At 41.9% G+C, this 130,090-nt stretch overlaps 4 protein-coding genes across 7 annotated transcripts; 1 reads left to right on the forward strand and 3 right to left on the reverse strand.

Moving 5' to 3' along the window:
• Positions 1–15,351: 15,351 nt before the first annotated feature.
• p3h4 (prolyl 3-hydroxylase family member 4 (inactive)) lies at positions 15,352–29,312 on the reverse strand. 3 transcript variants are annotated; one of them, XM_034298771.2, is made up of 7 exons: positions 28,678–29,296; positions 26,394–26,543; positions 17,756–17,927; positions 17,398–17,526; positions 16,999–17,144; positions 16,338–16,421; positions 15,352–15,743 (listed from the first exon to the last, which is right to left on the reverse strand). In XM_034298771.2, the coding sequence occupies exons 1-7, from the start codon at positions 29,131–29,133 to the stop codon at positions 15,603–15,605; spliced, it is 1,278 nt and encodes a 425-aa protein (XP_034154662.1). In that variant the 5' UTR covers positions 29,134–29,296; the 3' UTR covers positions 15,352–15,602. The 3 variants fall into 3 exon arrangements, with proteins under 3 accessions (XP_034154662.1, XP_034154663.1, XP_053084513.1); XM_034298772.2 differs by lacking the exon at positions 26,394–26,543 and having other exon boundaries at positions 28,678–29,301; XM_053228538.1 differs by lacking the exons at positions 15,352–15,743; positions 16,338–16,421; positions 16,999–17,144; positions 17,398–17,526 and adding an exon at positions 18,093–18,605 and having other exon boundaries at positions 17,791–17,927; positions 28,678–29,312.
• Positions 29,313–30,602: 1,290 nt separating this feature from the next.
• fkbp10a (FKBP prolyl isomerase 10a) lies at positions 30,603–63,269 on the forward strand. Of its 2 annotated transcripts, XM_026918350.3 has the most exons (10): positions 30,603–31,192; positions 35,630–35,778; positions 35,971–36,160; positions 36,240–36,385; positions 45,169–45,358; positions 46,612–46,757; positions 46,864–47,053; positions 47,269–47,411; positions 52,582–52,745; positions 62,876–63,269. In XM_026918350.3, exons 1-10 carry the CDS (start codon positions 30,999–31,001, stop codon positions 63,053–63,055), a joined length of 1,692 nt encoding a protein of 563 aa, XP_026774151.1. In that variant the 5' UTR covers positions 30,603–30,998; the 3' UTR covers positions 63,056–63,269. The 2 variants fall into 2 exon arrangements, with proteins under 2 accessions (XP_026774151.1, XP_053084438.1); XM_053228463.1 differs by lacking the exons at positions 35,630–35,778; positions 35,971–36,160; positions 36,240–36,385 and having other exon boundaries at positions 30,987–31,192.
• A 15,350-nt stretch (positions 63,270–78,619) lies between these two features.
• si:ch211-264f5.2 (uncharacterized protein LOC570749 homolog) lies at positions 78,620–86,156 on the reverse strand. Its single transcript, XM_053228394.1, has 8 exons — positions 85,885–86,156; positions 84,573–84,898; positions 81,568–81,907; positions 80,303–80,491; positions 80,149–80,212; positions 79,899–79,984; positions 79,295–79,341; positions 78,620–79,175 (listed from the first exon to the last, which is right to left on the reverse strand). Exons 1-8 carry the CDS (start codon positions 85,928–85,930, stop codon positions 79,095–79,097), a joined length of 1,179 nt encoding a protein of 392 aa, XP_053084369.1. The 5' UTR covers positions 85,931–86,156; the 3' UTR covers positions 78,620–79,094.
• A 398-nt stretch (positions 86,157–86,554) lies between these two features.
• LOC113529066 (olfactory receptor 51E1-like) lies at positions 86,555–87,536 on the reverse strand. Its single transcript, XM_053228662.1, has one exon. The coding sequence runs from the start codon at positions 87,491–87,493 to the stop codon at positions 86,555–86,557; it is 939 nt and encodes a 312-aa protein (XP_053084637.1). The 5' UTR covers positions 87,494–87,536.
• Between the last annotated feature and the right edge of the window lie 42,554 nt (positions 87,537–130,090).

A 130,090-nucleotide genomic window follows, 5' to 3' on the forward strand; every position in this document is an offset into this window, starting at 1 on the left:
TAACATCCATTTTACAGGACTTAAAACATAAAGGCTTCATTAATACTAAACAGTTTAATTACCTTATTGGTCCAAACCCACCAAGGCAGCGGAAATTTTATCTATTGCCCAAAATTCATAAAGACCCACAGGCGTGGACGGTCCCTTCCGAGGTTCCACAGGGACGCCCGATTGTGTCGGATTGTGGGAGTGAGACCTACAATGTGGCACAATACATTGATTATTTCCTCAATCCTGTCTCACAACTTCATCCCAGTTACTTAAAAGATACATATGACTTTACAAACAAAATCAAGAACATGACAATTCCAGACTTGGCCTTCCTATTCACTGTGGATGTGGAAAGCCTTTACACAAATATCAGTACAGAGGCAGGATTGCAGGCAATAACGAAATGTTTTAACAGGTATCCAGATTCAAGCCGGCCAGATGCAGAACTTCTTCAGCTGTTGGAAATAAATTTAACCCGCAATGACTTTGAATTTAACTCTCAATTATATTTACAGGTTCAAGGAACTGCTATGGGGAAGAAATTTGCTCCAGCCTACGCGAACATTTATATGTCTGAGTGGGAAGAAACATTGTTTCCAAAGTGTCCCCACTTACCCGCAGTGTATTATCGATATCTGGATGACATCTTTGGGGTCTGGCACCATGACAGGGAACATTTTGACACCTTTTTGAATTTGGCCAATTCCCATCATAAACACATTAAAGTCAAAGCAACTCTTAATTCGGAGAACATTAACTTTTTAGACACTACAGTTTTTGCCATCCTGACGGAGAATAATTCCAAAACACTACATACTAAAGTGTTTTTCAAACCCACTGATTCCCACTCTCTACTATTCAAAACAAGTTATCATCCTAGACATACTTTCAAGGGGGTAATCAAATCACAAATCATCCGATTTCATAGAATTTGCTCATTTGATCAACATTTCCATGAAGCAACACAAACTCTATTCAAAGCCCTTAGACCCCGAGGGTATTCTAAGAGATTCTTGAGAGCCATTAAAAGAGACACGTTGCAGGATCTCAGAAATAACCCAACACGATTGGTGCCGGAACCCAAGGATGTCATCCCCATAGTCACGACTTTTTCAGAAACATCCAAAATCCTCAACAATAAGCTTAAACAACAATTCCAAAAAACACAAGAACTATACGCACCACTTCGGTCATTCAAACCAATATCAGCTTATAGAAGAAATAAAAATCTACGGGATCTCCTGGTCAGGGCCAGTTTGAAATCAGACCGACGAGTGATTCCTCCTATACTAGCAACACATTTTCAACAGCTCAGGTCAGTGGAGATGGGAAACAAGGGACACCTAGTGCCACAAAGAACAAACCTCAAGACCACGAATATCATTTACATGATCACTTGCACACACTGCCATAAGAGATATATTGGAGAAACTGAATACAGTCTGGAACAAAGGCTGAAACAACACATTTACTCCATTCAACACAGACCACGCAACACACACTTAATATGCCATTTTGCAAGGGTTGGGATACAGAAGCTCAGGATCTCGGGTTTGGAGGCCAATAGGGCATGGAACAGGGAACAGAGAAGAAGAAGAGAAGCATATTGGATAAGTAAACTGCACACAGACCATCCTCATGGCTTCAATACTAGGAGAACATCTTAGACTTGGAGACTTGGAACCAGAGATACCCATATAGAGAGAGGAAATAGGGCTAACCCATTCTTCTTTTTACAGTATTCTCTTCTTTCCCCCGTTGTTTTTCTTTTGTCCTCTGCTCTTTTTCTTTACCTTGTTCTTCTTTTTCTTCTTTTCTTCTTCTTTTCCTCTTCTTTTCCTTCTTTTTCTTCTCCTTTCTTTTCTTTGTTCTTTTTTTATACCCATTCTGTCACATTTATTGTGAGTAAAAATAGTACTTGATACTGGAGCAATCCGTTGTATAATGGACGTCTCGGTGGAGCGTTTGGTTTTGTTTTGATTTGGTTTGATGATTAAACACAACTTGGTGGATTTGTGCACGTACAAATACACACTTTGTAAATATGGTTTAAAGTATTTATATAGCACTTTATTAGCACTTTTCACTTGACTCAATTGTTAGCACTTTTACTAGCACTTATAGCACTTTTTTTAGGTTTCAGCACTTCTTCCACTGGGACGGACAATGCCATGGGTTGATCCAGTAAAATAAATTGAATAACTTTTTATAAAACCACAATATTGTGATGCTTTACTTTATTTCCACACAATTTCTCAGCTTTTACCTCAACCTCAACCATCATTCCGCACCTGGGTTGGACCGGAACCTCAACTCCAAAACCTTATTTCGAATCCTAACCTCAACCCCCTAACCCTAACCCCTAACCCCTAACCCTAACCCTAACCCTAACCCATAACCCTAACCCCTAACCCTAACCCTGACCCTAACCCTAACCCTAACCTCAACCTTCTACCCTGACCCTAACCCTAACCCTAACCTCAACCTTCTACCCTGATCCTAACCCCTACCCTGACCCTAACCCTAACCCTAACCCTAACCCTAACCCTAACCTCAACCTCCTACCCTGACCCTTACCCTAACCTCAGCCTCCTACCATGAACCCTAACCCTAACCTCAACCTCCTACCCGGAACCCGAACCCTAACCCTTAACCCTACCTAACCCTAACCCGAACCCCACCCTCCTACCCTGACCCTAATCCTAACCCGAACCCCAACGTCCTACCCTGAACCCCAACCCTAACCCCAACCCCATAACCCTATTTAACCCTAATCCTAACTCGAACCATGACCTTCACTTCAAGCCCAATTCTAACCCTTTTCCCTTCCCCCTCCCTACCCCAACCTCAATCTCCCATCTTGAACCCCAATTCTAACACCTAACCCTAACTGCTAACCCCCTACCCTAACCCCAAGCCTTATTCCTACCCTAACCCTAATCTTCCCCCTTCTCTATCTTGACCCTCTTTTGTTTCCCTGCTCTTCTACTGGAGTGGGTACCCTGGCTCCAAGGATATAAACTTAACTCCCAAATCTGCCCCATGAGATGGATACATCTACAGGTAAATGTGAGCTGTATGTGGACATGGGAGTGTGCAGACATTGAATGGAGCTTTCACCCGGGATCCTGTGCTTTGATCACTCAGCCGGATATGGGGTGTGGATCTGACTTGGGAAAAACTGCACGCCCTATCCGGTCCCTTAGGTTCCTTGTTTTATTTAAATAATGTTGTCTTTTCCCCCCCTCCATTTTTACTTTCTTTATGGGGACTCCTGGTCCCTTTCCAGGTCACTGTTCCTTTTGAACTTAGTGGGTATTTTTATTTAGCTCTCTCATTTTAACTTTATTGATTTTATTTTCTTAATCATATTTTAAAAAAGCATCCTTTCTTTTTATTTTATTTTATTTATTTATATATTTTATGTTTTTTAAATTTATATTTTTTATTTACTCATTTACCATTTGGGGATTTTAAATTTGCACTGTTTTAAGGATCACCCTTACCCAGGGATCCAATTTATATATAAAAAATTTTTTTTTGTATTTGTATAAGAAAACGGGTCTGGACTCGTTCTTTTTAACTCTAGAATAGAACAAAGTGAGCCTGTGCACTAAAGAGCATACACTCAACATATGAGGACTTGATCTTTCCCTAACCTAACCCTAACCCTAACCCCTAACCCCTAACCCCTAACCCTAACCCTAACCCCTAACCCCTAACCCTGATCCCTAACCCTAACCCCTAACCCTAACCCTAACCATAACCCCTAACCCCTAACCCTAACCCCTAACCCTAACCCTAACCCTAACCCTAACCCTAATCCTAACCCTAACCCCAACCCCAACCCTAACCCCAACCCCAACCCTAACCCCTAACCCTGACCCTGACCCTGACCCCTAACCCCTAACCCTAATATCAGCCTTAAACCTAACACCTAACCCTAACCCAATATCAGCCTTACACCTAAACCTAACACCTAACCATAACCCTAATGTCATCCTTAAACCTAAATCTAACACCTAATCCTAACCCTAACCATAATGCTAATATCAGCCTTAAACCTAACACCTAAACCTAACCCTAACCCTAATATCAGCCTTAAACCTAACCCTAACCCTAAACCTAACCATAACCCTAGTATCTTAGCCTTAATCCTAACCCTTACACTTAACCCTTCCCTTGGAACTTAGACTGATGTCCAGAACCCTAGCCATAAACCTTAAAAATAAATTGTAAAATTAAATTAAATTTAAATAAATAAATAAATAAATAAATAAATACATAAATAAACAAAACCTGCAACCCTAGTATTTTAGCCTTAAACCTAACCATAACCCTAGTATCTTAGCCTTAATCCTAACCCTTACACTTAACCCTACCCTTGGAACTTAGACTGATGTCCAGAACCCTAGCCATAAACCTTAAAAATAAATTGTAAAATTAAATTAAATTAAATTAAATTAAATTAAATTAAATTAAATTAAATTAAATTAAATAAATAAAACCTGCAACCCTAGTATTTTAGCCTTAAACCTAACCCTAATACTTAATCCTAACCCTAACCTTATTTTCTATCCCCAAAAGCTTAACCCTAGTTTAAAGACCTAACCCTAGGCCTAAACCTAACCCTAACCCTTACCTTAACTGTTATCCTAAACTTAATCCTAACCGCAATCCATTCTAGAACACAAATTTAAACTCCTATAATACGATTGGACAACAATATGCATTATTCAAATTAGGTAAACTGCAGAGGATTATGGGAGTAGGGTCTTTTAATATCTTATCTTCAATACCTCAAAAACAAAAAAAGATAGGCCCTAACAGTGTTTTAGGTTTGCAAATATTTCACTTGCCAAGTGAAATTAGTTGGTCATGATCTTAGCCAGTAGGTGTCACTATTTACTCACCATAATGGTGCAGAGCGGGCCATGTAATGACCTGGACTGGCAATCCAACCAAAAATTTCAGCAATTTGGAGATTGCTCAGTCTTTTTGGCAGGTGATCTCCAGAGGGTCCGCCCAGTAGAAGCTTGTTGGCCTGCATCGGGGTCATCCGCTGGGACTAACGGCCCCCACCCACCTCGCGGGGCAGAAAACTCTGCTAGAGTGGCTTGGGAAACCTTGCGGTGTTAACAAAGAGCCACTCGCAGAGAGGTGAGTTTCTCAACTGCACCTACATGTAGGAAATAGTAAAATAAAATGAAATTAAATTAAATTTATTAATTAATTAAACAAACAAATAAAAATAATAAATAAATAAGTAAATCTATTTTAATATGAACAAGTAATGTTTAATATTTGCCATATTTATGTTACATACTTTACTATGAGTAACATTTTATTAGAAAAAGCATCTCCAAACAAGCATGCTAGGGACACAAATAATTAACAAAACATTTTTTTAATAAATAAATAAATATATATAAATACTTAATTAAATTAATTAGTTAAACTAAGAATGAATATGTACACACTGTCCAATTGGTTATGGGACACAAGCCGAGGACTGATCCACCTGCGGCTGGCCGCCTCAGACGAGGGTGTACAGTGTTTAAAAGGCCGAAACACCTGACGACTCCGAGGTACACTGCTGATGATGTGTCCTGAAATTCATTAGATAAGGCTTAATATTCTAACACTGAGATTAAGTCATTTGTATTTATTAAATTGAATTAATTAATAAGTTAAATTAAATTAATTAAAGTAATTAAAGCAGGATAAGATCAAACTCAAAACACTAAAACATACATATCAGCTACAAACCTTCCAGCCTGAAGCCCGATCGAGTTTTACTCGATTGGATTTGTTAAATTAACAGGCCCCAAGCGGGTCCCCAATCCTGACATTGATCCTGACCCAAATCCTTACCCTAGCCCTGAAGTCTCGGCCCTATTCCTGTTACCTAACCCTAATCTTACCCTAACCCTGGAACCTTGGACCTGAACCTAACACCTCACCCTAACACTTACCACTTACACTCCTTTTTCTCACACCTGCCCAGCCTTAGATTTGTCAAATGATGGTAAAAAGGATGGGTAGGTGAGCAGAAATATGTCCATACAGACATAGGGGGTTGACCTGCTCAGTCTAGTGGCTCGCCCTCACTCTGCTCTCCCTCCCATAACACCTGAAACTAATCAAAATCCAACTGAAAGTCAACAGTGACAATTGAAAAGCCCAGTAATTACCAGAGCTATAGCAGTGCTTAACAGGCGCCGGCCCGTGCACTTCCCTTGGCTCCCTATACAACCACGCAGTTTTCGGACTGTGATGGGGGGGTCATTGTAAATTCTCTAAACCTAACCCTAACCCTAACCCTCTAACCCTAACCCTAACCCTAAACCCTAACCCTAACCCTAGGTAACCCTAACCCTAACCCTAGGTAACCCTAACCCTAACCCCTAACCCTAACTCTAATATCAGCCTTAAATCTAAACGTAACACCTAACCCTAGCCATAACCCTAATATCAACCTAAACCTAACACCTAACGCCTAACCCTAAAATCAGCCTTAAACCTAAACCTAACACCTAACCCTAACCATAACCCTAATATCAACCTAAACCTAACGCCTAACCCTAATATCAGCCTTAAACCTAAACCTAACACTTAACCCTAAACGTAACTTCCACCCTAGTATCCTAGCCTTACTCCTAACCCTAACGCTTAACCCTACCTTTACAACTTAGACTGATGTCCAGAACCCTAGCCCTAAGCCTAAAAAATAAAGAAATATAAAAAGGCATCCACTGGGACTAACGGCCCCCACCCACCTCGCGGGGCAGAAAACTGCTAGAGTGGCTTGGGAAACCTTACGGTGTTAACAAAGAGCCATTCGCAGAGAGGTAAGTTCTCAACTGCACCTACATGTAGGAAATAATAAAAAATAAAATAAAATGTATTAATTAATTAATTAATCAAAAATAATCAATAAATAAGTAAACCTATTTTAATATTAACAAGTAATGTTTACTATTTGTCATATTTAAGGCATGGTTACTTTACTATAAGTAACATTTTATTAGGAAAAGCATCTCCAATCAAGCATGCTAGGGACACAAATAATTAACTAAAAAATTTTTAATAAATAAATAAATATATATAAATACTTAATTAAATTAAGAATGAATATGTAAACACTATCCAATTCGTTACGGGACACAAGCCGAGGACTGATCCACCTGCGTCTGGCTGCCTCAGACGAGAGTGTACAGTGTTTGAAAGGCCGAAAGACCTGACGACTCTGAGGTACACTGCTGATGATGTGTCCTGAAATTCATTAAATAAGGCTTCATATTTTAACACTGAGACTAATTAAAGTAAAATAGGAGGAAGTTTAAAAGGCTAAAACATTTACATCAGCTCCAAACCTACCAGCTTAAAGCGCCGACCCGTGCACTTTCCTTGGTTCCCTATTCAACCACGCAATAATCTCGCGATGGGGGGAATCATTGTACTTCAACCAGTACCTAAGCCTAACCCCAAACCCCTAACCCTGACCCTAACCCTAGTTTTCGGACTGTGATGGGGGGAGTCATTATAAATTCAAAAAACCTAACCCTAGCCAGAGCCTTCAGACCAAGCACACTATTAGAATCAAAACAGTGCAGAATGGTTGGAAGCGACACTCATTAAAACCTACTCTATTCTTATACTCCCACAGAATGGCAAATGCAGCTAGTGAGGAATTCAGGACACTCGTCTGAGCCCTTCACCAATATATTAAGGCTTACCACCATCTACAAAATGTCAAGATCATGGAGGGTAACACCAATGGGCCAGCAGCCCTCACCAGGGCCACAAAATGGCTAGAATCTTTGATTAAACCAGCGATCTCCACCTCAACCACAGAAACAATGCTATATGGAAATGCCAGAAATTGGCTTCATCATAGCTTACAGATTCTAGAGGACCACTACAGGTCAACAATTCAGACCTCAATAGATAGAATCAAAACCCTAAACTTAACTCAATGGAAAGAGGCATGGGAAGTAGCAACCAGGTGGGCTAAAAGAAATCTCAAGAGGGTCCAAAATACCACCATCCAATAGGCTTTTGAACATCTTTCAAGCATAATTGAACAGAACCCTGAGCAACAAAAAGCAAGTATTCCAACAGCAGTGGAAGGAGACTCAGACTCCACCCTTGAGCGAGACTGGAATGGCGATACTCACCCTGAACTAGACCCCTATCCCACTACCAATTGGGAACCAACATCGGACACAACGGCAGGCAAACAATATGACCCAGCTACTGGACCAAGCTTCCACAAACAAGACAGGAACCATTACAGTAACTCAGGAAACAGAAGCTTAAATGACAGAAACAAGCAGCCACACCAAACAAAAAAAGCACCCACACCATGGAGATAAATATCAATTCTGGCACTTGGTAACAAGGAGACCAATTTTGATTGTAGCTGACTCCAATATGGCAAGATTGCCCAAAATCTATGACAAAACAGTACAAGTGGATTGCTACCCAGGAGCGCAACTATCCCATGCCCTTCATATAATCAAACACAAGACATCGACCTCGGCAGAAACTCAGAAAGTAGTCCTATCCTTTGGAATAAACAACAGAATGCAAAGTAATCTTTACCATCTTTATTTGATAAACAACTATCAAGACTCATTGGAGTAGCTCAGGACACCTTTCCAAATGCAACATTGCACATCCCTATCATCAAGTGATGACCTTCCATCAATAACCAAAGTAATCTTTACCATCTTTATTTGATAAACAACTATCAAGACTCATTGGAGTAGCTCAGGACACCTTTCCAAATGCAACATTGCACATCCCTATCATTAAGTGATGACCTTCCATCAATAACCAAAACCAACCTCAAGGTATTGAACAACCTGATAAAGAACACTGACAAAATTTTACCAAAACTTTCAAGTAGAGAAATTCACACCCTACCTCATAAAATTCACTGGACTCTCGAAACAGCCGAGGTGATGTGGAAACATTGGAGACAGCATTTAAACTAATCCAGATAAATAACCCAATACAGGGCTTTAATGACAGGTTGTTAATCTTTCCTATTCACCCTATCAACAGCGGAAGAAAAGGTTCTTAGGAAGGGACTTTCCTTCATTTCCTCATATGATATTATCACACCCAAATTTACCAAAATAGCTGCACAAGTCACAGAGTACCACCGGAGATTAAAAATAATTTCTTTTTTTGGACCACCCAATGAAACCACGGTCAAACCTCCATTTACAGCAAAATCAGGTTGGGAACCCCCACCTCAAAAAAAGTCAACAAAAGTCAAAAACAGGCTCAATACTTGAGGGGAAACACCACACCTAGACCAAGACAATTTTACATACTACCAAAAATTCAAAAACCTCGAGCCATGTGGCCCACACCCTTAACACCACCAGGCCGCCCCATTGTCCCAGATTGTGGTAGTGAAAGCTATAGGATTGTGGAATTCGTGGATTATTATCTAAAGCCACTGTCCACTAAACATCCTAGCTATATTCAAGACATCTATGATTTCAGAAATAAGGTCAATGCCATTACACTGGAACCTCACACTTTTCTGTTCATTATGGACATTAATGACTTGTACACAAACACTGAAACAAAATTCCTAAGACATGGGGATCAATCATTGTGAATCCTAGCAGTGGAACATAATCCAAATTGGTCTACAAAAGACAGACATGGGCCTACAGATAATAAGACAATGCTTTGTTCAAAATCCAGATGAGGGAAGACCAGATAACCTAATATTAGATTTACTGGAACTTAAACTCACCGAAAATGATTTTGAAGTCAATGGCCAGTTTTATTTACAAATACCCTAATACTTTAAGTATTTGGATGACATTTGGGGGACATGGGCCCATACGGAAGAACACTTCCTTGAATTCATCTCCACACTCAACAATCACCACAAAATAATCAAAATAAAATACACACTCCACAACACAGAGATAGACTTCCTGGACACAACAACATATAAAGGCACAAATTTCTTGACCAACAAAAAATTGAAGAACACTTCCTTGAATTCATCTCCACACTCAACAATCACCACAAAATAATCAAAATAAAATACACACTCCACAACACAGAGATAGACTTCCTGGACACAACAACATATAAAGGCACAAATTTCTTGACCAACAAAAAATTGGACATAAAAGTGTTTTTCAAAGAAACAGATAGGAATTCATTATTACACAGGGAAAGCTACAATCCTAAACACACATTCAGGGGGACTGTCAAAGCACAACTCATACGGTTGCAAAGAATTTGCACACAAACCAGTGAATCTGTTAGACTGCAGTAAACTGCATCCCCCCACCCATACTTTGAGGTCGCCACCAAAAACTGCATTTACCTGATCAGATGCAAAAGATGCAACAAACAGTATGTGGGTTAAACAAGAACATCATTTCAGACTAGACTGACTACACACCTTCACAACTTTAGAAGAAAGAAAAAGAAACATACTCAACTGGTTTCCCACTTCCTAAGACATGGGGATCAATCATTGTGAATCCTAGCAGTGGAACATAATCCAAATTGGTCTACAAAAGACAGACAAGAGGTAGAAAAACAATGGATTAAGACTAAATACACAATTTCCATATGATCGCAATGAAAAATATTAGGATAAAATAACCAAGGGTAAGGTTTATCAAGAAATGTGTTTCCAAAATTGAATAAAATTTGATTAAAATTTATTTGCACAGGGCTTTTAACAATAGGTATTGTCACAAAGCAGCTTTACAGAAGTACATAAATTCAGTACATAAATTATAAACTTATAAATTTATCTCTTCTGATAAAGCCAGAGGTGATGGTGGCTAGGAAAAACTTGCTGAGATGATATGAGGAAGAAACTTTGAGAGGAACCAGGCTTGAAAGGGAACCCATCCTCATCTGGGTGACAACAAATAGTGCAATTATAAACACGTAGGTCTGAAGAGCAGAAGGGGTCAGGATCACTGGTATCTTAGGAGTAGCATGTGTAGGCGAGAGAGAGAGATTGTTAGGTATGCTAATTGTCACGTAATGTTTATGGACAATGTACTTTATGTACAGAGTGCAAGCAGGGACTCTGGCAAAACTAGCTATAACAGCAAACTAAAAGGGAGAGCCAGAAGGTAAGACAGACATGAGAGCACCCTGGGACATAAAGCAGCCAGCCACTCCACCGTCAACAAACCTGAGCGAATGCATGAGTGAGGGGGTTGACAGCATCCAGACATGCCTGTGAACCCTCTAGATCTGCTCCTTTACCTAAGAAAAAACTATTCACAAATGGCTTGACTAAACAAATAAGTTTTCAGCCTAGAGTTAAACACAGACTGTGTGTAAGTCCTGAACACTAATTGGAAGGCTGTTCTATAACTGTAAGGCTCTGTTAGACACAGCTCTGCCCCCTGCTATAGCCTTTACTATTCAAGGTACCAAATATTTGTATAGCCTGCAACTTTTGTTCAAAGTAGGCATGCTGGATCATAAAAGACCAAAAGTTCGCTCATGTACTGCAGCACAATATCATTCAGTGCTTTATAGGTCAATAGTAGTATTTCATAATCAATACAAAATTTGACTGGGAGGCAGTGCAGTGTGGATAAGATTGGGGTGACATGGTCATATCTTCTGGTTCTAGTAAGGACTCTTGCTGCTGCATTCTGGACTAACTAGAACTTGTTTATGCACCTACTGGAAAATCCAGCAAGTGCATAAACAATAATCCAACCTAGAGGTAACAAAAGCATGAAGTAGTTTTTCTGCATCATGTAGTGACATTATATTTCTTATCTTAGCAATATTTCTGAGATGAAAGAAGGCTGTCCTAGTAATATTATCTACATGGGCTTCAAATGAAAGACTGGACCAAGGTCTTTTACTGCTGCACATGATGAAACAGAAAGGCCATCCAGAGATACTATGTAATCAGAAAGCTTACTTCCAGCTTCATGTGGTCCTAGTACAAGTAGTTCTGTCTTGTCAGAATTAAGTAGGAGGAAATTACTCAGTATCCATTGTATAATGTCCTTTACACATTCCTCAACTTTATTAAGCTGGTGTCTCTCATCTGGCTTTCCTGAAACATACAACTGTGTGTCACCAGAATAACACTGGAAACTAATAGCATGTTTACAAATAATTTTACCCAGAGGTAGCATATATAAAGAAAACAGCAGTGGGCCTAAAACAGAACCTTGCGTAATAGCAAATTTTACCTTACACCATTCACCATTTACATCTACAAACTGATAACGTTCAGTGAAATAAAACCTCATCCAGGAGAGGGCCATTCCCTGAACTGCAACAAAATTTTCTAGTCTATCAAGGAGAATTGTATGATCAATGGTAACCAAAGCTGCAGTAAGGTCAAGCAACACAAGCAAGGAGACACAACCCTGATCAGAGGCCAGTAGGAGGTAATTTACCACTTTAACCAGCGCTGTCTCTATGCTATGATGAGGCCTAAATCCTGACTGATACACTTCATGAATGTTATTCCTATGTAAGTATGAGCATAACTGCTGTGCTACAACCTTTTCTAGAATCTTGGAGATAAAGGGGAGATTTGATATTGGCCTATAGTGGGACAATTGACAGGGGTTGAGGTTAGGTTTTTTTAATCAGAGGTTTGATAACTACTAATTTAAATTATTTAGGTACATAGCCAGTGCTAAGGGAAGAATTGTTTATTTTTAGCCAAGGTTCGATTGCTTCTGGTATTACATGTTTGAAGAAACATGTAGGTAAGGGATCTAGTACACAAGATGATGATTTTTATATTAATAAAAAGGAAATTAATAAGGAAGTTATATTAATAATGCATAATAAATAATTAATCAATTAATAAATCATAATAAAAAATAAATCAATAATTATATATGTATTAATAGTCAATAATAAATAATAATTAGCCAAATAGACTGAGTGGACCTATTTTTTGTGGCTACATATGTTAATGTAGAGAATGACTATTCTCTATTTTGAAATTTATGACTAGATTTTTATGACACCTAGATTATCATCTAGGTACACCTCCTCCTCTGCCAGTTAGACGGGGCTGAGGTATACAACTGTATCCGGGAGGACTAGCTTCATTTAATGCTACATACTCATTTGGTTTAATCCACATTTCTGTTAAACACAGAACATTAAAATGCTGATCAGTAATATTTTCATTATTTTCATCTAACTTTAGATGTAAGAGATCTAATATTTAACAGTCCTAGCTTTAGATCAAAGGTGTTGGCTATGCATTCAATATGATTCAATTTTATGTAAATTAGGTTATTTAAACAAACTTTCTGAGTATTTCTACATTTTTGTTTAGCTCAGGGAACAGAGTATCCATATAGTGGAACCTGAGTGACAACTCAGTGCAGCTAGCAGATGATTGGTTTAGCCTGCTTGTCTGCTCCCTGGCCTTGGCTCTGGATTGTCACCAATTAAGTAGGCCTGTTCTGAGACTATGAGCTATGCTGCAAGTAATGAGAGCAGCACCTTCCTGAGTGGGATGGACACCATCTGGCCCTAACAGGTCAGCCTTGCCCTCAAGAATATATCATTAGCTTCTACATGAATATCTATTTTTGAAAACCTATGCTTCATTATTAATGAAAACAAAAACACAAAATTATTGATGAAAAGAGAAAAACGGTATAGATTAAATGCTGACACAGGCAAGAAACTCCCGGCAAATGATTTGAAACCAGGAACTACGTCACAGGCCTTTACTGCAGCCGCCTGTAGCTGCTGCTTGTTTATGGTTCTTTCTGACTTCAATAAGTGTAAAGCAAGCTCAGTTGGGTTGAGGTCAGGTGACTGACTCTGCCATTTAAGAACATTCCATTTCTTTTATTGTGTCAATATCAGTCCATCAGTATTGTGAAGAACTGTCCTATCAGTTTTGCAGAACTTGACTGAATCTGAGCAGGAAGTAAAACTCTGTACACTTCAGAATTCATCCTGCTACTTCTATCAGCAGTCACATCATCAATAAACACATGGCTTACGTGCCTGTGCTATAACACTGTTCCACCAGATGATGATGTATACTTTGGATCATGAGCCTTTCCTTTCCTGTTCCATACTCTTTTCTTCCCATCATTCAACATGGTACAAGTTAATCTTGCATCAGAACTGGTTGGGCCTTTTTTTTAGGGTTTTGAGTGACAGTTCTGTGTGTAGAAACGGTGTGTTGATAAGAGACATCAGAGGAATTAGCTTGAGCTGCCAGGAAGGATATAGTAACTCGAATAATCACTCTTTACAACCATGGTGAGCAGAAGAGCATTTCAGTGTACACAAAACAGCAAACTTTCTGGTGGATGGGCTACAACAGCAATAGACCACATCAGGTTCCATTCCTGTCAGCCAAGAACAGGAATCTGAGGCTATCATGGGCACAGCCTCATTGAAACTGGACAGTTGAAGATTAGAAACAAAAACCAGTTTCGATGAGCCTGGTCTTCTCCTGTTGTAGTTCATCCACCTCAAGGTTTGATGTGTTGTGCTTTCTGAGATGCTTTTCTGCTCACCACATTTGTAAAGTGTGCTTATTTGAATTACTAGACACTTCCTTTTAGCTCAAACCAGTCTGGTCATTCTCCTCTGATCTCTCTAATTAACAAGTTGTTTCAGCCTGCAGACCCTCCGCACACAGTGTAAACCTTAGACCCAGGAGATCAGCAGTTTCTGAAATACTCAAACCAGCCCACCTGGTATCAACAACCAAGCCACAGTTAAAGTCACAGATATCACACTTTTTCCCCTTTCTGATGTTTGATGTGAACATTAACTGAAGCTCTTGACCTGTAATCTGCATGTTTTTTATGCACTGGGCTACTGCCACATGATTGGCTGATTAGATAACTGCAGGAACGTGCAGATATTCCTAATAAAGTGGATGGTGAGTATTTCCAAATAAAGTGAACCACTACCACTTTACTTTTAACTGAGGGAACTTTTAGAACAGGCAGCAGTATACTACTTGTACACCAGAGTTCAATTCAGACTAAACACTGCATCTTGTGAGTACCCAAAGTGTGTGTTTGTGACTTCTGAGCTTAAAACAGCCATTGCATGTTGACTAGAAAAAAAATAAATGCAAAATTCTAAAAGAAAAAATTGTACTGTTTTATGACACATGATCTTGAGACAGTGAGTCAGTGAGCCTGTGAGATGGTGAGAGAGTAAGTCAAAAAAAAATTGGGGAGATGGTGAGCAGTTGAAATGGTGAAACAGTCAGAGAGACAGCAAGATTGTGAGACAGGAGGATTCTGATTAGGAGACACTGGTGAAAAAACTAACATGTAAGCCAGAATGGAAAATGAACCTCAAAGAAACATCAAGTTTTACTTAAAAAAATTATTTATTAATTTATATATAATAATAATAATAATAATAATAATAACAACAACAACGCCAGCAACAACAACAACAATGGTGGGTCGCCAGTGGCTCTCTGCCAGTACTGATAGATCTTCAGCCGTGTGTGTTTTCACAGGAGAATCAGGAATACTTCCTGTCTTCTGCAGTCAGTGTGGTTTATTATTACACACACACACACACCATTGATCTTGATGCAGTCCATTGTGTGTGTTTCATTCTGCTTCTCCAGTGTCTCCTTTAGTTTTGGGTTCCTGCCACCACTCGGCAAGGAATGACTCTTCATAATCACCAACACCATCAAACTCTTCATCAGGAGAAGAAAGAGCAGGAGATTCCTCTGAACTCACAACATCCTACACAAACACACACACACACTTTATATTCTCTGTATTTTTGTATACAGTAACCTTTCTCTGTAGTGCCCTCTTGTGTGTAATTTACTGAATCTGACCAGAGGGCAGGATTAGGATTACACAAACACATTCAGCACATCAAACACAAAATCTCTAATGCGTTAAACATAAAAACACATCAAACTAAAACTCAAACACAAATACGTCAAACAAAAAAAAAAAATCAACCACACACACATATGCATCAAACATTTAAACTTCACTTTAAACTGAAAAGGTCAAAACTTACACTGATTATAGCTTATAACACACAGATACACAAACACTGCGTGCGTACACACACAAGTAGACAGGTAGAGAGTCAGTCACTTTGAGCCCTGTAATGAATCTGTTTTCTGACAGTAAAATCAGTTCAGCTGTGGAGTCTGTGGTGTCAGTGTTTTAATCAGGGAACTTAATTCTAATGTTAACATTAATGCTAACAAAATGTACAAAATTTGCTGAGAGCAGTTCCAAATGAAGCAATGTTTTTTTGGTTTTAAAATGTTTTTTTTTTTTCCACTGGAGAACTGGACATGCACACATACACATTACCTCATCATCTGTCTGTAAATAGTTGTGTGCAAATTCCAGCAATTCTTTCTGCTTTGTTGTCTGATTAAAGTAACGAAGAGCTTCCTGTAAACACAAAGCAAAACCTTTCAACATAAACACACCCACAGACAGTGGTGTACCGTCTGATCAAAACTGTAACAATTTACTTAAAAACATTAATCCAGGGCTCCTGGGTGGCACAACAGAAAAGCATTCGCCAGTTACACTAGCCAGTAATGGGTCTTTTGTGAGCTCAAGCATGCAGAAGGGGGCAGATAATGCACTCCTCTGAGCGTGTTAGGCTGCCCTGTGACACAGCATGAGCAACAGTATTAAAGAGCTGTGTTTGGCTGGCTTTCCTGTGTCCTAATGGAAGCACATGTTAGGCTTCACCCTCCCTGGTAAGTAGTTATATGATAGGGAGAGCTGACTGGTAGGGGAAAAAACACTAATTTAGAGTTCTAATCTAAAAGTAATAATACTAATCTGTGTGTGTGAGAGAAAGAGAGAGAAAAAGAGAGAGAGAGAGAAAGAACAAAACATCTGGCGCAAAGTTCTGGAAAGGTATCACTGTGCTCATCCATGCTGTGAAGCATGGTGGTGGTAGCATCATTTTGAGCGTTACTTTTTGTGTGTCTAAGTATGGTGTGTGTGTACTTACAGGACGGGGTTTAAACTCCTCCTCTCTCAGACCCCATTGCTTTCTGTGAAATTTGTAATATGCAACATTTTGCTGCATCACCTGATCATCAGGATCAAAGAGCAGGTAACTAAGTGCACAAGGAGCAGCCTTAATGACATCATTCACTGTAATACACACAATCACACAGTAGTTTTATTAAACTGAACTGTTTATGCTTCACAATACAGAAATTCACATCACACCACTCTGATTGTTTGTGAAGGTGTAAGAGTGTGTGTGTGTGTGTGTGTGTGTGTGAGGGAGAGGGAGAGAGAGAGAGTGTGTTTAAAATGGTGAGTGTGTACCGGTGTGTGAGGCAGTGTGTGTAATACTGTGTGTAATTGTGTGTGTGAGAGAGAAAGAATGTGCATTACTTACATTTATAATATGCAAACTGCATGTAGTGGTAAATGGTGGCAACAAATTTTTCCACAAAAAATCCACCAACATTGGGAGTTAAATCCTCTTCACACCTCACCTTACACCTCATCACCTCCATAAAGAACCCTGCAGAGAGATATACAGAAAGAGACAAAGAGTGAGACACAGACACTATGAATGTTTTTGCTCAGGAAATGCCTACAGCACACTGAACTACTGCAAGTGTTCCAAAGCCCCTCCTCCAGACCAACACTGACCCTGCTCCTCACCACGACCATACCCCCTCAATGGAACCACACAACCTCATCTTGTGTGTGTGTGTGTGTGTGCACGCGTGTGCGTGTATGTCACTAACCTGCGAGTGTGTGGTAAAAGTCCTTGACCTCTTGCACCTCGTATAATCCCTCACATGCTGAAACACACTCATCATACACACGTAAATACTCCACACACACTTCCTCCATCATCCTCACCGACCTGCTGAAGTCCCCTGCGTTATACAGCAGCACTGCCTTCAAGAAGAGTGTCTGAAACAGAGACAGACAGACAAGAAAGACAGATATAAAGACAATGAAAAATGCAGAAAAGGGTGGGAAACAGGCAGAAAGAGATTATACACACACATACACACATATATATACATATATACATACACATACACACTGATCAGCCATAACATTAAAATCACCTGCCTAATAAAGTGTCGCCCTTGTGCTGCCAAAACTGTCCCATTGAAGTATGGACTCCACGAGACATCTGAAAGTGTGCTCTGGTATCTGGCACCAAGAGCTAAGCAGCAGAAAGTTTAAGTCCTGTAATTTTGAGGTGGGGCCTCCATGGACATCCCACAAATGCTTGATCAGATTGAGATCTGGGGAATTTGGAGGCCAAGTCAACACCTTGAACTCTTTGTCATGTTCCTCAAACCATTCCTGAACAATTTTTGCTGTGTGGGAGGGCACATTATCCTGTTGAAAGAGGCAATTGCCATTAGGGAATACAGTTGCCATGAAGGAGTGTACTTGGTCTAAACAATGTTTAGGTAGGTGGTCTGTGTCAAAATAACACCCACATGAATGCCAGGACTCAAGGTTTCCCAGCAGTACATTGCCCAGAGCATCACACTGCCTCTGCCAGCTTGTCTTCTTCCCATAGTGCGTCCTGGTGCCGTCTCTTCCCCAGGTAAGCAATGTACATGCACCCAGCTGCCCACACAATGTAAAAGAAAACATGATTCATCACACCTTCTTCCATTGCTCCATAGTGCAGTTCTGATGCTCACATGCCCACTGTAGGCGCTGTCAGTAGTGGACAGGGGTCAGCATGGGCACTCTGACCGGTCTGCAGCTATGCAGCCCCATACACAGCAAGCTGTAATGCACTGTGTGTTCTGACACCTTTCAATCAGAGCCAGTGTTAACTTTTTCAGCAGTTTGTGCTACAGTAGGTACAAACCACTGCATACCGGGAACACCCCACTAGACCTGCCGTTTCGTTGATGTTCTGGTCATCTGGTCATCACAATTTAACCCTTGTCAAAGTCACTCCGATTCTTACGTTTGCCCATTTTTCCTGCTTCAAACACATCAACTTTGTTCACATTCTGCTAATTATATACCATTCCTTGACAGATGCTACCATAAAAAGATAACGTTATTCATTTCACCTGTCCATGGTTTTAATGTTATAGCTGATCGGTGTGTGTGTGTATACATATTTTGATTTATATTTAACAGATTTTTATTTTGGACTTCAGGTTGAGTGAACACTGGCGCATTTGGCTGCCGATACTCACCAGTATAATCTCGTCACTTATGTGTAAGTTTGCCCATTTTTACAACATTTCTTTTGGATTTGGTACCCTGCATGTCTATCTGTGGCCACCACTTTGTGATAGTTTGTCTGTTTTACAATATTATTGGATTCAACACCTCAGATGCCCATCTGCTGTGGTCGGCTGTGATTGTTCGGTACTGCCTGGTGTTGTTGCCCGCTGCCGTTCCCGGACCAGCTGTCCTGTGGTTGATATCCGGTGGACTTCATCTGTGCTAACCCTAGCAGTTATCAAAACTCTAATTAAAAAAAACAGACCTCAGCTCCTGTCAATTATCCCACTATAGGCCAATATCAAACCTCCCCTTTATCTCCAAGATCCTAGAACAGGTTGTACATTATACAATGGATGCTTATTAACTTTTTTCTTTTTTTACTCAACTCTGACAAGACAGAGGTACTTGTACTAGGACCACATGCAGCTAGAAGTAAGTTTTCTATTACATATAATACATACACTCTGGCTGGCCTTTTTGTTTCATCATGTGCAGCAGAAAAAGACTTTGGTGTGATTATTGACTCCAGCCTTTCGTTTGAAGCTCATGTAGCTAATATTACTAGAATAGCTTTCTTTCATTTCAGAAATATTTCTAAGATAAGAAATATAATGTCCCCATTTTTATTTCTATATAGTTTCTGTTATCTTGGCATTCAATGTGGACAGCAAAGAAAGAATTTCATTGTTCAGGGAAACTTGGTTTCCTCACTGTGCACATGACAATAAACGCTTTGAATCTACATGATGCAAAAAAATGAATTCATACTTTTGTTACCTCTAGTGAAATGGTGAACTGGCATGTTTGGATGCTGTCCGCCCCACACACACCCCTCCCCACTCTCAGACATTCACTCAGGTTTGTCAATGGTGGAGTGGCTGGCCACTTAATGTCCCAGGGTGTTACCTTCTGGCTCTCCCTTTTAGTTATGCTGTCACAGCTAGTCTTGCCTGCTTGCACTCTGCATGCAAAGTAGGTTGTCCTTAATCATTACAGGACAAAAGCTTACCTAACAGTCTCTCCTTCTCTCTCTGTCGAGCTACACATGCTACTCCTGAGATACCAGTAATCCTGACCCCTTCTGCTCTCCGGACCTGCCTGATCCATCCTGATGCCCTGCTTCTGGTTGGAGTTCTCATTGGTTGAGATTGCTCGCTGCTGCTGGAGGTGGCCCCATATGGATGGCCTGAAGATCAGTGGGATTGCTGGGGATGGTGCCGCTTGGGGGCCGTGGAGATGGCTTGGGGATCTCATATGGGGAGTTGTACTGTGATGGCTTGGGACTGAAATTGCTGTTAGCACCCGGATACGGATGGGATCCCTTCTGAGTCTGGTTCCTCTCTCAGGTTTCTTCCTCATATCATCTCAGGGTGTTTTTCCTTGCCACCATCGCCTCTGGCTTGCTCATTCGGGATTATCTATTTTAATTTTTTGTATCTATTTTAACTGTGCTGCTCTTATTATTCGTTGTTTTTCTTGTGGTATTGTAACGTGCCCTTGAGTGTTATGATAGGCGCCAGCAAATAAATGTATATATTATATGATATGCACAGACACACACTGATACATCTTTGCACTGATTGGTTATTTGTCTATATATGTGTTTTTTGCTCTATTTAATTATTTTATTGCTTTCTTATTTTTCTTTCATTGTTATGTTTATTTTAAAAGAAAATATAATTTTAATGCATTGGTAGTACTATAACTGCTGTAATGGTCATGCTAATAAAGTTCACTGAATTGAGTGAGAAACAGAGAGACAGGGAAAAAAAGACAAGAGAGAAAAACCAGAGAAACTGATGTGACCAGACAGGACAGCAACACATAAAAGACAGTAATAATGACCTCAAGCAATCAAAATTAACTCAACAGGGGTGTGTATGTGTATCTCTCTCTCTACATATACATTTTATATATATATATATATATATATATATATATATATATATATATATATATATATATATATATATATATATATATATATATACACACATACATACACACACACAGTTAGGTCCGGAAGTATTTGGACAATGACAGAGTTTTTGTGATTTTGCCTTTATACACCACCACAATGGATTTGAAATAAAACAGTCAAGATGTGATGGAAGTGTAGACTTTCCGCTTTATTTTAAGAGGTTCCACAAAAATATGGCATTTACCATTTAGGAATTACAGCCATTTTAAGCACAGTACTTCCATTTTCAGGGGCTCAAAGGTATTTGGACAAAGTGACATAATTGTAAATATAACCACAATTTTAATACTTGGATGAAAATCCTTTGCAGTCAATGACTACCTGAAGTCTAGAGCCCATATTCTCAAAACTCAAATTCTGAGTTTCCTCCATGGAGATGCTTTGCCAGGCCTTCACTGCAGCCACCTTCAGTTGCTGCTTGTTTGTGGGTCTTTCTGCCTTCAGTCTTGTCTTCAGTAAGTCGAGAGATTCAGTAGGCTATTTGCTTTTAATGAATGGTTACAGTCATGGTGTCAAGACCAGAAATTACCCTTTGCTGATAACTGGACCCAAGCAGAGTTGGAGCAGCGGTTCTCTCGGACAACATTTCCAGGACACTACGCACAATCTGACTGGTAAGCCATACCTCAGATCACAATTATAATAGCTACTGTTCAACTCACCAGACTGTCACAAGTGCACACATAGCTAGTCTTATAGAAACTGTGTCTGTTCCCCGAATAGCGAGACCAAAGAATAAATTCACTAAAAGTTTTCGAAACAATCTAATCACCATTAAACCTGAAAAAGGCCAAATAAGTAAACAAAAACAATTTCTAAAGTTTGGGTTTCTCAACATTAGATCCCTTACACAGAAAGCACTTATTGTTAATGAAATGATCTCAGATTATAGTTTTGATGCACTTTGCCTTAATGAAATCTGGCTTAGACCAAATGAATACATTGGTCTGAATGAGTCTACTCCGTCAGGATATTCCTATAAGCATGAGCCCCGTCAGACTGGTCGTGGAGGTGGTGTTGCAACTATCTATAACAATTTTCTTACCGTTACTCAGAAAACAGGACCCAGGTTTAACTCATTCGAAGTGCTTGTCCTCAATGTTGCACTCACCAACATACATAAAAAATCCCTACTATATCTTGCTCTGGCCACCGTATATAGACCCCCAGGGCCGTACGTTGATTTTCTTAAAGAGTTTGTACATTTACTCTCTGACCTGCTGATTAATTACAACAAAGTGTTGATTGTAGGAGACTTTAACATTCATGTTGACGATGCTAATAACGACTTAGGACTCGCATTTATGGACTTATTAAACTCATTTGGGGTTAAACAAAACATTAATAGACCAACTCATCGTTTTGATCATACGCTAGATTTAATTATATCACATGGAACAGATGTCACTGATATTCTGATATTCTACCTCGAAGCGATATCACACACCATCACCTCTTAGTGTACACTCTACCTATAGAACATATTAGCCATGTCCCTCCACGTTATCAACTCGGTAGAAATATTATTCCGACCACTAAAGACAGATTCACATGTAATCTGCCGGATCTGTCTCAATTTCTCATTAGACCCCTAAAGGCAGATGATCTAGACGAAATGACTAACAGCATAGGCACTATTTTCACTAGCACACTAGACACTGTTGCCCCCATCCGATTAAAAAAGGTCAGAGATAAAACACCTGCACCATGGTACAATAGTCATACTAATGCCCTCAAGAGAGCAACCCGTAACCTCGAGCGAAAGTGGAGAAAAACTAAATTAGAAGTTTTTAGAATTGCGTATAAAGACAGTATGTCTAGCTATAGACAGGCTCTAAAAGCTGCTAGAGCCGAGCATCTGAGCAAACTGATAGCAATAAACCAAAACAATCCCAGATTCTTATTTAGTACAGTGGCTAGACTAACAAAACATCAGGTATCTGAAAAGAGTATTCCATTACAGTTTAGTAGTGAGGATTTTATGAATTTCTTCACAGAAATAAATTGATAGTATCAGGAACAAAATACTGGATGTTCAACCTTTGACAGCATCCTGTGATCTAGTCCAGGCTAAAGCTCCACATTTAGTGCTAAAATGATTTACAGGTATAGGACAGGAAGAGCTTGTCAGCACAGTTAATTCAACAATGTGTTTGTTAGATCCAATCCCAACTAGATTACTGAAAGAAGTGATACATACAGCTGGAGAGCCTCTTCTCAACATTATTAATTCTTCGTTATATTTAGGTCACGTCCCAAAACTACTCAAGTTAGCAGTTATTAAGCCTCTTCTTAAGAAACCTAAACTAGACTCTAATGAATTATCAAATTACAGACCAATTTCAAACCTTCCGTTTATATGTAAAATATTAGAAAAGGTTGTGTCCGCTCAATTATGCTGCTTCTTACAGGAAAACAATATCCTTGAAGGATTCCAGTTAGGTTTCAGGCCCCATCATAGCAAAGAAACTGCGCTAGTAAAAATCACAAATGACTTGTTTTTAGCTTCGGACCAAGGCTGCATCTCAATATTAGTCTTACTTGATCTTAGTGCAGCATTCGACACTATAGATCATAACATTCTCGTAGATTAAAATGGTTTAGATCCTACCTATCTGATCGATACCATTTTGTAGATTTAAATGGAGAACTATCCAGTGTAATGCCAGTGAAATATGGGGTTCTACAAGGATCAGTTTTAGGACCTCTGCTGTTCTCAGTTTACATGCTTCCCTTGGGTAACATCATTAGAAGACATGGGATTAGTTTCCATTGTTATGCTGATGATACCCAGTTATACATCTCATCAAAACCAGATGAAATAAATAAATTGTCTAGATTAATTAAGTGTGTTAAAGATATAAAAGATTGGATGACTGATAATTTTCTATTACTAAATCCTGATAAGACAGAAATATTACTTATTGGTCCAAAAACCAGTACACAAAAGCTCTCTCAATTCAACTTGCATTTAGAAGGATGTTCTATTACTACTAGCTCGACAGTGAAAGACCTGGGTGTAATATTAGACAGCAGCTTGTCTTTTGAAAATCATATTTCCAATATTACTAAAACAGCCTTTTTCCACCTTAGAAACATTGCCAAGCTTAGGAACATTTTATCTGTATCTGATGCAGAAAAGCTAGTTCATGCATTCATGACCTCCAGACTGGACTATTGTAATGCATTGCTTGGTGGTTGTCCTGCATCTTCAATAAATAAGCTACAGTTGGTCCAGAATGCAGCCGCCAGAGTTCTTACTAGGTCAAGAAAAGATGATCACATAACCCCAATATTATCATCCCTGCACTGGCTACCTGTTAAGTTTAGAAGTGATTATAAACTAGCACTACTTACGTACAAGGCTCTAAATTGTTTAGCTCCCACGTATCTAGCCAGTCTTCTAACACATCACAATCCACCACGCTCCTTAAGATCTCAAAACTCCAGACTTCGGGTAGTTCCCAGAATATCAAAGTCTACAAAAGGAGGTGGAGCGTTTTCGTATTTAGCTCCTAAACTTTGGAATAGCCTTCCTGACGGTGTTCGGGGCTCAGACACAGTCTCCCAGTTCAAACGTAGATTAAAGACATATATCTTTAGCCAGGCATACACTTAACACACACCATAACCTTGTGCTTCAGTACATCTGATTAATTGCACATTATGATTTAGGGCTTACTAATATTATGAACAGCAGCTACGCTAATTCATTTCCACTTGTTTCCCTTCTTCTACCCATCCCCGAGGCACGTAGAGATTGTGCCAGCTCCAGTAGACAGAGGCTCCTGAGGCATCCAGAGATGGACCTGCTCCAGCCGGTTTCTGCCTCGTGAGGATTTGGGTATTCGAAGCAACGCTGCCAACCCTATGTGGACTTTGAGGACTTTGAGGAAGACAACAACCTACATGACTATAAATAAATACAGAAAGGACATTGTTCATATCACACTCTCCAGTGTCACCCAAATGAGGATGGGTTCCCTTTTGAGTCTGGTTCCTCTCAAGGTTTCTTCCTCATATCATCTAAGGGAGTTTTTCCTTGCCACAGTCGCCTCAGTCACCTCAGGCTTGCTCACTATGGATAATTCTGTCTAACATCTAGGACTGTTTGCATGTTTTGTTTCTGTTTGCATGCTTTTTGTTTCTTATGTTCTGTAAAGCTGCTTTGAGACAATGTTCATTGTTAAAAGCGCTATACAAATAAAATTGAATTGAAAATTGAATTGAATGTGTTATACTTTGGATCATGAGCTGTTCCTTTCTTTCGCCATACTTTTCTCTTCCCATCATTCTGGTACAAGTTCATCTTGGTTTCATCAGTTCAAAGAATCTTATTCCAGAACAGGGGAGGCTTTTTTAGATGTTTTCTGGCAAAGTCTAATCTGACTTTCCTGTTCTTGAATGTTACCAGTGGTTTGCACCTTGTTGTAAACCCTCTGCATTTACATTCATGAAGGCATCTCTTGATTGTAGATTTTGACAGTGATATGCCTACCTTGTCCAGAGTATTCTTGACTTCTGTTGATGTTGTGAAGGGGTTTTTCTTCACCAAGGAAAGGATTCTGTGATCATCCACTTTAGTTGTCTTCCATGGTCTTTCAGGCCTTTCGATGTTGTTGAGCTCACCAGTGCTTTCCTTCTTTTTAAAAATGTACCCAACTGTTGATTTGGCCACACCTAAGGTTTTTGCTATCTCTCTTATAGGTTTATGTTGTTTTTTCAGCCTAATGATGGCCTCCTTTGAGATCTCCTTGGACTTCATATTGGTAGCTCGAGTCAAACAGCTGCCAAATGCCAACTCAATACCTGATATCAACTTCTGACCTTGTATGTCCTTCATTTGTCTTGAAGTAACGAGGGAATGGACTGCACCTGGTCAATAAACTTCTTGTCAGTCAATTGTCCAAATACCTTTGAGCCCCTGAAAATGGAAGTACTGTGCTTAAAATGGCTGTAATTCCTAAATGGTAAATGCCATATTTTTGTGGAACCTCTTAAAATAAAGCGGAAAGTCTACACTTCCATCACATCTTCATTATTTTATTTAAATTCCATTGTGGTGGTGTATAAAGGCAAAATCACAAAAACTCTGTCATTGTCCAAATACTTCCAGACCTGACTGTATATACACACACACAGTGTGCGTGTGTGTGAATGTACTGTGTTTGTGTGTGTGTTACCTCATGTTTTTTCTCCTCCTGGTCCACTAAGTACTCTTCAATATCAAACAAACTTTTGTAAAAGTTCATGTTTTTGGAGATTAGCGGGTCCCCTGGGTTACGCTGGAGGTAAGTGTGTGCTGCTGATACAGCTTTCTCCAGATTATTCATCTACACACACACACACACACACACACACACACACACACACACACACAGATGAATCAGATCAGATGAGTCCATTAAGAAAATATAAACAAAAATTTATATGATAGACAAAATTACTAAAGTACTTCTCTGTCCTGAAGATATTAGAAAACTTAAAGTTACGGCTTTAACTCTGATGGTTCAAAGCGCTGACATTGAAGACTCCTTCCATAAATGTTAAACATCCTCTTACAGAAAAATTCACCACATCAATGATTACACACTTTTTAGTCTGTTTATGTGGAGCAGCCACTGTTCAAGTCCCTGTGAATGAACTGTTACTACAGAAAAGATAAAATATTAGAACGAGCGCATTAATATAAATCTGTGAGTTTGAGATGAACTACTGTCAAAGCTGATGTTATAGATATTTAAACAACACCTAACCAATCCACCCTGAGGTGGATGAGCTACAACAGCAGAAGATCACACTGGGTTCCACTCCTGTCAGACTCACCCAAACTGGACAGTTGAAGATTAGGGAAAAAAAAAAATCTCACCAAAATCACCTGTTTTTTTCCATTGTTCAACTGTATAGTTTGGGTGCCCATGATAGCCTCAGATTCTTGCTCTTGGCCGACAGGAGTGGAATCTGACGTGGTCTTCTGCTGCTGTAGCCCATCCACCTCAAGGTTTCATGTGTTGTGCATTCTGAGATGCTTTTCTGCTCACCACAGTTGTAAATATATACAGACACAGTGTATATACATACACAAGTATACATACAGTATACATACAGTATCCTTGTATCTCCTAGTTCTTGAAATTAAGAATGTTTTCTTGTGATCACTGATCTGACGAAGTGATTTTTTTCCCCTGTAAAATCAGTTGAATGGGTGACTACCAGAGGACAGGTATAACACTGAGACTCTTGATCAGTTAATAAAGACCTACACTGCATAATGCATTTTTTAGACATGTAAATGTTGTCATATAAAATATTATTCAAGGTTTCTGCAGAGTTTTTAAAATCACATGCTTTTTTAATACCTGATCAAAATGAATGGAAAGGAAAATAATGACAGCAGTACAAAACAAAAATCCAAATATGTTGTGGCCTGCACAAACCCTTTGCATGGTCATATTTTCACATTTTCAACTTTATGTAGTTCTTAAAACTGAACTCCTGAACTAAAATCAGTTTCTGTTGGGCAGAAGTTAAGTTCTAGCATTTTAAATTGAAAATAGAGAAAATAACATTGGCAACTTCACTGAATGCTGCTGCACCTATGTCTACATTTATAATCAAATGTACTGATGGAAAAGCAACATTACTGCTGAATTGTAAAGAATGGCAAGTTGACAATGGTAAGTCTTATTTTCATTATCAGCATCATCCAGCGTTTGTCACTCACAGCGTTTATACATGAGCCTCATTGTAGACAAAAGACAGAAGTACTTGATTATTTGATTATTATTATTAGTAGTAGTATTATTAGTATTATTATTATTATTACTATCATCATTATTATTATGTAATCCTGAAAATTTTGGTGCAGCACCCCTACTTCTGGCATCCTTGTGCTTGAGCAAAATTTGAGCTTTACACCCCTGCTCTAAAATTTTGTGGCGTGATGCAGTGTTACTCGCTCCGTCGTTCACTTCCTTTTTCTTTCCACAGCTGAACTGAAGCTTTGTGTTCAAGAATGAATGATTCAGGCTCACACTGAGGTGAGACGTCTGCACAAAGGGGAGTTTTGTGGATGTGCATGTGTGCGTGTTAATGGAGGTGTAGATGTAGACGTGGCATTAAAACACACCACTCACTCCGCCCTACAGAGTGCGCACCGCGGGGTTTGAGACATTTCATCTACACAGTAGTGTGCGATTTGGGACAGGGGGCCGGAAAGTGTGGCGCGCGTACACACACACACACACACACGAAATTAAAGTTAGTTATACTTCTGATTTATCTTGCAATATTCTAACTCGAACCACGCGCGCGCATTTTCATTGCGGTGTTTGTTGTCCTTACTCAGAAATTGTGTATTGTCATATTTACAATCAAAATTACTTTGTACATAACACTCGCCCCTCCCGCTTTCTTCACCGTTACATCCGCCTGGGTTTCTGCATTTGTGGTGTGTGTGTGTGTTACCTGATAATAAGCGAATTGTAAATACCGGTACGGCGTCCTCGTGCCAAAGGCCTCCAGAGTTTCAGGGTTCGGATATTTTTTAGAAAACACGGCCATTTCCGCTTTACACTTTTTAACGCAAGCCGCGCGCGTGAGGATGTGTTTGATGATTTGCAGGCTCGTGTCCGTGTCCATGTCGGTGTCGGTGTCGTGGAGGTTGTCCCGGGTGCACGCGCGGCTGCAGCGCGCCTCGCTCTCCTTCAGTAGTCGGTGGAGGCGCAGGCTAAGTTCCAAGTAGCGCGCACTCTCCACCCAGTCCCGCGCGCCATACCGCTCCAGCGCAAAACCGTACGCCGAGTCCAGCGGCATCAGATCCGCATGCGGGAAATCCTCCGCACTGTAGTGCTCATACTGACATCGAACCGCGGGCACGAGCACAGCCACGCACAGAAGCGCACACACATAAGCCATATTCATTCACGCCTTTGTAACCGTTAAACCAGCTCGTGCTCCTCTTTATCCACAGCGCGAGAGCGGCGACATGTCTGTCGGCACGTAGCTTAACATGCTGTGTGGGAGTGGAAATCTTTTTTTTTTTTTTTAAAGGAATTTGAAAAGTTTTGGGGTGCAGGGGCCTGTCTGGGTCCTAAAGCCTGAATCTCTGTACTGAATGCGCAGGGCAGAACGAGACACAATCAGCAGCGCGCACGTATGCTATTCTGTCACGTGCTTGAATATGTGACGCCGGCTTATAAATCAATTACCTGCTCTACAGATGTGTTTTGACTTTGTTCACACACATTTGTGTGTATTGAGTCTGGCTTGTTTTCGATGTGATTTTTAGACACATGTACACACCATTCTTGTCCTTGTCCTGCCTATGAAACAGCAGTGTGTGTGGTGCAGGTACGAGTGGACCAGCTACAGCAGTGTTGTTGTTGCTGTTGGGGTTTAAAACACCAACAGTCCAGCAGCCAATCAGAAACTGACCCTGAATTTTAGAGGACAATTAACACACACTGTACAGGAAAAAAGAGGAGCTTTAGTCTCTACCCAAACACCTATGCAATGAACACAAGGGAAAAAAGAAAAGGAACTGTATAACACCGAAACAACAATGCTGCTACAGCCAAACCACTGATTCTCATACAGAGTAGAGGGGATCCAACACTGTGTGCAGAGCAACAGACTATGCTCAGTAAACATATACCTACAAAGTGCCACACATGAAGCACTAAGATGCTCTAAAGCACATACCAACCTCAAGGACCCCTGCCAAAAACAGCCAGTTTCCTCATTTCTTTCGACCCAAGTGAATTATAAAAATAAAAATAATTGAAACAGATGGTAGTACACTACTACTGAATATTTTCACACCATCTAGCATTCACAGCAAATCCACACCTGCAGTGACCGCTCATGTTCTGCACGCATCACTGTACAGCGCTCTTTCATCTCACAGTGCTGAAACTTGGGTTAAAATCAACACTATCTGCTCAGCCTCATGCAAGTCAGACCCTTATCTAAAAAGTGCTTTAAATGCACTTTTATAACTAATGTTTGTGATGCTCTGAATTCATATGTGTTTAACAGGCATGTGTTTAACTTCTGGTGAGATAGTGAACAATGGCAGCAACTACAGCTTGCAATCATAGCAGTGCCCCTAAATGCATAAATAATTCAAGCGAACATCCAAACTTGTTCAGTGTAGCCTATATTTTTAGAATACATCTACCTGTGCATGTGTGCTTGAAATGTAGCCTTTTGAATGACAAAGGGTACCAAGATGGATTAGAGGGGCCCTTTGTGTTAATAAAGCCCCAAGGTGGAGCTGGTAGACTGGCAACTCAGTGTCACACTGCATTACAATGCAGCTAAATTTTCACCCGCTCTATCCTGCATAACTAAAGTGAGTTGGGGAGGGGTGGGATGGGTGTTTAAAGGAGTTTAGGACCTACGGGAGGTTTTTCCAGCTGTTCCCGAGTCCTGAGTTACAGCTGTGATTATCTGTTTCCTTTCATTCCGTCTAGCTGGGTTCGTGGGGCAGATGTGCTGCTTCTCTGAGATCCTACAGAAACTGTTTCATTGCTGCTGTGTCACTGCAGACTGGAGATACATCTGAACTCTCTCTCTCTCTCTCTCTTTCTCTCTCTCTCTGCAAGTGCACCACTGCAACACGTCTACAAAAAGAGGCGGAACCGAGACAGTCAAGTTTACAGAGTTTGTTCGGGATTTTTCTTTTGTTTGGGCAAATCAGTGACAGTTCTGGTATCGTTTAGGGAAAGCTGTGTGTGTGTGTGTGTGTGTGTGTGAGAGAGAGAGAGAGAGAGACAGAGAGAGAAATGGATGTAAAGGTGGCGCTGTATGTGCTCTGTGTGTACTGCGCATGCGCGATGTGTAACACGGGTCCCAGTGGGGAGTTGATTATTGATCGATATTCATTACCGACCCGCTGTGGCAGAGAGGTTCAGGTCGGTGATTATGTACGGTACCATTACACCGGATCGTTTCCGGACGGGAGGATCTTCGACTCCAGGTGAGTGGAGGTTATTAAAACCTGGTTAGAGTGGTTTACACCAGGTTTATTACAGCAGTCCATATTAAAATCTGTTAATGTCATACAGCTCTTTCTGAGATCTAACAATAACAACAATAATATATACCCTAAAACCTCATTGCCACATTACTGCATCCTTCCCTTTCTCAGGACACATTACTGCATCAATCACTTTCTTACACCACATTACTGCATTATTTGCTTTCTTACACTGCATTACTGCATCCTTCTCTTTCTCAGGCCACCTTATTGCTTCATTTGCTTTCTCACGCTCCATTTCTTACGCTGCACTTCCGTTTCTCATATGGCATTATTGCTTTATTTACTTTATTATGGCACAATACCTAATTATTCGCTTTTTCCTTCACTTTCGGAGGCCAGCTTTCTGCGTCTTTTGCTTTCTCAGGTCACCTTATTGCGGTCACCTTATTGCCTACTGCGTCATTCTCTTTCTCACGCCACATTACTTCATCACTCACTTTCACAAGTTGCCTTACTGCGTCCTTCTCTTTCTCAGCACATTGTAGCATGCACATCAAGATGTCGTGAGTGGGCACTCAGACAGGGTGACGTCTCATACTTGCACATAAAGTGAGTGTGTCCAAAGAGCCAAAACAAAGTAATCTTTAGTATTACCAAGTGTTTTCTCACTGAAAGCATTTCTGAAGTGTTTTAACTTGTCTGTATTCAGCAGTGTCAGCAGCTTTTGTTTTGAAGCATGTCAATTTAACCGGTGTTAAAATTCACAATTTTCTCAGTCACGGAATGATGATGCTTTAGTTTCAGTTTGTATTGAGCTGCTGTGGTTTACATTACATAATCTATGTCTTTATTGGGAGTCCATTAGAAGAAAGAAAATAAAGTGCCCAATCCTAAACTGGCCATTATAATGAACTACAGCTGCAGCCTGACACTTTATATTCATGTATATGATTGTAGTTTCTGTTAAATAATCTATTATACAATAATGGGATCATATTGCTGCGTGTGAAGCAAACATGAAACATGGGAAAACAAGGGACTTTCCCTTCTGTCACAAATTCCCACAGAGTACGGTAATTTTTTTTCCACACATCCCAGCTTGTTAGGAAGCTGGGGTCAGATCGCAGGGTCAGCCATGCACACCTGGAGCAGATAGGATTAAGGGCCTTGCTCAAGGGCCCAACAGTGGCAGCTTGGCAATGCTGGGGCTTGAACCTCTGACCTTCTGATATAGTAATTTGTCTATTTATATCCTCTTGTTTCTGAGACTTCTTGCATCAGCAAGTTTTGTATCAGTTAATGTGTGTTACTAGGCCTTTTCCCCCTATATTTCCTTTTAAAGCTCCCTAGCTTCTGTCAGACTTCCCTGTTATGATCTGCTGCCTGCCTGATTTTTGACCTCTGCTGTGGACTCTGATGATGATTTCTGCTTTGCCCATAATAAAAACACCAGTTTTAAGCACTTGCGTCCTGCCACCTCCAAATGCATGTTACACCTACAAAAAATCTGAATGCATTGGTATAAGCAATTTAATTCAATTTCAATTCAATTTTATTTGTATAGCACTTTTAACAATGGACATTTTACCATTTAAAAGTGATAGATGTGGACTTTACATTGCATGAAACGAATCAAACCAGCAATAATGACTAAAGATTATTTTGCAGCACAATAATTACCTAGGCGTCTTTTTTTAAATGCATAAAAATTTCTAAATGTTTATTTAAAAAATATTCTGTGTTTCAGATAATCATATGCCATACATCCTTTGAAAGGTTTGATGAGTTGTTTCCATTTAACTCAACACTTCCACCCTTTGAGCCTGTGATGGGAGTTGAAGCCCAACACATCCACCCCACGCACTAACTCATGCCGTCATCATCTCTATTTTTGTTACAGTTTGGCTTATAATTTCATGAAAACTGCATGTAATTAATAAGAAGTTTGTAACGAAAAAAGCGTGTCCATGCACAATGAACTACAAAGATCTCCACATCGATATACAGATGTCACTGACTGGTCACTATTCTCAGTAGTACATATGACCAGATACCCAGAAATGCAGTCCGCACATGGTAAGAGCATATTGTTGCTATGTTCTTCTGTCTCCCAGCTGGGCCGTGCACAGTGGAGTATAAGCAGACCAATAATACTGTCTAGATATCTGTTTAGTAAAGACATCTACTAATATTACTATACATAACATAACTATATTACTATACACGCATAACGTTACATTACTATACATAACATAATTATACATCACTGTGTCACTCATGGCATCATTGTATCATTCACTTCATACCCAACATTACTGTAGTATGGAATATTCAGCCTTCTTGTAGAAGATGGAGCAGCTCCATAGTGCTCCTGGGTGAATTCAGTGCTCATGCTGAGAATGATGACAATACTTGGAGGGGTGTCCTTGGGAGGAATGCCCTCCTGGATCCAAACCCAAGCCACAAATTGTCAATGACAAAGACTTTGTTTGTACGTGAGGTTGCTTATGTGTGTAGTTTGTACCAGAGCACCTTGGTCAAAAGGTCAATGAAGAATTTTGTGATTGTATCTGTATTGTATTGAATTGAGGCTGTATGTTCTGGATCATCAGGTAAAGGGAGGGGCAGAGTTGCCAACAGATCAAGTATGGCAATTAGACACCTTCGAAATGGCAAGCCTTCAGAGGTGAATGATATTTGGCCAGAGATATTGAAGGCACTCGCAAGGTCGGGGTTGTGTGGTTAACATGCCTTTTCAATGTTACATGGAGATCTGGGGCCGTGCCTTTGGACTGGCACACTAGCATGGTGGTTGCTGTTTTTAAATAAGGGGATCAAATGATTTGTTACAATTATAGGGGAAATGACACTACTCAGACTCCCAGGAAAAGTCTCTGCCAGGGTTCTGGAGAGGAGACTCCAATTGTTGAACCTAGGATTCAGGGGGAGCAATGTGGGTTCTGCCGAGGCTGTGGAAGAGTGGAGCAGTTCTTTACTCTTGCACAGATTTGTGAGGCATCATGGGAGTATGCTAGTCCAGTCAGTATGTGTTTTGTGGATTTGAAGAAGGCCTATGAGCATGTGCCACGATATTTGTTGTGAAAGGTACTGCTGGAGTATGGGGTATCTGGGTGTCTGCTTCATGCAAGCCGGTCTCTTTATGAGTGCAGCGAGAGTTGTGTTCACATTCTTCCTCTTGAAATTGTTGAAATTGTTTAAGGTGGTTGTCAGACTCCATCAGGGGTGTGTCTTTTCCCTACTCCTGTTTTTGTTTTTCATGGACAGAATATCAAGGCACAGCCAAGGTCAGGGAAGTGTCCAGTATGGGCAATCATCATTTGCAAATGATTTTGTTCTTTTCAGTTCTATTCAATTTACTTGTATATCGATTTTAACAATGGACATTGTCACAAACCATCTTTACAGTAATATATAAATTCAGGATATAAATTTTAAACTTATAAATTTATAAATTTGTCCCTATTGAGCAAGCCAGAGGTGACAGTGGCAAAGAAACTCCTTGAGACGATATGAGGAAGAAACGTTGAGAGAAACCAGACTCAAAAGGAAACCCATCCTCATCTGGGTGACACGAATAGTGAACTTATAAATAATTCCCTTCTATAACTGCATACTACATGGTCAGCAAATACAATTGTGTAAACAGGAAATTCATTATACTTTTCACGTGAAGTCTATTTTGTTGAAGTTATCAACTGTTCACTGATGGAGACTTTATTACAAAACTATTCATGGCAATTGCAGTCCTAAAGATATCATAGCAATTGTAATACTAAGGCATCGTAACAAGACTGTTCATATCAATTGCAGTCCAAAGCCATTTTCATGGATTTTAAGTGTTACCATTCTCAGTAATCTCATTGATCATGTCCGTGTTCTTTTGACACCATCTGTGTGCCAACATGCCCTTGAACATTTCGAGTGTTAGGCAGCTGGGATGAAAATCAGCACCTCTAAGTCTGGGCCATGATTCTGTCCCAAAAATAAATGGGATGCTCTCTTCAGGTCAATGTCAAGATCCTCACCTGTGGTCACAAGCTGTTTGTAGTACCTAAAAGGATAAGGTCACGAGTACACGTGGGGGAAATTAGGTTCCTCTGCAGGGTTGCCGGGCTTACTCTCCATGATTAGGTGAGGATCTTGACAAGAGAACCTGACACACTGTTTCAGTGTGTCAGGCATGTCCTGCTGAACGGAGACCCTGGGGCAGAGTCAGGAACTGCTTGAGAGATTATATCTCAAGTTGGCTTTTGGACGTCTGGGGATCCACCAGGAGGAAACGGAATCTGTGGTTGAGGGAAGAGAAGTGTACTGCCACCTCGACACACATCGGGAAAAGAAGGAAAATGAATGAATGTATGAATGAATTAATAAATGTTCTAAGTTATCTATTTTCTTCATTCTGTCTTTAAGTGAGAGTAAGGGCATGGCATTTGTTGGACTGGTGGGTGTGGACAGTAAGGTGATTCCAGGCTTGGACAGAGGAGTGATGGGGATGTGTGTGAATGAGAGGAGGAAGATCATCATCCCCCCTCACCTTGGATATGGCATCTCTGGAGCTGGTAAACTCAAACACCAGAACTCATTAATATCTCATATCTCAGTGTCAGGGGTGTAGCTTAGATAGAGTGTTTATCTTCCTATGATGGAGTTCAGGAGGAAATTACATCACAACAACATTCTTCTGTGTCCTGCACTCTACTTTAGGATTTATTATTCCAGTCTAGTTCACTGTCTCTGTTTCACTCTCTCAGGTACAGTGATTCCTTCGGATGCGACTCTGGTGTTTGACGTCATGTTGTTGGACGTGTGGAATAAAGACGATAGTGTGGACACTCGTCTGCTCTTTAAGCCATTGTCCTGTCGCCGCTCAGTGCAGCATGGTGATTTTGTGCGATATCTGTATAACGGCTCACTTATTAACGGCACAAACTTCGAGTCCAGGTATGAATGATACATTACTGAAAGACATTATAAAAAGCTTATAAAAAGCTGCTGCATTGGTTTATTCTATCTCTCACAGGTATGGACAAAATGTCACATATGACACATATGTGGATGAAGATCACCTGATCGGCGGCATGGTGAAGGGGCTAATGGGAATGTGTGTGGGAGAGAAACGCTCCATCATCATCCCACCATTTTTAGCCTACGGGGAGAAAGGATATGGTATATACACACACACTCTCACACCTTGGTGTAGGAGTGAGGGTAGTGTGAGCCCACTGAAGGAGGGGCTCTTCAAAAATAATTGTTCCAAAAGAAAATCTTTGGTTGAGCACAGATAGCACTTTTGGGCAAAGGGATTTATTGGTGGGAAACAAAAAAATATATTTTTTTGTTTTGAAAAAAGTTAAAATAATAGTAATAATAATAACAAACAAACAAAAGAGAAACAAAAAATATGCCACAAAAATGTTTAACGTTTTTGATACTACAAGTGCCAAGCTTTGTTTTTGGTAGTTTTTATTTTCCATGGCTGCTTCCCTCCAATGGAAGGCATGTCACCACTCCCCCTTACCAGTGAGAGACTGCCCAAATAGTCATAATATTTTCCCAAAATGACTGAAAAGGACATAATACAGAAAAGGGTGATATAGTGAAACACAATAATCATCTATTAAATAATTATATACAAGACCCACAATGTAGATACTTAGATATACATACATTCAAAGTATCAAACATCACACAAATAACCAATACACAAGTATTAAGTTTTGCACACATCAAATTAACCTACTCTCACCCATGAGAAAATGGACCTGTCCAAGGACAGTGCTCTTGTGCCAGCTCACCCAATCTGGAAACTGAAAGAAATTGTGCTGGAGTTCTGAGCAGCTTCTGCTTTGATGAGCTGCACCTTGTGAGTATTTCTGAGCTCAGAGAACCTGTATATGTGTGTGTGTGTGTGTGTGTGTGTGTGTGTGTGTGCGCACTAGCTATTAGGCTAGTGCCCAGGAAAGTTGGATAGTTTGATGACTTTAATGGCATTTAGATCATTCTCATAAGCATCTCCTAATCTGGGGTCTCATTTATCGAAGCGTGCATAAAACAAATATTACATTTGTGCATGAGAGCCACACGTATACACAAGAAAATTGGTATTTATCACATGTGCGTTCACACAGCCAATGGTCATTGATAAATCCCACACATTCTAAATTGATGTGCTCCTGCATGGCCACACTCTTTTGCCAAAAAAAACCCCACTCTCAAATCGCAAATATATTGTAAACAACTTTCATTTAAAATGACAGTAGCCTGCTCACGGTGCTGCTTGTTACAGACGACTTGGAGAATGCGAAAAGGTCTAAGAAGATGAATTTCAATGACAATGAAGTATAGATACTGTTGCATAAAAAGAGCAAAACAAAAATGGCTTATTTGGCACTTTTACGAGTAGTTGGTCTAATAAATATATACGACTACAAAATACAATTAATATATATATATATATATTTGAAATATATTATATGGATTTGAAATAAAACAATGAAGATGTGATCGAAGTGTAGACTTTCAGCTTTATTTTAAGAGGTTCCACAAAAATATGGCATTTACCATTTAGGAATTACAGCCATTTTAAGCAAAGTACTTCCATTTTCAGGGGCTCAAAGGTATTTGGACAATTGACTGACAAGAAGTTTATTGACCAGGTGCGGTCCATTCCCTCGTTACTTCAAGACAAATGAAGCAGATAAAAGGTCTGGAGTTGATATCAGGTATTGAGTTGGCATTTGGCAGCTGTTCGACTGGAGCTACCAATATGAAGTCCAAGGAGATCTCAATGCAAGTGATTTTCAGGGGCTCAAAGGTATTTGTACAAAGTGACATAATTGTAAATATAACCATAATTTTAATACTTGGATGAAAAATCCTTTGCAGTCAATGACTGCCTGAAGTCTGGAGACCATGGACATCACCAAATTCTGAGTTTCCTCCCTGGAGATGCTTTGCCAGGCCTTCACTGCAGCCACCTTCAGTTGCTGCTTGTTTGTGGGTCTTTCTGCCTTCAGTCTTGTCTTCAGTAAGTGAAAAGCATACTCTATTGAGTTGAGATCAGGCGACTGACTTGGCCATTGAAGAATATTCCATTTCTTTGCCTTCAAGAAGTCTTGAGTTGCTTTTGCAGTATGTTTAGGGTCATTATCCACCTGCACTGTGAAGTGGCGTCCTATCAGTTTTGTAGCATTTGGCTGAATGTGAGCAGAGAGTATAGCCCTATACACCTCAGAATTTATCTTGCTACTTCTGTCAGCAGTCACATCATCAATAAACACCAGCGAGCCCGTTCCATTGGCAGCCATACATGCCCATGCCATAACACTGCCTCCACCATGTTTTACACATGATGTGGTATACTTTGAATCATGAGCTGTTCCTTTCTTTCACCATACTTTTCTTTTCCCATCATTCTGGTACAAGTTAATCTTGATTTCATCAGTCCAAAGAATCTTATTCCAGAACAGGGGAGGCTTTTTTAGATGTTTTCTGGCAAAGTCTAATCTGGCTTTCCTGTTCTTGAATGTTACCAGTGGTTTGCACCTTGTTGTAAACCCTCTGTATTTACATTCATGAAGGCGTCTCTTGATTGTAGATTTTGACAGTGATGCACTGTCCTTGTACACTAACCCTAACTCTAGGTTTATGTTGTTTTTTCAGCCTAATGTTGGCCTCCTTCACTTGCATTGAGAGCTCCTTGGACTTCATATTGGTAGCTCCAGTCGAACAGCTGCCAAATGCCAACTCAATACCTGATATCAACTCCTGACCTTTTATGTGCTTCATTTGTCTTGAAGTAATGAGGGAATGGACCGCACCTGGTCAATAAACTTCTTGTCAGTCAATTGTCCAAATACCTTTGAGCCCCTGAAAATGGAAGTACTTTGCTTAAAATGGCTGTAATTCCTAAATGGTAAATGCCATATTTTTGTGGAACCTCTTAAAATAAAGCTGAAAGTCTACACTTCGTTCACATCTTGATTATCTTATTTCAAATCCATTGTGGTGGTGTATAAAGGCAAAATCACAAAAACTCTGTCCAAATACTTCCGGACCTGACTATATATATATATATATATATAAACTCCTCTATTGTTATTCTAAAAGGAAAAAGAGGGTGTTACTTAGCTTAGCTGGAGCATTAATCGGAAACAATTCACTTTTCTTGAGATTCAACGTGTAGACTGACAGCTTTCAGGGAGTGTGACAGGGATGTTTAGGGGAAGGTTGTCTGCATAAAGAGGGTTAGACCAAATCGAGAGATACCAGTGTTTCTAGGATTTTTTTTTTCAGATGGCCAGGGCCTCGAAGGCGAGGGCAAATGACAAGGGAGAAAGTGGGCAGCCCTGATGTGTACCGCGGCGGAGTGGAAAGGATTCCAACTGCAAACAATTAGTGAGACTGATACAACAGGGGAGGTACAGTCAGGTCCATAAATATTGGGACATCGACACAATTCTAACATTTTTGGCTCTATACACCACCACAATGGATTTCAAATGAAACGAACAAGATGTGCTTTAACTGCAGACTATCAGCTTTAATTTGAGTGTATTTACATCCAAATCATGTGAACGGTGTAGGAATTACAACAGTTTGCATATGTGCCTCCCACTTGTTAAGGGACCAAAAGTGATGGGACAATTGGCTTCTCAGCTATTCCATGGCCAGGTGTGTGTTATTCCCTCATTATCCCAATTACAATGAGCAGATAAAAGGTCCAGAGTTCATTTCAAGTGTGCTATTTGCATTTGGAATCTGTTGCTGTCAACTCTCAAGATGAGATCCAAAGAGCTGTCACTATCAGTGAAGCAAGCCATCATTAGGCTGAAAAAACAAAACAAACCCATCAGAGAGATAGCAAAAACTTTCTTTGCCTTCAAGAAGTCTTAAGTTGCTTTTGCAGTATGTTTAGGGTCATTATCCACCTGCACTGTGAAGTGGCGTCCTATCAGTTTTGTAGCATTTGGCTGAATGTGAGCAGAGAGTATAGCCCTATACACCTCAGAATTTATCTTGCTACTTCTGTCAGCAGTCACATCATCAATAAACACCAGCGAGCCCGTTCCATTGGCAGCCATACATGCCCATGCCATAACACTGCCTCCACCATGTTTTACACATGATGTGGTATACTTTGGATCATGAGCTATTCCTTTCTTTCACCATACTTTTCTTTTCCCATCATTCTGGTACAAGTTAATCTTGATTTCATCAGTCCAAAGAATCTTATTCCAGAACAGGGGAGGCTTTTTTAGTTGTTTTCTGGCAAAGTCTAATCTGGCTTTCCTGTTCTTGAATGTTACCAGTGGTTTGCACCTTGAGCAGATAAAAGGTCCAGAGTTCATTTCAAGTGTGCTATTTGCATTTGGAATCTGTTGCTGTCAACTCTCAAGATGAGATCCAAAGAGCTGTCACTATCAGTGAAGCAAGCCATCATTAGGCTGAAAAAACAAAACAAACCCATCAGAGAGATAGCAAAAACATTAGGCGTGGCCAAAACAACTGTTTGGAACATTCTTAAAAAGAAGGAACGCACCGGTGAGCTCAGCAACACCAAAAGACCCGGAAGACCACGGAAAACAACTGTGGTGGATGACCGAAGAATTCTTTCCCTGCTGAAGAAAACACCCTTAACAACAGTTGGCCAGATCAAGAACACTCTCCAGGAGGTAGGTGTATGTGTGTCAAAGTCAACAATCAAGAGAAGACTTCACCAGAGTGAATACACAGGGTTCACCACAAGATGTAAACCATTGGTGAGCCTCAAAAACAGGAAGGCCAGATTAGAGTTTGCCAAACGACATCTAAAAAAGCCTTCACAGTTCTGGAACAACATCCTATGGACAGATGAGACCAAGATCAACTTGTACCAGAGTGATGGGAAGAGAAGAGTATGGAGAAGGAATGGAACTGCTCATGATCCTAAGCATACCACCTCATCAGTGAAGCATGGTGGTGGTAGTGTCATGGCGTGGGCATGTATGGCTGCCAATGGAACTGGTTCTCTTGTATTTATTGATAATGTGACTGCTGACAAAAGCAGCAGGATGAATTCTGAAGTGTTTCGGGCAATATTATCTGCTCATATTCAGCCAAATGCTTCAGAACTCATTGGACGGCGCTTCACAGTGCAGATGGACAATGACCCAAAGCATACTGCAAAAGCAACCAAAGAGTTTTTGAAGGGAAAGAAGTGGACTGTTATGCAATGGCCAAGTCAGTCACCTGACCTGAATCCGATTGAGCATGCATTTCACTTGCTGAAGACAAAACTGAAGGGAAAATGCCCCAAGAACAAGCAGGAACTGAAGACAGTTTCAGTAGAGGCCTGGCAGAGCATCACCAGGGATGAAACCCAGCGTCTGGTGATGTCTATGCGTTCCAGACTTCGGGCTGTAATTGACTGCAAAGGATTTGCAACCAAGTATTAAAAAGTGAAAGTTTGATTTATGATTATTATCCTGTCCCATTACTTTTGGTCCCTTAACAAGTGGGAGGCACATATGCAAACTCTTGTAATTCCTACACCGTTCACCTGATTTGGATGTAAATACCCTCAAATTAAAGCTGACAGTCTGCAGTTAAAGCACATCTTGTTCGTTTCATTTGAAATCCATTGTGGTGGTATATAGAGCCAAAAATGTTAGAATTGTGTCGATGTCCCAATATTTATGGACCTGACTGTATATGGGAGTATGACCCAGGATATAAAATTATCACTGAAACCAAATTTACTTAAAGTGAAAAATAAATATTCCCATTCTACCCTGTTGGAGCTAGGCAAGAATAGGATGTTTTTTCTTCTGGTGTTGAAGAAGGACTGCCTCCCCAATATGAAACCTTTATGGTTGGAAGAAATTAAAGTGGGCATTACCTACTGTAGCCTACTAACTAAAACTTTGGCTAGGATTTTAATATCGAGAAAAAGAGAGAACAGCCTGTAGCTACTGCATAGGACGGGGTTTTCTTTAGTAGTACTGAAAATGAAAATAGTAGTAGTGAAAAGTTTGTTGTTTTTTTTTGTAAAGTGCTTTGAGGAAGCAACTTTTAAAGGCACTATATAAAATAAAGTTATTATTATTAAAATGAGGCATCCAACATTGATGGGGGTAGGGAACCCTCATGAAAAGCATCATTAAATACTCTAGATACACTAGAGCACATACACTGGGGCCAGGAAGAGAATATCTTAGAAAACTCCACAGTGAATTGGTCATGGCCAAGCAACTTGCCACTTTGTAAGGATTTAACTGTGTCCTGTATTTCGGCAACCAAGATGGGTTTACGTAACTCCTTAGTGAGATCATCTTCGATTCTGGGATATGATAGCTGGTCAAACAGATTTGGGCCATCACATACATATGAAGGAATTCAGAGGTGTAAAATTTTGGGTAAAGTTAACAAAGATCCTGTTAATTTCAATTGGTTCAGAAACCATCTCACCAGACAGTGATTTAACTCTAGGGACTAGTCTAGAGGAGCTGTTTGCATGTGCTTGATGAGCCAGATGTTTGCTTGCTTTATCCCCCTGTTCAATAGTGCTGCATAGTGATCACCATTAGCTTCTCAATTTTTCTGGTTGATAGTAACTCATATTCTGAGTGGAGTTATAGGTGCTTCTTATAGACAGTGCAGGAACTTAATATTGGCTGTCTAGTTTAAAAAAGATTGTCAACAATCTCACTATGCCTTCACTATTCTTCCTTCTTCATCTGGGAGGCAAAAGATATAACTTGTCTTCAGAGGTAGGCTTTGTATGCCTCCCATAGTATATCACTGCTAACCTCTGGAGTGTCGTTAATTTGTAACATCTGATGAAAATTAAATTTTTTTTTATGAGACAGCAACTGTGAGTTGAATCACCACCGTCTAATAGAAGACTTGGAAGTGGTCTGAAATAACTATACTATGATGCTTACGGGTGTCAACTAAATGTGTTAATCTTTTGTCCAGTAAGAAAAAGTTGATTTTTGGATGTGTATGTTGGACATGTGATAAATTCACAGTGATAAATTTAAATATTTACAATATATTTTTGTGAATCCATTTATTTCTGTAAAGCTGCTTTGTGACAATGTCCATTGTTAAAAGCGCTATACAAATAAAATTGAATTGAATTGAATTGATAAGAAAGAGAAAACTTTATTTGGGGGAAATTTAGCTTTCTAGGGCTAATATGTGCAGGAATCTAACATTTTGGTGGAATTGGATAATGTGAGTGGTGTTGATGAAGTTCTGTGTGTTGAACTAAGTTGAAATCTCCTGCTGTTATTAAGTGCTGGTAGTTGACTTTGGGGAGCACTGAAAAAAAATTCAGATATGAATTTATCATCATTCCAGGTTGGAGCGCATATATATATAGGCCAGAACGACAGGAATGTTTTGCAGTCTGCCGTAGACAATAACATAACAGCTGTTCGTTTCTGAAACTGTGCTAGCTGGTTCAACAGCGACATCCTTGTGGATAAGGATAGCTGCCCCTCTTTCCCCAATGGAAAATTTGGAGTAGAAGAGATGTCCCACCCCTGCCCTTTTAATGTGGGAGGTATCTGATGTGTGCAAATGTGTTTTGTGTAGAAAGAATATGTGCCATTTAAGGTTGTGTAGGTGTGCTAGTACCTTAGTAATTTTGGTGGGGTTGTTCATGACTTTGACATTCCAGGATACCAGGCACAGACTCTACCATTTGCTATTGTAACCCTAGCCATTTAGAGGGTGTTTCAGAAATGTAGATTTCTGAGTCTGAATTTAGAGGTGCCAGGGCAGAGTATGAGACAGAATAAAGAGAAAGACAGAGAGAGAGAAGTGAAGGAGAAAAACAACAAAAACAACAACAAAAACCTTACCCTTCCTGCCCCAAAAGCAATTTCGCAAAGATCAACCAGTTCTGACAGTGACATGTCAGGCCATTGTGCAAAGAAGCTTGCAAAAGGTGAAGTCTTCATACTTATGAGCTAAGTGCGTCTCTGTGTCTCTGCATGTCACATGGTTACCCCTAACCTTTCTACCAGAGGTTGTCATCTCTTGAGTACTTGTCTAGTTCCCTTGTTCACAAGTTTGATAGTTATTATTCCTGACTGCCTTGTTAGTTCTATAATCTTTGCTTTGTTTCGTAATATTGCTTTGAATATGTGTTTGCTGTTATATGTGTGCAGACCATTGCCTGTCTGACTTCAATGAACTGTAGGAAAATATTTTCAATAAAACTCACACACACGAATTGCACGAGTCTCCAATGTTATAGATTCCTGCATCAAGGTTTAGATAGTAGGTGGTTTTTGCACTCAGATTTTCAGATTTTGTGTGTTCAGGTGTGAAGTTGCTGACTCATGTGATAGTGGAATTTGATATTAATAGGTGTGTGTGTGTGTGTGTGTGTGTATATGGACGGCCTGAAGAACCATTTGGATTGCTGGGGATGGTGCCACCTGGGGGCTGTGGAGATGGCTTGGGGATCACATATGGGGAGCTGTACTGTAATGTACTGTACTGTAATGGCTTGGGACTGCGATTGCTGTAGTGGCTTTGGGGCTGCAGTTGCCACGAGCAGCTTCGTACTCAGGACTCCATCAGTGGACAGTGGATAGATTTTAACCAGCCGGACCTCTTGCAAATACTGTGATGAATTTATTGGTTGCACAATTGCACTATTTGTCCATATAGTACACAATAGAAGGGATTTATTTATAATTGCACTATCCGTTGCACCCAGATGAGGATGGGTTCCCTTTTGAGCCTGGTTCCTCTCAAGGTTTCTTCCTCATATTGTCTCAGGGAGTTTTTCCTTGCCACCGTCACCTCTAGCTTGCTCATTAGGGATAAATTCACATATTTACAATATATTTTTTTAATCCATTTATTTCCGTAAAGCTGCTTTGTGACAATGTCCATTGTTAAAAGCGCTATACAAATAAAATTGAATTGAATTGTGTGTGTGTGTACAGGTGTGAAGGTGCCGGCTCATGCGACGGTGGTGTTTGATGTGCTGCTCATTGATGTATTTAATGTGAAGGATGATGTTCAGGTGGAGGTCCTCCATGTTCCTCAGCCCTGCAGAAGAAAATCAAAGAAGGGAGACTTCATACGTTATCACTACAATGGAACATTCCAGGACGGAACACTGTTCGACTCCAGGTGAGTAAACCCAGAGTTCCACAGCCAGATAGGATTTAGATATATTGTCATGTCACAATTCACACAGGTGCAGTGCAGTGTGGGGGTTAGTATGGTAGGGGTTTAGTACAGTGCAGAGTGTGGTTTAGTGCGGTGTGGGGTTTAGTGCTATGTGGGCTTTAGTGCTATGTGAGGTTTTGTGCAGTGTGGGCTTTAATGCAGTGTAAGATAAGATGTACCATTATAGATCCCCCGTAGGGGAAATTCAAGTTTGGTTTAGTGTGGTGTGTGGTTTAGCATAGTGTGTGGCTTAATACATTGTGGGGTTTAGTGCGGTGTAGGGTTTTGTGCAGTGTGGGGTTAAGTGTGGTGTGGGATTAAGTGCAATGTGGGATTTAGTGCATTGTGAGGTTTACTGCAGTACAGTTTGCAGTTTAATGCATTGTGGGGTTTAGTGTGGTGTAGGATTTAATGCATTGTAGGGTTTCGAGCAGTGTGTGGTTTCGTGCAGTGTAGGGTTTTGTGCAGTGTGGGGTTAGAGTACAGCCTGATTTAGGTTTTTATTTTTCCTTAAAATGTAATTTCACATTGAGGGTGGAAAAAGAAAAAATTCAGACATGTTCTGACATGATTTATCTTGGTTTCATTTTTTTACATCATAAAAACCTTCCATTTTAACAGGGGTGTGTAGACATTTTTATATCCACTGTGTATGTTTTTTAATCTATTATTTTTCTATGTTCTTTTATTTACTCATTTGTAAAGCACTTTGAATTGCCAATGTGTATGAATTATGCTATATAAGTAAACTTGCCTTGTCTTGCCTATGAGTGTTGCATCATCAGCACATATGATGACAGTGCTGGAGTTCTGCATGAGCACACAGTCATGGGTATTCAGGAAGTGTAGAAGAGGGCTTAGCACACATCCCCAGTGTGCTCCTGTATTAAGGTTAATAGTAAGGAGGTACTGGAACTCACCTTGACCACCTGATGGCGAACTCACAAAAAGTCAAACATCCAGCTGCATTGTGAGGGATTTAGTCCCAAGCCTGAGTTTAATGTTCAGTCTGGTGTTGAAATCTGAGCTGTAATCTTCAAGCACATTTCTCACTTACAAGTTTTTCTCATGTAGTAGGGTGGAGATCTGTAGATGATCTGTAAAACCATGGCACAGATTGGGTCCTTTAATAAGCCTTTCAGTAGGATGTGTGTTACACCATCAATACTGTTATGTGAATATTGTTGTACTTCTTGTTGCCCCCCCCCACTCAGCTACCAGCGCAAAAGTACGTACAATACGTTTGTGGGTGTGGGTCATGTGATCCCTGGAGTGGATAAAGCCTTGCTAGGAGTGTGTGTGGGAGAGAAGAGACACATCATCGTTCCTCCACACCTCGCCTATGGAGAGAATGGAACAGGTTAGACACACACACGTACACACACACACACACACACACACACACACACACACACACACTATTTCTTCATGGTTTGTGTGTTTGTTTGTGTGTGTATTGTTCTCAGGTGACCTTATTCCCGGTTCTGCCGTGTTGATCTTTGACATCCACATCATTGACTTCCACAATCCAAAAGACTCAGTGGATATTCAGATTACCCACAAACCCCTGCAGTGTAACAACACCAGCGCCACTAATGACCTTGTCATCTACCACTATAACTGCTCTCTGCTGGACGGAACCCGACTTTACTCATCGTAAGTGCACTATACACACTTCACCACCACCCCCCAACTCCCAAACACACACACACACACACACACACACACACACACACACTGCTTACATCCATATTCCTCACACACTGTCATGCAGATTTGGCATGTGTTCAAAATGACAAGTAGTTGAGGAATGATGCTAAAAGCAGCATTGAAATCATTTATAATAACATCACTGCTATTGCTCTCAACAGTACTGACTTGGGCAGACCTGCACAGGCAACACTGGGTCAAGCAGAGGTCATCAAGGGGCTGGATCAAGGGTTAAAGGACATGTGTGTGGGGGAGAAGAGGGAGGTGATTGTGCCTCCCCACTTCGGACATGGACAAAATGAAGGTTAAATAATTTATCACTGAATACAAAGTTAAAACATCATCAGTAAACATAGAAACAATGTTACACTCCTGAGGAAACAGAGTTTAAAATCCCCCCTTTAATTACCAGAATATCTGTTTTTCACCTACCCCTCTCAGCTGGTCCTCTGTCTTTCAGCTGACACTCTGTATCTCAGTTGCCCCTAGACTCTCAACTGCCTCTCTATCAGTTGCTCTTCTGACTCTCAGTTGCTTCTCTGTCTCTCAGTTACCCCTCTGTCTCCTAGGTGTCTCTCTTACTCTCAGCTGGCGATCTGTCACTCAGTTGCACCTCTGACACTTAGTTGCCCTCTGTCTTTTCAATTCAATTCAATTCAATTTTATTAGTATAGCGCTTTAACAATGGACATTGTCACAAAGCAGCTTTACAGAAATAAATGGATTCACAAAAATATATTGTAAATATTTAAATTTATCACTGTGAATTTATCCCTAATGAGCAAGCCAGTGGCGACGGTGGCAAGGAAAAACTCCCCGAGATGATATGAGGAAGAAACCTTGAGAGGAACCAGGCTCAAAAGGGAACCCATCCTCATCTGGGTGCAACGGATAGTGCAATTATAAATAAATCCCTTCTATTGTGTACTATATGGACAAATAGTGCAATTGTGCAACCAATAAATTCATCACAGTATTTGCAAGAGGTCCGGCTGGTTAAAATCTATCCACTGTCCACTGATGGAGTCCTGAGTACGAAGCTGCTCGTGGCAACTGCAGCCCCAAAGCCACTACAGCAATCGCAGTCCCAAGCCATTACAGTACAGCTCCCCATATGTGATCCCCAAGCCATCTCCACAGCCCCCAGGTGGCACCATCCCCAGCAATCCAAACAGTTCTTCAGGCAGTCCATATGGGGCCACCCCCAGCAGCAGCGAGCGAACTCAACCGATGAGAACTCCAACCAGAAGTAGGGCATCAGGATGGGTCAGGCAGCGAGGAGGAGCAGAAGGGGTCAGGATCACTGGCATCACTGGCATCTCAGAAGAAGCATGTGTAGCTCGACAGAGAGTGAGGGAGAGAGAGAGATGGAGAGAAAGGAAGAGATTGTTAGGTGAGCTTTTGTCCTCTAATGGTTAAGCACAATGTACTTTGCATGCAGAGTGCAAGCAGGGACTCCGGCAAGACTAGCTATGACAGCATAACTGAAAGGGAGAGCCAGAAGCTAACACAGACATGAGGGCACCCTGGGACATAAGGCAGCCAGCCACTCCACCGTCGACAAACCTGAGTGTGAGAGTGGGGGGGCGACAGCATCCAAACATCCCATTTCACCACAACACTCTATGCCTGTGAAACCCTCCAGACCTGCCCCTGTACCTAAGAAAACTATTCACAAAAGGCTTGACTAAACAAATATGTTTTCAGCCTAGACTTAAACACTGAGACTGTGTCTGAGCCCCGAACACTAAGTGGAAGGCTGTTCCATAACTGTGGGGCTTTGTATGAGAAAGCTCTACCCCCAGCTGTAGCCCGCATTATTCGAGGTACCAACAAATAGCCTGCATCTTTTGATCTGAGTAGGCGTGACGGATCATAAAAGACCAAAAGTTCGCTCAGGTACTGTGGCGCGAGACCATTTAGTGCTTTATAGGTCAATAGTAGTATTTTATAATCAATACGAAATTTGATTGGGAGCCAATGCAGTGTGGATAAGATAGGGGTGATGTGGTCATATCTTCTGGTTCTAGTAAGGACTCTCGCTGCTGCATTCTGGACTAACTGGAGCTTGTTTATGCATCTACTGGAACATCCAGACAGTAAGGCATTACAATAATCCAACCTAGAGGTAACAAAAGCATGAACTAATTTTTTTGCATCGTGTAGTGACAATATATTTCTTATTTTAGCAATATTTCTGAGATGAAAGAAAGCAATCCTAGTTATATTATCTACATGAGCTTCAAAAGAAAGACTAGAGTCGATAATCACACCAAGGTCTTTTACTGCTGCACATGATGAAACAGAAAGGTCATCCAGAGTTATTATGTAATCAGAAAGCTTACTTCTAGCTGCATGTGGTCCTAGTACAAGTACTTCTGTCTTGTCAGAATTAAGTAAGAGAAAGTTAATAAGCATCCAGTTTCTAATGTCTTTTACACATTCCTCAACTTTATTAAGGTTTATTAAGGTACATAGCCAATGCTAAGGGAAGAATTGATTATCTTTAAAAGAGGTTTGATTGTTTCAGGAATTATCTGTTTGAGGAAACAAGTAGGTAAAGGATCTAGCATACAGGTTGATGATTTTGATGATGAAATTAGTGAAATTAGTTCAGTCTCTTCAAGGGGACTAAAGCGTTGTAGTTGTTTATCTAATATTATCATATTATCATCTACAGGGTTAGTTATAGAACTGTCCGGTTTTAAATTAATAGTCTGAATTTCTAGCCTGATATTTTCAATTTTACCATTGAAAAAATTCATGAAGTCATCGCTGCTATATAATGATTGTGTGCGTGTTTCTATTGTGGTCTTATTCCTAGTTAATTTTGCTACAGTATTAAATAAGAATCTAGGATTATTTCTGTTATCTTCAATTAGGGTGGAGAGATACATTGATCTAGCAGCACTAAGAGCTTTCTTATAGCTCAATAGGCTCTCCTTCCATGCTATTTGAAATACTACCAAGTTAGTTTGACGCCATTTACGTTCTAGTTTTCGAGTGGTCTGTTTTAAAGTTCGTGTGTGATCGCTATACCAGGGTGCTAGCTTTTTCTCCCTAATTATTTTTCTTTTAAGTGGAGCTACCTTATCTAGTGAGTTGCAGAACGTTGATTCTAAACATTCAGTTGCCTGGTCAAGTTCTTCGGGATCAGACGGTGATCCAATCATGGTTGATAAATCTGGGAGATTACTGATAAAACTCTGTGCAGTTGTTGACGTGAACGTACGTTTGACACGGTGACGTGGCAAGGTGCATATACTATGATTAATACACATTTTAAATGAGATGAGGTAATGATCTGAGATAGCTTCAGACTGTGGACATGAGACTATATTTTCTATATTTAATCCGAATGTTAGTATTAAATCAAGAGTGTGACCACCACTATGGGTGGGTCCTATTACATTCTGATTAACCCCTACAGAATCTAGAATGGACACAACTGCTGTTCTCAGAGGGTCATCTGGATTATCAAAATGAATATTAAAGTCTCCAACAATTAATGCCTTGTCTAAAGAAACAACCAGGTTAGAGATGAAATCCGCAAATTCACACAGGAATTCAGAATATGGCCCTGGGGGTCTGTAAATAATAATTACTGGAATCACCTGGGTAGACTTATTTTTAGTGGCTACGTATGTTATGTTAGAATAAAGAACTTCAAATGCGTTGAATTTATGACTAGGTTTTTGTGTGACGGCTAGATTATCATTATAAATGACTGCGACGCCTCCTCCTTTGCCAGTTAGACGGGGCTGATGTATGTAACTGTACCCGGGAGGACTAGCTTCATTTAATGCTACAAACTCGTTTGGTTTAATCCACGTTTCTGTTAAACACAGTACATCAAACTCCTGATCAGTAATGGTTTCATTAACAATAAGCGCTTTAGACGTAAGAGATCTAATATTCAACAGTCCTAGCTTCAGATCAACGGTGCTGGCTATGCATTCGGTATGGTTTAATTTTATGTTAATTAGATTACTAAAAGAAACTGTCTGAGTATGTCTATAATTTTGTTTAGCTCGGGGAACAGACACAGTCTCAATACGGTGGAACCTAAGTGACGACTCAGTGCAGCTAGCAGACGGTCGGTTTAGCCTGCTTGTCTGCTCCCTGGCCTTGGCCCTGGATTGTCACCGATTAACTAGGCCTGTTCTGAGACTATGTGCTATGCTGCAAGAAATGAGAGCAGCACCTTCCCGAGTGGGATGGACACCGTCCCGCCCTAACAGGCCAGCCTTGCCCTCAAAGTTAGTCCAATTATCTATAAAGCCCACATTGTTTTCGGAGCACCACCTGGACATCCAGCAGTTCAGCGACCATAACCTGCTGTACGCTACATCGCCATGCCGCATTGGGATGGGGCCAGAGCATACTACAGCATCGGACATCGCCTTCGCTAATTTACACACCTCTACCAAGTTAATCTTAGTAACCTCAGACTGATGAAGGCGTATATCATTAGCTCCTACATGAATAACTATCTTTGAGAACCTGTGCTTGCCTAAGACCCTAAGATTACCTGCTATGTCCGGCGCCCTGGCTCCCGGTATACACCTAACTAAAGCTGCTGGTGCCCCTAAAGGCCTAGCTAATTTCACGTGCCGCAAGATAGAGTCACCTATAACCAGAGCTCTTTCAGGTTTCTCAGCGGGTGCTTCACTGAGGAGAGCAAACCTGTTGGACACGTGAAGCGGAGAGGAGTGGTGCTCCTGTGGGCGAGCCTTAGCGTTAGCTTTGGCTTTGCGATTATGCCGCCGAGTCGTCACCCATTCGCCCCGCTGTGAGGGCTCTAATGCCGGAGTTGGGGGATTACTAACTCCGCCTAAGGCATCCAGACTTTCCCCTACAGAAACTACGCTGCTCTCACTCTCACTAACCCTCTCTAGAGACTGGATGCGCACCTCTAATGCAGCAATCTTCTCCGTCAGAGAGCTAACTAACATGCATTTATCACAAATAAAGTTAATACTAACGACGGAGGAAGAGTGACTAAACATCCTGCACTCAACACACTGAACAAGCTGAATGTTAGACATGTTGTTTAACGCACCTTAGTCGAAGATTTGTTGATATTATTGTAGACGGCGTGGATCCGGTGTGAATGGCCTCCGCTCGCTGTCTTGACAAAATACAAAAGCGCACTTCGAGAGAAAAAAAAAAAGAAAATACGGTAGAAGAGAACGTGAAAAATACAACAGATGAAAACAATAGCGCGATATTATTGATTTAAAAAAAGAAAGAAACAGTATAGTTAACTATATAGTATAGTCTTTTAACTGCCACTGTCTAACTGTTGTCCTTCTGACTCTCAATTGCTGCTCTAGCTCTCAGCTGCTCCTCTGTCTCTCAGCTGCCCTTCTGTCTCTAAGATGCCACTTTTGTCTCAGCTGCCCTTCTGAGATTAAGCAGTGTTTGAATTGTGTGTTAGTACAATTTATTTTCATTTTGTGTGTGTGTTACAGGTTCTGTGGTTCCAGCAGATGCCGTGTTAATTTTTGAACTGGAGTTGTTGGATTTGCGAAAAGGCGTTCCTCAGGGTTTCCTGTTTATCTGGCTGGAGGAGATTCCTGATCCTTTGTTCAGCTCCATGGACCTTAACCAGGATGGAGAAGTTCCACTGGAGGAGGTGTTGCATATTATTGTATTTCTGTGTTATTTTGTTATTTGTTAGGCTATTACTCTGTTTTTATTAGACCCCTAGAGTTTGTTTGAGAACGTACAGTGCCGATAGAAAGTTTGTGAACCCTTTACAATTTTCTGTATTTCTGAGCTTCCTTATCAGGACCACATACGAAACCCTTCCTAGTCCCTGGAACGTGCACCTCTGGTATGGCTCAGAGGAGACTTGCTAATTCTGTGACTCCCAGAATCCGAACTTGCAGCATTTCCTTTTTGGCTGTAAGGCAGCATTGATGCAGGGCCGGTAAGGATGGTGCCATGACTGGGTCCTGTGTAAGCTAGCCAAGATCCTGTAGGCTTGCAGACTGGAAGCAGCCTGGTAACATCACAGTGGCTGATCTAGTTTGTCAGGAAAGGGGGCCAGCCTCAGAGCAGCAGAACAAGGGAGTGGTCCCTCCTGTCACTTGGAGGTGAGTGGAAAATGAGAGCTGACCTCGACTGCCAGTTGAAGTTCCAACAAGAGATCACCATTAACTCCTTGCAGCCATATGGCGTTCTCTGGTCTACCTCCAGTAGAACGGTCCTTATGGTAGAATTGACGGTTCCATGGAAAGAGAGAATGGAGGCTTCTTTCAAGAGAAAGAAAGAAAAGTACACAGAGCTGTCATCTGTGTGTTCAAAAGCAGGGAGTAGGATGTTCACTTATCCAGTGGAAGTCGGTTGTAGAGGCTACTCTGGAACATCCACCCTGTGGTTCCAGAAGTCACTTGGGATCACTGTCATCAAGCTGAGGGAGGCTTTCAAAGACCTGGCAGAGGACGCAAAACAAGGGAGCTTCTGGCTCCAAGGCAAGGCATGGGGAAGGAAAGGATCCTAGGGCCAGCCACCGAGGGGGGCGGCAGGGAGATGTCCCTACCACTGCTCCACCACCTCGAGATATTCCGGGATTAAAGGGCCAAAACATTAGTGAAGGGTGGCTCCCAGCTGATGGGTGAAGGGTGACAGCCAGAACAATGGTACTGTCGGAGGTGCATCACTCAGAAATGCCAAGCGGGTGGACCCACCTGTGCTTACATCAATGTTCACCAGGATGGAAAAGGTTACAAAACAATTTCTAAAGAGTTTGGCATTCACCCATCCACTGTGCAGCAGATTATATACAAACAGAGAAAATTCAGCACCACTGTTACTGTCCCGAGGCGTGGTCATCCAGCAAAAATCATTCCAAGGGCACGGTGAATAATCTAAGGACCTACAGGCCACTTTTACATTGAGTAATGTGAATGTTCATGAGTGCACCATCAGACAAACACTGAACAAGTATGGTGTGCATGGCAAGATAGCAAGGGGGAAGCCACTACTCTCCAAAAAGAACCCTGCTGCCTGTCTGAAGTTTGCTCAAGACCATGTGGATAAGCCAGAAGCCTAACAGAAGAATGGTCTGTAGACAGATGAATCCAAAATAGAACTTTTTGATTTTTAGGAAAAGCATTATTTTTGGCAAAAAAAATAAGAATCTCATACCAACTGTGAAGCATCAGTATGGCAGTATCATGGTTTGGGGCTGCTTTGCTGCCCCTGGTCCATGATGACTTGCCATTATTGATGGACCAATTAATGCTGGATTGTACTAGCAAATTCCATAGGAGACTATCAGGGTATCTCTCTGTTAACTGCAGCTTAACTGTAAGTGGGTCACTCAGCAAGACAATGACCATAAACACACAAGTAAGTCTACAAAGAAATGGTTAAAGCAGAAGAAATTTACATTTTGGAATGGCCAGTCCAGACATTAACCCAATAGAAATGTTGTGGAAGGAACTAAAAAGAGCAGTTCGTGCAAGGAAGCCCACCAACATCACTGAATTGAAGCAGTTTTGTAAGGAGGAATGGGCCAAAATTCCTCCAACCCATTGTGCAGGATTGATCACCAGTTACGGGAAACATTTGGTTGAAGTTATTGCTGCTCAAGGGGGTCACAACAGTTACTGAAAACAATGGTTCACATACTTTTTCTGACACAGATATTTAATGTTGGATAATTTTTGCTCAACAAAAAATATAAATTATATAAAAATATAAAATATATAAAAATAATATATAAAAAATGTATAAAAAAATCATGTTTTTTGTGTTTTGTTTATTTGGGTTCTCTTTAGTTTCTCTGTCTAGTTTTAGGACTAGTTTTAGGTCAAATTTATGCAGAAAAACAGAAAATAGTAAAGGGTTCACAAACGTTCTAGCAGAACTGTATCTAAAAAAAAGCATCATAAAGACCAAGAAGTGATCAAAATAAGTCCAGGACAAAGTTCTGAAAAAGTATCAGTCAGGGTTTTACACTGTAAAAGATGGTGGTTTTAGCCTAGAGAATTACTTTTGGCTACTTGGTTGCTTCTTTGTGTACTCACGTCTTTAACTGCGTACTAGGCGCACCAGAACTAATTTAGGGGTGTTACAGCAACGGGGGTGAATACACACAGTGGATATAAAAAGTCTACACACCCCTATTAAATGGCAGGTTTTTGTGATGTAAAAAAATGAAACCAAGATAAATCATGTCAGAACTTTTTCCACCCTCAATGCGAAATTACAACATATAAAAATGAAATGAAAAACAATCATAAATATTTTAGGGAAAAATAAAAAACTTACAACAACCTGGTTGCATAAGTGTGCACACCCTTTTGTAATTGTGGATGTGGCTGTATTCAGAATGAACCAATCACATTCAATTATCATACAGCTGTCATCCATAAAATTATTCTGATTAACCCCAAATAAAGACCAGCTGTTTCTGTAAGATTTTCTTCACATCTTCTTGGTTTCATCTGACTTCTGAAGCCATGGTCTGCAAAGAGCTTATAAAGCCTGTACGGCGTCCCACTGTCGAAAGATATTGATCAAGAGAGAGGTACAAAAAATTTCCAAAACATTAGATGTACCATGGAACAGCATGAAGGCCATCATCAACAAGGGGAGAAAATGGAGCACCACAGTGATATCACCAAGAACAGGACGTCCCTCCAAAATTTATAAAAGGACAAGATAAAAACTTACCAGGGAGGCTGTCAAGAGACCCACAGCAACATTAAAGGAGCTGCAGGAATATCTGACAAGTCCTGATTACTCTCTACATGTGACAACAATCTCTCATATTCTTCACATGTCTGGGCTATGTGGTAGTGTGGCTAGACAGAAGCCCTTTTTCACAAAGGGCTTCACCACCTATCACATCACCTATCTATAACATCACCAAAAGAACACCATACCCATGGTGAAGCATGATGTTGGCAGCATCATGCTTTACGGCTGCTTTTCTTCAGCCAGAACTGGGGCTTTTTTCAAGGTGGAGAGTATCATGAATAGCTACAAATGCCAGACGATTTTAATGTGAAACCTTCAGGTGTCTGCTAGTGACATGAAGATGAAAAGGAAATTGCCCTTTTAGCATGTAAATGACCCAAAGCATACATCCAAATCAACAAAGGAACGGCTTAACCAAAAGAAGATCAATCTTTTTGAATGGCCGAGCCAGAGCCCAGACCTGAATCCAGCTAATACTCTGTGAGGTGACCTGAAGCAGGCTGTGCACAGGAGATGCCCTCACAATTTAATGGATCTAGAATGTTTTTGCAAGAAAGAGTAAGAAAATATTGCCAAGTCAAGATGTGCCACAATGATGGACTCTTAGTCAAAAAGACTGAGTGATGTAATAAAATCACAAGCTGCTTCAACAAAGTATTATTATAGGGGTATGTATACTTATGCAACCAGGTTATTGTAAGTTTTTTATTTTTCCTATATTTCCCTAAAATGTTTCTGATTGTTTTTCATTTAATTTTTATACACTGTAATTTCACACTGAGGGTGGAAAAAGCTCTGACATGATTTATCTTGGTTTAATTTTTTTACATCACAAAAACCTGACATTTTAACAGGGGTGTGTAAACTTTTTATATCCACTGTATGCAATGTCAATGTCAAATTTATTTATATAGCACCATTAAAAAGATATAGGTTGACCAAAGTGCTTTACAACAATAAATACAAAAACTAAAATATAAAAAATGTAACAATCATATAACAAATATAAATCTTTGGATTTGAAAATAGATAGGGTAGGATTCTAATGTGTAGAGGTAGGCTGTTCCAAAGCTTAAGGCCAGCTACAGCGAAAGCATGATCATCTCTAATCTTCAATCTAGATCTGGGAACCGTTAGCAGCACTCCCAGTTCTAGATTTTGTGAGCAGATAGAAGCTCTGTAAGGTATGATGGAGCTAGATTGTTCAGAGATTTGTAAACTAGTAAGAGGATTTTAAAATCAATTCTGTAGCGCACCGGTAGCCAATGTAGTGAAGCAAGAATAGGGTAATGTGCTCATTCCTCCGTGTACCCATCATGAGTCTGGTGGCAGCATTCTGAACTAACTGTAGTTGGGCTATAGGTGTCTGATTAATTCTAATATAAAGAGAATTGTAATAATCCAGATGAGAAGAGATAAAAATGTTCAATTGATATGAACAGTTTTGCTACGATGGCTACAATTGCTATGATGGCTTTAGGCTTTAAGTTTCCATCAGTGAACAGTGAATAAGTTCAACAAAACAGACTTCACGTGAAAACTATAATGCATTTTCTTGGGTACACAATTGCACTTTTTGACTATATAGTATACAGTTACAGAAGGGAATTATTTATAATTGCACCATCCGGTGTCACCCAGATGAGGATGGGTTCCCTTTTGAGTCTGGTTCCTCTCAAGATTTCTTCCTCATGTCGTGTCAGGGAGTTTTTCCTTGCCACCATCATCGCTCATTAGGGATAAATTCATACATTTAAAATTTATATTTGGAGTTTATATATTTCTGTAAAGCTGCTTTGTGACAATGTCCATTGTTAAAAGTGCTATACAAATAAAACTGAATTGAATTGAAGTGAATTAAAAGTTAGATAAGACTTGACCTAAGACTTGACTTTAGCTAAAAGCCTAAGTAGGAAAAAATCTTGCTCTAACAACCGCATTAATCTGCTTGTCAAGTGTGAGATCACTACCCAATAAAAAGCCCAATTTTTTTTTACATGGGGTTTAATATAAGATGCAAATTGATCCACATTAAGTATTGAATTTGGTGCAGTAGACGCAGGTCCAAAAATAGTCATCTCGGTCTTACTCTCATTTAAATGTAGGAAATTTGAAGACAACCATGATTGTAGATAAATTATCTGTTTAATTATACATTGTGTATTTTCATGTGATGCACTAAAGGTATTGGGCTCTTTAAGAGCAGGCTCTCTCTCACCGGGTCTAGGTAGCAAAAAACACACATGCGCTGTACGTTATATAGAGAAGTTTCCTATGTTCGTGACATGTTACTACTTTAAAATAAATATCACGTTTTGTATGTGAATGTTGTGGTGTTGATTCCTGGGACATACAACATGGTGTCAGAATACGGCACGGACTTTTCGCCTGCGAGTGCACCGTTTTAGTAGGAAACAGAGACGGCTCGTGCAAGTTTAGTTTTGTTTGTTTTTCTCTTCTCATAAAACCGCATAGCAAGTGACTATGGCGGATTGTTTTCGGAGACCCGACCCTCTCTCTTTCGAAGGGAATGTTGCCGATAACTGGCGAATCTTCGAGCAGGAGTATGACATTTTCATAGCGGCAGCGCACCACGACAAGTCTGCAAAGACAAGAGCTTACATCCTCCTCAATCTCGCAGGACCGGATGCTATAGAACGGGAGCGTTCGCTTGTCTACGCGGCGGAGGTGCGAGCACCGGGTGAGAATGGCGCTGTTTTATCTCCCGCTGAATCGAGAGAGGATCCCGAATGCTTGAAAAGAAAGTTTCGTGAAATTTGCAACCCGCAACACAACAAAACCATGGAGAGACACAAGTTTCACTCCAGGAACCAAAAACAAGGTGAGCCTATCGAGTCATTCATCAGCGATCTCAGAATTAAAGCTAAAGCATGCTATTTCGGAGAATTGATGGATGAGCTAGTCTGTGATAGGATAATATGTGGAATCAACAGTGAAAGTCTAAGGAAAGCACTGCTAAGAGACAACGACTTAACTCTGGCAAGAGCCATTTCAATATGTCGCATACATGAAATGACTGAGGAAAGTAATAAAACATTGGCGATGCCGCAGATGCCCACTAACGTGCATGCAGTACATCTGGTATCCAGCAAAAGACAAAAGCCTAAAACAAAACAGCATGATCCACCCACCATAACTAACTGCAAAAACTGTGGAAACAATCACATGGCAAAGAAAGATAAATGCCCAGCTTTTGGACAGATGTGCCACAACTGCAAGAAAATGAATCATTTCAAAAAATGTTGTAGATCACGCTCTCAAATTGGTCCAAAGAAAACAAACTACAAAAAGATGGTACATGAACTTGAAACGGACAAGACCCCCGTATACGATGATACTTTCTATGTTGATGGCATTGAATTTGATAGGTGTGTCGACACTCTTTCACGGCCGAGCAGGAAGAGGGATTCGTCACTCTGCACATAAACAAAACTCCAATTGAGGTGAAAGTCGACACTGGGGCAAAGTGTAATGTTATGTCGCAAACAACTTTCAAGCGAATTGCCAAAAATGAACAACCAGTACAGCAAAATTGTACACCAAACCTTGTGGCTTATGGTGGGGGCAGAATTGCAACAAAAGGTTTAGTTACACTGCTGTGTAGTTTAAAGGGACAAAGTCATTCACTTCCATTTTTCCTGGTGGATCAAGATGTCCAACCACTACTTGGATTTCGTGCATGTTTAGACATGGGGATTGTCACAATGAGTCCACATGTTCATCTAGTCAGTATGGAGAGCAGTACTGAACAAATCCTCAAGGAATACAAAGACTTGTTCACTGACGAACTGGGAGAACTCCCAATCACATACTCAATGACAGTAGACCCAAGCGTGCAGCCAGTAGTTCGCCCTGCACATCGCATTCCAATGGCAATGCAGGACTGTGTTAAAGCAGAGCTGGACCGCATGCAGAGCCTGGGTGTCATAACGCCAGTCTCCGAGCCAACAGACTGGGTTTCATCCATGGTTGTGACACACAAAAAGGACAGACGAGAAATCAGACTGTGTATAAATCCTAAAGATCTCAACACTGCCTTAAAGAGACCCCATCACCCAATGCGCAGTGTAGAGGAAGTAGCATCCCAGATGTCAGGAGCAACTGTATTTTCTGTGCTCGATGCAAAGAACTCTTTCTGGCAGATACATCTAGACCGGAAATCTTCCATGATGACTACATTCAGCACTCCATTTGGACGCTATGGGTTAAGTCAAGCTTAAATTAAACCCGGCCAAATGCAAATTTCGTCTGAACCAAGTTAGCTATGTAGGCCATATTTTCACTAGTGAAGGCTTAAAGGCAGATCCTTCAAAAACTAAACCGATCTCCGAGATGCCAGCTCCCAAGGATGCTCTAGCATTACAGCGCTTCCTTGGAATGGCAAATTACCTAGGGAAATTTATCCCAAACTTTAGTGATGTTGCTGCACCACTGAGGAAGCTAACCCACAAAGAAACTGCATGGTGTTGGTACCAGCAGCACCAACACGCATTTGATACCCTCAAAGCATGTCTGACTAGCCCACCTGTTTTGTCATACTATGATGTAAAAAAGCCAGTCACATTAACCTGTGATGCTTCATCTTTTGGACTCGGTGCTGCTTGTATGCAGGATGGCAGACCAGTTGCGTACGCATCTCGCACACTCACAGACACAGAGACGAGATACGCACAGATTGAAAAGGAGCTGCTTGCTGTTGTGTTCGCCTGTACCAAATTCAGGGATTACGTGTATGGGAAGCCAACAATCGTTGAAACAGACCACCAGCCCCTGGTGACGATTCTAAAAAAAACCATCCACACAGCCCCTGCACGATTACAGAGAATGATGCTCAGGTTACAATGCTATGACATCACTCTAGTGTACAAGAAGGGTAAGCATATGTATTTAGCGGACACCCTGTCTCGAGCTCCAAACACAGAAGTCCCTCCAGACGTTGAAAATGACACTTTTGAGGTCATGTCCATCAATTACATCTCCACTGCTCGACTGGAGGAACTCAGAAAGCTAACAGCAGAGGATGAGGCGCTACAGGCTCTCAGAACTGTAATTCAACAAGGTTGGCCGAGTAAGGAACATAGTTTGTGCCCAGCAGTGCGTCCATACTTTCCTTACAGAGATGAACTAGCCGTGGAAGACGGAATAGTGATGAAAGGCCACAAGACAGTCATTCCTGGCTCATTACAGAGAGAATACATTGGTATAGTCCACAGAGGTCACCCTGGTTTGGAAGCTACCAAGCACAGAGCAAGAGGTATTATTTTCTGGCCAACGATGACAGCTGATATCACAGCGGAACTTCTAACATGCTCAGTCTGTAACAGCACAAAGACACACCATCAGAAAGAACCACTAAAACCATACCCGGTTCCAGACTTGCCTTGGTCTACTGTGGCAACAGATATGTTCGAATGGCACGGAAAAAACTACCTAGTGCTTGTGGACTCATATTCAGGTTGGTATGAAATAGACCTCCTCCGTGATATGACATCCGCAGCTGTGATCAGGAAATTAAAAAGACATTTCTCTGTGCATGGCACACCGCACATGCTCATTTCTGATAATGCCAGACAGTACATCAGTAAACAATTCAGAGATTTCGCTAAACAGTGGGACTTTATCCATGTTACCAGAAGTCCAGAGTTCCCACAGTCAAACGGCCTGGCTGAGAGAGCAGTCCGCAGTGCCAAACAGCTGATGGAGAAATCTCACAGAGATGGGACTGACGTATTTCTTAATCTCCTAAATCTGAGAAACATTCCCTGTGACCCGACATTAGGTTCACCTGCACAACGCCTCTTGTCACGACAAACAAGGTCAACCATTCCCATCAACTCTGAGCTGTTAAAGCCAGCTTCCAGAGATCCCCAACAAATCACTGCACAGCTTCTCCATAAGAGGATGACCCAAAAGCGATATTATGACGCCTCAAGTCGTCCACTGCAACCACTGGCAGAGGGACAAGTTGTCCGAATGCAAACCCCGAAAGGATACGACCACCTTGGTACAGTGAAGGAGGTGAACAAGGAACCTCAGTCCTACACAATCCAATGCAATGGGAGAACATACAGGAGGAACCGACGCCACATCCTTCGTGTTGCAGAGTCCCCTCCGTCATGGCACGCCCATGAGGACATTGACTCCCAAAATACCACTGCACGTACACGAGACTGTGCTCCCCCTGCACCACATTCACCACAAACACACCACCCACACCCTGAATCCACACCTACTGACCCAACACAGCACATAGTACAGTCCTCCAACAAGGTCAGCAGCGCACCCTACAGAACACGTTCAGGTCGTATTTGCAAGCCTAATCCTAAATATGAACAGTGAGTTTTACTAGTACTGGATCTAGGGTCACTGTGCTTATTATTTAGAATAGATTCTTGTGTTTATTTTGGCCATTGTTATGTTGCCAATGTCATTTGTTTGGTCATATGTTTTTCCTTAATGTATACAGAGATCATCTGTAGATTTGTGTTCGCAGTAGTTCCATTTTTTACTGTGATGGCAACATTGTTATAATAGTGGTATCCATGTGCTTAGTCATTGACTGATTTAATTTCATGCAATGTGTTATACCAAAGTTGTTTACTGTTAAATGTCTGTATTTCTTTCGTTAGAAGGTTTCTGCTAAAGAAAGGGGATGTAGATCATTGTGATAAATTATCTGTTTAATTATACATTGTGTATTTTCATGTGATGCACTAAAGGTATTGGGCTCTTTAAGAGCAGGCTCTCTCTCACTGGGTCTAGGTAGCAAAAAACACACATGCGCTGTACGTTATATAGAGAAGTTTCCTATGTTCGTGACATGTTACTACTTTAAAATAAATATCACGTTTTGTATGTGAATGTTGTGGTGTTGATTCCTGGGACATACAACAATGATGTTATTTCTTTTAGGCAAGTCAAAAGTGGTTCAAAAGCATTCAAAACTTCCACATTTTTATTTGTAAATAAAGGAGGGGGGGGGGTCAATACTTATACACAGTGCTATAATTTATCCTCTTTGTCCCTCTACAGTTCACAGCATTCATCAGGCTGCAGGTGTCAATGAGCAAAGGTCGTCTCCACCCTGCAATGGAAGCTGATGTAATCATCAGAGAGATGTTCACCAGCCAGGATCAGAACGCTGATGGGAGAATCACAGAAGATGAGCTGAAACTTCAGACGGACAAGACGACAGGACATGATGAGCTCTGAGAAAGAAACATGCGTGATGTCATCAGTGAAAGCCTGTGTGATGCCATCAGTGACCTGCACAGGTGAATTAGGAAGTGCTGGGGAACTCTTCACCTGTTCATCAGGAGCATCAGGATAAAGAGCCCTGACTATCAAAACACACACACATTGTCCTGTTCTGTTCAGAATAAATGTACATAAATATGACTGTATAAACCACTCATCTTAGTACAAACAGTTGTTTGATGTGTATGTGTATGTGTGTGTGTGTGCGTGTGAGAGAGAGCAAGAGAGTCGGAGTGGCTCATCATCAAACCACATTGCATTATGGGAACAATCTTCCTTTTTTCTGAAAACATATTGTGGTTACATCAAACTGCCAGACAGTGGTGCTGGACTTAATACAGGTCCTCTCTTGAGGCAATGGCATGCAAGAAAAATGTGATTAAGTTCAAGGCCAGAAATATACGAAGTCATAATTCTACCCTTATTACATATTACATACATAATGTTACATTTAACCCTGGGCTAATTTATAATTTTCACTATCCATATTTCCCATACAAACACTCAAACCTGAAAATATTTACCATATTGCTTAGCTAATGACATGATTCTCGAGCTGCAATTGATCAGTTTCATGACAAAAATGTGTAGATTGAGTGGGAATTCTTTGATTTGTGACTGTGTAAACAAAGAAACTTTTCAGAAATGTGAAGCCTAACTGCACCTTAATTTGTACTGTAGTGAATGGGCCGTTTATTTGCCCTAGTGGCAAACAAACACTCATAACTCAAAAAGTATACTTCAAATCAATTAGATATTTAGTTTGAATAGATTAAAGGTAAAAGTATAAGGATTTTAGATGAAAATGTCCTGTTGAAACAGTGAATTCAGATGAAACACTAAAACCTAGTGTGGTGATGATGATATCACCCACTCTAGCTTTTCCCCAAATTAATGAATGGGGGAAGAAAGAAGGGTGGATGGAAAGTGAAGAATGAGTGCAATCTGTCTATTTGGTACAGCGAGTCCTGGTGTACCCAGGTATGACCATGTGAAGTTTGGTGGTTTAGCTTGAGAACTGAATGAATTAGAGCAGATTAAAAAAAAAAAAAATTCCATTTAAGTGAATAGGGGAAAATGAAGTGTAGCAGGAGAAAGGATGGATATTTGAAATAACTATATCCAAAAAGCTCAGGGTCAGACCAGACATGTTAGAGTTGGTTTGGTCTCGATATCTCAAAAACTGTAGGAGCAGATGTGTGCAGGAAATCAGGTGAAATAATAATAATAATAATAATAATAATAATAATAAATTATTACAATTAGGGTAATAATAAATGGTAATAATAAATGGTCTTGGATTGGAACTCCTGGTTGCTGTCATGTGTGTAATTACAAACATAAGTCTTAACAGAGAGAGTTGAAACCTGTAAAAAGAATAAACCTGTGAAAGTGTGTGTGTGTCTGTTTTGCTACTCTTATTGAAAACATTTTTAAAATATTTGCATGTAAATGTTTATTATTGTCATGTCTTTATTACACTGCTTGTTTTTATAGTAGGTGTGTGTGTGTGTGTGTCTAAATGATCAAATTAAAGTTTGGAACAGAGGTGATGTAATACAGCAGGGTGGAACTGTATAAATGTTTTTAACATACACATTCTGTCTAGTAAACAGTATCTCTGCAGATACATTAGCAGTGTGTGTGTGTATGTGTGTGTGTGTGTGTGTGCGTGCGTGTGTTAAAAACATTAGTGTCATAAAGCAGTAGCATCGTCATAAAGCTTCACAGAAAGTAATAAGACCTTATAGATTTTATTCACTGAATCACTGATCTTAAAGGTGTTGCATTTAAATTTTCCTGCAGGGGGAGACATTACCCACATTTCACAGACCTTACATAGCAACACAAGCAAGGAGACACAACCCTGATTGGAGGCCAGTAGTAGGTCGTTTACCACTTTAACCAGTGCTGTCTCAATACTGTGATGAGGCTTAAATCCTGAATGATAGATTTCATGAATGTTATTCCTATGCTATTCCTGGCACTGGGAGGTTTGATATTGGCCTATAGTTGGACAGCTGATGGGTTGAGGTCAAGTTTTTTTAATCAGAGGTTTGATAACTGCTAGTATAAAGGATTTGGGTACATAGCCAGTGCTTAGGGAAGAATTGATTATTTTTAGAAGAGTTTTGATTGCTTCTGGTAGTATCTGTTTGAAGAAATGTGTAATCTAGTATCTAGTACACAAGTTGATTTTGATGAAGAAATTAGTGAAATTAATTTAGTCTCTTGAAGCAAGTAAAGACATGACAACAAACTACAATTACAACAGAATCTTGAACTTAAATAGTTTTGCTCACAAGGCATAATGAGACACAGGTGGGAGTGATTAGTGTGACATGTGACGTGCTGGGGCTGATAGGTAGTGTAGTTCTAAGCCCTAAGTTCTAAGCACTACCATGACAGACCCCGACCCCCCCCCCCCCCCCCCAAAATGCGCAGCTCCTGAAGCACGAAACACAGTCAAGAGGGTAGCCGACAGGAGACGAGCAGTGAGAGGGAGTGATGTCCTCAGTGGGGCAGGGAGGGTGAGAGATGGTTATAGCTTGGTCGGGAGCCTCAAAAAAATTTCCTGAGGGTGCGCATGGCTTCGAGCCATTCCAGTGTGGCTCCCATATCACTGATCCCATCTCCCTTACCGTGTTGCTCCCATATCAGGTGGTTCTCCTCCAGGAGTTCTTCATGGACATTGAAAAAAATCTGCTGCATCCATTGTTAGGTCAAGTGTTCTGTCAGGAATTGTAGAGGGAGATGCTTAGCTTAACAGATGCTTACCCGACCTTTCCATTTCGAGGCGGGGTTGTCGGGCATTTTGGATGGTGAGAAGTGTTAGAGTCCTAATTAATTAGTGTGAAAAGTAGTAATAAAACTAAAAACTGAGCATATTCTATAACCAATGGCAGCATCTTGAATCTCCCAAGAAATAACAGCAGGAAAGGAAAAGTGCGTGTGTAGTTTGGCATACTTACAACAACCATGTATACAGGAATATTCCAATGCCTGTACACATATAAACATCGTATTTAGAATATGGCTCCAAATATAGACCTTAAACAGAATTTCATGTGCATGTAAACATAGCCAATGAAAAAAGTAGAACTTAAATAGTGGTGCTAAAAAGGCATGACAAGACACAGGTGAGAGTGATTAGAGAGACATGTGACGTGCTGGGACTGATGATAGTGCCAAAGGGCGCAGAACTACATTATCCATGACAGGTTGTATAAAGAAAATGCATCGAATCCATGTCCAGGTTTTTGTATGACACCTAGGATATCATTATAAATAACTGCGGCGCCTCCTCCTCTGCCAGTTAGGTGGGGCTGATGTACATAACTGTATCCAGGAGGACTAGCTTCATTTAATGCTACATACTCTTTTTAAATCCCCGTTTCTGTTAAAAATACTACATTAAACTCCTGATCAGTAATAGTCTCATTAACAATAAGTGCTTTAGATGTAAGAGAGCTATATTTAACTATTTAGCTATATTTAACAAGCCTAGCATTAGAGCAAAGGTGCTGGCTATGCATTCGGTATGATCTAATTTTATGTTAATTAGGTTACTAAAACAAACTGAGTATTTCTACATTTTAGTTTAGCTCAGGGAACAGACACAGTGCCAATATGGTGGAACCTGAGTGACGACTCAGTGCAGCTAGCAGGCAGTCAGTTTAGCCTGCTTGTCTGCTCCCTGGCCTTAGCTCTGGATTGTCACAGATTAACTAGGCCTATTCTGAGACTATAAGATATGCTGCAAGAAATGAGAGCAGCACCTTCCCAAGTGGGATGGACACCATCCCGCCCTAAAAGCCCAGCCATGCCCTCAAAACTACTCCAATTATCAATGAAGCCCACATTGTTTTCAGAGCACTGCCTGGACATCCAGCATTTCAGCAGCCATAACCTGCTGAAAGCTACATCACCATGCCGCATTGGGATGGGGCCAGAGCATATTACTGCATCGGACATCGGCTTGCTAATTTATATACCTCTACAGTGTTACTCTTAGTAACGTCTGACTGATATATCATCAGCTCCTACATGAATAACTATCTTTGAAAACCTGTGCTTGCCTAAGAACCTAAGCTTACCTGCTATGTCTGGTGCCCTGGCTCCTGGTATACACCCAACTAGTGCCACTGGTGCCCCCAAAGGCCTAGCTAATTTCACGTGCTGTAAAATAGAGTCTCCTTTAATCAGAGACTCTAAATCTTTTTTATCTCAAAAACCTTTTTTATCAATAATTTTGCGCTATCAATTTCATCTGCTGTATTTTCATTTTTTTGAAGAACACTTTTGGTTTTTTTGTCAAGACAGTGAGCAGAGGCCATCAATGCCGGATCCACGCAGTCTAAAATAATATCAACTAATCTTCCACTAAGGTACGTTAAACATTTCAAACATTCAGCTTGTTCAGTGTGTCGAGTGCAGGATGTTTAGTCACTCTTCCTTCATTAGTAATAGCTTTATCTGTGCTAAGTGTATACTACTTAGCTCTCTCTGATGGAGAAGATTGCGGCATTAGAGGTGCACATCCAGAATCTAGAGAGGGACAAGTGCATCGACTAAGGTGCATTAAACAACATGTCTAACATTCAGCTTGTTCAGTGTGTTGAGTGCAGGATGTTTAGTCACTCTTCCTCCGTCGTTAGTAATAGCTTTATTTGTGATAAATGCATGTTAGTTAGCTCTCTGATGGAGAAGATTGCAGCATTAGAGGTGCACATCCAGACTCTAGAGAAAGTTAGTGAGAGCGAGAGCAGCGTAGTTTCAGTAGAGGAAAGTCTGGATGCCTTAGGCGGAGTTAGCAATCCCCCAACTCCGGCATTAGAGACCTCACAGCGGGGCGAATGGGTGACGATTCTGCGGCATAATCGCAAAGCCAAAGTTAACACTAAGGCTTGCCCACAGGAGCACCACTCCTCTCCGCTTCACGTGTCAAACAGGTTTGCTTTCCTCAGTGAAGCACCCGCTGAGAAGCCTGAAAGAGCTCTGACTATTTTACAGCATGTGAAATTAGCTAGGCCTTTAGATAAGAAATATAATGTCACTACATGATCCATTATGGGACAAAAGCTTACCTAACAAACTCTCTCTCTCTCTCTCTCTCTCTCTCTCTGTCTCTCTGTCGAGCTACACATGCTACTCCTGAGATACCAGTGATCCTGACCCCTTCTGCTCTCCGGACCTGCCTGACCCATCCTGATGCCGTACTTCTGGTTCGAGTTCTCTTCGGTTGAGATCGCTTGCTGCTGCTGGGAGTGGTCCCACATGGATGGCCTGAAGATCATTGGGATTGCTGGGGATGGTGCCACTTGGGGGCCTTGGAGATTCAATTCAATTCATTTCAATTCATTTTTATTTGTATAGTGCTTTTTTACAAAGGTCATTGTCTCAAAGCAGCTTTACACAAACAAAAGTAATTTAATTTGAATCTATTTATTTCTGTAAAGCTGCTTTGTGATGATGTCCATTGTTAAAAGTGCTATACAAATAAAATTGAACTGAAATTGAATTGAACATATGCTTCATCATGAAGACCAAGGAGAGATCAAAACAAGTCAGGGACAAAGTTCTGGAAAAGTATCAACAGGGTTGTCTATACAAAAAAAATTACAAACTTTGAACATCCAGGAGAGCTACATTAAATCCGTTATAAAAAGAATACTGAACAGCCATGACTCAGCCTAGAGGAGACCTTCCCCCAAAATTCATTGATCAGATAAAGAGGACATTAGTCAATTCAATTCAATTCAATTTTATTTGTATAGCGCTTTCAGTCAGAGAAACAACCAAGAGGGCAAGGGGAACTCTGAAGGAGCTGAAGAGATCCACAGCTCAGATGGGAGAAGCTGTTCACAGGAAAACCACAGCATAGACCCTACACATAGCTGCACGTGGTGATAAGAAACCATTGTTGAAATTAGCCCTATGAATTTCTGTTTGGGGGCCAGAGAGATGTTCACCAGCCAGGATCAGAAAACTGTTGGGAAAATCACAGAGGACAAGCTGACACTACAGACAGACAAGATGACAAGCTCTGAGAGAGAAACATGCGTTATATCATCAGTGAAGGCTGTGTGACGTATTTCAATTTCAATTCAATTTTATTTGTATAGCGCTTTTAACAATGGACATTGTCACAAAGCAGCTTTACAGAAATAAATGGATTCACAAAAAATATATTGTAAATATGTGAATTTATCCTTAATGAGCAAGCCAGAGGCAACGGTGGCAAGTAAAAACTCCCTGAGACAATATGAGGAAGAAATCTTGAGAGGAACCAGGCTCAAAAGGGAACCCATCCTCATCTGGGTACAATGGATAGTGCAATTCTAAATACATCCCTTCTATTATTGTGTACTATATGGATAAATAGTGCAATTGTGCAACCAGTAAATTCATCACAGTTTTTGCAAAAAGTCCGGTTGGTTAAAATCTATCCACTGTCCACTGATGGAGTCCTGAGTACGAAGGAACTGCAGCCCCAAAGCCACTACAGCAATCGCAGTCCCAAGCCATTACAGTACAGCTCCCCATATGTGATCCCCAAGCCATCTCCACAGCCCCCAGGTGGCACTATCCCCAGCAATCCAAATGGTTCTTCAGGCCGTCCATATGGGGCCACCCCCAGCAGCAGCGCGCAAACTCAACCGATGAGAACTCCAACCAGAAGTAGGGCATCAGGATGGGTCAGGCAGGTCCAGGGAGCAGAAGGGGTCAGGATCAATGGCATCTCAGAAGTAGCATGTGTAGCTTGACAGAGAGTGAAGGAGAGAGAGAGATGGAGAGAGAAGGAGAGATTGTTAGGTAAGCTTTTGTCCTCTAATGGTTAAGGACAATGTACTTTGCATGTAGAGTGCAAGCAGGGACTCCGGCAAGACTAGCTATGACAGCAGAACTAAAAGGGAGAGCCAGAAGGTAACACAGACATGAGGGAGTCCTGGGACATAAAGCAGCCAGCCACTCCACCGTCGACAAACCTGAATGAATGCGTGAGAGTGGGGGGGGCGACAGCAATAGTAGTATTTTATAATCAATACGAAATTGGATTGGGAGCCAATGCAGTGTGGATAAGATAGGGGTGATGTGGTCATATCTTCTGGTTCTAGTAAGGACTCTTGCTGCTGCATTCTGGACTAACTGCAGCTTGTTTATGCATCTACTGGAACATCCAGACAGTAAGGCATTACAATAATCCAACCTAGAGGTAACAAAAGCATGAACTAATTTTTCTGCATCGTGTAGTGACAATATATTTCTTATTTTAGCAATATTTCTGAAATGAAAGAAAGCGATCCTAGTTATATTATCTACATGAGCTTCAAAAGAAAGACTAGAGTCAATAATCACACCAAGGTCTTTTACTGCTGCACATGATGAAACAGAAAGACCATCCAGAGTTATTATGTAATCAGAAAGCTTACCTCTAGCTGCATGTGGTCCTATAAGTCAAATAAGACCTGAGCCAGGAAAGTGCCGTTCCCTTAACGCCTACTACATTTTCCAGTCTATTGAGGAGAATAGCATGATCAATGGTATCAAAAGCTGCACTAAGGTCAAGCAGCACAAGCAAGGAGACACAACCCTGATCAGAGGCCAGCAGTAAGTCATTTACAACTTTAACCAGCGCTGTCTCTGTGCTATGATGAGGCCTAAATCCTGACTGATACATTTCATGAATGTTATTCCTATGTAAGTATGAACATAGCTGCTGTGCTACAACCTTTTCTAGGACCTTGGAGATAAAGGGGAGGTTTGATATTGGTCTATAGTTAGACAGCTGACAGGGATCAAGGTCAGGTATTTTAATCAAGGGCTTGATAACTGCTAATTTAAAAGATTTAGGTACATAGCCAATGCTAAGAGAAGAATTGATTATCTTTAAAAGAGGTTTGATTGTTTCAGGAATTATCTGTATCTAGCATACAGGTTGATGATTTTGATGATGAAATTAGCGAAATTAGTTCAGTCTCTTCAAGGGGAGTAAAACATTGTAATTGCTGATCTGATATTATTATATTATCATCTACAGGGTTAGTTATAAAACTGTCCGGTTTTAAATTAATAGTCTGAATTTTTTGCCTGATATTTTCAATTTTACCATTGAAAAAATTCATGAAGTCATCGCTGCTATATAATGATTGTGCATGTTTCTATTGTGGTCTTATTCCTAGTTAATTTTGTTACAGTATTAAATAGGGATCTAGGATCTATTTCTGTTATCTTCAATTAGGGTAGAGAGATACATTGATCTAGCAGCACTAAGAGCTTTCCTATAGCTCAAAAGGCTCTCCTTCCATGCCATTTGAAATACTATCGATTTAGTTTGACACCATTTACGTTCTAGTTTTCGAGTGGTCTGTTTTAAAGTTCGTGTGTGATCGCTATACCAGGGTGCTAGCTTTTTCTCCCTAATTATTTTTCTTTTAAGTTGAGCTATCTTATCTAGCGAGTTGCAGAACGTTGATTCTAAGCATTCAGTTGCTTGGTCAAGTTCTTTGGGATCAGACGGTTATCCAATCATGGTTGATAAATCTGGGAGATTACTGACAAAACTCTGTGCAGTTGTGCTTCACTGAGGAGAGCAAACCTGTTGGACACGTGAAGCAGAGAGGAGTGGTGTTCCCGTGGGTGAGTCTTAGCGTTAGCTTTGGCTTTGCGATTATGCCGCCGAGTCGTCACCCATTCGCCCCGCTGTGAGGTCTCTAATGCCGGAGTTGGGGGATTGCTAACTCCGCCTAAGGCATCCAGACTTTCCCCTACAGAAACTACGCTGCTCTCGCTCTCACTAACTCTCTCTAGAGTCTGGATGTGCACCTCTAATGCTGCAATCTTCTCCATCAGAGAGCTAACTAACATGCATTTATCACAAATAAAGCTATTACTAACGACGGAGGAAGAGTGACTAAACATCCTGCACTCAACACACTGAACAAGCTGAATGTTAGACATGTTGTTTAATGCACCTTAGTCGAAGATTTGTTGATATTACTTTAGACGGTGTGGATCCGGTGTGGATGGTCTCCGCTTGCTGTCTTGACAAAATACAAAAGCGCACTTCGAGAGAAAAAAAATTAAAATATGGTAGAAGAGAACATGAAAAATACAACAGATTTACAAATACAACAGATACAACAAATACAACAAATAGAGGATTGTGCTCCGCTTGTGCAATCACACACGGCGCCTACTGATGATGTCACACACAGAACCCGGTGACATCCAATCAGTAATCAGTGACTAATACCTGAATCAGGCATACCTGAGGTGCTGAGGAACTGTTTACCTTTTCATCAGAAACATCAGTATAAAGATCTCTGATTATCAACACACACACACACACACACACTCTCCTGTTCATATAAATGAGGATACAGTAGATATTGTAGATATAAATGTAGATATTTGGTTGCATATATTATGTAGATATTTGGTTGCATAATAACTGCGTCAAGCCAGTGACCCACTGACATCACCAAACTGTTGCATTCTTCATTTGTGATGCTTTTCCAGGCTTGTACTGCAGCTTATTTCAGTTGTTGTTTGTTTTGGGGGGCTTCTCTCTTCAGTAGGTGAAATACATGCTCAATTGGTGATTGAATTGGCCAGCTGAAAACCTTCCATTTATTTCCCCTGATAAAGTCCTTTGTTGTGTTGGCAGTGTGTTTTGTCTTGCTGCATGATGAAGTTTTTCCCAATTATTGGATGAATTTCTCTGTAAATTAGCAGACAGAATGTTTCTGTAGACTTCTGAATTGCCATTCTGCTGCTACCATCATGAGTTCCATCATCAATAAAGGTTAGTGAGTCTGTTCCAGAAGCAGTCATGCAAGCCCAAGCCATGACACTACCTCCAACATGCTTGACTGAAATGCTTGTATGTTTTAGATCTTGAGCAGATCCCTTCTTTCTCTACACATTGGCCTTTCCATCACTTTGGTACAGTTTAACCTTGGTTACAGAACTTTTGCTGCTTATCTCTGTATGTCTTTGTGAATTCCAATCTGGCCTTCTGATTCTTACTGCCGATGAGAGGTTTGCATCTTGTGTTATGGCCTCTATATTTCTGCTCTCAATTCTTCTTCAAATGGTGGATTGTGATACCTTCACCCCTGCCCTGAAGAGGTTGTTGGTGATATCACTGACTCTTGTTTTGGGATTTTCTTCACAGCTCTCACTGTTTCTGTCATCAGCTGCTGTTGTTTCCTTGGCCGACCTGTTTGATGCATGGTTGTTAGTACACCAGTGGTTTCTTTCTTTTTCAGGACATTCCATATTTTTGTATTGGCTATGTCCAATACTTGTGCAATGGCTCTAATTAATTTGCCCTCTTTTCTCAGCTTCAAAAGGGCTTGCTTTTCTCTCATAGACAGCTCTCTGGTCTTCATGTTGATGTATCCTTTTTGACAACAAATGGAGTCTTTAAAGGTGAAAACCCAGGGCTCAAACCAAGACATTCAGCTATTAGTTGTTTAAACAGTCATGCTAACAGGGCACACCTGCGCAACAGGAAACACTTGTCAATCACATGTTCCAATATTTTTGATTACTTGTAAAATGGGTGGGTCCAAACAAAAGGTGCCATGTTCTAATTTGTTTATTGCATATAAATTTCAGGAAATGAAACCGGAAATTCTGATCTATTTTCTCATTTTCATCATTTGATCTCAAACCTAAATGTCTTCAGTGTATAGCAAAAACAAAAGAATTGGCCTTGCTGTTCCAATACTTTTGGAAGGCACTGTTGTAGCTCAGTAGTTAAAACATTGGACGACTGATTGGAAGGTCATGAATTCAACTCCCAGCACTGCCAAGCTGCCCCTGCTTGGCCCTTGAGCAGGTTGTATAAACGAGATAAATATAAGTCGCTCTGGATAATGTTGTCTGCCAAATGCCAATGTGTGTGTGTGTGTGTGTGTATCCATGTCCATTTTGCCACTGTTGTTGAAAAACGGATTAAAATATTTACAGTGTAATATTATATTTAATATTACAAACATTACATACTGCAGTGTAATAAACTTCACAGCAGGTAATCAGATTTTACAGGTTATATTCAGTGAATCACTGTGTTTAAATCATTCTGCAGGGGGCAGATATTACCCACATTTCAGATACATTACACACATTTCAGAGACATTCAGAGACCTCTGTCTTTCTGAGAGAGGTAATCTGCCACAACCATCTGAACCTCAAAACTTGAATGGCTGAAGTGCCAGATACCAATGAGTAAATCACGCGTTGGCATCATTCAAGCCACTGGAATGGGGCATGATCAGAGGGTAAAGGGGCAACCCAGCAGGTAGTATGTGAGAGTGAGGATTGCCCACTTGATGTCCAGACACCCCTTCTCAATCGTGCTGTATTTACTCTCCCTCACTGAGAGCTTTTGAGTGATGTACAGCTTGGGCTGCATGGGGTCTAAGGCGAGCAGCGGGCTGGTCTGAAAAATTCGGCACAAACCTATGACAGTAGCCAGCCAGGCTATTTTGTCTTGGATCTTGGGTAGGAAGCAATTGGTGCTGTAAGTTTGGGGATGCAGCTGCCCAAGGCCCAAATGGAAGCCCAGACTATACTACAACCGAAGGGTTTGTAGTAATTTGAACAGGGAGAACCTGAGAGAGAGAGGAGGGGGAAAGAGAAAAAGACAGCAAGGGGAGGAGGTGTAGGGCTCACTCTTCTTCCAGTCATTCCCAGGCAGCTCCCGCGTGCTCCACAAAGGCCTCCGTAACAGCCGTGGAGAACATCTTCATGAGCGACACAGGTGGGCTGGCACACATACAGTAAGTAAACTCACTGTGATCACTTGAAGGTAAGAATAATCACACAGTACCTGATGGTTCAACCCGCCTCCTCTCTGTCTATATACACTCACCACTTTAATAAGAATACCTGTGCACCTGCTCAGTTATGCAGTTATCCAATCAGCCGATCATGTGGCAGCAGCACAATGCATAAAATCATGCAGGTACAGGTCAAGAGCTTCAGTTAATGTTCACATCAAACATCAGAATGGGGAAAAAGTGTGATCTCTGTGACTTTAACCGTGGCATGGTTGTTGTTACCAGATGGGCTGGTTTGAGTATTTCAGAAACTGCTGATCTCCAGGGATTTTTACACACAACAGTCTCTAGAGTTTACACAGAATGGTGTGAAAAACAAAAACATCCTGTGAGCGGAGGGTCCAGGCTCGGTGAGTCTGTGCCCATGACAGCCTCAGATTCCTGTTCGTAGACAACAGGAGTGGAACCTGAGGCAAGAAATTCAGACTATTAACTTAAAAATGGATATTTTATAACTAACCCTGTAGACGATAATATAATAATATTAGATCAACAATTACAACGTTTTACTCCCCTTGAAGAGACTGAACTAATTTCGCTAATTTTATCATCAAAATCATCAACCTGTATACTAGATCCTTTACCTACTTGTTTCCTCAAACAGATAATTCCTGAAACAATCAAACCTCTTTTAAAGATAATCAATTCTTCTCTTAGCATTGGCTATGTACCTAAATCTTTTAAATTAGCGGTTATCAAGCCCTTGATTAAAAAACCTGACCTTGACCCCTGTCAGCTGTCTAACTATAGACCAATATCAAACCTCCCCTTTATCTCCAAGGTCCTAGAAGAGGTTGTAGCACAGCAGCTATGCTCATACTTACATAGGAATAACATTCATGAAATGTATCAGTCAGGATTTAGGCCTCATCATAGCACAGAGACAGCACTGGTAAAAGTTGTAAATGACTTACTACTGGCCTCTGATCAGGGTGGTGTCTCCTTGCTTGTGCTGCTTGATACCATTGATCAGGCTATTCTCCTCGATAGACTAGAAAATGTAGTAGGCATTAAAGGAACGGCCCTTTCCTGGCTCAGGTCTTATTTGACTGATCGTTATCAGTTTGTAAACGTAAATGGTGACTTCTCTTCTCATGCTAAGGTAAAGTCTGGTGTCCCGCAAGGCTCTGTTTTAGGCCCACTGCTCTTTTCTTTATATATGCTACCTCTGGGCAAAATTATCCGTAAGCATGGTATTAGCTTCCACTGTTACGCTGATGACACACAGTTGTATGTTTCAGCAAAGCCAGATGATAGACACCAGCTTAATAAAGTTGAGGAATGTGTAAAGGACATTAGAAACTGGATGCTTATTAACTTTCTCTTACTTAATTCTGACAAGACAGAAGTACTTGTACTAGGACCACATGCAGTTAGAAGTAAGCTTTCTGATTACATAATAACTCTGGATGGCCTTTCTGTTTCATCATGTGCAGCAGTAAAAGACCTTGGTGTGATTATTGACTCTAGTCTTTCTTTTGAAGCTCATGTAGATAATATAACTAGGATCGCTTTCTTTCATCTCAGAAATATTGCTAAAATAAGAAATATATTGTCACTACGCGATGCAGAAAAATTAGTTCATGCTTTTGTTACCTCTAGGTTGGATTATTGTAATGCCTTACTGTCTGGTCGCTCCAGTAGATGCATAAACAAGCTCCAGTTAGTCCAGAATGCAGGAATCCTTACCAGAATCAGAAGATATGCAAGAATCCTTACCAGAATCAGAAGATATGATCACATCACCCCTATCTTATCCACACTGCATTGGCTCCCAATCAAATTTCGTATTGATTATAAAATACTACTATTGACCTATAAAGCACTAAATGGTCTCGCGCCACAGTACCTGAGCGAACTTTTGGTCTTTTATGATCTGCCACGCCTACTCAGATCAAAAGGTGCAGGCTATTTGTTGGTACCTTGAATAGTGCGTGCTACAGCTGAGGGTAGAGCTTTCTCTTACAAAGCCCCACAGTTATGGAACAGCCTTCCACTTAGTGTTCGGGGCTCAGACACAGTCCCAGTGTTTAAGTCTAGGCTGAAAACATATTTGTTTAGTCAAGCCTTTTGTGAATAGTTTTTTCTTAGGTACAGGGGCAGGTCTGGAGGGTTCACAGGCATAGAGTGTTGTGGTGAACTGGGATGTTTGGATGCTGTCGCCCCCGCACTCTCACGTGTTCACTCAGGTTTGTCGACGGTAGAGTGGCTGGCTGCCTTATGTCCCAGGGTGCCCTCATGTCTGTGTTAGCTTCTGGCTCTCCCTTTTAGTTCTGCTGTCATAGCTAGTCTTGCCGGAGTCCCTGCTTGCACTCTGCATGCAAAGTACATTGTGCTTAACCATTAGAGGACAAAAGCTTACCTAATAATCCCTTCCTCTCTCTTCATCTCTCTCTCTCCCTCACTCTCTGTCGAGCTACACATGCTAGTTCTGAGATGCCAGTGATCCTGACCCCTTCTGCTCCCTGGACCTGCCTGACCCATCCTGATGCACCTTCTGCTCCTCCTCGCTGCTTGACCCATCCTGATGCCCTACTTCTGGTTGGAGTTCTCATCGGTTGAGTTCACTCGCTGCTGCTGGGGGTGGCCCCATATGGATGGCCTGAAGAACTGTTTGGATTGCTGGGGATGGTGCCACCTGGGGGCTGTGGAGATGGCTTGGGGATCACATATGGGGAGCTGTACTGTAATGGCTTGGGACTGCGATTGCTGTAGTGGCTTTGGGGCTGCGGTTGCTGTGAGCAGCTTTGTACTCAGGACTTCATCAGTGGACAGTGGATAGATTTTAACCAACTGGACTTCTTGTGAAAACTGTGATGAATTTATTGGTTGCACAATTGCACTATTTGTCCTTATAGTACACAATAATAGAAGGGATTTATTTATAATCGCACTATCTGTTGCACCCAGATGAGGATGGGTTCCCTTTTGAGCCTGGTTCCCCTAAAGGTTTCTTCCTCATATCATCTCAGGGAGTTTTTCCTTGCCACCGTCGCCACTGGCTTGCTCATTAGGGATAAATTCACAGTGATAAATTCACATATTTACAATATATTTTTTGTGAATCCATTTATTTCTGTAAAGCTGCTTTGTGACAATGTCCATTGTTAAAAGCGCTATACAAATAAAATTGAATTGAATTGAATTGACGTCTTCTGCTGTTGTAGCCCATCCACCTCAAAGTTCGACGTTTGTGCATGCTGAGATGCTGTTCTGCTCACCATGGTTGTAAAGAGTGGTTATTTAAGTTACTATAGACTTCCTGTCAGCTCAGACCAGTCTGGTCATTTTCCTCTGATCTCTCTCATCAACAAGGTGTTTCAGCCTGCAGACCCTCCACTCACAGGATGTTTTTTGTTTTTCGCACCATTCTGTGTGAGCAGGTGTACGGATGTTCCTATTAAAGTGGACAGTGTATGTAATAAGCCCTGCCCACTGCATACTCCAAAATGCATTTTTTTTGCTAACAAAATTTTATTTTTATTCACTTCAGCTAAGTAATCTGCAGCTGAACTAAACCATCCCTGAATGAGGATGGGGGTGTGATGCAGAACTTATTTTCCCTTTACAGCCGCCTAACAGTTCTATGAAGTGCTAGTCATATGGAAGTTTACATTTTGGTGACAGCAAACTAAAGATGAAGAAACAGTTTGTTAATCCAGTCGAGTTAAAAATGCATAACAGTTTCCTGATATTTCAGTACACATTTCAGTTACTTTACTGGACGTGAGTAGATCACAAACTCACATGGTGCAACCACTCACATTCGAACACGCACATTCAAAAACCTGTCACATCCAGACACCCATCACATCCAAACACTCGTCACATCCAAACACCCGTCAAATCCAAACACTTGTCATATACAAACACTCATCATATCCAAATCCAAGATCCACATCCAGACACCTGTCACATCCACACAACTGTCACATCCAAACATCCATCATTAACACATTTTTATTTTTTTATATTCATATACAGTTTAACTGTAATGTAACATGAAATAAAATAAAGTGAAGTCTGAGTGATGTCATTAAAACAAATCCATAACCAAATGTAAAAGCATATGTGTATGTGTGTGTATGTGTGTGTATGTGTGTGCCCGTGTGTGTATGTGTGTTTATATGCGGTGTGGCCATCTAAGAATTTGATTCTTCTTGGAGTTGAAGGACAACGGCTCTGCTCCAATCATGGTCCAGCAGCTCAGCATCATCACTCACCTGTTTATTAAGGATCATTAATCATTAGTCTGTAGCTATATCACTGAATCTACACTTACAAATTCATCATTGTTTTAATGTGTGTGTTATAAATGTGTGGTTATAGTGTGTTTATTCACACTGAGCTTGGCTGACTCCGCCCACTTCTCCCTTACCTGAGCCTCACCTGGATAGTTGCAGAAACAAGAATTTCAATATATACATTCTTTCATGTTTACTAGTATGTACCACAAATTAGGAAGTGGGATGTAATACCAAACTCCAGAATTAAATTATGGATGAAATTCTGAAGAATGAAATCCAGATTTCATTTGCTCATGAAATTGAGCAAAGTTGTAGATTATGGTTATAATTAAGATTTATATAATTAAGTTTTTTTTCCAGTTAATATGTGGTGAAACCCAACCTGTACAGAATACCAGCACTAAGACTTTTACTGTAACATCTAACACAGACACACACACAAATGTAGAGAATCAAACACACACACTCCTCCACAAACATTTCAATAAGTAAGACAGAACTTCCAGTAGCACTTCCCATTTGTGTCACAGACACTGCACTCTTTGCTATTAAATTAAGCAATTATAAACTTTAGAGTTCCTGTTTCACCTTAAATTCTTTTCAACTACTGTGTTTGTAATCTGTAATGTTTTTACATGTTTGTACTGTTTCATTCATTACATTTCATTATTACTGAGTGTGTGTTTGTGTGTTACTCACGCTGGTGTGTCCTACATCTCCAACACACTGCACCCACCAGTACTGACATCACTGCAGCCAAAAGCATGATCACACACACACTCAATCTGCAATATAAAACACAGTGATCGCACACACACATACACACACTGACACTTTCAATCTACAATATAAGTCAAAGAGATGAGGAACGGTTCTATGCAGACAGAGAATCGAGGTGATATCATCACATCACACAGAACAAACAAAAGTACAGCAGTATCATACACACCTGTGTGAGGCAGTGGGTGTAGCAATGGGCGGGGATTCAGGTATGTTTGATGGATATTCTAGCACTGTGAGAGTAAAGTGAACAGAGTTAGTGACGCGTGCACGTGTGTGTGTGTGCATGTGTGTATGCAGTGTGACGTGCAAGTGGTAGTTACCTATCGCAGGTGAAGTGAACACATTCTCAGGTATCACAGATGTCGAGGATGTGGTTGAAGATGTGGTTGAGCCACGTAAAAAGCTGGGCGGTGTTTGTGTGTGGAGTGTGTGTATGTGTGGATTGTGTGTGTTTGAGTGTGTTACTGTAGTAGTGGATGTGTGTGATGGTGATGGAGGATCACTATACACTGTGAATGGAGGAGAGTCAATGTTTATTACCAACACAATTCAGTTCAGGTTGTTTATTTTAACAACACAATCACAAAGTAGCAACATACACATACAAAGCAGTGCAAGACTATGTGTGTGGTTGTGTGTAGTTTGTATACATCCATGTAGTTGTGTGTGTAGTTGTGTAGCGTTTACACACCTGTGTGGTTGTGTATGTAGTTGTGTATGTAGTTGTGTATATAGAGTACTTTTTTTGTGTACTTTTATGTGTAATTGTGTAGTTCTGTAGTTGTGTTGTTGTGTGTGCAGTTATATATGTAGTTTGTATACAGTTGTGTGTAGTTGTTTAGTGAGTACACAACTGTGTAGTAGGGTTGTGTGTACACACTGGTGTATTTATATAATGTGTAGCTGTGTACAACACAAATACACACTACACAGGTGTGTACGCACATGTGTACACAGCTGCCTCACAACTGCACAAGTGTGTACACACTGCACAACTACAAAGGTGTGTACACACTTGTGCAGTTGTGAGGCACCTGTGTACACACGTGTGTACACACCTGTGTAGTGTGTATTTGTGTTGTCTACAGCTTCACTGGGAGTGAATGGAGTGGGTTTTTTTTTTTAACAAAAAACCCATCTCAATGTTTACTGGACTGTGTGCTCTTTCTTTGTCTACCTCAAAGCACAGCCTCTCTTTATTATGATTGGTAGGCCTCTCAACTGCCAAACAGTGAAACAGGAATGAAACATGACTGACATGTCAAACTTAAATGTATTGGTGCCAGTCAGAATCGCTTAGAGCCTGCAGTAGTGGTATAATTTGCAAATATTGTAAATAAATTTTAAGTATAAAGTTCTGCTTGATTATTTGCATTCATTTCTGAAATTGGTTGTTTATAAATCTAGCTAGCTAGTGGTCACTTCCTTCCTAGCTGCTGTTTGGCATGAAATAGCAGACACTGTTGACCTTTAGAAGAAGTTTTTTGTCAGGGAGCAAAAAAGGTCATTTTACCTGTCTTGGTACAGTAATATGGATTGGCTTTGTTTATTATGTGTAGTGTGTAGTTGTGTAATGTGAACAAACCTGTGTCATTGTGTAGTGTGTAGTTATGTGTTGTTGTGATGCAGATGTGTACAGGTGCTTGGACTCCTGCGGCACTGCACCAGTACCAGCCGGCATCATCTGTCTGAAGCCCCGTGTACGCCACACTGAGCAAGCCTTGCCCCTCATCTCTGAGCTGCAGCTGTGCATGCTGGGATATCTGAGCACTGCGCTGAGATTGGCAGGAGTGCAGGTCTCCACCCCTACACCACTTCTTTTCCACCTTCTTCAGTCTGTCGCTGTACAAACACTGCACATGCACAATTCCTCCCTCAGAAGCACACAACAATGCACTGCTGACCGTCAAAGTTAATGCATGAATAACAAGTTACTGCAATTTCCTTTTAATGCCACAAACTTTTTTGACTCCATTAATGCAGGTTTTGGTATTACTCCTTACATCACCCATAGTTTAGCAGTCCACTACCAGCAGTTGGCGAATTAATTTTTATTGTTAAAACAAGCATGTCTGTGGTGCATGATGGATACAGGACAAGGACTTTTAAATGGCAAGTTCAGTTACAAATCCTTGTCAGATGGGACTATCAATAAGACCAAAGTTTTTTGCTTTTACTGTTGATGTGAATTGAGTTACCAACAGAGTACAACCAGTCTTAAATAACCAAAACTATAATATATAATATAAAAAGCTAAGCACACAGCTTATGCAGCCAGTGTTTATGCTAGCCCTGGCTTGCGACAGGCGACTCTTGATAGTGTGTGTGGGAAATCCATGGATAAACTACAAGCAAGCTAACAGCAGCTATAGCAAAATGACTGGCTTTCTGTACCTTTGAGGGTTTCTGGACAATTTTTGTCATTGTTTTTTGTGTCAATAAATTCATATATTTGCATAAAGCAAGCATATCATGCCTAATCCCATGTTATAAGAGTATAACACTTGAAAAAAAACCAACTCCATTTAGGGACAATTTTGACAAAAAGCCCAGGTTCTGAGAATGAAAAGCGTCCCCAGAGCATGATACTTCCACCACCGTTTCACTATAGGGATGGTGTTAATTGAGGTATGGCCTGCTTTAGGTTTGCACTTCGAAATAGCGCTTTGAAACCCGCCCAAATACAGTATCTTGATCTTGGCACCAAATAACCATATGTTTACTGGGTCATGCTCATGCTTTCTGGCTCTTCTTGAGCAATGGTTTCTTTCTAGCCAACCTCCCATACAGTCTTCAATTATGCACAGCTCTTGACATGGTTGTCTGGTGCACCTTCACTCTACTATAACCCATTGTACTCTGTAATTCCTTCAGAGTGACTGTTGGTCTCACAGTGGCTTCCTTCACTAGCCTCTGTCTTGTTTTTTCTCTGAATTTTAAGGGAGGGCCTTATATGGTAGCTCTTGGGCAGTGTCCGACCTTTAGATATAATTGTACACCCTATTCCTAAGTTAAGCAATTCTATTACCTTATCTTTAACTTCCTTAGAAAGCTCCTTAGTCTTCATTTTCACTCCTTTCCCTCAGACTGGCTGTCTCTTTGATAATAGTTCAACTGAGGTGGTTTTTGTTCAGAAAATGGGAGTTGCTTTAATATTTCACAGGTGAGTGCCAATTATAAGTCAATCATGTCCTCATTAAGACAATATCTTTCATGTGGAGCTTGTGGAACCTGGGGGGTTGAATACTTATGCAAGTATTCTTAGTTTTTCTCAGTGTTTTTAGTTTTTCAGTATTCCCAGTACTCCTGTTATTTCCATTTCATTCTATTCTATTCATTTACTATTTTATGCATATTCTATTCTGTTCATATACTATTATATTTTGTTTCTGTTTTATTAATATCCTATTTTATTCATATTCTATTCTATTCTATTTGTAGGAGCCATATGCATAAATAAGTGTATTATCATTTTTACTTAATGTAAAGCCTAGAATGAACTTGAATTTGAATTGGTGTTGCATGTGGGCATTGGGGCCTGCAAGCATGTAAAGGAATATTTTGTTTCTTTTTCTTTATTTGTTTCATGTTTATTCAAAAATAAATTCATGACATCAATTTAACAACATCCTCTGAGATTTTATGCATGACAAGTCGCACCAGTAACTTTAAAATCAAGGAAACACTAGAAACACTTGATTTTACTTGATTTTACACTATTCATATTCTATTTTGTTATGCTGTCATAGCTAGTCTTGCCGGAGTCCCTGCTTGCACTCTGCACACAATGTACATATTCTTTAACCATTACGTGACAGTTAGAATACCTAACAATCTCTCTCTCTCTCTCTCTCTCTCTCTCTCTCTTGAGAGCTACATACGCTACTCCTGAGATACCAGTGATCCTGACCCATTCTGCTCTCCGGACCTGCCTGATCCATCCTGATGGCCTACTTGTGGTTGGATTTCACATCACTTGGAACCCACTTTCTGCTGTTGAGGATGGCCCCACACGGACAGCCTACAGTTACATGAGATTTCTGTGGATGGTACAACGTAGAAACCATGAAGATGGCTGTGGACTTCAATTGATATGAACAGTTTTGCTATGATGGCTTAGGATTACAGTTGCATTGATAGCTTTAGGACTGCAATTCACATGAACAGTTTTGCACTCAAGTCTCCATCAATGAACAGTTGATAACTTCAACAAAATAGACTTCATGTGTAAACTATAATGAATTTTCTTGGTTACACAATTGCACTTTTTGACCATACAGTATACAGTTTAGAAGGGAATTATTTATAATCGCACTATCCGGTGTCACCCAGATGAGGATGGATTCCCTTTTGAGTCTCGTTCCTCTCAAAGTTTCTTCCTCATATCGTCTCAGGGAGTTTTTCCTTGCCACTATTGCCTTGGGCTCGCTCATTAGGGATAAATTAATAAATTTAAAATTTATATCCTGAATTTATATATTTCTGTAAAGCTGCTTTATGACAATGTCCATTATTAAAAGTGCCATACAAATAAAATTGAATTGAATTTTATTTCTATTCTATTGTTTTTTTAAAATTTCTATTCTATTCTATTCCAAGGTTCTCACCATCAGTCACTTGCAGCTCCAACGATGTCCTGATATCACTCTTTCCGCTAATGTCGACGGCACACCAGTACCTTCCAGCATCTTGGACTCGCAGCTCAGAGAACATGAGTGTGATAACCAGCTCGTCCGGGTTGTCCATCACGCTAAATCGGCCTGCCCACTCTCTCACACGCACACATGTGTACCACATCCTCCCTCTGCACCAGTACTTTTCCTGCTCTCTGAACCTCCAGTTGTAGTGGCAGGGAATTGTGATGGAGCCACCGAGTTTAGCTGTCACTTTTTCTACAGTCCATAAACATGCACATCCTGTAGAACAAGAAGTGACAGAGTGAGTGACAACTTCATACACAGAACATTTACACAGACTATTTACATATGTGCAACTGGTAGTGTTACTAACTTCCCAGTTTTACTAGTTTCCCAGTGTTCCCATTGTTCCAACTTTCCTCCTGTTGGTTCTAATTTTCACAGTCTCTTTTTTCCCAGTGTTAATAGCTTCCCAGTGTTCCTGCTGCTTCCCAATCCAAAGGGTATTGCTCAGGTGCCAAAATATAACACAGCAGAGCTAAAATATAACATAACAATATAACTTAGTAAGAGACAATAAAATAAAGAATTTCATTACTCAGCATTGTTTTTACATTTTAAGCCTGAAAACACAGCTTCCCAATATTCCTGGTATTTCCCTAGTATTTTTATTTTTCCAGTGTTCTCAGAGTTCTAGTTTTCTCAGAATTCCCAGTGTTTTTACTGTGATGTTGACAGTCAGTAAAGTCAGTAATGGTGTAAATCTGTAGACGCAGCAAGCAGGCAAATGATTGCACATATGCACGTGAGCATCAGTCTAGAAGGAAATCAGTGTTGCGACAGTGAGAGGAACTCACCATGCAATTTGACGTCAAAGCAGAACACTCAGTCACACAAAGCACACAGAACATGCAGTCACACAGAGTCTGCAGTCACACAGAAAATGCAGTCATGGCACGTCTACTTGGATTTTACACATTATTCAGTATAACTTCTTAACTCTGTGTGTGTGTTTGTGTGTGTGTGTGTGTGTGTGTGTGTGTGTGTGGAGGGAGGGAGGGAGGGATGTCACAAGCTGTTTGATACTTAACTCTTTTATTTGTACTATGAACATTGAGTGAGTAATGTGTGATGTCTGTGTAGTGTTTGTAATGTGTGTAGTGTGATTTTGAACCTGATAATATTTTGAGTTCATTACTGAAATGTCTCTAAGCTCAAGACAGTATTCAGATGTTAGATGTAAAATATACATAGAGGCGACTCACCTGAAATGGCATGGAGGATGAGGACAGGAAGCAGCAGGACCTCCATTACTGAACTCAGTCTGAATCACACTGTTCTTCATCAGAAGCTCTGCTGTTCCTCAGCTGGTGTTGTGTGTTAACATGTATACACACTCATCAACACACTCGTCTACACGCTCTCTCACTTACACTGTCACTTCCCCAACTCGCTGTGATTTAGAATTTCAACAACCACGTCTCATTTCTGCTTCATCTGAGAGAACCACCAAGTGTGTGTGTGTGTGTGTGTGTGTGTGTGTAGCACAAAGCAATGACTAAAGTGAAATCTTAATTTAATTATCTGTGTTAAAACAACATGATACAGGGAAAAAAAACAAACAAACATAAAATCAGAATGAATAAAGTACCATTACAGTGATCAGACTCATGTGTAGTACACACTGTGCAAGTATCAGAACAACATGAACACACACCAGTACAATACTCCAGGCTTTGGATATACAAACATTATCACAATCTAGTTTAATAACTGTTTTTTATAACTGTTCTGCTCTGACCAAATGTGGTGGAGACAATAACTTAACAGGTTCTATAAGGGCCTCTGCTGCCCTATACACATATGTACACATTACAGTGTGTAAAAATAAATATATAAGTAATATAAACAACCAAATAAACAAACATCAGATTTTTAATCTAAAAATATGTGTCTTCTTCTTCCAAAACATTTTTTAATTCTATTAAAAATCTCCTGAAGTTTCAGTCCATATATAATGGGATTTAATAGAGGAGGAATAACCAGATTTTCCACTGACATGATCATGGCAATAATGTGAGGCATATTTCCTTCTAATCTACTATTTATAATTTCAAAACATGAAGTGACAGTGAAACTTGTGAAAATTAAAAGATGTGGTAAACAGGTCTGTAGAGCTTTTCTTCTGAAATCTTTTGAATTCTTTAAACAGACAGCAAGTATCCTGATATATGAGTAGATTATGAAGATAACTTGTGGAAATACAGCAATGACAAAAATGAACAGTCCGTATGCATTATATGCTGAAATATCTCCACAACTCAGTTTAACAATTGCATAATTACTACAGTATATTCTATTTAATTTGAAATTACACAGTTTAAGCTGATATATTAATACCACTGCTATACCATTTTCACAACTAGGCATAAAACAACACAAAAATATTAGCTTTTTCACAGTAGACATTTTTACAATAGCAGCATATTGTAGTGGTTTGCAAATAGACACATATCTGTCATAGGCCATAGCTGACAACAGCATGAACTCTGACGTGACATAAGTATAAATGAAAAATGCCTGAAATACACAAGCATCAAGGGAGACAATTAGATTTTTGGATAAAATATCACTCAGCAGTTTGGGGTAAAAAGCAGTAGCTCCACCTAAAGTGTTCATGAGCAAAGCAATGATGAAAATGTACATGGGCTCATGGAGACGCTCATTTGTGCATATCACAAAAATGACAATAGTATTAAAACAAATGGTCATCAGGTAGACAGATAGTGTAACTAGAAAATAAACATATCTGTACTTCTCCAGCTCCACATGTCCTGTCAGAATTAAATATGTAACATTATCAGAATAATCCATTAATCTGTCACAGTTATTAATGGACAATTAACACCAGTTTATATATTATTCAGGTAGTTTAATAAGAAAATTTTTTCTTTTTGTGGTTAAGAAAGCAGATTTCTGTACATTTATACATTCTTATTTCAATACATATTCTTTATTGGCTGACTGACTGACAGAAACACTGGTAAGCCCCACCTAGTTTTTTTTAATTCTCTGCTCACGTAATTGTGAAAAATCTTTTGAGAATTACAAAAAGAATATCAATCTATTTGTCTGTCACTGGTGGTTTTTAATCCCTAAATCTCCACTGTGCCACTTCTACACTTCATGTACTAAAACACAGTATGTCCAAGAAAGAGCAAGTGTGGTACCACTTTCGGTCTGTGATTATTTTAAGCATATAAAAAGATGAATTGTTTAATTTCACCCAACATCCATGTATATCCAACCATCCAGCATCCATGTAATGTATATCAGAAGATGTTATGAGGCTTCTCTCTATGTTGATGGTATTTGTATTTTTAAAGGACCTGCTGGATGTTCAATTTAATTCAGAGTCACAAAGCAGATTTATCGAAATCCAGAAGTAGATTTAGATCTTTACTGAACAAGCCAGAGGTGACAGTGTAGAGGGAAAACTCCCTGAAATGGCATGAAGGAAAAACAGGGAGATTTTGGCATAAACTGTCTTTGGTAGGTGGAGATATTTACTGTATCCATGTGAACAATGAGTTACAAGTACAGAAACAAGTATAGAAGGAGAAGTAAAGCATCAGAATGGAACAGTCTCCTTCCTTGAACAGTATTGGTACAATTCAATAGATCCATAGATACAATAGATCAAAATATTCTTCTAGACAGTATAGAACATGTTGTTGGAGTGAAGTAAATGGCTCTTTTCAGTCTCCAATCTTATTTGATTGATTGTCATAAGTTTGTAGATATAAATGGTGACTTCTCTATATGTACTAAAGTAAAGTTTTTTGTTGTTTCTGCTATATATATGCTACCTCTGGGTACAATTATTTGTAAACATGGTATTAGCTTCCACTGTTATGTTGGTGAGACAGCTGCACTCACAGTATCACTTTATTAGGAACACTCGTACACCTATGTATTCATGTATGCAACTATCTATTCGGCCAATAGTGTGGCAGCAGTGCAATTCATAAAATCCTGACCCTTTCTGCTATCCAGACCTGCCTGATCTGTCCTGATTCTTTCTCATCAATTGGAAATCACTCGCTGCTGCTGAGGATGGCCCCACATGGACAGCCTGAACATCATTGAGATTACTGAGGATAGTACCACTTAAAAACCATGAAGATGGCTTTGGACCACATTTCATGTGAACAGTTATGCTATGATGGCTTAGGGCTACAATTGCTATGAGAGTGTTAGGACTGCAATTGCCACGAACAGTTTTGCACTCAAGTCTCCATCAGTGAAACAGTGGATAAAAAGACTTCATGTGAAATGGTAATGAATTTCCTGGTTACACAACTGCACTATTTGACCATGTAGTACACAGTTATAGAAGGGATTTATTTATAATCGCACTATCCGGTGTCACCCAGATGAGGATGGGTTCCCTTTTGAGTCTGGTTCCTCTCAAGGTTTCTTCCTCATATCGTCTCAGGGAGTTTTTCCTCACCACTGTCACCTCATTAGGGATAAATTCATACATTTAAAATTTATATCCTGAATGTATTTATTTCTGTAAAGCTGCTTTGTGACAATGTCCATTATTAAAAGCACTATACAAATAAAACTGAATTGAATTGAATTGAAATGCAGATACAGGCCAACAGCTTTGGGTAATGTTCACAAAGCTGCCAAAAAAGGCATTTTAGTAAGTGAAAATATCTTGAATAAAGTCACATTTATCTAGTATTTCCTATTATAGATTACATAAAAATACGTATAAGATTACAATTAACCAAATATAAGATTATTAAATCTATTTCTAAATGTTTTTTACTCATTTCAAGCTTTACATTTTTTGTTTTATTGGCACATAAATTGCCAATAGAACAAGACTATTTCAAGCTTGAAATTAGTAAAAATCTTGTAATCTTGTAAACAGAAATACTAGATAAATTTGACTATATTCAAGAATTTTTCACTTGCTAAGATGTCATTTTTTGCAGTGAAACAGAATGGGGAAAAAATGTGCTCTCAGTGATTTTGACTGTGGCATGATTGTTGGTGCCAGACAGGCTGGTTTGAGTATTTCAGAAACTGCTGATCTCCTGGAATTTACATGTACGACAGTCTCTAGAGTTTACTCAGAAAAGAAAAAACATCCAATGTGGACAGAAATGCATTGTTAATGAGAGAGGTCAATAGAGAATGGCCAGACTGGTTCAGTTTGACAGAAAGGCTACAATAACTCAGATAACCACACTGTACTGTTGTGCTGAGCAGAAAAGCATCTCAGAATGCACAACACATCGAACCTTGAGGCAGATGGGCTACAACAGCAGAAGACCATGTTGAGTTCTACTTTTGTCAGCCAAGAACAGAAAACTGAGGCTGCAGTGGGCACAGGCTCATCAAAACTGGACGGATGAAGACTGGAAAAATGTAACCTGGTGAATCTTGATTTCTGATGAATCTCGATTTCTGCTAAGGCGCACAGATGGTAGGGTCAGAATTTGATGCCAACAGCATGAATCCATGGACCAAAACTACCTTTTGTCAACAGTCCAGGCTGGTGGAGGTGGTATAATGGTGTGGGAAATGTTTTCTTGGCACACTTTGGGCCCATTATTTCCAATCAATCATTGCTTGAATGCCACAGCCTATTTGAGTATTGTTGCTGACCATGTGCATCCACACAATTTACTCAAGGCAGGGGAAGCAAGGTGGCATCAGAGCTTGGCTAAAGCTAAACCCACATCGACTATCTCACCCAAGCATCTTTCTTGCACATGTACAGTTTCTGCTGAATAAAATGGATGAACTGCGGCTTCGGATAACTTTGCATAAACAGAATTTGGAACGCAGCATCATGATTTGTACGAAAATGTGGCTTAACAACAACATTCCTAGCAGTGCCATTGAGCTAGAGGGTTGCAGTGTCTTCAGGGCAGATGGAACGGCAGTGGCCTCTGGTAAGAGCAAAGGAGGAGGTCTGTGCATTTATGTGAACAAATCATGATGCACGGACTCGTGTGTAACTGCTCTGCTAATTTAGAGTATTTGATGATTAAATTCAGACTCTTCTATTTACCCAGAAAATTTTCAGCCATTGTTGTGACGGCAGCTTACATTCCTCCAGATGCTAATGCTAAACTAACTATGGAAGAACTGCACACCGCAGTCAACAAGCAACAGTCTGCACATCTGCATGGACATCCGGATGAACTGTAAATCCAAAATTCCACTTGAATATCTCCTGCTCTACCAGAGGAGAAAATACATTGGACCATGTTTACATGAACATTGCTGAGACATACAAGACCATGCCCCTCCCCCATTTGGGTCAGTCGGATCACCTCTCTTTGTTCATGCTACCCAAGTACATGCCACTCATTAAATATATGAAACCATCAATGAGGACAGTAAAGGTATGGCCAGAGGGGGTGGTTTCTTCACTACAACACCAATTTCAAGATACTGACTGGAGCATGTTTGCCTCACAGGCCACCTTGGGCCCACACACAGATCTGAACACTTATACATCTTCAATTCAATTCAATTTTATATGTATAGCACTTTTAACAGTGGACATGGTCACAAAGCAGCTCTACAGAAAGATATAAATTATAGATATACAGATATTGACAGGACCAGGGATTGAACCCAGGTCTCCGGCGTTATTAAGTAAAAAATACAAGGAAATGACTCAAGGGAAAAAAACGGGAAAACGAGAAGGCAATGAATAAAAAACGAAGATGGGCAGGAAAACCGAAAAAAGCCAGAACTAAAATAGAGAAAAAAAGGATCAAAAAAAAAAAAAGACAAAAAACAAGGCAAGGGCGCTAGGAAAAAAACACAGAAGAAATTTAACTCGAGAGACGCAACTATAACGACGACAGGGCTTAGGAAACAACAATAACCAAGCGGGGAACAAAGGCAAAAGGGACGGCTTAAATACACCAAACGGGAGCAAGACACAGGTGAAAGCAATGAATCCAATTACAACAAAGAACTAAGGCTGAGCGACATCTAGTGGGGAAAACGTAACACAACAAAAACACAAAAAAGGACCAAAACTCTGACAGATATAGATAACTGCTAGTTTAAAAAATTCAGGTACACAGCCAAAGGTAAGGGAAGAATTGATTATTTTTAGAAGAGGTTCAGTTACTTTTGGAATTATCTGTTTGAAAAAACATGTAGGTAAGGGATCTAGTATACAAGTTGATTTTGATGAGGAAATTAGTGAAATTAGTTTGGCCTCTTGAAGGGGAGTAAAACATTCTAATCATTGATATGTTATGGTTGTAGTATTATCTACAGGGTTAGTTATCAAACTGTCTGATTTTAAATTTATAGTCTGAATTTTCTGCCTGATATTTTCAAATTTGTCAGTGAAAAATTTCATGAAGTTATTGCTGCTACATACTGATGATGTGCATGTTTCCATGGTGGTCTTATTCCTAGTTAATTTTGCTACAGTATTAAATAAGAATCTAGGATTATTTTTGTTATCTTCTATTAGGGGGGAGAGATACATTGATCTAGCAGCACTAAGAGCTTTTCTGTAGCTCAGGAGGCTCTCCTTCCATGCTGTTTGAAATACTACCGATTTAGTTTGCCATCATTTACGTTCTAATCTTCGAGTGGTCTATGTTAAGGTTCATGTGTGATCGTTATACCAGGGTGCTAGTTTTTTCTCTCTAATTATTTATTTTTTTTAAGTGGGACTACCTTATCTGGCATGTACTACAATTTACTACAATTTACAATTTACTTGCTACAATACTCATTATATTATACTGTACATAGGCTGCTACTCTTATGTTTACACTTATGTTTACACTATTTCAGCTACTTGTATTGTACTCTTGTATTCTTTGCACTATTGTCACTAGGTTCACTTTTAAACAGAACTGTGTACTGGTCGGCGCTGCACTGGGACTTACTATGCCCATTGTCTGTCCCAGTAGTCATTGTACTGTCTTGTGCCGTCCGCACATGTTTGCACTTGTGCACTTTATGTATAAATTATGTAGTCCCTTGTAGTTCTGTGTTGCTCTGTGTCGTCTTATGTAGCACCTTGGTCCTGGAGAAACGTTGTTTCATTTCACTATGTACTTGTATATAGCTGAAATGACAATAAACTCCACTTGAACTTGAACTTGAATGTAGTGGAACATTGACTCTAGGCATTCAGTCACCTGATCAAATTCTTCAGGATCAGATGGTGATCCAATCATAGTTGATAAATCTGGGAGATTACTGATAAAACACTGTGCAGTAGCTGACGTGAATGTACGTTTGATGCGGTAGGCTGGTAAGGTGCATATATTATGACTAAGACACATTTTAAACGAGATGAGGTAATGATCTGAGATAACTACAAATTGTGACCACGAGTGTGACCACCATTATGGTCCTATTACGTTCTGATTACTCCCTACTGAATCTAGAATGGATACAGCCACTGTTCTCAGAGGGTCATCTGGATTATCAAAATGAATATTAAAGTCTCCAACAATTAATGCTTTGTCTAAAGAAACAACCTGGTTTGAGATGAAATTGGCAAATTCACAAGTGGATTCAGAATATGGTCCTGGGGGTCTGTAAATAATAATTAACGGAATCAACAGGGTAAACTTGTTTTTTGTGGCTACTTTTGTTAGGTTAGCATAAAGAACTTCAAACGCATTGAATTTATGACTGGGTTTTTGTGTGACATCTAGATTATCATTATAAATAACTACGACGGCTGATGTATATAACTGTATCCTGAAGGACTGGCTTCATTTAATGCTACATACTCATTTGGTTTATTCCTCGTTTCTGTTAAATACAGTACATTAAACTCCTGATCAGTAGTAGTTTCATTAACAATAAGTGCTTTAAATATGAGATCTAATATTTAACAGTCCTAGCTTCAGATCAAAGGTGCTGGCTGGGCATTCAGTATGATTTAATTTTATGTTAATTAGGTTACTACAACAAACTTTGTGAGTTTTTGTTTAGCTCAGGGAACAGACAGAGTCTCAATACAGTGGAACCTAAGTGACGACTCAGTGCAGCTATCAGACGGTCTGTTTATCCTGCTTGTCTGCTCCCTGGCCTTGGCTCTGGATTGTCACCGATTAACTCGGCCTGTTCTGAGACTATGTGCTATGCTGCAAGAAATGAGAACAGCACCTTCCTGAGTGGGATGGACACCGTCCTGCCCTAACAGGCTAGCCTTGCCCTCAAAACTACTCCAATTATTGTTTACAAGCACCACCTGGACATCCAGCAGTTCAGCGACCATAACCTGCTGTAAGCTACATTGCCACGCTGCATTGGGATGGGGCCAGAGCATATTACTACATCAGACATCGCCTTCACTAATTTACGCACCTCTACAATGTCACTCTTAGTAACCTCTGACTGACGAAGGCATATATCATTAGCTTCTACATGAATATGTACCTTTGAAAACCTATACTTGCCTAAGAACCTAAGATTACCTGCTATGTCTGGCTCCCTGGCTCCTTGTGTTCACCTAACTAGTGCTGCTGGTGCCCATAAAGGCCTAGCTAATATCACATGCCTTAAGTTCTCCTATAACCAGATTTCTTTCATGTACAGAATATCTCTTTTGCACAATTTCATGTACAGAATATCTCTTTTGCACAATTTCATGTACAGAATATCTCTTTTGCACAATTTCATTTATAGTATGTATATATGTATAGTCAACTTAATTGTTTTTCTTATACTTCTATTGTTGTATGTTCATATTTATGTTTAACTTGTATGTAGCACCTTGGTCCTGCGAGACACGACATTTCGTTCCACTATATGTCCACATACACTATATTACCAAAAGTATTCGGTCACCTGCCTTGACTCACATATGAACTTAAGTGCCATCCCATTCCTAACCCATAGGGTTCAATATGATGTCGGTCCACCTTTTGCAGCTACTACAGCTTCAACTCTTCTGGGAAGGCTGTCCACAAGGTTGAGGAGTGTGTTTATAGGAATTTTTGACCATTCTTCCAAAAGCGCATTGGTGAGGTCACACACTGATGTTGGTCGAGAAGGCCTGGCTCTCAGTCTCCACTCTAATTCATCCCAAAGGTGTTCTATCGGGTTCAGGTCAGGACTCTGTGCAGGCCAGTCAAGTTCATCCACACCAGACTCTGTCATCCATGTCTTTATGGACCTTGCTTTGTGCACTGGTGCACAGTCATGTTGGAAGAGGAAGGGGCCCGCTCCAAACTGTTCCCACAAGGTTGGGAGCATGGAATTGTCCAAAATGTTTTGGTATCCTGAAGCATTCAAAGTTCCTTTCACTGGAACTAAGGGGCCAAGCCCAACTCCTGAAAAACAATCCCACACCATAATTCCTCCTCCATCAAATTTCACACTCGGCACAATGCAGTCCGAAATGTACCGTTCTCCTGGCAACCTCCAAACCCAGACTCGTCCATCAGATTGCCAGATGGAAAAGCGTGATTCATCACTCCAGAGAACGCGTCTCCACTGCTCTAGAGTCCAGTGGCGGCGTGCTTTACACCACTGCATCCGACGCTTTGCATTGCACTTGGTGATGTGTGGCTTGGATGCAGCTGCTCGGCCATGGAAACCCATTCCATGAAGCTCTCTGCGTACTGTACTTGGGCTAATCTGAAGGTCACATGAAGTTTGGAGCTCTGTAGCAATTGACTGTGAAGAAAGTCGACGACCTCTTTGCACTATGCGCTTCAGCATCCGCTGACCCTTCTCCGTCAGTTTACGTGGCCTACCACTTCGTGGCTGAGTTGCTGTTGTTCCCAAACTCTTCCATTTTGTTATGATAAAGCTGACAGTTGACTGTGGAATATTTAGGAGCGAGGAAATTTCACGACTGGATTTGTTGCACAGGTGGCATCCTATGACAGTTCCACGCTGGAATTCACTGAGCTCCTGAGAGCGGCCCATTCTTTCACAAATGTTTGTAAAAACAGTCTGCATGCCTAAGTGCTTGATTTTATACACCTGTGGCCAGGCCAAGTGATTAGGACACCTGATTCTGATCATTTGGATGGGTGACCGAATACTTTTGGTAATGTAGTGTATGTAGCAGAATGACAATAAAGCTCGACTTGACTTGACTTTTAGGTTTCTCAGTGGGTACCTCACTGAGGAGAGCAAACCTGTTAGACACGTGAAGCAGAGAGGAGCGGTGCTCCCGTTGGCGAGAGTGCTCTAATGCCAGAGTTGGGGGATTGCTAACTCCACCTAAGGTATCCAGACTTTCCCCTACAGAAACTGCGCTGCTCTCACTCTCACTAACCCTCTCTAGAGTCTGGATGCGCACCTCTAATGCTGCAATCTTCTCCATCAGAGAGCTAACTAACAGGCATTTATCACAAATAAATCTATTACTAATGATGGAGGAAGAATGACTAAACATCCTGCACTCAACACACTGAACAAGCTTAATGTTTGCCATGGTGAGTGCTAAATGTACCTTAGTTGAAGATTTTTAAAATTATATTATAAGGATCCAATGTGGATGGCCTCCGCTTGATGTCTTTAGACAAAAAAGAAAAAGAGAAAAAGAGAAAAGGAAAATGCAGCAGAAGGGAAACGTGAAAAATACAACAAATGAAAATGATAGCACAAAATTATTGATGAAAAAAGGAAAAATGGTATAATTTAAATGCCAACATAAGCAAGAAATTCCTGGCAAACGATTCGAAAACAGGAACTTCGTCACAGTGCATACTGATTTAGCTGGTCCTGTTGACCCTGTGGCTAAAGATGGTTTCAGGTATATGCTGGCATTTACTGATGATTATTCAGGTGCAGTGTTTGTGTACTTTCTGAAAGCTAAGAGTGACACTGTGAAAGCTACTGAAAAGTTCATTGCCGATATTGCCCCTTATGGAACCATAAAGTGTGTTAGGTCAGATAATGGTACAGAATTCAAAGCAAAAGAGTTTCAGTCACTGCTCAGCAAGAATTGCATAAGGCATGAGACCTTAGCACCATATTCAAGCCATCAAAATGGGACTGCTGAGAAAAATTGGTGAACCCTGTTTGAAATGGCAAGATGTATGAGAGAGCAATTTACCTGAGATGTTGTGGACATATGCTGTAATGACTACTGCAGTAATTTGCAACAGCTGCTAGAATAGTCAAATACAGCAAACCCCTATATGTTGACAGGGAGAAAACTTAACCTTACCAAAATTAGGGTATTTGGTTCAGTGTGCTATGCATACAAACATGAGAAGAAAAAGCTAGGTTCATGATGTGAAAAGGAGATTTTTGTAGGGTATGACAAAAACAGCCATGCATATCTAATCTATTATCCAGACGCTGAAAAAGTCCTTAAACACAGGTTTGTAAAATTCTTTACGAAATGTGCTGCTGAACACCAGACACAGACTGACCTTTTAATGGCAGATAATGATTTTCATGGGAAGGGATATGTACCCTCCATGGCAAAAACAGACACTGCTGATCAGAGTCCAAAGACGACTCAAGATTCTAAGATTGAAACTTCTGTTACTGAAACTGAAACATTTCGTAGTTATTGATTTTCATCAAAATGATGGAGTTGTAAAAATGACTCAAAAGAGGTATATTACTAAGATACTGGAGAGACTCAATATGTTAGACTGTAAACCCACGTCAACACCATGTGAACAGAAGCTGGATCACAGCAGTGATGGTGATCCTGTTGATCCTAAAAGGTAAGCTATCTCAATACTTACAACCAGCTATGTTGCAAGAAAAGTGATGGAAAACTTAAACTTGTGGCATACAATGATGCTGATCTAAATGTCAGGCATCAGATCTAAATGTCAGGATAATGTTTTAGTCTTGCTGAAAATGGTTCACTAATTTCCTGGAAATCAAAGAAGCAGCCCACAGTTGCTTTATCTACATGTAAAGCAGAGTATATGGCATTGGCTGCAATCACACAGGAGAGTGACTGTCAATATGCACCAGCAAAAGTCTTGGAGGATAACCGAGGAGCCATTGCTCTCTCCAAGAACCCAGGATGTCTCCAAAGATGTTGACATATGACATGTTGACATAAGATATCATTTCAGTCAATCAGCACTCAGGCAAGATTGAGTATTGTCCACGTACTTTTGGCCATATAGTGTACATTATAAATGTAACTCCAAAAACATCCTGAATTCAGTTTTGAATTATAGAATTAGTTCTGATATTTTTAAAATTACTTTAGCTCAATCTGTTTCACAGTTTAATAAAGTTTATTTTTGCAAAATGTGCAATCAGATAAGACGAATGGCAAATTCATACATTAAAAAATGTACATGTCATCTTAATATCTACTACAAAGGTTTCCATTTATTTACTCAAAATTTCTATTTCTGAATTATCAGCCAAATAAATAAATAAATAAATAAACAAATAAATAAAATATGATAACTAAAGGCAGACTTGTCTTTAAAAACCTGGTATGTATGTGTCTTTCTCTTCCAAAACATTTTTTGACCCTGATTTAAAATCTCTTTCAATTTCAGTCCATAAATAATTGAATTAGCAAGAGGAGGAATAACCGCCATATTTTCTATTGATATGGTCATGGAAATAATGTGAGGTACATTTGTTTCAAACCTGGTACTGAGGACTTCAAAAAGCGAGGTGACAGTAAAACTAGCAAAAATTAACAGATGTGGCAAACAGGTCTCCTGAAAACGTTTGAACAGTTTAAACAAACAGAAAGTATTTTAGCATATGAAAAAAAGACAAAGGTCAATGGTGGAAATACAGCGATGCATAAAACAAAGTTTCCATATGAATTCATTACAGATGTGTCACCACAACTCAATTTAACAAGTGCATTATTATTACAGTATATTCTATTTAATTTAAATTTACACAGGTTTATCTGATAGGTCATTATCAAAGCTACGCTCAATTCACAACATGAAACAAACCAACAGCAAAATAAGATCTTTCTGACAGTGGACATTTTTATAACCGTAGCATATTGTAATGGTTTACAGATGGACACATATCTGTCATAGGCCATAGCTGATAACAGCATGAATTCTGAAGCACCATATACATAAATAAAATACGATTGAAATGTACAGGCTTCGAAAGAAACAATTTGTTTTTCAGACAAAAAATCAGTGAGCAGTTTAGGATACAGTGCTGTCGATCCATAGAGAGCATTACAAAGTAAAGCAGCAATGAAAATGTCCATGCGTTCATGGAGACATTTGTTTGTGAATATGACAAAAATGACCAGACCATCACAACTAATGATCAACAGGTAAAGTGTGAGAACCATTACAAAATAAACATATCTGTATTTATCCAGCTCTAAATGGCCCTCCAGAGTTAAATACGTAGCATTAAAATAATCCATGAAATAAAATATTCTTGTCTGCACTGTGCAGGACAAATACCAGTCAATTCTCCACTCAGCACAAAAGTACCAGTGGAGTAATTTTAATGTTTTGGTATAATTAGAAGAAAGACAAACATGAGAATGAGAGTTTATGTTTACATTTACCATATTTGGGTGATTTTGTTTTCATCCATAATGAATGTACGGTTACAGTTATGAATCTTGCTCAAGGACACAACACTGGCAGCGGTGATGGGATTTGAACTCAACCTTCCAATCATTAACACAAAACCTTAAACACAGAGCCACCAGTTCCCTACAGTTATAACTTTCAGGACTGCAAGAAAACGTCTCCAGGTTACGTATGTAACCATGGTTCCCCGAGGGAACGAGACGCTGCGTCACGAAACGCTATGGGAACGCCCCCGCGTGACCGCGCTCTGAATCACGTGTCTAATCCGTCCAATGGATGGGCGAGACGTCACGGGCGGGGTGACGTAGCGACCCGGAAGCATAAAAGCCCGAGCGGCGAGCCCCGCGTTAGCTTACGGAAAATGAAGCAAGCGCCGCAGGGACGCCGGAAGTGTGGCACCGAGACGCAGCGTCTCGTTCCCTCGGGGAACCATGGTTACATACGTAACCTGGAGACGTTCCCCTTCAGGAACTCGAGCTGCGTCACGAAACGCTATGGGAACGAGTATACCCACGCCGCCAGACTTACAAGTCCCTGCCTCCAGGAGGAGGCAAGCCTAAGGCACAAGGACAGAGGAGCCGGGAGTGGCTCGGGTATCTAGGTCATAAAACCTGGCAAAGGTCAGGGGCGTGGACCATCCCGCCGCGTTGCAGATGTCCTGTAAGGACACACCTGCCAGAAAGGCCTTAGAGGCCGCCACCGCTCGGGTAGAGTGAGCCTTGACCCCCAGGGGACTGGGGAGACCAGAGGACCCGAAAGCCAGAGAAATGGATTCTACAATCCACCGGCTGAGGGTCTGCTTAGAAGCAGGAAAACCCCTCTTAGGGGGACCAAAGCAAACAAGCAACTGGTCCGCCTTTCTCCACAGGGCAGTTCTGTGGACGTACGCGTCCAGTGCTTGCACTGGACACGTACAATTGAGCTTCCGATGGTCGGGCTCCCTAAAGGGAGGAGGACAGAAAGCCTGCAGCACGACCGGCCGTGGTGCCGAGGAGGGGACTTTCGGTACGTACCCCGCTCGGGGGTACAAGAATGCTTTGGCCAAACCAGGTGCAAAGTCTAAATAGGAAGGGGCCACTGAGAGGGCCTGAAGATCCCCCACTCTCCTAAGAGAGGAAATTGCCAAGAGAAAGGCAGTTTTCAACGTCAGAAGACGGTCCGAAATCTCCTCTATGGGCTCGAAGGGGGGTTTGCAGAGAGCCTCTAAAACCACGGCCAGGTCCCACAAGGGGACCCGAGATCGAGCTGGAGGTCTGATCCTCAGCGCACTGCGGAGGAAACGTGTCACCCAGGGGTGCCTGCCCACTGACTGGCCATCAAGAGGGGCGTGGCAGGCCGCAATAGCCGCCACGTACACACGTCAGGGTGGAGTGGGTCAGTCCCGCGGAGAGGCGGGCCTGCAAGAACTCCAGCACTGTACCAACTGGGCAGTGAACAGGGTCAAGCCGGCGGTCTCCGCACCAGGAAGTGAAAAGTTTCCACTTCAGGGCGTACAGTTTCCTCGTAGAGGGAGCTCTGGACTGGAGGATGGTCTCCACAACCTCGGTTGAGAGACCGGAAGCGCGGAGTTGTGCCCCCTCAGAGGCCACACCCACAGCTTCCACAGCGCCGGGCGGGGGTGAAGATGGCCCCCCGCCTGTGAGAGGAGATCCCTCCTGATCGGAATCTCCCATGGGGAGCCGTCTAGGAGGGAAATCAGGTCCGAGAACCATACTCGGCCCGGCCAGAACGGGGCTACTAACAGTAGACGAATTCCGTCCCGACGCACTCTCTCCAGAACTCCCGGGAGCAGAGCGACCGGAGGAAAGGCGTACAGACGCAGCCTCGGCCACGGCTGTACCATGGCATCCAGTCCAAGAGGAGCTGGATGAATCAGAGAGAACCAAAGGGGACAGTGTGACGTCTCCTGCGTCGCAAACAGATCCACCTGGGCTCTGCCGAACATACGCCATATGAGCTCCACCACCTCGGGGTGGAGTCTCCATTCCCCGGGCACCGGCCCCTGCCTCGACAGGGCGTCCGCTCCCACGTTGAGATGACCAGGGATGTAGGCCGCTCTCAATGAGAGGAGGTTCCCTTGGGACCACACAAGGATCTGGAGCGCCAGCCTGTAAAGGGGGCGCAAACGCAGACCTCCCTGGCGGTTGATGTAAGAGACCACCGTCGTGTTGTCGGTGCGCACCAACACGTGGCGGCTGGGAAAAAGTGTTTCAGAGCCAGAAACACGGCCAGCATCTCCAGGCGGTTGATGTGCCAAGTGAGATGGTGGCCGCTCCACAGACCACGGGCAGGACGGCCACTCATGACCGCTCCCCATCCGGTGAGGGACGCATCCGTCGCTAGCACTACGCGGCGACCAGGAGCTCCCAGGACCGGGCCCTGAGACAAGAACCCAGGTTCTCTCCACACAGCTAAGGCACGGCGGCATCGCCGCGTGACCTTGATCATGCGGAGCGGGTTTCCTTTGTTTCGGAAAAACCCCCCTGGTCTTGAGCCACCACTGTAGGGGTCTCATGTGCAGCAGACCAAACGGTATCACGTTGGACGCAGCTGCCAATAGGCCCAGCAGTCTCTGAAACTGCTTTACAGTGAGTGACCGGCCTACTTTCGCTCTCGCGACCGCTGTGAGGACTGACTCGATCCGAGCAGGAGACAAACGTGCCTGCATCGTGGTCGAGTCCCACACGACGCCTAGATAAGCAGTTCTCTGAGCTGGAGAAAGCACGCTTTTCTCGGCGTTTAGTCTTAACTCCAGTTCCTTCATATGGGCGAGAACGGCATCTCGATGCCGAGCCACCATCTGCTCTGAATGAGCTAAAATCAACCAGTCGTCGATATAGTTCAGTATGCGGATGCCCTGTAGTCGCATAGGAGCCAGGGCAGCATCCACGCACTTCGTGAAGGTGCGGGGTGAGAGTGCTAGGCCGAAGGGAAGAACCCGATACTGGTAAGCTTCGCCCCCGAAAGCGAACCTCAGGAACTTCCTGTGCGGGGGAAGGATGGAGATGTGGAAATACGCATCTTTTAGGTCGATCGTGACGAACCAGTCCTCGGACCTGATCTGAGACACGACCTGAGTGACCGTAAGCATCCTGAACTTCAGTCGAGCGACTGAGAGGTTCAATTGCCGCAAGTCCAAAATGGGACGCAGCCCTCCCCCCTTCTTGGGAACAATGAAGTACCGGCTGTAGAACCCTGACTCTCTGTCGTGAGGAGGGACCACCTCGATGGCCTCCTTCCTCAGGAGAGTACGTACTTCCTGCTCCAATACCAGAGCCTGCTCGGGACCCACCACAGTGGGAAGAACCCCAGAAAAACGAGGTGGAGGCGAGCCGAACTGAATTCGGTAGCCTCTTTCTACAGTACGCAGGACCCAATGAGACACATTCGGCAGAAGTTTCCACGCTGCCAGAAAGCTCACTAAGGGAATCAGTCTCTCGAGACTGACCTCTGGTGTAATAGAAGCGGTTAGCTGGGTGCCCTGAGGCGGCGAACCGACATGGGGGAAATGAGCTAACCGCTGCGAAGGCCTCAGGAGAGGCCACGAGCCTCCCAGACCCGCTACGTTGCCGGGCGAGAACTGGGAATGGCGCTCGCCGGAGACCGCTGCGCCCTGAAGCACCATAGGTGGCAGGGTTGGCAGATCGACCTCCTGAGGGCACTGGGGGGACCCGGGCACCGTAAGATGAGGTGTACGCCGCGTCGCCCCAGAGGGGCCCGCCCTCGGAAGCCCTGGGCCAAAACCATCAGGGCTTCTTAGCCGCGGCCCTTCTGGACATGAGGACGGTCCTCAGATCCGCCTTAGTGCCCGAAGGGCCGGGCCCAGAGCGTCGTCGCGACTCCTGCTCCCGCCTCGGGGGAGCACGGGAGGCGACGCTCTGCTTTTGGGCCTCCCTGTAGGAGGCAGCCCCCCGCCCGGCAGCCCCACGAGCTAGAGAGCGACGGGGGAGGAACCGCTGGAATGCCGCCGCCTGAGCACGGGCCTGCTGGTATCTCTCGACGACGGAGTCTACCGCGTCGCCAAACAGGCCCGAGGGAGTAAGCGGGGCATCCATGAGCACGACCCTGTCCTTCTCTTTCATATCGGACAGGGTCAGCCAGAGATGCCTCTCCGCCGCCACCAGGACTGCCATAGACCGACCGATAGCACGGGCGGTCTCCTTGGTGGCGCGGAGGGACAGATCAGCGGCCCGCCTGAGCTCAGCTACCTGCTCAGACGTACTCTCCCCCTGCTCATCCAGCTCTGTAAGCAGGTCAGCCTGGTACGCCTGTAACACCGCCATGGTGTGCAGACACGCACCGGCCTGACCTGCTGCCGTGTACGCCTTGCCTACCAGCGCTGAGGTGGTCTGCAGCGGCTTGGTAGGCAACGCCGGAGCCTTCAGGGACGATGCAGCAGCAGGGGACAGATAGCTGGCTAGCGTCTGTTCAACCCTGGGCATCGCCCTGTAACCGGAGTAGTCCAGCCCCGCCACATTAGCGTAATGGGAAGACGTGGGGCTGAACAACCGGGCCGAAAATGGCCTATTCCAGGACCTCGACACCTCAGTGTGGAGGTCCGGAAAAAAGGGCAGGCTCCGGGGCGGAGGTGGCGGCCTACTGCGCAAAAAACGCTCCTCCACTCTAGAGCCCTGAGGCTCAGGCCGTGACTCAGCGGGCCAGTCAATGCTAAGCTTAGCGACTGCCCGTGCAACCACCTCGAGCAGCTCCCCGTATTGAGGAGACCTCGGAGGACGATAGGTGGAGCGCCGAGTCCGCTCCCCGGGGGGAAGAAACCGCAGAGCGTGCTTCCGAGCCCAGGGAGGGGACAGAGGACCTGGAGGGTGAGGAAGGAGAAAGGGACGGGCCCGTCTCCATTCCCTCCGCCAGGTCCATCTGCGAGCCCCACGAGCGCAACCGCCGCTCTGCCTCGGCAGAAGCGGGGCCGGCACCGCGAGGCACGCTAGTGAGGGCTCCCTCCTCAAAGAGAGCCCAGCGGGAGCGGAGAGTGCGCAGCGGTAAACGCTCGCAATGTGCGCAGCCGGCTCCCTCGAGAGCCGACTGAACATGCTCCGCTCCCAAACAGGCAACGCACAGACTGTGTGTATCCCCGCCCGTAATAAATCGCGGACAGGGAGGAACACACAGCCTGAAGCGCTGCCCGCTCTCGCCCTTCGTCTTATCCTTGGCTTTAGGCATGCCAACGATAAAACACCAAAAGACAAAAATAGACAGACAATAAACACAGAGCGCTTGCTGAAAACAGGAAGCTAACGCGGGGCTCGCCGCTCGGGCTTTTATGCTTCCGGGTTGCTACGTCACCCCGCCCGTGACGTCTCGCCCATCCATTGGACGGATTAGACACGTGATTCAGAGCGCGGTCACGCGGGGGCGTTCCCATAGCGTTTCGTGACGCAGCTCGAGTTCCTGAAGGGGAACCTAATATTTTAATAGTTCATTATTCTATTATTGTTTATTTAATTTGATCAGTAATGTAACAGAAAACTCTGAAAAACTTAACATCTTGTCACTCAACTGAATCCCCTAGATCTAATTTAATGATTATTCCTTGTGAAACTCTTTGTGGATATCTGGATTTAAATGGATCTTTCTCTAAACTTTACTAAATCACATAAACGTACATCCTCAATGTTAGTTCACATGCAAAAACAGACAAAAAATTAAACTTAACCTGCCTCATTAAACTATGAAATTGTGGCACATATTTGCTGTTACATAAACAAAATTCAAGCCCCTTAAATGAAATATGAGGCTTTAGCACCAACTTTTTTATATATGTCACTCACCAAGCATCAGCTTGGTGCTTTAGTTTTTTAAAATATTTTTGCAACTAATTCACAATGAAATCACAGTGAAATTTGATAATCCTATATAATTTGGTCATTTTTGTTATATGATGCGTAACTTTTTTCTGTGTCTTTTTAGTCTGCCTCATTTAGCATAGCTAATTTGGTACCTATACATTCTGTAGTAAACAGAGCCAATCTTCATTATGTATGATGTAAGATTTTTTTAGATTTGATAATGTCTAATAATAATAATAAATAATAATATTTGAATATTTGGCCTATTATACCACAGCAGAATATTCAAAACCAAAACAATCGATAGTTGTAGCTCTAATTCCTACAGAGAGCATCTCCAGCTTGTGGGTTTGTTATAGAGTTAAGGATCATTGCTAATGTTTTTATGATTACAGCAGTAGAAAAATGTGTTTGCATAATCAGGATGGTCTACATTCCAAACATATTTTATGAACTAATAGATAATGTGTAATGACAGAATAGAAACCTGTTTCTTTCTGTTTATACTTTACATGGTGATAACGGTCTACATGGTGATAAAGCAGATTATAATGAATTTATACTTCTACACTGATGATTTTGAATATATACACTGAGTGCCATATACATACAACATGCTCCTTAGACACACACTGTGCTCTGAACACACACTGCTGTCCACATACACACTGCACTCCATATACACACACACTGCCCTCCTTATACACATAAAGAGATAATATTTTTATATTTGCACTACATTTTTGACAGATAATATTTTTATGTAGTGTTTTTATTTAGTCTGTGATGTTTAAATAAAATATATTATTATTATGATGTATAACTTTTTTCTTTTCATACATTGTCCACATGATAAACAACAGGATAAAGAGGACTTTATTATTCTCATTATCACTCCCCAGGATAGAGCTTTGTCTCTAAAGTGGTAGTTTGTTGTCAATCCTCATAAGTCTGATAAATGACAGATAAACATGTTTGTTAGCGACTCGGGCAGTCGTCCAGCTTCAGGCCATTAATCCTCCGGGGAGTGTGGGGCAAATCCCAGAGCTCTTATTACAGTAAATTAATGCAATGCTCATAAATAAACCCCATTAAATTTCATGTATCTGAAATGGTTTTAATACAGCTGAGTCAGTAGGATTGTGTAAAATTTCCCATGACCTCAAACACTGATAACATCATGAATTTGGCCCAAAAAGATGTGAGAGGAACTTTGTAAAGGAAACTCACTAAAATAGCAAGATCTTTTCAAAATTCAATGTTTAAAGTATTTTTAATGTAATTCTGGCAATGCAAAATTGCAAACAACAGAAAGATCAGAGTCACAAATATGTATACCTAGGTAATTATAAAATTTGAAAATTTGAAATAAAAGCCTAGTCTCAGGTCTTTGTTTAATGTAATTCATTACAATAAAAAAATGACACTTCCACATTACATACAGTCTGTTCTCATTCTTGTTATTATTCTACCAAGTGAGAAAACAGAGTTAATTAAAAAATTCTCTTTTAAAGACTGATTTTAATAAAACAAATATCTCCTTTTCCCTTAGTATCTCCATTGTAGGCACTTTTGGTATGGACAGGGGTCAGCATGGGCTCTCTGACCGGTCTGCAGCTATGCAGCTCTATACGCAGCAAGCTGCACTGCACTATGTGTTCTGACTCCTTTCTATCAGAGCCAGCATTAACTTTTTCGGCAATTTGTGCTATAGTAGCTCTTCTGTGGGATCAGACCAGATGGGCTAGCCTTCGCTTCCCACACGCATTGATGAGCCTTGGGCACACATGACCCTGTTGCTGGTTCACCGGTTGTCCTTCCTTGGACCACTTTTGTTAGGTACTAACCACTGCATACCAGCAACACCCCTCAAGACCTTCTGTTTTGGAGATGCTCTGACCCAGTCGTCTAGCCATCACAATTTGGCCCTTGTCAAAGTCACTCAGATCCTTACGCTTGCTCATTTTTCCTGATTCCAACACATCAACTTCAAGAACTGACTGTTCACTTGCTGCTAATATAGCTCACCCTTTGTCAGGTGCCACTGTAAATATATACGTAATACACGTGTGTGTGTGTGTGTGTGTGTGTGTGTGTGTGTGTGTGTGTATGACATTTGATACTTTATGGTTTGGGCTTTCAAATGGATCCATAAAGTTACATAATAAAATATTGCAGGCATTTGTCATGTTATACAGAAAGAAGATCATAATGTTAGACATAAGAATCCAGGACACATTTAAACTCAGACAGTACATTAAGGCAATTTCTTAAAGTTAACAGTTCTCTCATTTTCCTAGAAAGTGAGCAATGTAAACAAATAATTTAATTGCCGATAATTATTAATACCCATGTTATAAGTCAAAACATTCCAGAAATAAAGGACATCCAAATTGTTAACCATTGTTACCCAAACTATTAACCAGATCTTACACAGGTAGAAATTCTAATTATTTCTTCCTGAATAAGGATATAATAAAAAATTATTAGTACAAACCCAACCCGCCCCTATAACAGTTTATAACTCTTAATCCCAGGGAACTTTAGGAACTAAACCTACACTACAACATATTCCAATAATTTTGTTTAAACTGTAGTTCAGAGCATATAGAATGGAAACTTATCTTAAAATAAAAAAATGCATTTATCTCATTTTCCAATTCAGTTTTTTGATACTATTAAAAATCTTCTGCATTTTCAGTCTATATATTATGGGATTGAATAGAGGAGGAATAACCAAATTTTCCACTGACATGATCACGGTGAAAATGTGAGGAATTTGATTTGATTCTAGTCTGTTATTAATAAATTCAAAGCATGAGGTAACTGTATAACTGATGAATATAAAAAGATGTGGGAAGCAGGTTTGTAGAGCTTTTCTTCTGTAATCTTTTGAACTCTTAAGACAGACGTGAAGTATTCTAATATATGAGTAGATCACAAAGATCACTGGTGGAAATACAGCAATGACAAAAATGAACAATTTATATGAGTTTCTTACAGGTTTTCGAATTGTTTTGCCGGGAGTTTCTTGCCTGCATCGGCGTCTTAACTATACTGTTTCTTTCTTTTTTTAAATCAATAATATCGCGCTATCGTTTTCATCTGTTGTATTTTTCACATTCTCTTCTACCGTATTTTCATTTTTTTTTTCTCTCGAAGTGCGCTTTTGTATTTTGTCAAGACAGCGAGCGGAGGCCATTCACACCGGATCCACGCCGTCTACAATAATATCAACAAATCTTCGACTAAGGTGCGTTAAACAACATGTCTAACATTCAGCTTGTTCAGTGTTTTGAGTGCAGGATGTTTAGTCACTCTTCCTCCGTCGTTAGTATTAACTTTATTTGTGATAAATGCATGTTAGTTAGCTCTCTGACGGAGAAGATTGCTGCATTAGAGGTGCGCATCCAGTCTCTAGAGAGGGTTAGTGAGAGTGAGAGCAGCGTAGTTTCTGTAGGGGAAAGTCTGGATGCCTTAGGCGGAGTTAGTAATCCCCCAACTCCGGCATTAGAGCCCTCACAGTGGGGCGAATGGGTGACGACTCGGCGGCATAATCGCAAAGCCAAAGCTAACGCTAAGGCTCGCCCACAGGAGCACCACTCCTCTCCGCTTCACGTGTCCAACAGGTTTGCTCTCCTCAGTGAAGCACCCGCTGAGAAACCTGAAAGAGCTCTGGTTATAGGTGACTCTATCTTGCGGCACGTGAAATTAGCTAGGCCTTTAGGGGCACCAGCAGCTTTAGTTAGGTGTATACCGGGAGCCAGGGCGCCGGACATAGCAGGTAATCTTAGGGTCTTAGGCAAGCACAGGTTCTCAAAGATAGTTATTCATGTAGGAGCTAATGATATACGCCTTCATCAGTCTGAGGTTACTAAGATTAACTTGGTAGAGGTGTGTAAATTAGCGAAGGCGATGTCCGATGCTGTAGTATGCTCTGGCCCCATCCCAATGCGGCATGGCGATGTAGCTTACAGCAGGTTATGGTCGCTGAACTGCTGGATGTCCAGGTGGTGCTCCGAAAACAATGTGGGCTTTATAGATAATTGGACTAACTTTGAGGGCAAGGCTGGCCTGTTAGGGCGGGACGGTGTCCATCCCACTCGGGAAGGTGCTGCTCTCATTTCTTGCAGCATAGCACATAGTCTCAGAACAGGCCTAGTTAATCGGTGACAATCCAGGGCCAAGGCCAGGGAGCAGACAAGCAGGCTAAACCGACCGTCTGCTAGCTGCACTGAGTCGTCACTTAGGTTCCACCGTATTGAGACTGTGTCTGTTCCCCGAGCTAAACAAAATTATAGACATACTCAGACAGTTTCTTTTAGTAATCTAATTAACATAAAATTAAACCATACCGAATGCATAGCCAGCACCGTTGATCTGAAGCTAGGACTGTTGAATATTAGATCTCTTACGTCTAAAGCGCTTATTGTTAATGAAACCATTACTGATCAGGAGTTTGATGTACTGTGTTTAACAGAAACGTGGATTAAACCAAACGAGTTTGTAGCATTAAATGAAGCTAGTCCTCCCGGGTACAGTTACATACATCAGCCCCGTCTAACTGGCAAAGGAGGAGGCGTCGCAGTCATTTATAATGATAATCTAGCCGTCACACAAAAACCTAGTCATAAATTCAACGCATTTGAAGTTCTTTATTCTAACATAACATACGTAGCCACTAAAAATAAGTCTACCCAGGTGATTCCAGTAATTATTATTTACAGACCCCCAGGGCCATATTCTGAATTCCTGTGTGAATTTGCGGATTTCATCTCTAACCTGGTTGTTTCTTTAGACAAGGCATTAATTGTTGGAGACTTTAATATTCATTTTGATAATCCAGATGACCCTCTGAGAACAGCAGTTGTGTCCATTCTAGATTCTGTAGGGGTTAATCAGAATGTAATAGGACCCACCCATAGTGGTGGTCACACTCTTGATTTAATACTAACATTCGGATTAAATATAGAAAATATAGTCTCATGTCCACAGTCTGAAGCTATCTCAGATCATTACCTCATCTCATTTAAAATGTGTATTAATCATAGTATATGCACCTTGCCACGTCACCGTGTCAAACGTACGTTCACGTCAACAACTGCACAGAGTTTTATCAGTAATCTCCCAGATTTATCAACCATGATTGGATCACCGTCTGATCCCGAAGAACTTGACCAGGCAACTGAATGTTTAGAATCAACGTTCTGCAACTCACTAGATAAGGTAGCTCCACTTAAAAGAAAAATAATTAGGGAGAAAAAGCTAGCACCCTGGTATAGCGATCACACACGAACTTTAAAACAGACCACTCGAAAACTAGAACGTAAATGGCGTCAAACTAACTTGGTAGTATTTCAAATAGCATGGAAGGAGAGCCTATTGAGCTATAAGAAAGCTCTTAGTGCTGCTAGATCAATGTATCTCTCCACCCTAATTGAAGATAACAGAAATAATCCTAGATTCTTATTTAATACTGTAGCAAAATTAACTAGGAATAAGACCACAATAGAAACACGCACACAATCATTATATAGCAGCGATGACTTCATGAATTTTTTCAATGGTAAAATTGAAAATATCAGGCTAGAAATTCAGACTATTAATTTAAAACCGGACAGTTCTATAACTAACCCTGTAGATGATAATATGATAATATTAGATAAACAACTACAACGCTTTAGTCCCCTTGAAGAGACTGAACTAATTTCACTAATTTCATCATCAAAATCATCAACCTGTATGCTAGATCCTTTACCTACTTGTTTCCTCAAACAGATAATTCCTGAAACAATCAAACCTCTTTTAAAGATAATCAATTCTTCCCTTAGCATTGGCTATGTACCTAAATCTTTTAAATTAGCAGTTATCAAGCCCCTGATTAAAAAACCTGACCTCAATCCCTGTCAACTGTCCAACTACAGGCCAATATCAAACCTCCCCTTTATTTCCAAGGTCCTTGAAAAGGTTGTAGCACAGCAGCTATGCTCATACTTACATAGGAATAACATTCATGAAATGTATCAGTCAGGATTTAGGCCTCATCATAGCACAGAGACAGCACTGGTAAAAGTTGTAAATGACTTACTACTGGCCTCTGATCAGGGTTGTGTCTCCTTGCTTGTGTTGCTTGACCTTAGTGCAGCTTTTGATACCATTGATCATGCTATTCTCCTCGATAGACTAGAAAATGTAGTAGGCATTAAGGGAATTGCCCTTTCCTGGCTCAGATCATATTTGATTGATCTTTATCAGTTTGTAGATGTAAATGTTGACTTCTCTACACATACAAAGGTAAAGTTTGGTGTTCCACAAGGTTCCGTTTTAGGCCCACTGCTCTTTTCTTTATATATGCTACCTCTGGGCAAAATTATTCTTAAACATGGTATTAGCTTCCACTGTTATGCTGATGACACACAGTTGTATGTTTCAGCAAAGCCAGATGACAGACACCAGTTTAATAAAGTTGAGGAATTTGCAAAGGACATTAGACACTGGATGCTTATTAACTTTCTTTTACTTAATTCTGACAAGACAGAAGTACTTGTACTAGGACCAGTACTGATTACATAGTATCTCTGAGTGGCGTTTCTGTTTCATCATGTGCAGCAGTAAAAGACCTTGGTGTGATTATTGATTCCAGTCTTTCTTTTGAAGCTCATGTAAATAATATTACTAGGATAGCCTTCTTTCTCAGAAGTATTGCTAAGATAAGAAATATAATGTCACTACATGATGAGAAAAATTAGTTCATGCTTTTGTTACTTTGTTGGTACCTTGAATAGTGAAGGTTACAGCAGGGGGTAGAGCTTTCTCTTACAAAGCCTCACAGTTATGGAGCAGCCTTCTAAATTGTGTTCAGGGCTCAGACACAGTCTCAGTATTTAAGTCTAGGCCAAAAACATATTTGTTTAGTCAAGCCTTTTGTGAATAGTTTTTTCTTAGGTAAAGGGGCAGGTCTGGAGGGTTCACAGGCATAGAGTGTTGTGGTGAACTGGGATGTTTGGATGCTGTCGCCCCCCCCCCACTCTCACGCGTTCACTCAGGTTTGTTGATGGTGGAGTGGCTGGCAGCTTTATGTCCCAGGACTCCCTCATGTCTGTGTTATCTTCTGGCTCTCCTTTTAAGTTATACTATCATAGCTAGTCTTGCCGGAGTCCCAGCTTGCACTTTGCATGCAAAACTTAATTCTGACAAGACAGAAGTACTTGTACTAGGACCACATGCAGCTAGAAGTAAGCTTTCTGATTACATAATAACTCTGGATGACCTTTCTGTTTCATCATGTGCAGCAGTAAAAGACCTTGGTGTGATTATCGACTCTAGTCTTTCTTTTGAAGCTCATGTAGATAATATTACTAGGATTGCTTTCTTTCATCTCAGAAATATTGCTAAAATAAGAAATATATTGTCACTACACGATGCAGAAAAATTAGTTCATGCTTTTGTTACCTCTAGGTCGGATTATTGTAATGCCTTACTGTCTGGATGTTCCAGTAGATGCATAAACAAGCTCCAGTTAGTCCAGAAGGCATCAGCAAGAGTCCTTATTAGAACCAGAAGATATGACCACATCACCCCTATCTTATCCACACTGCATTGGCTCCCAATCAAATTTCATATTGATTATAAAATACTACTATTGACCTATAAAGCACTAAATGGTCTCGCGCCACAGTACCTGAGCGAACTTTTGGTCTTTTATGATCCATCACACCTACTCAGATCAAAAGGTGCAGGCTATTTGTTGGTACCTCGAATAATGCGGGCTACAGCTGGGGGTAGAGCTTTCTCTTACAAAGCCCCACAGTTATGGAACAGCCTTCCACTTAGTGTTCGGGGCTCAGACACAGTCTCAGTGTTTAAGTCTCGGCTGAAAACATATTTGTTTAGTCAAGCCTTTTGTGAATAGTTTTCTTAGGTACAGGGGCAGGTCTGGAGGGTTTCACAGGCATAGAGTGTTGTGGTGAACTGGGATGTTTGGATGCTGTCGCCCCCCCACTCTCACACGTTCACTCAGGTTTGTCGACGGTGGAGTGGCTGGCTGCCTTATGTCCCAGGGTGCCCTCATGTCTGTGTTAGCTTCTGGCTCTCCCTTTCCGTTATGCTGTCATAGCTAGTCTTGCCGGAGTCCCTGCTTGCACTCTGCATGCAAAGTACATCGTGCTTAACCATTAGAGGACAAAAGCTCACCTAACAATCTCTTCCTTTCTCTCCATCTCTCTCTCTCCCTCACTCTCTGTCGAGCTACACATGCTACTTCTGGGATGCCAGTGATGCCAGTGATCCTGACCCCTTCTGCTCCTCCTCGCTGCCTGACCCATCCTGATGCCCTACTTCTGGTTGGAGTTCTCATCGGTTGAGTTCACTCGCTGCTGCTGGGGGTGGCCCCATATGGACTGCCTGAAGAACTGTTTGGATTGCTGGGGATGGTGCCACCTGGGGGCTGTGGAGATGGCTTGGGGATCACATATGGGGAGCTGTACTGTAATGGCTTGGGACTGCGATTGCTGTAGTGGCTTTGGGGCTGCAGTTGCCACGAGCAGCTTCGTTCTCAGGACTCCATCAGTGGACAGTGGATAGATTTTAACCAGCCGGACTTCTTGCAAAAACTGTGATGAATTTATTGGTTGCACAATTGCACTATTTGTCCATATAGTACACAATAGAAGGGATTTATTTATAATCGCACTATCCGTTGCACCCAGATGAGGATGGGTTCCCTTTTGAGCCTGGTTCCTCTCAAGGTTTCTTCCTCATATCATCTCGCGGAGTTTTTCCTTGCCACCGTCGCCACTGGCTTGCTCATTAGGGATAAATTCACAGTGATAAATTTAAATATTTACAATATATTTTTGTGAATCCATTTATTTCTGTAAAGCTGCTTTGTGACAATGTCCATTGTTAAAAGCGCTATACAAATAAAATTGAATTGAATTGAATTGAAAGTACATTGTCCTTAACTATTACGGCACAATAAGCATACCTAGTAATCTCTCCCTCCCTCTCCCTCTGTCTCAGTCTCTCTGTTGAGCTGCACATGATACACCTGTGATACCAGTGATCCTGACCCCTTCTGCTCTCCGGACCTGCCTGATCCATCCTGGTGCCTACTTCTAGTTGGAGTTCTCATCAATTGGAAATCACTTGCTGCTGCTGAGGATGGCCCCACATGGACAGCCTAAAGATCATTGAGATTACTGAGGATGGTATCACTTAAAAACAATGAAGATGGCTTTGGACCACAATTCATATGAATAGTTATGCTATGATGGCTTAGGACTACAATTGCTATGATAGCTTTAGGACTGCAATTCCCCCGAACAGTTTTGCACTCAAGTCTCCATCAGTGAACAGTGGATAAGTTCAACAAAACTGTACATAATTGCACTATTTGACCATGTAGTACACAGTTATAGAAGGGAATTATTTATAATCGCACTATCCGGTGTCACCCAGATGAGGATGGGTTCCCTACTGAGCCTGGCTCCTTTCAAGATTTCTTCCTAATATTGCCTCACGGAGTTTTTCCTCACCACCATCACCTCTGGCTTGATCATTAGGGATAAATTAATACATTTAAAATTTATATCCTGAAAGCTTTGTGACAATGTCCATTGTTAAAAGTACTATACAAATAAAATTGAATAAAATTGAATTGATTATACATGGCCAGCATAATTAACCACAGACTCATCAGGGGGAGCCATGGGGTTATGTGCATTCAGGGAAGGCTAAATTTGTTGCACTTCAAGCATAGACAGAAGAGTGATAGACATGGCTAGCTGCCTTGATGTGAACAGCATTATCCACAACCTGGGTCAGTGTCAAGTAATCTGAAGCAGTTAGCAAAGGCTCCATAATTTTACAATTATTTGTGTCTTCAACTAGCTGGTCTCTGATCAGTTTGTCCTCTATAGTACCAAACTTGCAATGACTAACCAAGCCTCATAGATCAGTATCTGAATACTTTGAAAGCCTAAGACAGGCACCCACTAAGTGCTTACTGACTCTGCATGGTCGATCTTAAAGATCCGGTTCAGACATCCCCTGCCCTGACTGCAGAGAGTAAAATCTGACCCTAATGTAGCAGCTTAAACCACTTCCTAATCATAAATGCAATGTTATGGACAGCCAAGGTGCACATGGCAGCGGCATGGGGAAAGACCTCCTAAGACTAATGAGTTTGCTGATTTGCTATTTCCAGATAAAGTGGCAGAAGAAATTAGCAAAGCTGAGGAATCATTGCATATCCTTGATTGCATACCCTTGACTGGGTGTAGGCCAGTCAGTCACTGCAGTCACCTTGGCCTGGTCCTTGGTGATGCCGTCTGGGCTGATAATGAACCCAGGAATGAGAACTTCCACTTTTCACCCTTGACATACAGCTTGTGCTGCAGGAGGCACTGGAGGACCTGCTGAACATGGAGAACAAGAGTCTCATAGGAGTGGGAGTAGATCAGGATGTTGTCAATATATGCGATAACGTATCTCCCCAGCATGTCCCTCAGCACATCATTTATGAGACACTAGAAGACTGAGGGGGCACTAGAGAGCCCATACAGCATCAACAGGTATTTGTAGTGGCCATAGGTGGTGCTAAACAATGTCTTCCACTCATCTCCCTCCCGGATATGCACTGCGGAGATCCAGCTTCATGAATAATTGGGTGGAATGGAGCTATTCGAGGGCTGCAGGGAGCAGAGGCAGGGGTACTGATAATTAACTGTCACCTGGTTCAGTCCCCAGTAGTCAATGCAGGGTCTGAGGGTGCCCCCTTTCTTTTCCGGAAAGAAGGAGCCGGCTGAGGCAGGTGATGTGGAAGGGCAGATGTACCCCTGTTGGAGAGCCTCTTGGGTGTACTTCTCCATGGTTTGCTGCTCAGCTACAGAAACGGGCTAAATCCTGTTGTGATGAGGAGTGGTCCTGGGCAGCAGCTCAATGGTGCAATTGTAGGAGCAGTGAGGAGGTAACCAGATAAATAAAAGGGGGTAAATCAGATACAGATATTCCGCTGGGATGGTGAAGGGTGCATGGTCCTCTGGACTTTCCACAGAGGTTGAGGCCACAAGGAGCTGGGGAGGTTGGAGGCAATGGCTTTGACAATGGGCTGACCAGCAGATTATTTCTTCCAGGAGATCTGTGGGTTGTGGAGTTGCATCCACGGGAAGCCCAGGGTGATGGGGAACCTTGATGTGACAGTTATTAGGAAAGTGATTAGCTCTCAATGCAGCACGCCGATGCATAGGAGGAGAGGTTGTATGCACTGTGTGATGACGCCTCCTCCGATAGGCCCACCATCAGTGGCATGGATGTGAAGGGGGTGCTGTAGGGGCTTAGTTTGGATGTTCGGGCTTTTCACGGTCTCCTGGTCAATGACGTTGGCACTGGATCCCGAATTGATTAGCACTGCCAGAAAAGAGACCACATCTGAGTGTTGTGTTGAGACTTGTAGTTTAAGTGATTGGTGAGATTGACCAGGTGCAGGGATAGGACTCAGCGTTTCAGAGCTGGAGGTGAAGTTCATGCTTGAGGCCGATCCAGGCTTGGCAGCGGGCTTGGAGCAGAGGAAGCATTGCCCAATGAAGTGGTCAGCTCTTCTGCAGTAGAAACGTCTCCAGGTTACGTATATAACCATGGTTCCCCGAGGGAACGAGACGCTGCGTCACGAAACGCTATGGGAACGCCCCCGCGTGACCGCGCTCTGAATCACGTGTCTAATCCGTCCAATGGATGGGCGAGACGTCACGGGCGGGGTGACGTAGCGACCCGGAAGCATAAAAGCCCGAGCGGCGAGCCCCGCGTTAGCTTACTGGAAAATGAAGCAAGCGCCGCAGGGACGCCGGAAGTGTGGCACCCTCGGGGAACCATGGTTACGTACGTAACCTGGAGACGTTCCCCTTCAGGAACTCGAGCTGCGTCACGAAATGCTATGGGAACGAGTATACCCACGCCGCCAGACTTACAAGTCCCTGCCTCCAGGAGGAGGCAAGCCTAAGGCACAAGGACAGAGGAGCCGGGAGTGGCTCGGGTATCTAGGTCATAAAACCTGGCAAAGGTCAGGGGCGTGGACCATCCCACCGCGTTGCAGATGTCCTGTAAGGACACACCTGCCAGAAAGGCCTTAGAGGCCGCCACCGCTCGGGTAGAGTGAGCCTTGACCCCCAGGGGGCTGGGGAGACCAGAGGACTCGAAAGCCAGAGAAATGGATTCTACAATCCACCGGCTGAGGGTCTGCTTAGAAGCAGGAAAACCCCTCTTAGGGGGACCAAAGCACACAAGCAACTGGTCCGCCTTTCTCCACAGGGCAGTTCTGTGGATGACGCGTCCAGTGCTCGGAGGTGGACAGAAAGCCTGCAGCACGACCGGCCGTGGTGCCGAGGAGGGGACTTTCGGTACGTACCCTGCTCGGGGGTACAAGAATGCTTTGGCCAAACCAGGCGCAAAGTCTAAATAGGAAGGGGCCACCGAGAGGGCCTGAAGATCCCCCACTCTCCTAAGAGAGGAAATTGCCAAGAGAAAGGCAGTTTTTAACGTCAGAAGACGGTCTGAAATCTCCTCTATGGGCTCGAAGGGGGGTTTGCAGAGAGCCTCTAAAACCACGGCCAGGTCCCACGAGGGGACCCGAGATCGAGCTGGAGGTCTGATCCTCAGCGCACCGAGGAGGAAACGTGTCACCCACTGACTGGCCATCGAGAGCGGCGTGGCGGGCCGCAATAGCCGCCAGGTACACCTTCAGGGTGGAGTGGGTCAGCCCCGTGGAGAGGCGGGCCTGCAAGAACTCCAGCACTGTACCAACTGGGCAGTGAACAGGGTCAAGCCGGCGGTCTCCGCACCAGGAAGTGAAAAGTTTCCACTTCAGGGTGTACAGTTTCCTCGTAGAGGGAGCTCTGGACTGGAGGATGGTCTCCACAACCTCGGTTGAGAGACTGGAAGCGCGGAGTTGTGCCCCCTCAGAGGCCACACCCACAGCTTCCACAGCTCCGGGCGGGGGTGAAGATGGCCCCCCGCCTGTGAGAGGAGATCCCTCCTGATCGGAATCTCCCATGGGGAGCCGTCTAGGAGGGAAATCAGGTCCGAGAACCATACTCGGCCCGGCCAGAACGGGGCTACTAACAGTAGACGAATTCCGTCCCGGCGCACTCTCTCCAGAACTCCCGGGAGCAGAGCTACCGGAGGGAAGGCGTACAGACGCAGCCTCGGCCACGGCTGTACCATGGCATCCAGTCCAAGGGGAGCTGGATGAGTCAGAGAGAACCAAAGGGGACAGTGCGACGTCTCCTGCGTCGCAAACAGATCCACCTGGGCTCTGCCGAACATACGCCATATGAGCTCCACCACCTCGGGGTGGAGTCTCCATTCCCCGGGCACCGGCCCCTGCCTCGACAGGGCGTCCGCTCCCACGTTGAGATGACCAGGGATGTAGGCCGCTCTCAATGAGAGGAGGTTCCCTTGGGACCACACAAGGATCTGGAGCGCCAGCCTGTAAAGGGGGTGCGAACGCAGACCTTCCTGGCGGTTGATGCAAGAGACCACCGTTGTGTTGTCGGTGCGCACCAACACGTGGCGGCCTCTTAGGTCTGGGAGAAAGTGTTTCAGAGCTAGAAACACGGCCAGCATCTCCAGGCGGTTGATGTGCCAAGTGAGATGGCGGCCGCTCCACAGACCACGGGCAGGACGGCCACTCATGACCGCTCCCCATCCGGTGAGGGACGCATCCGTCGCTAGCACTACGCGGCGACCAGGAGCTCCCAGGACCGGGCCCTGAGACAAGAACCCAGGTTCTCTCCACACAGCTAAGGCACGGCGGCATCGCCGCGTGACCTTGATCATGCGGAGCGGGTTTCCTCTGTTTCGGAAAAACCCCCTGGTCTTGAGCCACCACTGTAGGGGTCTCATGTGCTGCAGGCCAAACGGTATCACGTTGGACGCAGCTGCCAATAGGCCCAGCAGTCTCTGAAACCGCTTTACAGTGAGTGACCGGCCTACTTTCGCTCTCGCGACCGCTGTGAGGACCGACTCGATCCGAGCAGGAGACAAACGTGCCTGCATCGTGGTTGAATCCCACACGACGCCTAGATAAGCGGTTCTCTGAGCTGGAGAAAGCACGCTTTTCTCGGCGTTTAGTCTTAACCCCAGTCCCTTCATATGGGCGAGAACGACATCTCGATGCCGAGCCACCATCTGCTCTGAATGAGCTAAAATCAACCAGTCGTCGATATAGTTCAGTATGCGGATGCCCTGTAGTCGCATAGGAGCCAGGGCAGCATCCACGCACTTCGTGAAGGTGCGGGGTGAGAGTTCTAGGCCGAAGGGAAGAACCCGATACTGGTAAGCTTCGCCCCCGAAAGTGAACCTCAGGAACTTCCTGTGCGGGGGAAGGATGGAGATGTGGAAATACGCATCTTTTAGGTCGATCGTGACGAACCAGTCCTCAGACCTGATCTGAGACACGACCTGAGTGACCGTAAGCATCCTGAACTTCAGTCGAGCGACTGAGAGGTTCAATTGCCGCAAGTCCAAAATGGGACGCAGCCCTCCCCCCTTCTTGGGAACAATGAAGTACCGGCTGTAGAACCCTGACTCTCTGTCGTGAGGAGGGACCACCTCGATGGCCTCCTTCCTCAGGAGAGTACGTACTTCCTGCTCCAATACCAGAGCCTGCTCGGGACCCACCACAGTGGGAAGAACCCCAGAAAAACGAGGTGGAGGTGAGCCGAACTGAATTCGGTAGCCTCTTTCTACAGTACGCAGGACCCAATGAGACACATTCGGCAGAAGTTTCCACGCTGCCAGAAAGCTCACTAAGGGAATCAGCCTCTCGAGACTGACCTCTGGTGTAACAGAAGCGGTTAGCTGGGTGCCCTGAGGCGGCGAACCGACATGGGGGAAATGAGCTAACCGCTGCGAAGGCCTCAGGAGAGGCCGCGAGCCTCCCAGACCCGCTACGTTGCCGGGCGAGAACTGGGAGAGGCGCTCGCCAGAGACCGCTGCGCCCTGAAGCACCATAGGTGGCAGGGTTGGCAGATCGACCTCCTGAGGGCACTGGGGGGACCCGGGCACCGTAAGATGAGGTGTACGCCGCGTCGCCCCAGAGGGGCCCGCCCTCGGAAGCCCTGGGCCAAAACCATCAGGGCTTCTTAGCCGCGGCCCTTCTGGACATGAGGACGGTCCTCAGATCCGCCTTAGTGCCCGAAGGGCCGGGCCCAGAGTTTTTCTGTTTTTGGGCCTCCCTGTAGGAGGGGGCCGTACACGGAGGGGGATGCCCCCGCCCAGCAGCCCCACGAGCTAGAGAGCGACGGGGGAGGAACCGCTGGAACGCCGCCGCCTGAGCACGGGCCTGCTGGTATCTCTCGACGACGGAGTCTACCGCGTCGCCAAACAGGCCCGAGGGAGTAAGCGGGGCGTCCATGAGCATGACCCTGTCCTTCTCTTTCATATCGGACAGGGTCAGCCAGAGATGCCTCTCCACCGCCACCAGGACTGCCATAGACCGACCGATAGCACGGGCGGTCTCCTTGGTGGCGCGGAGGGACAGATCAGCGGCCCGCCTGAGCTCAGCTACCTGCTCAGACGTACTCTCCCCCTGCTCATCCAGCTCTTTAAGCAGGTCGGCCTGGTACGCCTGTAACACCGCCATGCTGTGCAGACACGCACCGGCCTGACCTGCTGCCATGTACGCCTTGCCTACCAGTGCTGAGGTGGTCCGCAGCGGCTTGGTAGGCAACGCCGGAGCCTTCAGGGACGATGCAGCAGCAGGGGACAGATAGCTGGCTAGCGTCTGTTCAACCCTGGGCATCGCCCTGTAACCGGAGTAGTCCAGCCCCGCCACATTAGCGTAATGGGAAGACGTGGGGCTGAACAACCGGGCTGAAAATGGCCTATTCCAGGACCTCGACACCTCAGTGTGGAAAAAAGGGCAGGCTCCGGGGCGGAGGTGGCGGCCTACTGCGTAGAAAACGCTCATCCAGTCTAGAGCCCTGAGGCTCAGGCAGTGACTCAGTGGGCCAGTCAATGCTAAGCTTGGCGACTGCCAGCGTAACCACCTCGAGCAGCTCCCCGTATTGAGGAGACTGCGGCTCAGGGTCGACGCTCTCCACATCGACCTCCTCGGAGGACGATAGGTGGAGCGCCGAGTCCGCTCCCCGGGGGGAAGAAACCGCAGAGCGTGCTTCCGAGCCCAGGGAGGGGACAGTGGACCTGGAGGGTGAGGAAGGAGAAAGGGACGGGCCCGTCTCCATTCCCTCCGCCAGGTCCATCTGCGAGCCCCATGAGCGCAACCGCCTCTCTGCCTCAGCAGAAGCGGGGCCGGCACCGCGAGGCACGCTAGTGAGGGCTCCCTCCTCAAAGAGAGCCCAGCGGGAGCGGAGAGTACGCAGCGGTGAACGCTTGCAGTGTGCGCAGCCGGCTCCCTCGAGAGCCGACTGAGCATGCTCCGCTCCCAAACAGGCAACACACAGACTGTGTGTATCCCCGCCCCGTAATATATCGCGGACAGGGAGGAACACACAGCCTGAAGCACTGCCCGCTCTCGCCCTTTGTCTTATCCTTGGCTTTAGGCATGCCAACGATAAAACACAAACCAGACGGAAAAAAGACAGACAATAAACACAGAGCGCTTGCTGAAAACAGGAAGCTAACGCGGGGCTCGCCGCTCGGGCTTTTATGCTTCCGGGTCGCTACGTCACCCCGCCCGTGACGTCTCGCCCATCCATTGGACGGATTAGACACGTGATTCAGAGCGCGGTCACGCGGGGGCGTTCCCATAGCGTTTCGTGACGCAGCTCGAGTTCCTGAAGGGGAACAAAGATTTTCCTGGCGGTGTCTCTCTCTCTCACCTTCATTAAGCTTAGTGCATCCCAGTTGCATAGATTCAGATGGCATGTTCTCTTTCTTGTTGGGGTGACGATTGTGGAGCAAGTTGTCTAGCCGGATGGCAAGGTTGATGACTGAATCTAGTGAGAGTTGGTCGTCACGGCAGTACATCTCCATGAGATTGTCCTGGTGCAAACACAGACGAAAGGCGGCTTTAAGGGCCGTGTTCTTCCATCTGCTGCCTGCCGCGATCGTGTGGAACTCGAAGGCATACTCCGCCACCCTGTGGGAACCATGGGATATCGTGAGAAATTGCTCGCTGACCTCCTTCCCCTCTGGTGAGTGAACAAACACCCGCTTGAACCTCTTAATGAACCGGTCGTAGGAAGTGGTTGCCTCACCTCCATGTTCCCACACGGCCTTGGCCCACTTCAGTGCCTTGTCGGTGAGGAGTTTCAGAAAGCATGTGAACTTCTGCTGCTCAGACTTTCCCTCCTGGCTGGTGAAATACAGAAAACATTGCAATAAGAATCCTTTACATTGAGATGTATCAACCGCAAACTTATCTGGTTGTGGCATCCATGTGCTGGTCGCTGGAGCTTATCGGCGAAGTAATCTGTCATGGAATGATGGTTGAGATGGATGCAATTGCAGTTGAGTGCTTTTAATAAAAGACAGGCAGAACAAGTCCAAAAAGTATAGCAGAGACAGGGTCAGAAAACAGGCTTAGGTCAGGCAAACAGCAAACAGTATAAACAGGGCAATATCAAAACACCAAGAAGCAGGTAAAGTAAAAACACAATGATCAACAGGCTTGGTAAAGTCAGATGCATGGGACAAACTGAGCGTTTACTTTGCAAAGTCTTAGTGAGTGTCTTAGTGAGAGTGTGTGTGTGTGTGTGCGTGTGATCAAAAGTCCGGTGATTGAGAGCGGGTTGGTGGTAGTGGTTTCTGGGGCGTGTAGTCTGTGGTGGCCATGTTTGTAGGCTGAGGTGTGTTCTGGGAAGTGAAGTTTGTAGACTGAGTTGACCCGACAGAAGTCACTTTAAAATGAGTGTAAATAAATATTTTTTGATAAGGTAGCGAAAAAAATGTGTGAATTAAAATCTCCTTTGGTCATTGTAATGAAATTTGATAATCCTATATAATTTAGTCATTTTTGTTACCTCTGTCTCTTTTTAGTCTGCCTCATTTAGCATAGCTTATTTAGTACTTCTACATTCTGCAGTAAACAGTAAACATCATGTACGTTTTAAGATTTTATTTAGATTTAATGAGATGATGTCTCACAAACAAGCCTTTTCTGTGATTTTTTATCTGCATTAAATAATTAAAATGATTCATTTCATACATTGTCCACATGATAAACAACAGGATAAAGAGGACTTTATTATTCTCATTATCACTCCCCAGGATAGAGTTTTGTCTCTAAAGTGGTTATTTATTGTTAATCCTCATGAGTGTGATAAATGACGGATAAACATGTTTGTTAGAGCAGTCGTCCATCTTCAGGCCCTTAATCTCCCGGGGAGTGTGGGGCAAATCCCAGAGCTATTACAGCACATTAATGCAATGCTTATAATTAAACCCTGTTCATGCATCTGAAATGTTTTTAATACAGCTGAGTTAATATGATTGTGGAAAATTCTGATTCCTATAACCTCAAACACTGATATCATCACGAAAAGAGGTGAGAGGAACTTCATAAAGGAAACTCCCTAAAAATAGCAAGGTCTTTTCAAGATTCAATTCAATTCAATTCAATTCATTTTTATTTGTATAGCGCTTTTTACAAAGGTCATTGTCTCAAAGCAGCTTTACACAAACAAAAGTAAAGTGAAGTGTGTGTGTGTGCCGTCTCTGATGAGCAAGCAGGGCGACGGTGGCAAGGAAAAACTCCCTGAGATGGTGATAGGAAGAAACCTTGAGAGGAACCAGGCTCAACAGAGAACCCATCCTCATATGGGTTTACACTGTAGTGTGCGTGTGTGTGAGCACAATGTGTGTTGGTGTAGTCCATGGAAAACAGCTGAAGCGTTTTCGTGGCAGTATGAAGCATTGCCGGTGGACAGGTCCAGAGTGAAGGGGGGGAGGTCTGGATCACCGGCAGCTCAGGAGTGTAGCTCGGCAGAAGGAGAAGGAAAGTGGTTAGGTACACTCACAGTCACCGTGTGGAGATAAAACTCAACATCCACGAGTCCCCCAGATCTACTCCTTTGATAAAAACACTAGTCGCTAAATGCTAGGTTAAATAAATAAGTCTTCAACCTCGACTTAAACACTGAGACCGTGTCTGCTTCACGTACATTAACTGGGAGACTATTCCATAATTTTGGGGCTTGGTAAGAGAAAGCTCTGCCCCCTGCCGTGGTTTTGGCAATGCGTGGTACTGATAGACAGCCTGCATCCTTTGAGCGAAGTAGGCGCGGCGGAACGTAAGGTACTAACATATCGCTTAAATACTGCGGAGCGAGACCGTTTAATGCTTTATAGGTTAGGAGTAATATTTTAAAATCGATGCGGAATCTTACTGGGAGCCAGTGTAATGTAGATAAGACTGGCGTGATATGCTCATACTTCCTAGTCCTAGTCAGGACCCTCGCTGCTGCGTTCTGAACTATCTGAAGCTTATTTATGCATCTAGACGAGCATCCAGATAGTAAAGCATTACAGTAATCTAATCTGGACGTGATAAATGCATGGACTAGTTTTTCAGCAGCACTTAGCGAAAGTATATTTCTAATCTTAGCGATATTTCTGAGGTGGAAAAATACTAACCTGCTTACATTATCTACATGCGCCTCAAATGAGAGATTAGAGTCTATAATCACACCGAGATCTTTTACTGTTAGACTACTTGAAACAGAGAGACCATCTAAAGTAACAGTGTGATCTCTAAACTTACTTCTAGCGGCTTGTGGTCCCAGTACCAGAACCTCTGTTTTTTCTGGGTTTAGCAGGAGAAAGTTGCTTAGCATCCAGTCTCTTATGTCTATCGCACATGCCTCAACTTTCTTTAACTGGCTATTCTCATCTGGCCTAGCTGAGACGTATAACTGTGTGTCATCAGCATAACAATGGAAGCTAATATTATGTTTGCGGATTATGTTACCTAAAGGGAGCACGTATAACGTGAAAAGCAGTGGGCCTAAGACTGAACCCTGCGGAACGCCATATTCTACTCGATAACGTGCTGAGTGGTCACCGTTTAAATCTACAAACTGATAGCGATCGGTTAAATAAGATCTAAACCAGTCGAGGGCTGAGCCCTTAATTCCTACGACCTTTTCCAGTCTGTGAAGAAGGATATTATGGTCGATAGTGTCGAACGCTGCGCTAAGGTCGAGTAAAATTAATAGACTAATGCAACCCCGATCAGAGGCTAATAGCAAGTCATTGACTACTTTGACTAATGCTGTCTCTGTGCTGTGGTGGGGCCTGAAACCTGACTGATAAAGTTCATAGATATTATTACTTTGTAGATAAGAAATTAGCTGCTGCGCTACTACTTTCTCTAATATTTTAGATAGAAAGGGAAGGTTTGAAATCGGCCTATAGTTAGTTAAGTTGTTAGGGTCAAGGTCTGGTTTCTTCACTAGTGGTTTAATAACAGCTAATTTAAGTGATTTTGGAACGTACCCATTGCTCAGTGAGGAGTTAACTATTTTAAGCAGGGGTTCAGTTACGGTTCCAACTATTTGCTTAAGAAGACGTGTTGGTACCGGATCTAATAGACAGGTTGATGATTTAGCATTCAATGTTAAAGGTTTTTTTTTAATGTAAATCTGTCAATGCAAAATTACAAACAACAGAAAGATCAGTTACAAAAAATGTATATACTTTAGGTAATTATAAAATTTGAAAATTTGAGATAAAAACCTATTCTCAGGTCTTTGTTTAATGTAATTCATTACAATAAAAATGACACTTCCACATACAGTCTGTTCTCATTCTTGTTATTATTCTACCAGGTGAGAAAACAGAGTTAATAAAAAAAATTCTCTTTTAAAGACTGATTTTTTAAGAAAACAGTTATCACCTTTTCCCTTAGTATCTCCATTGTAGACACTTTTGGCAGTGGACAGGGGTCAGCATGGGCACCAGACTGGCTAACCTTTGCTCCCCACATGCATCAGTAAGCCTTATGAGCCCATGACCCTGTTGCTGGTTCACCGTTTGTCCTTCCTTGGACCACTTTTAGTAGGTACTAACCACTGCATACCGGGAACACTCCACAAGACCTGCCGTTTTGGAGATGCTCTGACCCAGTTGTCTAGCCATCACAATTTGGCCCTTGTCAGTGTTGCTCAGATCCTTACACTTGCCCTATTTTTCCTGCTTCCAACACAACAACTTCAAGAACTCCCACCCCTTGTCAGGTGCCATTGTAACAAGATAATTAGTGTCAGTGGACTTCACCTGTCATATATATATATATATATATATATATATATATATATATATATATACATATATACATATATATACATGCACGCAGTATATATGACATTTGATACTTTATAGTTTGGTCTTTCAAATGGATCCATAAAGTTACATAACAAAATAGTTAAATCTAGCAGCAAACTGCACCCATTTGTCACTGACTACATTTACTTGTCATGTTATACAGAAAGAAAAACATAATATTAGACAGAAGAATCTAGGACACATTTAAACTCAGACATTACATTAAATACTGAAAACCAACAGGTGTCAAAGATGATATCAATTATTTAGGGGACCTACAGAGAAGGCAATTTCTTAAAGTTAACAGTTCTCTCATTTTCCTAGAAAGTGAGCAATGTAAACAAATAATTTAATTGCCGATAATTATTAATACCCATGCCATGAGTAAAAACATTCCAGAAATAAAGGACATCCAAATTGTTAACCATTGTTACCCAAACTATTAACCAGATCTTACACAGGTAGAAATTCTAATTATTTCTTCCTGAATAAGGATATAATAAAAAATTATTAGTACAAACCCAACCCGCCCCTATAACAGTTTATAACTCTTAATCCCAGGGAACTTTAGGAACTAAACCTACACTACAACATATTCCAATAATTTTGTTTAAACTGTAGTTCAGAGCATATAGAATGGAAACTTATCTTAAAATAAAAAAATGCATTTATCTCATTTTCCAAATCAGTTTTTTGATACTATTAAAATTTGATTTTGAATTTGATTTGATTCTAGTCTGTTATTAATAAATTCAAAGCATGAGGTAACTGTATAACTGATGAATATAAAAAGATGTGGGAAGCAGGTTTGTAGAGCTTTTCTTCTGTAATCTTTTGAACTCTTAAGACAGACGTGAAGTATTCTAATATATGAGTAGATCACAAAGATCACTGGTGGAAATACAGCAATGACAAAAATGAACAATGTATATGAGTTTCTTACAGATATGTCTCCACAACTTAATTTCACAACTGAAGAATTATTACAGTATATTCTATGTAACTTGTACCTACAAAGCTTAACCTGCATTGTTAATGTCGGAGCTATACTATTTTCACAGCAAGGCACACAACAACAGCAAAATAAGAGCTTTTTCACAGTGGACATTTTTATAATCGTAGCATATTGTAATGGTTTACAGATGGACACATATCTGTCATAGGCCATAGGTGATAACAGTGTGAACTCTCATATGGCATATGAATAAATAAAAAAAAGACTGAAATGTACACACTTCATAGGAGATGATTTGGCTTTCAGACAAAAAATCAGTGAGCAGTTTAGGATAAAGGGCAGTCGATCCATAGAGAGCATTACAAAGCAAAGCAGCAATTAAAATGTACATGGGTTCATGGAGATATTTGTTTGTGAATATGACAAAAATAACAAGACCATTACAACTAATAATCAACAAGTAAATTGTGAGAACCATTACAAAATAAACATATCTGTACTTCTCAAGCTCCACATGACCCTCCAGGATTAAATACGTAGCATTAGAATGATCCATGAATCAGTTTGTGTTAATGGTCACAATAACACAATAACTTTGTTCAGGTAAACATTATTAATAATACACATCAAGTGAAGATGCAGTGGGCTGAACACCCAAGCTGTGGTGAAGAAAACAGTTTTATGAGTATTTATACATTCTTAACCAAGTCTAGCCTACAGGGCATCACTCCAGTCCTGATTCTGTGCTGAACAAATACCTGTAAATTCTCCAGTGACTCAAAAGTGGAAAGTAGCAGTGAGAGAGTGGGATTAATTTTCCTGTAAATTCCACATCTTTATTAGTATTACTTAGTCATGTTGAAGGGTCTTGAATATTGGCCTTAATTCAATTCAATTCAATTTTATTTGTACAGAGCTTTTAACAATGGACATTATCACAAAGCAGCTTTACATTCAAATTAGATTAAACCACAATAAATTGTAAATATGTGAATTTATCCCCAATGAGCAAGCCAGAGGCGATGGTGGCAAGGAAAAACTCCGAGGCGATATGAGGAAGAAACCTTGAGAGGAACCAGACTTAAAAGGGAACCCATCCTCATCTGGGTGCTAACGGATAGTGCAATTATAAATAAATCCCCTCTATTATTGTGTACTAAATGGACAAATAATGCAGTTATGCAACCAGTAAATTCATCACAGTTTTCACATGAAATCCAGTTTGTTAAACCTATCCACTGTCCACTGATGGAGTCCTGAGTACAAAGCTGCTTGTGGCAACCGCAGCCCCAAAGCCACCACAGCAATAACAGTCCCAAGCCATCACAGTACAGCTCCCCATATGAGATCCCCAAGCCATCTGTATGGCCCCCAAGTAGCACCATCCCCAGCAATCCCAATGATCTTCAGGCCGTCCATGTGGGGCCACCCCCAGCAGCAGCGAGCTCTCTCAACCGATAAGAACTCCAACCAGAAGTAGGGGATCAGGATGGATCAGGCAGGTTCAGAGAGCAGAAGGGGTCAGGATCACTGGCATCTCAGGAATAGCATGTAGAGCTCGGCAGAAGGTGTTATGTTAGTATAAACTACATACTCATTTGGTTTATTCCACATTTTTGTTAAAATACAGAACATTAAATTCCTGATCAGTAATAGTTTCATTAACAATAAGCACTTTAGACATAAGAGATCTAATATTTAGCAGTCCTAGCTTCACATCATAGGTCATGGCTGAGCATTCAGTATGATCTAAGTTTATGTTAATTAGGTCACTAAAACAAACTTTCTGAGTATTTCTACATTTTAGTTTAGCTCAGGGAACAGACACAGTCTCAATTTAGTGGAACCTGAGTGGCGACTCAGTGCAGCTAGCAGACGGTTGGTTTAGCCTGCTTGTCTGCTCCCTGGCCTTGGCTCTGGATTGTCACCGATTAACTAGGCCTGTTCTGAGACTATTATGAGACTAGGTATTAGCTTCCACTGTTACGCTGATGACACACAGTTGTATGTTTCAGCAAAGCCAGATGACAGACACCAGCTTAATAAAGTTGAGGAATGTGTAAAAGACAGAAACTGGATGCTTATTAACTTTCTTTTACTTAATTCTGACAAGACAGAAGTACTTGTACTAGGACCACATGCAGCTAGAAGTAAGCTTTCTGATTACATAATAACTCTGGATGGCCTTTCTGTTTCATCATGTGCAGCAGTAAAAGACCTTGGTGTGATTATCGACTCTAGTCTTTCTTTTGAAGCTCATGTAGATAATATAACTAGGATTGCTTTCTTTCATCTCAGAAATATTGCTAAAATAAGAAATATACTGTCACTACACGATGCAGAAAAATTAGTTCATGCTTTTGTTACCTCTAGGTTGGATTATTGTAATGCCTTACTGTCTGGATGTTCCAGTAGATGCATAAACAAGCTCCAGTTAGTCCAGAAGGCATCAGCAAGAGTCCTTACTAGAACCAGAAGATATGACCACATCACCCCTATCTTATCCACACTGCATTGGCTCCCAATCAAATTTCGTATTGATTATAAAATACTACTATTGACCTATAAAGCACTAAATGGTCTCGCGCCACAGTACCTGAGCGAACTTTTGGTCTTTTATGATCCGTCACGCCTACTCAGATCAAAAGGTGCACGCTGCAGGTGAACTGGGATGTTTGGATGCTGTCGCCCCCCCACTCTCACACGTTCACTCAGGTTTGTTGATGGTGGAGTGGCTGGCTGCTTTATGTCCCAGGGTGCCCTCATGTCTGTGTTAGCTTCTGGCTCTCCCTTTTAGTTATGCCGTCATAGCTAGTCTTGCCGGAGTCCCTGCTTGCACTCTGCATGCAAAGTACATTGTGCTTAACCATTAGAG

Source organism: Pangasianodon hypophthalmus, chromosome 23, assembly GCF_027358585.1.
Source record: "Pangasianodon hypophthalmus isolate fPanHyp1 chromosome 23, fPanHyp1.pri, whole genome shotgun sequence".
Classification (NCBI taxonomy): Eukaryota; Metazoa; Chordata; class Actinopteri; order Siluriformes; family Pangasiidae; genus Pangasianodon; species Pangasianodon hypophthalmus.

Excerpts from the sequence above, each read along its gene's own strand:
- p3h4 (XM_034298771.2), bottom strand. The coding sequence starts at position 29,133 with ATGAATATGGCTTATGTGTGTGCGCTTCTGTGCGTGGCTGTGCTCGTG. Across the intron at positions 17,527-17,755 it reads CTTTTACCACACACTCGCAG|GGTTCTTTATGGAGGTGATG; the intron begins GTTAGTGACATA and ends ATCTCTCTGCAG. Across the intron at positions 16,422-16,998 it reads AGGAGTTTAAACCCCGTCCT|GAAGCTCTTCGTTACTTTAA; the intron begins GTAAGTACACAC and ends TTGTGTTTACAG.
- fkbp10a (XM_026918350.3), top strand. The coding sequence starts at position 30,999 with ATGGATGTAAAGGTGGCGCTGTATGTGCTCTGTGTGTACTGCGCATGC. Across the intron at positions 35,779-35,970 it reads ATATGGCATCTCTGGAGCTG|GTACAGTGATTCCTTCGGAT; the intron begins GTAAACTCAAAC and ends TCACTCTCTCAG. Across the intron at positions 47,412-52,581 it reads CGGACATGGACAAAATGAAG|GTTCTGTGGTTCCAGCAGAT; the intron begins GTTAAATAATTT and ends TGTGTGTTACAG.
- si:ch211-264f5.2 (XM_053228394.1), bottom strand. The coding sequence starts at position 85,930 with ATGGAGGTCCTGCTGCTTCCTGTCCTCATCCTCCATGCCATTTCAG. Across the intron at positions 81,908-84,572 it reads ATGGTGAGAACCTTGGAATA|ATTCATGCATTAACTTTGAC; the intron begins GAATAGAATAGA and ends CAGTAACTTGTT. Across the intron at positions 79,342-79,898 it reads GAGATGTAGGACACACCAGC|GTGAGGCTCAGGTAAGGGAG; the intron begins GTGAGTAACACA and ends GCAACTATCCAG.
- LOC113529066 (XM_053228662.1), bottom strand. The coding sequence starts at position 87,493 with ATGGATTATTCTGATAATGTTACATATTTAATTCTGACAGGACATGTG.